This window comes from Delphinapterus leucas, chromosome 7 (genome assembly GCF_059928025.1).
Source record: "Delphinapterus leucas isolate spDelLeu-1000000601 "Yukka" chromosome 7, BTC_Dleu_Yukka2, whole genome shotgun sequence".
NCBI lineage: Eukaryota > Metazoa > Chordata > Mammalia > Artiodactyla > Monodontidae > Delphinapterus > Delphinapterus leucas.
In genome coordinates, this window is record NC_143135.1 from 5,440,884 (window position 1) to 5,560,952 (window position 120,069).

Consider the following 120,069-nt stretch of genomic DNA (forward strand, 5'->3'; position numbering starts at 1 on the left):
TTGTGGCACACAGGCTTAGCTGCTCCGTGGCATGTGGGATCTTCCCGGACCAGGGCTCGAACCCGTGTCCCCTGCATTGGCAGGCGGATTCTTAACCACTGCGCCACCAGGGAAATCTTAACTGTGTCTCTTATATGTGCACTTAGCTGTGGGAAGAGCCTGGTATCTGCCTTCTTATATATATATAGATAGATTTTTGTGTGTGTGTGTGTGGTACGCGGGCCTCTCACTGTTGTGGCCTCTCCCGCTGCGGAGCACAGGCTCCGGAAGCGCAGGCTCAGCGGCCATGGCTCATGGGCCCAGCCGCTCCGCGGCATGTGGGATCCTCCCGGACCGGGGCACGAACCCGTGTCCCCCGCATCGGCAGGTGGACTCTCAACCACTGCGCCATCAGGGAAGCCCCTATTTATTTATTTATTTGTTTGTTTGTTTATTTATTTATTGGCTGCGTTGAGTCTTCGTTGTTGTGCGCGGGCTTTTCTCTAGTTGCGGCAAGCGGGGGCTACTCTTCATTGCAGTGCGCAGGCTTCTCATTGCAGTGGCTTCCCTTGTTGCGGAGCACAGGCTCTACACGCGCAGGCTTCAGTAGTTGTGGCACGTGGGCTCAGTAGTTGTGGCTCACGGGCTCTAGAGTGCAGGCTCAGCAGTTGTGGCGCACGGGCTTAGTTGCTTCGCGGCATGTGGGATCTTCCCGGACCAGGGCTCAAACCCGTGTCCCCTGCGTTGGCAGGCGGATTCTTAACCACTGCACCACCAGGGAAGTCCTGGTATCTGCCTTTTGAAATCTGCTCTCTGCCCTTGTAATAAAAGAACCTCTGGTTTCTAGCTGGGCCCAAGGTCACGCAAAATAAAGACTGCATTTCCCAGCATCCTTTGCAACTAGGCGTACCAGGTGGGGAGCCCTGCCTAATGGGGTATAAGTGGTTCATGCTCTTTGCCCCCTTTCTTCTTTGTTCCTGCCTCCAGCCTGCCAGCTGGGAAACAAACAAACATGGCTACACCCTCAGAATGGCAGAGCAGCCAGCAGAAGGAGCCTGAGTCCCTGAACACCATACAGCTGGATTTCACCTAAGACTCTTCCTGTGGGGCAAATAAACTTCCATCCAGTTTAAAGCATTGTTATTTGGGGTCTCCATCACTTATAGGGAGCCCAATCTAATACTGATATTTTCTTCTGGGACTGAAACTCTGATTTTTAACCAAAAATACTTAATCTGCCTATATTTATTGTAATTTTTAAAATAAACTTATTTATTTTTGGCTGCATTGGGTCTTCGTTGCTGCACTCGGGTTTTCCCTAGTTGCGGCAAGTGGGGGCTACTCTTTGTTGTGGTGCACAGGCTTCTCATTGCAGTGGCTTCTCTTGTTGCAAAGCATGCGGGCTTCAGTGATTGCAGCACACAGGCTCAGTAGTTGTGACTCCTGGGCTCTAGAGCACAGGCTCAGTAGTTGTAGCTCATGGGCTTAGTTGCTCCGTGGTATGTGGGAGCTTCCCAGACCAGGCCTCAAACCTGTGTCCCCTGCATTGGCAGGCGGATTCTTAACCACTGAGCCACCAGGGAAGCCCTGTTTTGTTTTGTTTTAAGGTTTATTTCTACCTTGTGTTTTAATGTTTTCTGTAGACTTTGTTTTTCTTTGCTTTTTTCCTCTTTCCCAGCCTTCTGCTAGCTTAATGAGGAATTCTTCACTTTCTCCCTTTTCCTCCTCTGTTGATTTGACTATCGAGAATGGAACATTCTATCTCTATTTCTGTTATATTAATGGTTACCCTTACATGATTAACAAAATCTAAAGTTAATCAATGAATCTGTCCTCCTCTAGGAAAAACAAGCATGTCTAGAGTATCCCTTCCCATCTTCCATTTTATTTTTGTCTATTTTTTTTTAGTCCCTCCTGGTTTTTAAAATCCCCCAAATTATTTTTTTATAGTTAATGCTTCTTTAGCTCTACCAATATGTTTACTGATTTCTCTCCTATTATTTAGTACATACTCTGCTTTCAATTTCCTTCCCACTGAAGCCATCCCTTCAACAAGAGTTTGTGGGTGGGAAACCTTTCAGCCTTTGTTTGCTGAAAAAAGTTTATATTTCATCTTCATTCTTGAGTAAGATGAGCTAAGTACTTGCTGCACGCGGGCTTTCTCTAATTGCGGAGAGCAGGGGCTACTCTTTGTTGTGGTTCGCGGGCTTCTCATCGTGGTGGCTTCTCTTGTTGCGGGCATGGGCTCTAGGCGCAGGGGCTTCAGTAGTTGCGGCACGCAGGCTCAGTAGTTGCGGCATGCACGCTCTAGAGCACAGGCTCAGTAGTTGTGGCTCATGGGCTTAGTTGCTCCACAGCATGTGAGATCTTCCTGGACCAGGGATCGAACCCGTGTCCCCTGCATTGGCAGGCAGATTCTTAACCACTGTGCCACCAGGGAAGTCCCTCTTTGGGGAAGTCTTTATGGAAGTTTTTCAATCATCATCTCTTTAAATATTGCCTCCTGCCTGTTCTCTACATTTTCTTCTTCTGAGATTCCTAATGACTTTTAACTACTCTTTAATATTTTCTGTCTTTCATTCCTCAATGCTACATTATGGGTGATTTCTCATATATAGCTTCCAGTTCATTAATCTTTTCTTAAATTGTGTCCAATATGCTGTTTACTTTACCCCTTGATTTTTTTTCATTCCAATGGTTATATCCTCTATTTTTAGAAGTTCCTTTGGGTTATTTTTTTTAAATCTTTCTGTTCTGTTTTCGTACCATCCTGTTACTGATAACGGTCTCCTTTCTTTTACCTCAGTTTTTTCTGTTTGTTTTTGCGTTTCCTTAATGGCCTCTTTTACATTGTTTTATGATTTATACTTTGGGTGCTGACTCTTCTGTTTACCGCATCTGCCTAGTCTCCCTCATGGTGATTTGTTTCCTTATGTGATTTGTAACTTTTTGTCATGAGTTCATCTTCAGAAGTGACAGGGTTGTTTGGGTTTTTTTTAAGTCCTATGTGCCCTGGGTTGAACGAGTGCCTTTCTCAGCAGTTTTTTCCTATTTCTTCTGCTTTGTACAGCACAGAGATAGACCGCACTCCTGCTTGACGTGCAGACCTGAGTTGCAGGTTCACTGGGGTAACTTTTTCCACTCAAGGTCCTGAACATCTGTACCTCGTCACTTTCTCAGGCTGGTGGGTGGAGGTATATTTGGGTCGCCTTTTCAAGAACAGGGTAGCCCGCTGAGACGCTGGAGTGTACTGACGTCATGCCCTGCTCCCCAGCCTCTTACAGGTCTTTTGTCCCGCCTGGGTGTCAGAGCCCAGGCTCCCAAACCTCTCCACCTCTGAAGCCCCCATGGCATCTGCTCCTTTCCACCACCCAGCTTTGGGTTCTCTCTTTGTCTTTGGTACCTGGGGTCATCCCTCTCTTTCACGTTCAGCTTTAAATAAAAACAAAACCCAAAACATTTCCACATATAAAGAGTGGGAGGTGTCCAGCCACCTTCTCAATTCACCATGTTACCAGAACCAAGCCCTACACTGCCCCGTCTTTGAATGCTGCCAGTGCCAGGGAGCTCCCTACTTCCCAAGTGTCTGGAGAGATTCAAACCTTGCTCACACCGGGGAATGATGGGTGGTTGAGGGCACGTTTCCTCCAGGCAGCTCGGGTGGAAGGGAGGTGAGGATGAGGGTGGGCAGGTGACATCACAAGCCAGCTCTCCAGCCAGAGGGTAGCAGGAGCAAAAGAAGCCTGGGGCTGCTGGGTTTCTTTCATCCTGGGGCCTTGTAGGGAGGGTGTGCAGCATGAACCCTGCTGGCGTCTGAGGCCAGAGGGGCAACAGTCTCCCTCCTGGAGCCTCAGTGGGTAGAAAGCATCATCACAAACTCTGCGGGGGAGAAGGGGCAGGGCTTGGGCCAGTCCAGGTCAGCCATGCCAGGAGACACTGAGCTCAGCCTGGGAGCCGGAGGGATGGGCGTTTGTCTAGGTAGGAGACTCACCATCAAAGTCTACGGTGCCGTCCCCATTGAGGTCCACTTCTCGAAGCATCTCGTCCAGCTCAGGACCCACCAGTGGCTCCCCAAGCAGAGCCGGTGCTGCCTGTCGCAGCTCTGCCACCGTGATTCGCCCATCCCTGTCCCTGTCAAACTGGGATTCCAGCAGGGCTCAGCCCTTCCTACCCAAAGCTGCCTCTGCCTGCACCCGCCTCCACCTTGCCACATCCTGTGCCTGGACGCCCACACCTTCGTCCGTCCACACACTCCTTCTTCTACCAGGCTGAGGCCGTGAGCTCCCTGCCCCAGGAGGGCTCCCTGGGTGGACCCCCAGCTGGGAGTGAGCCAAACCCTCTCCGACCCCTCCCCAGCCCTAGTCCCACCAGCTGCAGGGCCTGGGGCCTCCAGAGGCTGAGGCTCCCAGTCTCCCCTGGCCTCCTGGGGGGGAAGCCAGTAAGGATGCTACCCAGCCACCCACCCACCGCCCATCTGGACGCTCCACACCTCGCGGAAGGCGATGCGCAGCTCCCGCACCCCCAGCATGTGCGCCGTCTCCTCCCTCAGCTTCGGGCCCATCATCTCCACAAACTCCTCGAAGTCCACGCGGCCACCCACTGCGGACCCAGGCGGAGGGTCACAGTGGTGAGGGCTGGGGCCCGAGGAGGGGCGTCACAAGGGCCAGCCCCTCCCAGGCTCTGCATCCAGGAAGGACACCGGTGTCCACGTCCCTGGGCGGGGGCGGGCGGGGGGGGGTAGGAGGCTACAGCCCGGGGCTCCGATGAGGGCAAAGTGCTCAGGTGTTCTCAGTGAAGCCCCGGGTGTGGGGGAAAGAGACCAGGCTGTGGAACCAGACAGGCCCCAGGTTCAAAGCCCCCTGGCTCTGCCACTGATGGTGTGGCTTTGGGTGACTTACTGAGCCTCCCTCCTCATCCGGGGACAGGGTGCTGAGGGGGCTGGGGTTCATGGCTGTAAAGCGCCGGAGCCCCACGGGCGGCAGCAAAGACCCCTAAGAAGCATCCCCAGGTTGTCCCTGGATTCTAAGGTGCCGTCAATCATAAAAAGCACCAACGGTCAACTAACAGCTTTGGGGAGAAGAAAGAAGCATGACACGAAAATATTCACATCAATTGTACATCACATCCCATTTTGGAAACTGTAAAGAAAAAGCAAATGCAGGAGTCCTGGGATGAAAGGAATCTGGTATTTGACAAATTGGCTAATGATAATCACACAAGGGCAGCCCATCAGACATTTAATCGCAAGGCATGGCCAGGGTTCTGTCACGCTCGGCCTCACAGAACCTCAGGAGGCTCTCTTCAGGAGCCTCGGGAGGGTCAGAGAGAGAGAGACAGAGACAGCCCTGGGGGCTGGTACCAGCACGGACCACTTTACCTCAGTCAGAGACGGGGGTCCTCGACCTGAGCCTCAAGGGGCTCTCTTGGGTCACCCGGTGCCTTCCTTGTCACCCTCGACCCCTGTGCCCCCGGGGGCCAATGTCAAACTGTCCTGGAAACTGTCACCCCCTCACGCCACCGTCACCAGGGCCTCACCCCACAGCCGCCTCCCACCACCTCTCGTTCCCCTGAACCACGAGGCCGGGAGAGGACCCGGGCTGCAAAGCCAGGTGGCTCGCCGACCTGCCCCGCCCCACCCCCAGGCAGGTGTGGTCAAGCACTGACTTCGCATCTTGACATGCTGCGAGACCTCGATGAGCTCCATCTCCGTGGGCATGTAGCCCAGTGTCCGCATGCACTCGCCCAGGTCCCGGTAGCCGATGTAACCATCGCGGTCCGTGTCAAACTCCTCGAAGGCAGCCTGAAGCTCTGCAGGGGAGGGAGGTCAGGCGCAGGCAGCCAGGCTCTGGGGCGCCTCCCACCCACCTTCGCCAGCATGGGCCACTCACCATCCAGCTCCTCGGGGCCCAGCTCGCGGTCCTGCAGGGGCACAGTCCAGCATGTCCCTGGGGCCGGCCAGGGCTCTGGCCGCCCTTCCTCCTCCAGCCCCAGCCCACACTGGCCTGGCAGGGCCCATCCCACAAGGGCAGGAGAAGGCAGCTGAAGTCCCGCGGGCCCCAGGAGAAGAGATGACCCCCTTCCTGCTCCTGGGGCCCCATGCTGCCTCAGATCCCTGGGTTTGGGGTCTAGCTCCGCCCACTGCCCAGGCCACCCCCAAACTGCAGAAACTCTACCCCTTCAGCCCAGGCTCCTGAGTCTGGAGCAGAAACTGGAGGAGGCCTGAGTATAAGGGGCAGGGTGGGCTGAGCCTGAGCCCATGAGTCCCCAACCTCACCCCCAGGCCCCCCAGCCCTGCCCCAGCCCCACCTGACCTTCCCAAAGATGCGGTTGAGCAGGGGCCCGTATGCCCTCTGAGCAGGATCGTGCCGGGGGGCAGGACGATGCCGGTGGGATTGGCGACGAGAGGCTGGCCCCTCCTGCCCGTCTCCAGTCCTGGAGGGGTCCTTGCTGCCCCCCAGGGCCTTGGGGCCCTGCGTGAGGGTCTGCTCCCCAGAGCTGCCAGTGCCCTTCCGGGACCCTCGGAGCCCCTTCGTCCTCTTGCTGCTTTTCCTCCTGGTCAAGGGGAGCCCCTCAGCACCACTACTGGAAGCCATGACCCCCACAGGGGGCTTCTGGGGTCCGGGGGGTGGGTCTGGGCCATGCTGCCCCCTCACCTGCTCTGTGGCCATGCGGAGCACCCCTGCCTCTCCGGACCCATAAAGCTGCTTATGCACCCCCAGCCTGAGAGCTGATGGCCAGGGATCGGTCCCTGAGGGGGATTAGGGTAAGTGAGGCAGGCAGCCCAGGCGCTAATCCCAGCCCTCTGCCTGGGGGTGGCCAAGGCAGAGCCAGCTGGGTCAGGGGGACCATCCTCAGCAGCACGGCGTGCCAGGACATGTTGGCTGCAGTGAGCTTTGGATGCCAGCTCTGCGGCTTATGAGCTGGGAGACCCAGCAAACTCACTTCTCTAAGCCTCAGTTGCCTCATCTATAAAACGGAGGCAATATCGCTGAAGCGTCAAAGACGGCCCAGTTGTATGAGACAGGCAGGATTTAGCTAAGAGGACACGGAGAGGCATCTCAAGCAGGAGGAAGAGTGTGGGCAAAGGCTGGGAGGTGGGAAAGGAGAGGATGAGTTGCCCACCGCAGCCCCCACGTGGGCGACATCCTGGCCGGAGCAGAGGGTATGTGAAATTCAGGAAGAGAGGCCAGACCAGAGAGGCCTTGAATCACAGATGATTGAGGGTGACCTCGGAGGAGGTGGACCCTGTGGGAACCCAGAGCCTGCCCTGAACTGGAGGGGCCCAGGGCGAGGGGTTTCAGCCATCTGGCCCTGTCAGGCATAGGGGGGCCTGGCTGGTCACTTGGCCTTACTGGGCCGGGGTTAGGGTTTCCCGGCGAGCAGCCCCATGAATGATTGATGTCCTCCCAGCTTGGGTTTCACACCGGCCGCCTTAGTGCCGCCGGGAGCCATGCATCAGGCCCCGGTGTGGGGCCGTGCGGACGGCCGGACCTCTAGGCAGGCAGGCACGCCCTGCTCCTTCCAGCCAGCAGCCTGCACCTTACAGGTAAGCCAGGCCTCACCAACTGGGCCCAAGGGGAGCCCAGGGCTCTGATCCAGTAGGGGCTGGAGCTTGCAGAGTGAGGTCTGCCTGAGTAAGGGCCCTGGAGGTGGGGAGACAAGCAGGCTAAAAGGTCAAGTGGCTGGAGCCATGGGCCACGTGGCAGGATCCAGTCTTTCCTGGACATCTAGTTTCTCCACCCTCAGAGGGAACTACCCTCCCCCATCTAGGGAAGGTGGGGTGAGGGCGGCGAGCCTCTTGGGACCCAGCCACCCTCACCCTCATCACACGGCTGAGTCCCCTGCCCCCTTTTCTATTTAGTCACCCCAGGGGACAAATGGGGGCCACTCTCTGCCCCAGACTCCCTGTCCACCCTTGGATTCCTATGGGCCCAGGGGACCTGAGCCCTTCCTTCTTGGAATCTTTTTTCTTTTTTCTGGCCACACCACAAGGCATGCGGGATCTTAGTTCCCTGACCAGGGATGGAACCCGTGCCCCCTGCAGTGGATTCTTAACCCCTGGACCGCCAGGGAAGTCCGAATCTTTGAACCCAGGATACCGACTAAAAGGAGCCTGTGATGCTCTGACCAAGTGGGTTTGTTTGTTTGGTTTGGTTTGTTTTTTGGGCCATGCCACGTGGCTGGAGGGCTCTTAATTCCCCAACCAGGGATGAAAACGGGGCCCATGGCAGTGAAAGTGCGGAGTCCTAACCACTGGACTGCCAGAGAATTCCCAAGTGGTTTTTAGACTGTGTTCCCTGGAGCCCTAAGAGTGCTCTCCCTCCGTTATCCTGAGCACACAGTTTTAGTTCACATAGGAGTTCTGCTATAATATTTTAATTGAAATATATTTGAAAGCCTCCGGTTTGGTCTGCTTGGACGCAGTGAGAATTCCGTGTAGCAGAATGGTTAGAGTCCTGGTGCCCACATTCCTACCTCTGCCCTTGGGCAAGCCACTGATCCTCTGAACCTTCCTCTCCTTACATGTAGAATGGATTGTATGAGGACTAGGTGAGGTCATCTGTTTAAAGTCCCTGGCAAAGGTCAACTACCCCAAAGGTGATGATGATGGCCCAGAGAGAGACAGCGACTTGCAGGGAGATGCACAGCATCCTCTCTCTTCTTTTCAGTCACTCGTGCCTTCATTGATTCACCAGGCACCCACTCCACGCCTAGTGGGACACTGGGGACCTCAGATGGACACTGCTATGGAAGTCAACCTGGGTGCCGCTGGCCACGGGCCCCGCACAGAGCTCGACGATGAGGACTACCCCCAGGGTGGCTGGGACACGGTCTTCCTGGTGGCCCTGCTGCTCCTGGGGCTGCCAGCCAATGGGCTCATGGCATGGCTGGCCGGCTCGCAGGCCCGGCAGGGAGCAGGCACGCGGCTCGCCCTGCTTCTGCTCAGCCTGGCCCTCTCTGACTTTTTGTTCCTGGCGGCAGCAGCCTTCCAGATCCTGGAGATCCAGCATGGAGGGCACTGGCCACTGGGGACGGCCGCCTGCCGCTTCTACTACTTCCTGTGGGGTGTGTCCTACTCCTCCGGCCTCTTCCTGCTGACAGCCCTCAGCCTGGACCGCTGCCTGCTTGCGCTGTGCCCTCGCTGGTACCCTGGGCACCGCCCAGCCCGCCTGCCCCTCTGGGTCTGTGCCGGGGTCTGGGTGCTGGCCACCCTCTTCAGTGTGCCCTGGCTGGTCTTCCCCGAGGCTGCCGTCTGGTGGTACGACCTGGTCATCTGCCTGGATTTCTGGGACAGCGAGGAGCTGCCACTGCGGATGCTCGAGATCCTGGGGGGCTTCCTGCCTTTCCTCCTGCTGCTCGTCTGCCACGTGCTCACCCAGGCTGCCGCCTGCAGAACTTGCCGCCGCCAGCCCGGCTCCACAGCCTGCCGAGGCTTTGCCCGCGTGGCCAAGACCATTTTGTCAGCCTATGTGGTCCTGAGGCTGCCCTACCAGCTGGCGCAGCTGCTGTACCTGGCCTTCCTGTGGGACATCTACCCCGGCTACCTGCTCTGGGAGGCCCTGGTCTACTCTGACTACCTGATCCTGCTCGACAGCTGCCTCAGTCCCTTCCTCTGCCTCCTGGCCAGTGCTGACCTCCGGGCCCTGCTGCGCACCGTGCTCTCCTCCTTTGCCGCAGCTCTCTGTGAGGAGCGGCCGGGCAGCTTCACTCCGGCTGAGCCACAGACCCAAGCGGCCTCTGGGGATCAGACTCTACCAGGGCCAGTGGCTGAGGCCCAGCCACAGGTGAACCCCACAGCCCAGCCACTGTTGGAGTCCGCGGCCCAGCCACAGTCAGACTCTCTGGTCCAGCCTCAGCTGAACCCCAGGGCCCAGCCCCAGGAGAACCACGAGGCCCAGCCCCAGCTGGATGCTGGGGCCCAGCCACAGGCAAGCCCTGAGGCCCAGCCCCCTGGAGCCCCGGCCAGCTCAGCCCCCAGCCCCTGTGACGAAGCCTCCTCTGCCCCCTCCACGGATTCCACCCCAGAGGCCCCTGTGAACCCGGCCGAACCTGCTGCCTCTGAGGGAGAAAGCCCCAGCAGCGCCCCCCAGGAGGAGGCCCCGGGTGCAGGCCCCACGTGAGAGTCTGGGAAAGCCAGGGCCGCCAGGGCAGCAGAAGAGCTGGGGAGACAGAGGAACCAGCCGGTCAGAGGACGACGGCTGCCGTGGAGGAAGTCCTCATGGAAAACCCCAGCGAGCCCCTTGGCCTGGCAGACGGACTTGGGCGACGTGAACACGAAGCAGCCAAAAGTCCCGGACAGTCTGTTGTGAGCGTCATGTCCCTGCCGGATCCCAGCAAGCTCCTCCGTGCTTGGCCCACACACGGTGGTCCAACGGTCCCCTGAGCTACCACAGCTGATGGTGCCCTGCCGGGCTCTGCCCTCCGATGCCCCCCAGACCCCACGGACAGTCTCCCCTTAGCCTCGGCCCTGCAGGAGAAAGACTGGCAGGGTGACTTCTCTGGGCTTGATCTGACCTCCCCTGATCCTTCCCTCCCTGCCCCCCTTCCTGTCCCAACCTCTAACCTGGATACGAGGAGCCGAAGAGGAAGTCCCTGCAGAGAAGGGAGCCATTCATCAGGAGCCCAGGGTCTCAGGAGCCCACAAGCTGGCCTGGCACGGCCAAGCCCTCTCTGCCAGCCCCCTGCACCCAACAGGCAGTGGGGCTGGGGCAGGACTTCCCTCAGCAAGGTGGTGGGCGCAGAGGCGAGAGCTAGCAAGCCTGGATTCAAATCCGGCGCTGGGTGACTCTGGACAAGCTGATTCACCCACTGAGCTCCTGTTTCATCTGGCATTGTGAGGATTAAATGAGAAAGTGTGTGAGGTGCCTGGCAGGAACTGGCACACAGTAGGGGCTCAGTGAACAGGGCCTCTTCCTTCACGGACATCCAGGGATGTCCCTGCAGGGGCTGGGGATGGATTGGAGGAGGTGCCACCTGGCCTGAGCATCTGGGATCCTGTGAACTTCGGGGCAGACCATGGTGCCCATGACCAGCTCTGGGCTGCAGACACCCAGGTGGCCTGAGAGAGCATGTGCCCGCCTCCGTGCCTCGGGCAGCTCCAGGGGACTTCAAGGTCTGCTACGTTTAAGGGTTCGAGTGCTCACCTGCCCATCCCCCACCATGGAGGAGGTACAGAGTGCCCTTGTCCTGCCTCAGCCTGAGCCCCTTCTATACACTCAGCCCAGATGCAGAGATGGGAAGATGTCCAAGCAGAGAACTCTGGGGACCAGTGGCTCCAGAGATAGCACAGGCTCCTTGGAGGTCACACGGTGTCTCTAGGGCAGAGCCAACCTCCTCCCTCTTAAGCTGCAGACACTGCTAGAGAAACTAGGAAGTGCTGAAGGTCTATTTTCGGACCCCCCACGCCACTTCCTTTTCACACACTTCACTCTCTACTGGCACTCACCCTACCCAATCCCCAGGGTTCCAAACTCATGAACCCTTTCCCCTTTCACCCCCTGCCCCCCCACCCTTTCCCATTAGCTCAGCGTTGTGACCCTTAGAAGCTGAGAGATGTCCTTACCAGTAGGTGTAAATGACAATGACATTTTACGTGCTACCCTTCCCAGGGGTGCCTGCTGTATAGGCAGACTGAAGTGGTGCAGTCAGATTTGGATTCTGGTTCCCAGGTCGCTCTTTGCCTCAGTTTTCTCCTCTGTAAAATGGGGTGATAACATTCCCTTTGCAAGTGTGGCTGTTGTGATCATTAACCAAACCCGGGGATGGAAGCATACTGGGTGGTGGTGTTGCTGATACCAGCAGCATAATCATAGCATTTCCTGCAATTGTGGGCACCGAGGCTGGTGGGAGAGATTTCTGGACAGGCACAAATTCGTTGAATTCATTCATCCAGCAAATATTTATTGAGCACTTGTTAGGTGCTTTTTCAGCCAGCCTTCCATTTTGGGTGGGGTTAGCACATGGCCTCTAGTGCCCCTCAGAGGTTGTTTGAATCCTGGTTCTCCACAGCTCACCAGCTGTGTGATCTTCAGCAAGGCTCTTGGCCTCTTTGAGACTCAGTTTCCTCATCTGTAAAATGGGGATCGTAATCATGGTTCCATTTTCTAAGAGTGTTAATCTCTGTGAAGTGCTCAGATCCTTGCCTGGCACACAGTGCTTAATAATTGTTAGCCACTCATTCAATTATGCCAGTGGACACCCCCAGGTCTCACTCAGGCCTGGGGCAGCACTGACCCCCCAGAGCCCACGTGGCAGCATCCTGCCCACCAGGCATTGCCCCCCCACCCCGCCCCACCACACAGCCTCCTCCTCCACTTTCCAAATGCTTTCACACTCCCCACCCCATTGGACTGCACACTTCCTTAGGGCAGGGTCTGGACTGATGTCCCCCTTGCAGAGTGTCCCTCTTCCTTCTCCCAGGTAGGGATCCCGAAGCTTTTTCACATGGCAGGCAGATCAGGGACTAAATCCTCAGTGCCAGCCACCTGCCTTCAACTCTGGTCCATACTCCTAACCCCACCTCTTGGGGGACCTCCCTGGCGGTCCAGTGGTTAAGACTCTGTGCTTCCACTGCAGGGGGTGTGGGTTCCATCCCTGGTTGGGGGACTAAGATCCCACTTGCCACACAGTGTGCGGCCAAAAGAAAAAAAAGATGCTACTAACCCTACCTCTTGGAGAGTGGGCCAGCCCCACCTCCAAGGTCCCAGAAGGGAACCCCACTCATAATGGGTACTTGCCATCCAGGAGAAAGAGCAGTGCCATGAAGGGTTTTGTGAGATAAAGAGGAGTTCTCCTCCCGGCCCACAGAGGAGGGTTTTGTATCGGAGGAAACATGCACACCCAAGGCCAGAGAGGATGAAGGGAGGGCTTACCCCCAACATTCCACAGCTCCTCCCCTCACCCCTAACACACTCCATGGGGCTGGGTTCCTGTTACCCTCTGGAAGATTCATCCCTTCCACAGGTGAGAGACACACTTCCCTCTCCTTCATAGGCACCAGACATTGAGAGCTGTGAATATGAACACTTTTCAATTCCACATTCAGGGCTGCTGTTCATTTATTCATTCGGTATACATTAATTGAACACATACTGTATGCTAGGTCTTGTTCTAGGAACTGGGGATACGGTGGGAAACAAGGCAAAGTGCAATCCTCAATTTGCGGACATCCTAGCGGGACAAGGCAGACAAAAAGCAAATACACAAATAATTAGGGAATTCCCTGGTGGTCCAGTGGTTAGGACTCTGAGCTGTCACTCCTGAGGGCACAGGTTCGATCCCTGGTTGGGGAACTAAGATCCCACAAGCTGTGCAGTGCGGCCAAAAATAAAAAATAAAGCAAATACACAAAATAATTATACAATATAACATAAGGTAGTGATTAAGAACGTACAGGGGGAACAAGTACGGGCCACAGAGTGATGGGTAAGGGGGATGGTCAGGGAGGGCCCCCAGAGGAGGTGACATTTGAGCAGAGACCTGGAGGAAGTGAGTGATGGAGCCTTTTCAAGATCTGGGGGAAGCGCTTCCAGATGGAGGGAACAGGATGCGCCAAAGCCCTGGGGTGGGAAGGGAGGTGGTGTATTTCAGGGATAAGGAGGGTCAGTGTCACTGGGCCACATGCAGAGAGGAGGATGGAGGAAGGTAACAGGTGGGGGAGGGGGCAATGACGGTGGGTCATTGATGTGATGAAGGGCAAAGGGAGAGGGTTCAGGGTAGGGGATCTGGTGTGGGCTTTAGACAGACCCCTGGCTGTTGCCTGGGGGACACAACAGAGAGGGAAGCTTTGTGGCTGCATTTCCTTTTCCAAACCACCCACATTCTGGTCCTGGGCTGGAAGGATTGGCCTGTCCTAGGGGTTATGGAGCAGTGGGAAAAGCAAGGACTTTGGAGTCAAACAGAATGCCAGATTGGAGGGGGCAGATTCTGCCTGTGGGACCTACAGGGACACCTAAGCCTGCCAGGGTGGGATGGGGATGGGGTAGATCCAGTAGGCCAGCCTGTCTCAGGAGCTGGCCAGGAGGACGGAGACATCTGTGGACAGACCTCCAGGCCTCGGTGGGAGATGGTTGAGGAAAGCAAGGAAGGTTTGAGGGGTCTGGAGGTCATGGCCCTATTTCTCTTTTTAATAAGGAGGCCAGGCAGGACCCAAAGGTGTCCACCGGGGAGAATGAGAGGGCTGGGCCTTCCACTCGCCCCCTAAAACACCACTGTTTTATTTACATTGTACCAAGAGCACGTACCTTTGTAACTTGAGGCACGTGAATATATCGCCTGTCCGACTAGATACTATATTTCGAGTTGAGGTGGACTGGACCGGGAAGTACGCATTGAGGTGGGGGATTGGGAGGGCGGGCTCCACCCAATCCTGGCGACTCCTGAGGACGCGGACAGGGGGAGCAAGATGGGGAAGGGGTCCGGGTCTGCCGCCAGGCTGCCGCACTACGGCCCCATTCCCATCCCGGCCCCTGCCGCTGACCCTGACCCTTTGCCCCAGAGGGACCTGGAGGGCAGCGGGGCGGAGCTCTCTCAGGCCCCGCCCAGGCCCCGCCCCTGAGCCCCGTGAGGCGCCGGCCCCGCACTCCTGGCTCCGGCCTGCCAGGCAACAGCTCACAGCCTCCCGCCCCGCCCCTCCGCGCGTGAGCTCGGCCCCGCCCCCTTGAGCCCCCGCCCCGCCCCCCGCCCCCCGCCCCTCTCTCCTCTGTCACTTCCTGATTCCCGCTTCCTGCTTCCCAGAGACTGGGATACGGAGCCACCCGAGGACAGTGCAGCAGCCTCCAGGCGTCCCTGGTGAGCGCGACGGGCCGGGGCTGGGGGCGCAGGCGGGGGGTTGGGCGGGACTTCGGGGGCAGAGCCGCAGGGGGCTGGGGTGGGGGTCGCGAGTCCGAAGAGCCCTTCCCCTCCGCGGCGCCCCACCCTCAGTCCCAACTCCCCCTGGCCGCTCAGCGTCTCCCCTGCCAGACCGGGATCCTTGAAGTTGGGCTCCTGCTTCACCTTGGACCCCCGCTCTGAGGGCGCTCTGGGATGCTCTGTGGCTGGGAGCGGCGTCCCGACCCCCGCCCAGTCCTGCCCGGCCCCCTGGACCGGCTTGGGGCTCCCTGCACATTCCTGCAGGCACTGCACATTCCGTGGGACCCAGAACTGTGGCCTAGCGCGGACCCACAACGGAGATCATTCTGGCCTCCTCTGTCTGTCCTCCCCATCACCCTGCTTCCAAATCCTGGGCAGGAAGGAGCATGCTGGGAACTGACTAGGACCCACCAAGGAGCTAAGCTTGCACTGGCTCGGGCACCTCCCCCCTCCTCCACACGCATACCAGAGGCCGGGGAGACGCCCTGGGTAGCGTCCAGCAGAGCCCCTCAGGACTCAGCAGTGGTTCTGCAGGAGGTCAATGCATTTCTGCCTTCAGATCCCCCCTTGGGGAGAGGCGGCCAGGTCAGCCCTGTGACCCTATCCTGTAACTTGGGAAACCGAGAACCAGGCAGGTTATCAGGCACAGGCGCCCTGTTGCATCCTCCCCACTCCCTTCGTGCAGCCCTGGGAGGCTTGGGGGTTGTTGGGATGGGCAGAGGCTGACCTACGCTTCTCCACCCTGCAGTCATGTTCCGCAAAGTGGTTCGGCAGAGCAAATTCCGACATGTGTTCGGGCAGCCTGTCAAGAATGACCAGTGCTATGAGGACATTCGAGTGTCCCGTGTCACCTGGGACAGCACCTTCTGTGCCGTCAACCCCAAGTTCCTGGCAGTGATTGTGGAGGCCAGCGGTGGAGGCGCCTTCCTGGTGCTCCCCCTAAGCAAGGTGGGCCCCATCGGGGCTGGGAGGAGACTGGAGCCAGCTTGGTCGCATCTGCCAGGTCTCTCTGCTCCCTTCACAACCCATAATTTGCCCATCCCCACACTGCCCGGCAGGTGTCGTAATCCACATTTACCGTCTGGGAGGTGTTAGCACAGATAGGGAAAGCCTGTTTTTTATTGCCACAGAGTCAGGGTCAGAGGCAACAAACATATCCTGCTCACCTGGTGACACCTGTGAGGAAGAGGTGTCAGGAGGAGGCAGGGCGAGAGTCACATCTGGGCCACCTGTGGGCCAGGCCAACCACATCATTCCCTGTCCACAGAGGGGAGGGCTGAAGTTCTGGGAGGGATGGAGCCTGGGCATCTTGGGTCCCCCTTGACTGCCCCCCTCATGCCTGCAGACCGGCCGCATTGACAAGGCCTACCCGACAGTGTGCGGACACACAGGACCTGTCCTGGACATTGACTGGTGTCCCCACAATGACGAAGTCATCGCCAGCGGCTCGGAGGACTGCACGGTCATGGTGAGGCATGGGGCTGTGATGGGGCGGGGGTCGCAGATGTGGCTCAAGGCTCCTGGCAGCAGGGCCAAGCAGGGGCCTCATCTGCCCTCCCCACCCCTCCCCAGGTGTGGCAGATCCCGGAGAACGGACTGGTCTCCCCTCTGACAGAGCCGGTGGTGGTGCTAGAGGGGCACACCAAGCGAGTGGGCATCATCACCTGGCACCCGACGGCCCGCAACGTGCTGCTTAGTGCAGGTCTGCACCGCTGCCCCTGCCCTGCCCCTCGATGCGCACAGCTCCGCAGCATCCCACACCCTCTCCCAGGCCCGTCTGACACCCAGGAAAGTTGAGGCCCACAGAGGTCGAGTGCCGGGTCGGGTCCCAGGGGGGGTGGTCTGAGCTGATGCCCCCCGCTCGGCAGGCTGCGACAACGTGGTGCTCATCTGGAACGTGGGCACGGCGGAGGAGCTGTACCGCCTGGACAGCCTGCACCCCGACCTCATCTACAACGTCAGCTGGAACCGCAACGGCAGTCTCTTCTGCACCACGTGCAAGGACAAGAGCGTGCGCATCATTGACCCCCGCCGGGGGACTCTGGTGACGGTACGTGGCCCTGGAGGGTGAGGATGGCCGCAGACTGGCCGAGGGGCTCTCTTGGGGCTCCACACTGACCGCTCCATCTCCCCGGCAGGAGCGGGAGAAGGCTCACGAGGGGGCCCGGCCCATGCGGGCCATCTTCCTGGCAGACGGCAAGGTGTTCACCACGGGCTTCAGCCGCATGAGCGAGCGGCAGCTGGCGCTCTGGGACCCAGTGAGTGGCCCGGCCGGCCCAAGCGGGTGGCCTCAAGACGGGCTCCACCCTGGGCGAGGAGGGCGGGGTCACCTGGAGAGGCCTGTCGTTCCCAGGTTCTCAGCCTGGCACCTGAGGCACCCAGGACCTGGAGCCCTGCCAGCCTCTCCTCTCCCTGCCCCCTGCTCTCTGGCTTCCCCCACCGCCTCCACCTGCCTCCGTGTCTGCCCACAGTGTTCTTGCCCCTGAAAGGCCCTTCCCTCCTTTGCTTGTCTGTTAACACTCGGCTGTCCTTCGAGGCCCAGTGCAGAGGTCCCCTTCTCCAGGAAGGCTTCCAGCCTTTCCTGTGACGTGCTCTGTCCCACAGGCTTAACCTTCTGTCTGGCGACCTCCGGGGGCCCCTCTGAGACAGCAGCTAGCGCTGCCCGGCACCCCTGGCTCCTGCGTGGTGGGGGCTTTCTCAGTACTTGCTTGGTGGCCTGGCGGTAGTCTGAAGGCCTGGAGTAGGCAGGGAAAATGGGACCGTGGGAATGGAGGGAGGGGAGCCAGGAGGGCCTGGCGGGGCTACACCATGTGGGCAAAGGGTGGCAGTGGTAGGGGCAGTGCCAGCCAGCTTGTGAGGCTAGCTGGGGCCAGTCCCAGTGAGGGGTTAGGACAGTGAGGGGAGAGGGCAGGTTCTGGCCTGGCCTGACTGCCCCTCAACCCATGTGCCAGGAAAACTTCGGGGAGCCCATGGCCCTGCAGGAGTTGGACTCTAGCAACGGGGCTCTGTTGCCCTTCTACGACCCTGACACCAACGTGGTCTACGTCTGCGGCAAGGTAGAGCTGGGCAGGGCTGCTGGGGACAGGGAAGAGATAGGCAGGCCCAGGTGCTGACCCCTGGCCCCTCCTGCCCTGCAGGGTGACTCCAGCATCCGGTACTTTGAGATCACAGACGAGCCCCCCTACATCCACTTCCTGAACACGTTCACCAGCAAAGAGCCCCAGAGGGGCATGGGCACCATGCCCAAGAGGGGCTTGGAGGTCAGCAAGTGCGAGATTGCCCGGTAAGAAGGTGGATGTAGGGGGCTCCTCGGGAGCAGGAACCGGCCCAGAGGGGCCCCGGGGTCAGGGGTCAGCCTGTGGGAGGGGCCAGGGTAAGGACTGGAAGGGGAGGGCAGAGGGAGCTGGGAGAGCTGGTAGGGGGCAGGTTCCACCCATGGGTCCTCCCTCCCCGCCCTTTCCCAGGTTCTACAAACTGCATGAGCGCAAGTGTGAGCCCATTGTCATGACTGTGCCACGAAAGGTGAGGCCACCTGGTTCCCTGCCCACCCACTCCCTTTCTAGCAGACAGACCACACAGGGGTGACCAAGGTGAGGCTTGTGAATGGGACATGGCCGAGTGTGGGTGTAGTCAGCGGGCTGGATAGATGCCAGCGTGCCCAGCGAGGGCCAGGCAGGGATGAGGCACAGGGTGAACTGAGGCCTCACTCTGCATGAGCCACAGGAGACAGATACTGGGCAGCCTTGGAGGTCTCCCTGTAGGAGGCAAGGCAGGACCAACAGCATGGCTGGGGCAGGGCCTCCAATGAGGGGTGTGTAGTAAGCCAGGCGAAAGCACAGAGGTGGGAATGGAAAGGAGCGGGGAGTCTGGCTGCAGTGGAGGCTCCTGTGAGGTGGGGATTCGGCCACATGTGGCTTGGCCTCAGAGCCCCAGCTGAGAGCCTTGAACGTGCTTCATTTCTCTCCAGCCAGCGTTTACTGAGGGCACAGGGTAGCGTGCCAGGCACGTCCAGGGAGCAGAGCTGAGGGCGAGTTCAACAGGGCCAGCCCCAGGAACTCACTGTCCACAGGGCACAGACGTGGCTCCCAGAGTCCCACAGAGCCACGTAGGTGGCCCCTGCTTGGGAAGGTGGGGGGAATCTTCAGAGGGAGCTGTCGGTGGTGTCCAGAGGGAAGTGAAAGAACAGATTTGAGCTTTAGAAATGTCACTAGGGGTCAGGCCATGGGAAGATGGGTTGACAGGGTGCAAGCCTGGAGGCCAGGAGAGTGTTGAGGAGGTGGCCACTCAGGGTCTAGACGAGAGGACCCTGCAGGTGGGCCCCAGCTGACCCAGACCTCCCCCCGGCCCAGTCGGACCTCTTCCAGGATGATCTGTACCCCGACACAGCTGGGCCTGAGGCGGCCCTGGAGGCAGAGGAGTGGGTGAGCGGGCGGGATGCCAACCCCATCCTCATCTCCCTGCGGGAAGCCTACGTGCCCAGCAAACAGCGGGACCTGAAGGTCAACCGGCGCAACATGTTATCAGACAGCCGGCCCGCCGCGGCCCCTGGCTCCCCCCGCCCGGGGGCCTCCACGCCTGCTGCCTTCACCAGTATTGCCGCCCCTGGCGGCAGCCTGGCCGGAGCCGGGGTAGGTGCCCCTCAGCTCAGGGTGGTGTTGGGAAGCCCGGGTGTTGCCCAGGTCTGCTGTGCCTGCCTGAACCACTCACTGCCCCTCTCTGGGCCTCAGGCCCCCTCTGCCTGATAGTAGATTTGGGGAGGGCTGCAGCTCCGAAACCTGTGCCCCCGCTCATGTCCCTGCAGGAGGCTGGGAAGCTGGAGGAGGTGATGCAGGAGCTGCGAGCACTGAGAGCGCTGGTCAAGGAGCAGGGGGATCGCATCTGCCGCCTGGAGGAGCAGCTCGGCCGCGTGGAAAATGGAGACGCCTAGAACTGGGCCCAGTGGATGACACTCCCCATTCACCTCCTCCGCCCACCCCTTTCTCACTCAGCCTCTGCTGGCGGGTCACACTGACTCCGGCTGGCTGCCCCTGCCCCTGCTGAGGGTTTCTGGGGCAGGTTCAGGGACCAGTCCACACCCTGAGCCATCCTGTGGGCCTAGGCTGGAGCCACCGCCTGGCTTTGGGCATTGTTACTGGGGAGGGTTTTCGTACCCAGGAGAGCTTCTACTCTGAGGCACCGTCTCCCCCACCCCCACCCAGCCCCCCTGCTCCCTCCCCTGAGGAAGCAGGAGGGATGGGCTCTATATTTTCATTCCAAATAAAATTCTCTTTCTAAAAGCCAGGTTTGCCCTTCTGCTGCAAGGGTGGGACTGGGAAAGGAAGTCTGGACCCCTGGGGGGGGGACATAGGGCGCCCCCATGGATCATAAATGTGAGAAAGGTCTGGGGGACCGTGAACATCCCCTGCACTGGCCCCCATAGTCCCAGCCTGGCCCGGGGAGAGGCTGGTGAGGATCTGGTGTGGATCAGGGTGGTTCTGAGAGGCCCCGGGGTCAGGGGTGGGGTGGGGGGGTGACGAGGGTCCTGTCGCAGGGAGGGCTGAGCGGGATGTTGTGGGCAGGAAGCGGAAGCGCCGAGTTAACCCCAGGTGCGTCGAGAGCGCAAGCTCATTTCTCGCTCCACACGGCCAGGGCTGGAGGTGGGCGCCCGGCGCTGAGAGGCCAGCAGACCGATGGTGAGCCTGGAGCCTGCTGGGTCCTTGGGGTGGGGGCCACAGGAGGTCAGGGCTGGAAAGTCTAGGCCCCAGGAGCTAAGGAAGGACCCCCCGCGGGCCCGGGGGCAGGAGCAGCCAGGCAGGGGACAGAGGCGAGACACCCGGGATGAGCCCAGGGCAGAAGCTGGGCCTTCCTCTCACCTCACATCAGACCTAGGCCTCCCTCAGATTCAGGGGGTGGCCCCCCAGTGCCCTACTCCATGCCCGACCCCCCTTCAAGACCCTCAGGTGGACTCTCACCTGCTCTGCTCGGGAGCTGGGGCTCGGCACGGCCTCTACTCGCATCCCTGGAGCCTGGGCAGACAGTGTGGGGTGGGAAAAGGCTTGCTCGCATCTCGGCACCCCTCCCCCCACGCACCCCCCCACTTGCCTTGTTCCGACCGCAGGCTTCCTCTGGCAGCTGCACCCACCTGCCCCAGCCCCTGGCCCTGCGAGGCCCGAGGCCCCAGGGACAGAGAGTTGAACGGAAATGCTGCAGCTAGGGCAGTCCCCATGGGGCAGTCCCCGTGGCTGGGAGGGAGGAAGAGGGGTCTCAGTGACCCCCATCCTGGGACCTGGCCAAATGGAGGCTACACAGTTGCCTCGGGCTCGGTCCCCCCATCCTGGGCCTCAGGAAGAGCCAGCTCCAACACCAGCCTTGCAGGTGCCTTCCTTCCCTTCCGTCCCCTCCTCCTGGGGGCAGAGTCTTTACAGATATTTCTTTTTTTTTTTTTTTAATTTATTTATTTTTGGCTGCTACTCTTCGTTGCGGTGCGCGGGCTTCTCATTGCGGTGGCTTCTGTTGTTGTGGAGCACGGGCTCTAGGCGCGTAGTTGTGGCACGCAGGCTCAGTAGTTGTGGCGCACAGGCTTAGTTGCTCCGCGGCATGTGGGATCTTCCCGGACCAGGGCTCGAACCCGTGTCCCCTGCATTGGCAGGCGGATTCTTAACCACTGCGCCACCAGGGAAGTCCCTACAGATATTTCTTGAGCGCCTACTCTGCGCTAGGAATTGTTTAGGTGCTTAAGCCAAAAAGAACCCCATCTTCCTGGGGGGAAGAGAAAAGAATAAGCATACTAAACGGGCAGTTATCTCCTGTGTTGGGGAGGGGGTAGGAGGGTAAAGCAGGGCTGGGCTGTGGGGATGAAAGTCAGGGTACTAATCCAGGCCAGCTTAGGCTGCACTGAGGTGCCTTGAGCCAGGGTGAGCAGGGAGCCATGTGGCTCTCGGGGGGGATGGAGCATTCCAGACAGAGGGGACAGCCGGTGCACAGGCCCCAGGCAGGAGCTGGCTTACGTGGTGCAGTGGGAGAGAGGGAGGCGAGAGGCAGGAGGACGCATCGCTGGCGGACATCACAGAGCCAGGAGAGGCCTTACTGACAAGGGCTTTTCTGCTTGACTGTCCCCATCTTACCCAAGAGGCCACCAACCGCAGGCAATGAGCGCCTTCCTGTCTCCCCCCCAGGACCTGCACTGCGTCCTAGGGCTCTGGACGCTGCTGGCCCTGCCAGGGGCCCTGGGCTCGGGCCGCGGTGCCGAGGACAGCCCGGGCTCCAGCTCCTCGGTCACCGTGGTCCTGCTGCTGCTGCTGCTTCTGCTGCTGGCCACTGGCCTGGCGCTGGCCTGGTGCCGCCTGAGCCGGGACTCGGGGGGCTACTACCACCCAGCCCGCCTGGGCGCCGCGCTGTGGGGCCGCACTCGCCGCCTGCTCTGGGCCAGCCCGCCAGGCCGCTGGCTCCGGGCTGAGCTGGGGTCGCCAGAAGAGGACCCGGAGCGGCAGGAGGATGAGCGGGACGTGGAAGATGACTGCGACCTGGGTGGTGGCCAAGAGGAGCGTGAATCCCAGGAAGAGGGGCAGCGTGGAGAGGGGCCCAGCCCACAGCAGGCCCCGGAGCCGGCCGAGGAAGCCTATGACGATGACACCGAAGGGGGCCTGGGCCTCGGCTCCCAGGGGCCGGTGGGCTCCGGGGGCAGCGCCGAGGCCCTGCTGAGTGAGCTGCACGCCTTTGCTGGCAGCGCGGCCTGGGACGACAGCACTAGGGCAGCTGGGAGCCGGGGCCTCCATGTCACCGCACTGTAGGAGCCAGCCCTGGCGCCACAACCTGGTCACTGTGCCTCTGCTTCCCGAGCTGCCACGGCTGGACACAGCCTGCTCTGGGCGCATGTGACCCACACCCCCGCTTGGAGAGCCTCAGACAGTCACTCCCCGCCACGAGTTCTAGTCCCCAAGTCTGTGTATCCCTGGCCCCTCCAGGAAGGCCATCCGTCCCCAGGGGGCACTGGGCAGCCATCTGAAATAAAACCCCTCCGGCCCGCCGCTGTTCTGTGGTCCTGTCACGGCCCCTCCCATCCCTTAGCAGGGACTCCTCCCGGCACGACCCCACCCGCCCCTGCCCCAGAAGTCCAAAGGGGAAACCAGGTCAGTGCCATGATTGAACACTTTAATAATCCAAGGGCACAGCTCAACTGCGGGAGGCCAGGGGGGCAGCCCCCCTCGACTGGCAGCCGTAGTCTGCAGTCCTTCGTGTTCATGATTCAGGGGCACGGCCACCCCCAGCAGAGACACACTCACGCACACTCGCTCCCGTACCCCTTGGCACAGCCCCAGGTCTCTGGAACTGGCCCAGGGTCCCACTGCCCTCATCTCTACCCACCCTCTTAGCGCCCGGGGCGCCCACGGCCTTTCTTGGACTTCTTGGTCCCTGAAGGGGGTCGGATGGGGAGGGGGGCAGTGCTCGAGGGCGGCGGTAGTGGCGGCGGCAGCAGCAAGAGATGGGGTAGAGGGGGCTCCAGGGGCTCCGGTGGGCCGGGGCTGGGCCGGAATCCCTCAAAGGGTGAGAACTTCAGGGGGCTGCAGGGGAAACCGAGGCAGAGTCAGCATTTACTGGCACGGGGCCAGGATGCAGTCAAGTGCCCACCCAGGCGGCCCCTGCCATAGAAGTCCCCATGGTAGACGGAGAAACAGAGGCTGAGGCTGGTTCAGAGACGGCCAAGGCAGCCCTGGGGTTGACGGCAGAGCCAAAGCTAGAACGGCCTCCGCCCCGCGGTACCTGATGGGGGTCCAGGGGCTGCCGTTGAGGCGCCTGGGGGAGCGCAGCTTGGGCTGGAGGGAGAAGCCCTCCTTGATGCTGTCCAGGACCGAGGGCGCCACGTACGTGAAGCCCTAGGGGGCAGAGGCGGGGCCAGGCGAAGCTCAGGGTCCACCGCTCCTTGGCCACACCCCTGCCCGTGTCCCTGTAACCCTCAGGCCCCCAGACCTCACCAGGAAGGCCTGGTTGGCACTCTCACTGAGGGCCGTGTCGTCTGGACTGTCCACCGGCGTCTGCCTCGTGAAGTGGGAGTCAAACTGGCTCACGTCCTCCTCCGACTGCTGTGGGCACCCCAGGGGGAGAGTCAGGGGTGTCCAGGACAGGGGCCTCCACCCGCCCCCAGGCCAGTGGGACCTCCACTCACCAGGGACGGCCGGAAAGGGGGGTCCACTCGGCGGGCCAGGAGGTCATCCCAATTAACGTGCCGGAAGAAGGGGTGCCTCTGTGGGCAGAGTGCCCCCAAACGTGTCAACATTTCACGCTCCGTGGCTCCCTCAGAAACCCCCTCTGCTCTAGGGCCCTGCCCCCTGCACCCAGACACCCTTGGGGGCTCAGCCCTGCCCCCTCGTAATGGTCCCAGACCCACCTGCACATCAGCGGCGTCCCCGGGGCCACCCCCGATACGTTGGCTGGGATTCCGCTTCAGAAACTGCAGGACAAGGGCAGGGGGTGAGGGTCTCGGGCGGAGGTACCGATTGTTTCCGAGTGGCCCCAGGGGGTGGGGAAAGGTGAGAAAGGGGTCGTGGCTTGCGCTGGGGGCCCTGGAGTGTGGTCTCCACCTACTGACACCCTCAGGATTTCCAAGGTTTGGTCCCATGGCCCCTTCTCCACAAAGCCTCTGCTGGCACCACCCCAGGGCACATTCGTGGGGATCCAACTCACAATCTGGATGGGGTGCCTAGCCTCCCACTTTGATCCCCAGTGACCGACTTTTTGAGGAGAGCGGCTAGTGCGTGGTGCAGGCCTCGCTGAGTAGGACTCAGACTAGGGACCTGGCCAAGGTCGGCAGCTGGTCCGCGCCCGAGCTGACGTCTCACACCTCACAGCCAATGCTCCTCGTCCCAAAGGGACATCGTACGGGTGGGGGAAGGGGAGTGGGGAGCTCCAGCAACCCTGGCCCAGGGAGACTCAGGAGCCTATGCAGGGCCTGGGAGAAGAGACGGGGGCCGGACCAAGGCCAGGAGGGAGCCCACCTTTTTGACGAGGTCCCGGGCATCTGGGGTGAGGTAGGCGGGCAGCTCCAGCTTCCCTCTGATGATCTTATCCATGGTTTTCTTCCGGTTCTCTGCAGTGAAGGGTGGCTGGAGAAGGCAGAGGGTGAGAGGAGCCTTGCGGGCCTCCCACCGGGCCCGCCCCTGCCCCGGGAGGGGGCCCTCCTCCCGCCCCCATGCCCACCCTCCCGAGGAGGCTGGACTTGCCGATCCAGTGAGCATGTCGTACATCAGGGCCCCCAAGCTCCACCAGTCCACCGCCCGGTTGTGGCCACTGCGCACCAGAATCTCAGGGGCCCTGGGGGCCAGGTGGAACCATCAGTCAGGCCGAGCCCTGCCTGGCTGTCCTCCCGACCCCTGGGCCCAGCCGGCTGCCGCTTACATGTACTCGATGGTGCCGCAGAAAGTGTGGGTGACGGCACCCTCGTGAATCGACTCCTTGCAGAGGCCGAAGTCCGTCAGTTTGATGTGACCTGGGGAAGAATGTTAGGGCGGGTCGGTCAGGACCCCAGGCCACCCCGCGGGGCTCAGCCCTCCCCACACATGCGCACCCTGGCTGTTGAGCATGATGTTCTCAGGTTTGAGATCCCGGTAGATGATGCCTTGGGAGTGGAGATGGCCCAGGGCCAGTGTGATCTCTGACAGGTAGAAACTGCAGAGACAGGACAGGGTGAAGGCAACGGGGGGGTGGGGAGGGTGGAGCCAGGCCCTGGTGGGGAGGGGTCCCTGCACCCCCTCAGGAGAGAGGCTGGAGGTAACACCCACCAGGCCGTGTCTTCCAGGAAGATGCCCTCTCGCTCCAGATGTGTGAAGAGCTCGCCGCCTGTGACACAAACATGTCAGCAGCTGTGTGCTGGAACCAAGCTCCTCTGCTCGCCGAGCCTTGGTTTCTTCTCGGGGAGAGTGGGGCTCGTAATTCCCGCCCTACCTGCCTCCCAGAGCTGCCGTGGGGACTCAATTCAATTCAGCAAACGTCTACCGACGCCTACTCGGTGCCTGGCCCTGTGCTGGGTGAAGCTGGGGACAGAGATGAGGAGCCCCAGCCACTGCCCGCAGGACGCTCAGTCTACTGGGGAGACAGACACACACACAGCTGCTCCAATGTGCCAGACTGAGGCAACGGCCCTGAGAGCCTACCAAAACCTTCACAGAGGAGACAGGAGGACACAGTTAACCCCAGCGTGAGGGGACAGAGAAAGTCCCTGGCAGCGGTGAGACTTAAAGGGGATGCAGAGATGGAGCGCAGGAAATGAAGCTCCCAGGGCTCATCGGGACAGATGGGGTCAGTAGGAAAAGCAGGCCCGGATCACTTCATGGCGAGCAGGGGACACCAGGCCAAGGAGGCCAGGCTTGATCCGGGCAGTTGCAGGGAGCCATGGAATTCTGAGTAGGAGTGTTGGGGGCAATCCCGTGCTCTGAGACGATGACCCTGGAAGTTGGTGGAGGAGACACTAGGAAGAGGGTGAGCTGGAAGCTTTGAGGCCAGTTAAGAAACAACTGTGACGCCTCTCCTCCGCCCAAGAGAGTAGAGAGGATAGAGGACACTGCAGAGAAAGAACCATCTGGATTGGGATCTGACTGGATGCAGGGCACACAGAAGGGGGGACCAGCACATGAAGGGCTACTGGAAATGGACAAAACAACCCTCTGGACATCTATACAAACTCCCACCATTCCCATCCACCCCCAACACTGGTGAGGGATACAAGAGGCACTGGACAGACGTTTGCTGAATGAATGAATGAATGAATGAATGAATGAATGAATGAACGGACAGAGGGATGGATGAGGTGGGGCCCCCCCGGCCATTCTACATACCACGTCTCTCCCAGCTCCCCCCAGAGCTCCCTGTGCTGGTTCCCTGGCCTTGCCCACACCCCAGATGGGCCTGCACTCATACCACTGAGGCACTCCAGGATGAGGTACAGTTTGCCACCAGTCTGGAAGGCATAGGCCAGTTCCACAATGAAGGGGTGCTTCACTGACTCTAGAATGTTCCGCTCAGCCCGCGTGTGTGCCGTGTCCTTGGCATTGCGCACAATTTTGGCCTGCAGAGGCAGGGATCAGTTAGAAGGTGGGCCCCCAGGACTCCCTCAGTCCCTCCAGCCATTACCCTTCAGCCATTCTCTATCACCCCATTGTATTTCTCCATAATTCTGCAGCTATCAGCAACCATCCTTTCCAGGGACTGGTTTATTCTAGTAGCACCGTGTTTCTCAATTTCCGCATTCATGACATTTGGGGCAGATAATTCTTTGCTGTGGGGGGCTGTCTTTTGCATTGTAAGACCTTTAGCAGAATCCCTGGGCTCGACCCACTGGATGCCTGCGGCAGCCCCTCTCTAGTCGTGACTCAGAAATGTACATCGACATTGCCAACATTGCCAGACGTTGCCTGGGAGGCAATACTGCCCATGGTTGAGAATAGACTGCGGAACAACGTAACTGCTACTGACGATAAACAAGCAAGTGCTCAAGATAGTGGCCATCTCCTCCACTACGTTCGCTGCTGTCTCCCAAAGGCTGGTGTAGCACATTGGGAATGGCAGCCACTGGGTGAGGATCTGTCGGCTGAACGAATGACTCACCTTCCTCAGGACTTTCATGGCATATATTCTGCCCACATTGGTGCCCTGCACCTTTCGCACCTGGAACACCTGCAGGGCAGGGGAGACAGGATCAACCTCCCTCTCCATATTCTATCTTCAAAAAGCCCTACCCTGAAGCTCTGGTACTGGGACCAAGAGGCCCACCCAGGAGTGGGGCGGTAAAGATTTCAAGTCCGATTCTAAGAGGATGTACAAGTCAAACTTTTTTTTCTTTTAACTTTTTGGCTGCGGGGCATGTGCGATCTTAGTTCCCCGACCAGGGATCGAATCCCCGCCCCCTGCATTGGAAGCACCGGACCGCCACAGAAGTCTCTATAAGTCTAATTTGTTTTGAGACCCTTTGGTGCAGCAAGACTAAGGCTACGAGGCCAGTGAGGAAGGAGGAGGGCCGGTACCTTGCCATAGTTCCCCTTGCCCAGCACGCGCAGCAGCTCGAAGCAGTGGGGCCCGATGCGCTCAGGGCCTGGGTTCACACTGCTCTCAGTCAGCTCCACCTCTTCATAGTGTCCCACAGGCCTGTGGACACAAGAAGTTAACGGGCGCAAGCTCCAATGCTCCTCAGGTCCCCTTCCCCAGCCCATTCCCTCCTCCCCCAACACAACCCTCACTCACTCCAGGCCAGCCGCCCTCAACTCGGCAAGGGGACACACGTCCTGTGAGAAACCGAGGGGTAAGAGCCAAGGGAGGTGCCAGGCTCCCTCCCCCCAAGCTGGACTGCTTGGCCCAGGCGTGGGAAGGGTGACGAATGGGAGCTGGCAGGCGATGGGCCAGGACTGCGGAGGAGAGGCGAGGGCAGGAAAGGGAGACGCAGGGGAAGGGCTGGGGGCCTGCAAGACAGGTGGAGGTGAAGGTAGGGTCAGAGCCTAATAGTGGCCGGGATCTTAGACAGACCGGGGTCTGCAGGAGAGGAGCCCACTCTGGGGGCGGGGGGCGGGGCGGGGGGGCGCACGATTGATCCCACCGCCTGGATGATGGGATCGAGCCGGGATCGAGCTGCGCCCGGGCGGACCACTCACCGCGGGGCTGAACTCTGGCTCGCCCTCGCCCTCGCTGCCTTCCTCCGTCTCCAGGTCCAGGTCAAACACCGCCGCCATGCCTGCGCCGGCCCCGCGGGCTCCCAGGCGCTTACCTAGCAGCGTTCTGACTGACAGACCGGCCCGGGCCTTACGTCATCACTCCGCGACTGCGGTCTCGCGCGCCGATGACGCAAGAGACTGCCCCTCCCGCGAGCTGGCGGCGAGAAAAGTTGGCGTCCGTCACAAGGCATCTCGGGAATGGTAGTTCCTGAGTGCCGGGGTGCTAAAGCCCGCCGAACCTTCTTCCGCGGGCCCCTCAGTCTTCCCAGCATAGCTTCCTCCGGGGTGGCACAGGACAAGGGCCTCCTGGAAGCCGATCATTTTGGTTCTGGGGCGACTTTGACTTTGGACGGGGCAGAGTCGAAGTGCATGCAGGTGTGAGTGTAAATGCAATTCCCAGCGCTGTTGGAGCCCTACGCCGCCAGGTTGTCTGGGTGGTAGAGAGAGGCGGGTCGAGTATATCTCTCTGTTCGCCTCTGAAAGGGAGCCGGCTGCTGCATCACGGTCTCTAACGTGCCTCCCGCTCGAGGACCCTCAAGTCAGCATTTACTGCTCGGTGCTCAGCTCACTGCTGGGCTTTGTTGGCAGATTCCTGCCGGAAAGGGTTTGGGTCTCACTGATCCACCCGTAATTATGGGCTTGTGCTGTGCGTCAGACACACGAACTTGTGTTTGGTGACACTACAATAATGAACACACCAAACCTAGTCCGTGAGTTTAGATTTGGGGATCGATTCTTGTTGGATGGGACCCTGGGAGTGTGAACTGGGCCAGACCAGGCCTTGGATGAGTTCTGATTTTTGGAAGCTGTCTGGGTGTGCATTCCAGTTGGACAGGGGAGGCTAGATATGAGCTCAAATGGACAGAATTCAGGGTCTCCAGGCTGGAGGAGGGTTATCTGGTTGGGTGTGGCCCTCGTTGTAATTCCACCCTCGGGCTTGGGTCCTGGTGTAGGTGCCCCTGGCAGGCCCCTCGCCAAAGGTCAACCCAGAGGCCTGGTCAATGTGGCAGTTTATCCTTAGCTCTAGACGCTACAGGTATCCCGTAACTACCTCTCCCTCCCCCTTCCCCATCCCCTGTCTACCTGAGCTTGAGAAGTGTTGGCCAAGTCGCAAGAACCTATCCCAGACTCTGGACGTTTCACTAGTCCATAAGCCTTTATTTGGAGAGGGACGCTTGTGGAGCTGTCCACAGCTCCTGTGCAGCACAGAGGCAGAGTTCTTAAAGCAGCCTCCCCTGAATGAGGAAGGGAGTGTAGAGTCTCCTCTGCCAATGCTAGTTAGGTGTGCCTGAGGCCAAAGCACCAAAGCTTGGTGGATAAGGTGCATAGTGCACGGGAGGGGTGTTCACATGTCTCAGGGCCACTATATAGGAGGTGAGTGGGGCCTGGAAGCTGAGTGGGCAGGTACAACTTAGTAAAAGCAGAAACCTGGACCTTGCATCTTGTCCCTCGACTCTTCATCCACTGTGGTATGACATCGAGGCAGTGGCTTTTCCTCTCTGAGCCTGTTTCCTTTTCTGTAGAATGGGGCAATAGTGTCTGCCTGGAGGGGAGATGGTTACTACTGACCCCAAGTCACCTGCTTCTACTGCTCAGGCCGAATGAGGCAGGTGGGGCACTGCCAAACATTGTCAGCAGGCTCCAGAACTATCTAGAATTTGTTAAATGAGGGGGTGAGAGTAGGAGGACGAGGGGTTTAGTCTCAGATTTTCTTGGGATTTGTCCAAAGCCAGAGGCCAGGTTCTCTCCTGTAGGCAGCAGGAAGAGACAGACCTGGAGGGGTGGGAAGGATGGGCTGGGTTTGGGCCCACTCGAACTAACCTGGGGGCAGGGTGTGTGTGTGTGTCTGTGTGTGTGTGTCTGTGTGTGTGTGCAGCTGTTGTTGCTTCTCCATGACTAGAGTCCTGGGAAGCTATGGGCTGGACTGGGGCCTTCGGGAGGACAAGCAGCCCACCAGCTACTTCTTTTGTGGCCCCTCAAGTCCAGGAGGCTGTGGTGTCAAAATAGCCCTGCCGCTCTGGAACAGACCTGGGGCCTTGGAGGGGACCAGACCTCTCCAACGGTTGGGGCAGGGCCATGGGAAGAGAAGCAGGGAGAGCACCAGGGAGCAGAGGGCACCACCGCATCCCCTCCAGCACTTTGCCCCGCCCTCTGGCCCCAGCACTATTTGAAGTGGGACAAGAAGTAGGCAACGGGATAGTGGGGCCCGTCGATGCCCAGGCCCTGGCAGAGGCCCAACAGGCGGAGACGGGCCTCGGCCGGGCTGGGCCCAGCACAGGCCACACTGCAGTAGGGCTCCTCGTATTCTCCAGGCACAAGGGTCTCCTCCAGCAGATTGAGACGCAGCAGGCCCTGGTCGTGAAGAGCCTGCAGGGTCTCGCGGCTGGCGGTGGAACTCAGCACCTGCAGGTGCTGGGACACCAGGCACATGACACCCACCAGGTGGCCACGGGCGCGTGGGTGGGCAGGCAAGGCAGGCCGCAGGCCGCAGGCCACCATAGCAGCAGCGAGCAGCAGGTCCACACCATAAAGCTCCAGGATCCAGTCTCGCAGGTAGAAGCCACCCATGCGGGGGTTGATCTCGATGAGCCGCGGCCCAGCCCTAGTCAGCTTGAGCTCCACGTTGAAGACCCCATCCAGCAGCCCGCAGCCCAGGCAACAGCGGAAGGCTGCCTGCACTAGCTGCGCCTCCTGCTCTGGTGCCAGCCCAGTGGGCATGCAGGCCGCTGTCTCAGTGAAGCCAGGCAGCCGTGTGGGGCCATTGTCGGAGACGAAGGCAGCCAGCAGTCTCCCCCCAAACAACACCAGATCCACATCGTGCTCGGTGCCCTCGATGAACTCCATCAGCAGCATGGCATTGCCCCAGCCCAGACCGATGCCGGGGTGGTCGGCCTCGCCCTGCAGGTCTCGGGCGATCCGGGAAAAGTGCTCATGGCACTGCGACGCGTCCTCCACCAGCCGTACACCCACTGCACCCGCCCCAAACTCCAGCTTCATGACACCTGGCAGGGGCACCTGGCGGACAGCCCTGTCCACGTCGGCCTCGCTCTCCAATGGGCAGCAGGGCACAGCATAGAGGGAGGGTGCGGGCCAGGGTGGGCCATGGTGGCACAACAAGTGCAGCTGGGTGCGGCTCTTCTGCTTAGCCAGGTGCATGGCGGCTGGCGGGTTGCAGGGCAGACCCAGCTCCTGGCAGAGCAAGGCCGTGAGCACCAGGCAGTCATCCCAGTAGGAAAAGCAGCCGTCTAGCTGCAGACCGCGTGCCCGCACCAGCTCCGCCAGCACCCGTGCGTTCTCCTCATCCCTCTGGTGCTCTGTTATGTTGAAGTGGATGAAGGTCTGCACCAGCTGGGACGCAAAGTGGTTGGGGTCTGAGTCCACCAGGTGCAGCTGCAGAAACCACAGGGCGGCAACACACCGAGATCAGCTTGTGCTGGGCGCTGGGCAATAGGATGGGGCCTAGAACATGGTCCTGGCCCTCAGGGGAGACAGCTTCACCAGTGCTACGCGCTCAAAACATATTTGTTGATGATTGAGTAGAAGGTACAGAGGTGGGACACCTAATCCAGCCAAGAGGGTAGGGAAGGCAACCTAGAGGAGGCAGTGCTTGACCTGGGAGCTCAGTAAGGTTTAGCCAGAGGAAAGATGGCTGCAGGAGGAGGGGCGGGTGTCATCTAGATGGGAGGGGTGGCAGAGAGGGCTGGCGGAATCTTTCCCACTGGCAGGCTCAGTCTGGCCAGGGTTTGTAGGGAACCACCAGGGTTCGTAGGGAAACCACCAGGGTTCGTAGGGAAACCACCAGGGTTAGGGCTTGGGACTGCTGGTCTGGTGTCCCGAGTGGCCTTTTACTCCTAGCAGGGACAAAATTCAACTAGGGGCGGGAAAAAGTTGAGACTCCTAACCTGGACGGGGCGACAGGCCCCGCCCCTACGCTTGGGCTCCAGGCCCCGCCATTACGCTTGGGCTCCAGGCCCCCGGCTAGATCGCCGCGCGCAGGCCCCGCCCCAAGGCCAACACCGCCCCTGGCCCCGCCCCGGGCCCTGCCTCCACCACTCAGGCCAGAACTTTGAGCCCCGCCCCGCCCCGCCCCGCCCACCTTGAGCCCGTAGTCGCGCGCCGCCTCCCACACGAACTTCTTGCTGACACCGCCCGCGCCGAGCAGCAGCAGCTGTTTTCCCTCCATGAGGCAGCGCGCCGAGCGCCGCAGCATCGTCTCCACCAGCGGCGCGGCCGCCGCCTCCTCGGCCGCCAGCCCCGGGCGCGGCGCGGCCCACAGCCCTTCGAGCGCGCCGCACGCCTCCAGACACAGGCCTCCGTTCAGCTCCAGGGCCACGGGGGTCAGCGCGCGGCCGGCCACCGTCAGGGCGAAGTCCACCCCTGGGCCGGGCAGGGGGCGCGGGCTCAATGCGGGCCGCCTTCGGGCCTCGGGCCCCTCTCCTCCCGTCCCCGTCCCGGGCGGCCTGCACTCACCAAGGAAGTCAGTGCGGACCTGGCGCCCGCCGCGCTGCTCAGCGCTCAGGCCGGCCTCCAGGGTCAGCACGGCGGCTAGCGCGGCCTCGGCCGCCGCCTTGACGCGCTGCCGCACGACTGCCACCTGCGAAGCCTCACCCAGGCCGCACTGGGCCAGCGCCGCCTCCAGCGTCCGTGGCAAGGAGCTCTGGTGCCGCAGAGGCCGGTCCCCACGGCCCACGCTGCACACCACCTGGGCAAGGTGCGGCTCAGGGGGCTGGTCCAGGAGGAGTCCGCCCGGGACTATCCCCGGCCCCAGCACACCTTCCCCTATGCCACGATCCAGGCCACAGCCCTCACTGGACATTCAAGTCCTGTCCTCCAATGTGACTTACACTGCCCGTCTGGTCCCCCTGGGGGGACTCTACCCAGGCTTCCAGGCCCAGCTGGGGCCTCTGCTCCCTAAGGGCTCTAAGCATGCTTGTCTCTAGTGCCTACAGCCCTGGGGCCTGTCCCACCCTGGTGGGCTTAGCCCTAGAGCTCCCTGAGGGCAAGGTTGAGTCTCTCCCTCTCAGCTTGGCCCAGAGCTGTGTACCTAGGAGGGTCCCTAAGCCTCTCTCCTAAAGGGCTCCAGGCCCTGGAGGTTTGTCAGGTACCCTGGGTCAGCCTCTTCTGTGGGGAAGAGCTCTCTGGGAAGAGGTTTCAGCCCTGGGCCCTGGTACCCAGCATGGGATACCAAGTAGGGCTCCGGATGTGGGAGGAGCACAGGAAGGGTTGGAGAGGAGGGAAAGTGTCAGACGAAGTCCTCCCAGAGGCAACCAAAATCCTCCACCGCCCCCCCCCCAAGATTTTGTCCTCTCTCTGCCCAGGGGCCGTCATCAGCTCAGTGGAACTGGGCTGGGGTGTGGCAGCAGGGGCATGACCTGGACCTGAGCCATGCTCACCTTGCTCAGCAGGGGCCTGTCACCCTGTGTCCGACAGACCACAGCACAGATACGCAGAGCCAGCTCAGGGCCAGGCAGGGGGCTGCCTGGGGGAAGACGGTGAGGCCTGAGCACAGAGCAGCCAGGAGGCCGAGCCATGCTCTCCCTCTGGCTGGCACAGGTGGCTCTCACCTGGGAAGGGCAGCTGGGCAGGTGGGCATACAGCCTCCACCAAGACACTCTCCTCCTCCTCTAGTTTCTCCAGCAATGCCAGCACTGTGTCCACCACTGGGCCCAGCTCAGCTCGGGGATACAGACGCATTGCCTGCCGCCCCCTCCAGCGCCAGCCACTGAGCTTCATGGCTACCTGCAACAGGCAGGGGAAGGGGGCCTCCTCAACCACCCCACGTACATGCAGGGTGGGACGCTCATACCACAGGAGCTAATGAGTAAACTGAGGTAAGAAGGCAGGGGATTACCACAGAGATGGGGCAGTGGTAGGGCTCAAAGTTGGGGACCGCTTCCCAGCAGGACCCGGTAACCCTCCACGGGTCCCCTCCTGCTGGCCTCTGCACAACCTCGGGGGCAGAGCCTGTTACCTGCAGGGCATCACCCAGGGCCTCAGAGTGCAGAAAAGCCCCTACTTCCTCCTTCACCAGTGTCTCTTGGCCCTCTTTGCCATTCAGCTCCACCAGCCGTAGTCCCGGGCTGGCATCCCCTCCCCTCAGCAGTGCCGGCGGCTTGTAGGTGAAAGCCAGGGTAGCTGGTACAGACACGTCACCCTGCCGAGCTAGCAATCGCCTCGTCAGCAGCCGGTCCTCCAGCAGCCGGGCCAGCTCGGCTGAGGCTCCTGTGGGGCAGGTCAGGTCGCGAGCGAGCTCAGCTGCCTCTCGACCCCGGCCAGGCCCCAGCCCCAGGCCCGCCAGGAAGTAGGTGGCACGGCGAGGGGGGACAAAATCGTCCAGGAATGTCAGGCCCCCCGGGTGGAAGCTCACGGCCTTGGAGACCAGCAGGGCTGCCTCGCCCGGCTGCCCTGGTGCTGGCACCTTTGTCAGCCAAGCAGGGGACAGGCAAAGGAGCATGTTTCCTGTGGGCAGAGGGAGGAGGGTTGCTGGCCAGGGAGGGCTTAATGCCCCCATGCCCTCCACCTCCAGCCTGGGCCCCTGGGTAGTCGGGGGCAGCTGCTCCCAGAACCCACCCCCACTCGGAGTAGGGCAGCTGGCCCGGTGGAATGCAGGCAGTTGCCAGGGTTGGCGGGTATTTTGGGATGTGGCCGGGCCAGGGCAGGGCTGCCCTTTCTGCAGGAGGGGGTGGGGGAACTTGGGCACACACTCACCCGGGCTCTGGACCCCACCCTCCAGCAGCAGAGACAGAAAGGTGCTGGGGGATCCCAGAATGCACAAGGTCACCTCCGCCCCAGGACAGCCTTGAGGAAGAGAACGTTGCCAAGCTCACCAGGGGCTCCCCTTGCTCTCTTTCCGCCCACCTTTCCCCACCCCCATAGCCCTGCCCTCACCCTTGGACCCCCAGGTCCTCCCGGGGTATCGGACGAGAAAAGTAAAGGGGACAGAGGAAGCTGGAGAGCGAAGGGGAAGCTGCCTGCCCGCCTAGCCCTCTGAGACTAGCTCCCTCCCTCTGCAGCTGGCCCAGAAGGCACTGGAGGCTGGGTGACTGGAGACGTGGGCTCTAGCCTGAGCTCTGCCACTGACTTTCTGTGTGACCCTTGGTCCCTGTGCGGTGGGGGGAGGAGTCTCTGCACCTCAGTTTCCCAGTCTGTACAATGGGGCCCAGTCTGTGATGTTCACGCACTCTAGCTGTAAGCCCTCTGTCCACACAAAATCTTTTGTGGCTGCCTGATACATAAAACAGATAAAGCAGAGGAGTCCTGGGTCCCAGCTGCTAGCTGCCTCCACAGCAGCTGCCAAGACACTTCTGTAGAAGCTCTGGCTCCACAGAACATGGATTGCAAATCCCAGGGCTGGATTTTCTGGGGGGGGGGGAGGGAAGCCGTGGTCTCTGACTTTACTGGTGCTAGATGCCCTTTGAAATGCCTGCCTTCCAGAGGTTGACTGGCCTTGTCTCCCTGGCTTCAGACCAAGCCAGAGCCTAGGGGAAGGGGCCGACCTTGACAGGGATGGGAAGCAGGCTGGGCTGAGGGTGCCTCCCTCCTCCTAGGGGTGGCCCCTCCCCCCCAGGGGTGCCCCCCTCCATGGAGCCCTCGGGCACCTGTGCGGGGCACCTGGCTGCGGTCTTGGGTCTCCGGAAGGCCAGCTTGCTGCAGACAGCTCTGCAGGAGACTGTAGTAGTAGACAGTCCAGGCCCGGGCCTCCGCCCCCTCGGGGGAGCCCTTGCAGTCCAGGGCCACGTCATGGTGCCAGGAACCATGGAAGCAGCCTGGGGGTGGCAGGCCAGAGCCCCCACCCCATGGGCCCTCCTCTTCTTCCAGGTCCTTGGAGCCCAGGGGGGAGTCACACTCGGGACCCAGCGGATCCAGGGACAGCTGAGGGAGGCAGAAGTGGTGGGTCTTGGGCAAGGTGGGCAAGGGGCATATTAAGTCACCCAAGGGTGTAAGTCCCCCACTCTCCTAACCTTGGGCAGACACTGTCCTAGGAACAAAAGAGGTTGGGTTGGGTTGGGGGATGAAGGCCTGTCACCAGGAACATGTAAGTGGGAGTGCTTTGTAAACTGTATGTGCAGTGCCCCAGCGGGTGGGAGCAGAAAGCAATGCACTGCTGGCTGGATCACTGCCCCCTCATCCCACGCCCAGGTCTGCCCCAGCTTGGTTCAGAGGGGCAGAGGTTTTTTGCCGGTTTTGTTTATCAAGGCAGCCCTGGGACCTAAAACAGCCCTGGCACGCTGTAGCTGCTCAATGCTTGATGACTGAAGAATAAGTGAACGAATGAACCAAGCAATCTCTCTTGGGCTGCTCTCTTTTCTCTGGCCTCAGTGAGCCAGGTACCACCGTGGAGTTCTGCTGAGACCTAAATATGTGGGTGAAGCTGGTCCACGGTCATCTCCAAGTAGCTGGAGAATCTACCATACGCCCAGTCCTGGGCCAGGCATCAGTAAGGAAGAAGCTGTTGCCCTTCTTTTCAGATGTTCTGAGTCATGGAAATGCTCACTTTAGATGAAATCTTACACCCTGCCCCTCTCTGAGGCTGGCTGACTCCCAAATGAGGCTGCTCAGAAGCTCACTGTGAACACACGTGCAGACACAGCTAGGCCTGTCCTCCGGGGGACAGGCTGGGCCTCCTTGGACAAGTCGTGAGGTTTCTTTGGGACTTGTGGGTGCCTGGTGCCTGCCCTGTCCCCCCCCGGGGTACTGATGAGGCTCGGACCTAGAGAATCGCCATGGTCATTGCGAGACAGCATACTGCAGGCAGCCGGGAGGGCAGAGGTCTGGGCCTCAGACCTGGCCTGGAATCCCGGTTCGCCGGTGCCAAATTCTGAGGCTTGGTGCCCTTTCTTAGGAGCTGAGTCCCCTAAGAGCCCAGAATGGGTTCACTGCTATGTTCCCAAACTTAGAATGGGGCAGGGCGCATGGTAATAATAAGTTGCAGGTTGAATGAATGCCAAAGGGGACCAAGAGTGCCCGCCTCCCAGAGCTGATGGGGGAGAGAGGCAGCGCCTGGCACACAGCAGCTGTTTGTCCCATGGCACAGAGTGGGCGTCAAGGGGTGGGTGCGCAGCTGGTCACGGGTCTGTCCGCACAGGCAGCCCCAGGGCTAGGCTTCTACGCGCCCGATGCCGCCCTCCGGGCCCTCCCTCTGATTAGGGTCTTGGGCTTTGGTGGGGAGGGACCAGAGGAGACTCACCATCTCACAGGTGGAGAGGCTGAGAGACTGATGGAAGAGACTGACAGAGAGAGACAGAGGAGGGAGTCAGGGCGGTCGGATCTCTACTGCAGAGCCCAGCCCCTAAGACTCTGGGTCAGAGGTGGCCGCGACCGCGCGCGGCTCTCCTGTCCCAGCCAGGAGGTGTCCAAGGCTGCCCCACCCCCACCCCAAGGAAGCAGAGGGATTGCTGACGCCCGGACCCCATAGGGCCCGCACCCCAAGCTCACACATCCCAAGCTGCCCGGGGCAGGGCCGGGGGTCCTGGCGCTCAGCCCTTCCAGCGGGGGTCGCGCCGGGTCCCGGCGCGTGTGTGCGCGCGTCTGGGAGGGGTGTGCAGGCGGTGTCGCGGGTCCCGCTGGGGGGCGCGGGCGCTCAAGGTCCCGTCCCCGCGGCCCCTGCCCCGCAGCCCCCTCCCTGGCTCTCCCCGGGGCGCGGGCAGCAGCCGGGGTACCTGGCGGGCGGCAGCGGCTCGGCGGGGCTCTGCCGGGCTCGGCGGGCGGCGCGGACCCGGCGGGACTCGGCGGCGGCGGCACAGCGCCCGGCCGAGGCGGCGCCGCTTTATATAGAAGCGCCCGGGGCATGCCCAGTGCCAGGCGCGGGGCGGCGCGGGGCGAAGTGGCCCGGCCCCACCGTCCTCCAGCCGGGGGACCCGGCAAAACCTCCGCCACCCATCCTGAACCTGGGGTCCTGGGGGTGGGCGGGCCCGACCCTGCCAGAGGCAAGGCGCCGGGGGCCCAGGGAGAGACAAACAGAGAGACAGGCAGAGGGACAGACAGGAGACCTTCGGAGACAGTAAGTCGAACAGTGGGCCAGGTTCTAACGGATAGCGATCGTCAGAAAGGGTCACAGACTAAGGGGCCGCGGTAAAGAAAAGACAGAGGACAGAGGGGGATAAATAGAGAGAGACCCATAATGGAAGAGAGATGGAAAGAGAATAGAGGGGGAGGGGAAAGCTGGAGCCGGCAGAGACTGGTACCAGGGCTTGCCCTCAGGGCTGGGGTGGCCAGGAGAGCGGCTGGAGCACACAGTCCGGAGCCCTAACCTTGGATGGAGTCCTGAGCTCCCCAGCACCCGGGGCCGCAGCTGTCTGCCAAGGAGCACTGTGCCGTACGGCAGCAAGCACTCCCAGAAAGGCCTTCTTGAACAGGGGTCCCTGTATATCTGCGGGGTCCCCTCCTCATATCTCCCAGCCCCTCCAGAGTAGTGGCCACTAGGTAAGACGCCCCCCACAAGGGCAGTCCCAGTTCCCTGGGATACCCTCTGCCCTGCTGGGGGCCAAGAGGGAAGAGGGTGGCCAGGCTGGGAGTTCCAGTGGGTCTGAGCACAGCAAAGGAAGGGGCTTGTCTACACGATCTGCCCTGCCCATCAACACCCAGGTCAGCTGGACATCCACAGTTATACCCACAATCTCCCCAAAACGCACATCCTTACCCCCAGGTGCACCCATCCAAACACCCACAAAAGCACACCTCAAGAGACCTGGATCACAGCCACATATTCACCCCAAGAAACACACCCAGAGATTCATACCCTCGCAAGTGTTGTCCCACTAGGTGGATTCCGATCCTAGATCCAGCTGTCGGGCCTGGGCACCTCCCCTTCCTGTCTGACTGAACCTCCCTCTCCTCCTGACTTAAATGGGTCTAGTTACCATCTCATAGGACTGCGATGAAGATTATCACAGCAGCCTGAGCCCAGCACGTGTAGGCTGTTGTTGCAATTCTCCCACCTCACCCCCGCAAACTCAGACCCTCTCTCCAGGGACACCCCCCCGACTGTTCCCTAGAGCCTCCTGGGCTGGGGGAGGGTACTGACGTACTGACGGCCCCGCAGCACTTGTGGAGGCAAAGGTGGCTGCTTTGGCCCCTTTCTACAACCGTACACAGAGCAGCCTGTGAGGAACCACCCTGTCTACCAGTGGAGGGACTCAGAGAGGAGAAGTGACTTACCTGGGGCCCCCCAGCCCAGCCCACATTCCCCACACAGCTTTCCAGGGCTGCTCTGGGCTCCCCAGCGCCAGATCCACACTCCACTCCTCCCTGTGGCCAGCCCAGCCTCCTGGAATGAGGTGTGGCCACCCAAGAAGATCCATCCTCTTGCTGAGGGGGTAACCTGAGCTCCAGGGAGATACACGGGAGGGAGCAGGGTTGGGGCATGGATGTCACCAAAGAGCATGAGATCTGATACTTAACAAATATTAAAAACCAAAACCCAACAGAGTAAATTTTAAAGATCTTATTGGCTTTATCCAGCGGTTCATGAATCGGGCAGCATCCCGTCTAGCAGACAGAAAGGAGCTACAAGAAGTTGTGTAAAATGCAAGACTTTTATAGGCAGAAGGGAGCAGACACAAAGAAGTTACACTTAGGCAAAAAAGTGGGTTGGTTATTGCAAGATCACTTTCTTTTAGGCAGTAGCAGGGGTCTATCAGGCAGATGAACCTGCTAGTGCTGGTCAGGCAATTCCTGATTGACTGGTTTAAGATACAATTTCCAGGAGAGCTGAAACTCTAATCAAGTTATCTCGGTTTGGTGACATGGGGCTTAGCATAAGTGACTCCACCTTGGGCCTGCTGTCTTGTTTTTTGCTTTTTTTTTTTTTTAACTCTTTTTAAAATTATTTATTTATTTATTTATGTTGGCTGCACTGCCTTAGTTGTGGCATGCGGGATGTTCAGTTGCGGCATGTGGGATCTTTAGTTGTGGCATGTGGACTCTTAGTTGTGGCATGCATTCGGAATCTATTTCCCGAACCAGGGATTGAACCTGGGTCCCTGCATTGGGAGCGCAGAGTCTTACCCACTGGACCTCCAGGGAAGTCCCTGCTGTCTTGTTTTTAACCCAAGCAGTGTAGCATCTGTGGACTCAGTTTTCTCATCCTCAAATGGGGATTATAGTGCATACTTTAGCCCAGGCTTGGCTGGACAGGGGGCACCTGGCAGAAGGTAGCAGTGCCAGCAAACGGTTTTGTTTTCCTGGTTTTTTTTGTTTTGTTTTGTTTTGTTTGCGGTACGTGGGCCTCTCAGTGCTGTGGCCTCTCCCGTTGTGGAGCACAGGCTCCGGACGCGCAGGCACAGCGGCCATGGCTCACGGGCCCAGCCGCTCCGCGGCACATGGGATCCACGCGGACCGGGGCACGAACCCGTGTCCGCTGCGTCGGCAGGCGGACTCTCAACCACTGCGCCACCAGGGAAGCCCCAGCGAATGTTTTTTGACTTGTCCCAGGCACTGTACAGAGGACTTTATGTGCCATATCTCACTTAACCCTGTTGGGTAGCAGTTATGAGTCTCTGCCTTTTGCAGATGAGGCAATGGAGGCTCAGAGAGGTGATGTGATTTGCCCAAGGTCACACGGCTGGTGAGAGGCAGGGCTGGGGTCTTCCCTCTGCCAGAGTGTGTGTATACATGCACACAGAGCAGTGTGGTTCTGTGCCCGCTCCCAGACTGCCCTGGCTGGGCACCGGCTGTGATGGCGTTTGCCTTGTGGACGCAGGGAGGAAAATCAGGGTTGGGCAACTGCAGCTCAGCCCAGGGCCCTGGGAGCTGGGGCAAGCAGGCTGGCAGGGCAGTCTTGCTCTGTTTGTGCCAGGAGAGCCTGGAGGTCACCTGAGGCTGAGCTGGGCCAGGTAGGCGTGGGGTGACGAGAGGCAATCCCTGGGTGACTGCCCAGCTTGACTAAACAATAACCATCATAGAAATGAGACAGGTAGAGTGCTCTTGGGACTAGGGTGGGAGCTGTTATTATCCTATTATCTGTAGGAGGAGACTGAGGTTCAGAGAGAGTGAGAAGGCCATTCCCATGCAGGGACTTTGCAGGGAGTCCAAGCCTGGCCTCCGGACAGTGTGGGATGGGGGGACTTATGGGGAGGGTGGCAGTCTAGATGGAGACCATGGCCCCCCACACGGGGGTCCATTTGCCCTTCCACTTCTTTGCTTGACCCCCACTCCTGTCCCCTGGGCTGACCCCGGCCGATGGACATCGCTGGGTGCCATCCCAGCTTTGGTCCCCACAGGCTGAGTACTCTCAGATGCGTGCCTCGCCTTCTCTGAGCCCCTTTCCAGGCAGGTCTGTAGGGAGCTGGGGCTGCTAGGTTCACTGAGTGTGGTTGTGCAGGTTGCTCACTGCACAAAGGTACCCTGCTGAGTGGTCACTTCCCTTCTGTCCTGCAAGGGATGCATGTACCTGGGGGAGGGGCATCTTCTCCCAACTAGTACACAGGAGCCATAGGGGGCTAGCGCAGCCCTGTGGGAACAGCGTGTGTAAAAAAGCGTTCTGACAAGGAGGGAGCTGGTGCTCTTTTGGTCTGACCCCTTGGCTCAGGCTTCCCAGATGGATGGTTGATAACGGGACCTGCAGAAGGACTGCCCAGAAAATGCTTCCCTCAGTAGATAAGGCAGTGACTCAGCCCCAGCTAGAGAGGCCCCTGCTGGAGACCACCTGCCCCAGGGTCTATATCCAGGCGGAACGACTACCACGTGGCCTCTCCTTCAGACTCAGCAGCCCTGGTGCCAAGGCTGCTGCTTTCCTGCTCCTCTACCTTCGCAGCAGAAGAGCTGAGCGCACGGAGGGCAGGGAGTGCAGGGCAAATCCCATAAACTTCCTGCAGGTTCCCCCACCTACCTGCTCCCAGCAGAGAGTCCATGAGACACCCGCCCTAAGTCTAAGGCGTGGTCTAGCTCGCTCTGCCCCCCACTGTGATCCTGGGCTGGGCGCTCAACCTGGCCATCTCCCCCTTCTCTAAAGAGGCTCTCAGTGCCACCTGCAGAGAGAGGGTGTGGGGGTCTGAGAAAGGGTCCGTGAACTGCAGGGGACTGTGGTATTATTAAGCTCCAAGTACGCCAGTGGGGAGGGGAGTGGGGAGGGAGAGCTCAGGAAGCTCTCTTTAATTCACAGGAGCCCAGCCCCTGGCCCACACTCAGAACCCAGGCTGGGGCGAGACTGGGGCAGTGGGAGAGAGAGTAGCCCCAGGATGGCAGAGGGAGGTGGGTGTCAGGTTCGTGGCTGTTGATGCGAGGGTAGCGGTGAACCTTGGGTCTGCCCTGGGCAGCAAAGCTTTGGCCCAGTTGCCTCCCCTCCTGAGCCTTAGTTTCCCCCCAGGTAAACTTCAGCTCTGGACCTCCGTGAGTCCCTCCTTCAGGGAGTGGGATGGTCTGCCCAGGACCCAGGGCCTGGCCAGTCACACAGTCAGCGCCACAAGAGTATATGTGGAGGGAGCGTGTTCCTGCAGCCGTGGCCCTGTCACTAGATCTGAGGGTGCCAACACTCCAGCTCAGCCACTGAGAAGGATGGATCAAACACTCCACCATTGCGACTTCCCTGGCGGTCCAGTGGTTAAGACTCCGCGCCTCCACTGCAGGAGGCTCGGGTTGGATCACTGGTCAGGGAACTAAGAACCCACTCCACCATTTAAGTGGGACTGCAGACACTTTCTCCGGGTACTCCCCCTCCTCCTCCCCCGTTCAGGGGAGGGCACCCAAGGAAGCAGGGAGGCAGGGCACTGGGAATGGGCCCTGCAGGAACATAAGCCTACGTCAGAACCAGCCCCGTTGTCCTGGCGATGGCTCCTGTCCCAGGCACCTCAGGCACCCACGGGGGCAATTAGCGAGTGTGGGAGGGGTTTCCACAGTGGCAGTCCCCAGGGGGTGCGGCTGGGGCTTAGGCAGGGGGCAAGGGCTGGCGGGCCCTTCCTCCTTTGTCCGGGCACACTAGGCCTTTGTTCTCAGCTGGCTCTCTCTGAGGATGGGACCAGGACCATGGGTGGGGGGCGAACTTGCCTTAGAGTGCCCACAGCCCTGGGGGGAATCCTGAACCAGCAGGGAGAGGGAGCAGAAGAGGGGACAGAGTCCCACTTCTGGGCCCAGCATCCACTTGGGGAGCCCTCCTCCCCCAGGTGCAGAAGCCTTCCCTGACCCCAAGAGGCTGGGCACTGCAGCTTACCATTGGCTCCTGGTGCTGGTGAAGACCTTCCAGCAGCCAACGGGCAGCCTCAGTGAGCCCTGAGGAGCCAGGGCTGGGCTCGGAGGGGTGGGGCTGTGAGGGGAGTGAGGGCCGGAGGGGAAGGAGCTGCTGGTCCGGGGTTGAGGCTGGAAGGCGTTCCATCTGACTGCATACGGGCTTCTGCTCAGACTTTATTCCAGGCCTCCCCAGGAGCCTTGGGGTCCCCTAAGCCCAGCCTGTGCCCCTAACCTCACCCTCCTTCAGCGCCAGCGTGATGCTTGCAAGGGCCCAGGTGCCAGGACAGCTCCGTGGGCGGATGGTGGGCCTGGGTCCTCAAAACCTCACTCTCTCACCTTCCCTCATCCTCGAGCCTGACACAGTCCACGGGAAAGAAGCTGAGGCACCCATCCCAGCTGTAAAGTGTGGTGCCTACTTGGAGGCTGGCATCCACCGTTCAGGCAATTGGGGTTGGGGGACCCTGAGTCTCTGGTACCCTCAGAAGTGGGACCTTCAGAATCGGGTGTCCAGGGAGGAGGTGGAGCCTCGATGGGACCTGGCGGGGCTCTCGATACGGGGGGCCCTGGACCGAGTCAGCAGCCCATGGAAAGTCTTGCCTCGGGTCTGGGGCTTGCGCCGCGGCGGCCTGGGCTCCTCCGGGGGCTGAACCACGATGCGGGGTACCTCGGGCCTGGTGGCTCCCCGAGTTCCTGCCAGCTGCTGGGCCTCAAAGATGGCTTGGGCCCCAGGCAGGCGGGCCTGCGGCCTCGGGGGTGGCCCAGATGCCGACGCGGGCAGCTGGACCAGCTGGGCCTTGATCTCCCGCTGCAAGTCCTGTTCGGACAGGGCCACGCTGTGCACCTGTGGGGAGCAGTTGATACTGAATCTGCCTGGCCTGGGGGAGGGCAGGAAGCGATGAGAGCCCTGTGGGGCGGGCAGGACACAGCCGCAGGAAGTGGCTGAGGGCTGAGGGGCTGACAGACAAAGAGACTAAAGGAGCCACCGAAAGCCACTTGAGGCCTGGGGTTTCCACATTCTCTGCTGCTGAGAGGACAAGAACTGAGCCCCGGTTCTTACTCTGACTTCCCCCTCTGGGACTCAGTTTCCGCAATTGTGCAGGGGGGCTGGGCCATTGCAGAGGGCGGGCAAGGGGCACCCACCTGGGGCATGAAGACCTCCTCCTGCAGCTGGGTGGGCGGGATGGCTCGAAGGGCGCCGAGCGTCTCCAGGAGCCCCGGGCAGGCCAGGCGCTGTTCAGTGGTGCCCAGTGCCAGGCGTACCAGTGTCAGCCCCACGCGGAACAGCACCTTCACACCTGCAGGCCGGGGGCTCACTCAGTTGGGGGGCCAGCCCTGGGCTTCCTCAGTCTGCACCTGAACCTGCCCTCAGCCAGACTCCTTCCACCCTCCTGCAGCTCTGCTGCCGTGACTCAATGACTGAGAGCACGGTGGCAATCTGAGAGCTCTGGCCAGCATGTCTCAGCGGCCACAGACACTTCTGGGCAGAGCAGCCTGCCAGGAGCCAGGGGCTACTGAACGCCTCACGCCAAGCCTTCTCATTCTGGGCCTCAGCTCCTCGTCCCTCCAAGGAGGGGCTGGGTGGTGACGTGAAGGCCTTTCCAGCTCAGACCTGTGACCTTCTGATTCTAGAAAGATTCTAGCCAGAACTCCTCACCTCTAAGCCAAGAGCATAGGACACACATGCACACAAACACGCACACACACACGCACACACGGGTGTGACCTTGGGCCTGTTCCTGGAGCCGCAGAATTCCTTCCTGGTAGCCTCGGGTCTGCTGAAAACAGCAGTCAGGGGACCAGCGAGGTCTGGTGACAACTGTGACTTGTGAAGGGACAGCAGCGACTACTAACGGTGTCACCGTTATGAAAGGGAGCCTGAGGCAGAGGGCAAGGGTAGCTCAGCCACCCTGACGGGGGGGCCCTGCCCTGCCCCGCCCTCGAGGTCTGAGTCTGCAGGGGAGGCCATGTAGATGGCAACTTGGACACCCGTGGCCAGAGCTCTAAGCCAGCCTGAAGCCAACTGGGCATACAGCAGGTGCTCAATAGATGTACTGATTGATTTCTACCATTTTTTGGTCCAACCACCCTGCTCTTGGCCTGGCACCTCTCCCATGTCCGCACCCCCACGTCAGTCGTCTGTAGCCTGGCCTCTCCGCCTCCACACTGGCCCTGCAAGTTTGCCTCTTCCATAGAGCAGCCACGAGCACCTTTAAACAGCACTCTCCTCCTGCCGCCCCCCTACACTCTGGCACATCCTTTGTTTTATTTTCTTCACAGAACTTCTGACAATCTATAAATATCTTGTTGATTTAGTACCGTCGCCTCCCATCCCCACTTCCACCAGAATGTAGGTCTCACTCACTCAAGTGGCCCTGGCTTCCAGAGCAGCGCTGGCCTCCGAGAGCGCTCACCAAGGGCCCATGGGGCTCCATCGGCCGTGCCCCCACTGTGCCCAGTCCCTGAGCTGTCTCACTGCTGTGATCTCTGCAGCGCCCCCCGACTCCAGCCCTCCCCCAAGCAGATGGTGCCCTCCCTGTGGTGGCCTCACTGCTGGGGGTGGGGGCTATCATTCATTACACTGGTGATCCGTGGCCAAGGGCTGGGCCGTTTCCCCAGAGCCACAGGGCGCTGTCACCCTCAGCACACCCCAGCACCCAGACCCCAGGCCAAGACTGGCAGTGGCGGTGGGGCAGAGCAGAGCTGGCACCCTCATCCCCTCTGCACACCAGGCACCCGAGGCTCCCGGCCCCAGTTCCCACGCCTGCCCCCGCCCACCTGGCCAGCCACACACTCACCCTCACTAAGGAAAGCGTCCCAGACACGCAGCACCGTGGGGAAGGGCAAGGAGCGGGCGAAGAGGCACAGGAACCACTCGGGCAGGTAGAGCAGGGGCCCGACGCCCACCTGTTGCAGGTGCTTGTGCACACGCGGGAGCAGCCGCCGCAGCAGGGCCGCGAACACCTCGGCGTCCAACCGTACACCCTCCTGTGGCCACGTCCGTCAGCATCTCCACTCCCGGTCCCCAGGCCCCCACCCAGTCCCCAGGCCCCTCCCCACCCCCCGCCCAGCCCCTCCCCCTGTACCCTCTGGCCCCATCCCAGCCTCTCACCATATGGGGCCCGTAGTAGCCAGGGAGGTAAACCTCGCAGATCTGTACCAGGCACCAGAAGGCCTCCTGGGGGCAGGCACAGGCCTTGAGTGCCCACCGCAGAGGGGACCACAGGGCGGGGGAAAGGGGTGCAGGGGAGGGTCTGGACACCATCTGGGGTGACTCTGGAGCCAGGAGCCTGGACTCAGTGCTGGGGCTGGTAAGGAGGGGCAGGTCTTACCGAAAAGCTTCCCGTTGCCCAGATAGAGGCCTACCAAGGGGCGTAGCGAGTTGGAAGTCACAGGGCTCAGGGGGTTGAATTTGAGGGTCACAGGGTAGGGGCTCACTGGTCAAAGCTAGGGAGGGTCCCAAAGTTCAAGTCTTGGGTTCTTGGGGTCACTGGGGTCAGGGATCATGGTCACAGGGTTCAGAATCAGAAGTCATGAGGTCAAGGTAATAACAACCAGACTCCTAGATCATTGGGGCAAATGTCAGGGCTCAGGGTTCCATGTTCCTGCAGTCAAGGTCGTTGGGTTTGAAGGTCGCTGAGGTTGGTGGTCATGAGGCCCTGGGTCACTCACTAGGACAGGTTTGGGTAGGAGTCAAGGATCCCAGGTCCCTGAGGCCAGAGTTCCTGGGGATGGAGGGGTCATGGGTCCAGAGCGCAGGGTTATTAGGTCCCTAGGTCACCAGCGTTGGGGGTCATGGATCACTGGGGTTAGGGGGTCAGGGTCTTGGGTCCCCGTAGCAGGGTTGAGGGTACTCACCTCTGGGGGCAGATACATGAGCAGCACGGCAGCCACAGGGCCCTGGGCCTGGCAGTAGCCCTGTTCCGGCCGATACAGGGTGTAGGCCTTGAGTACCTGGAGGAGCCCCTGCTGCCTGTGCCAGAAGACCCCGTTAGGGGCCAGTCCTCCGGGCATCCCTTCCCCACCCTCTGGCGGCCCTTGCCCAGGCCTCAGCCCCCTGAGGGCCTTGCTGGGTCCTTTGAGATGCAAAGATATAAAGCTGGGGCGGGGTGGGGGGGGGTGGTACTAGGCCAAAGCACCTGGGGGTTGTGGGGCTGGGGGTCCCTGGGCATCACTGGCCTCGTACCCGTGACCCTGGGGTGACACAAACATCTCATGCAGAGGGAACTGGCGGTGCAGGTCCCTGCCGATGGTCTCCATCCACTGTGGGTCCCCAGGGGCCTCAGCCAGTTCCTGTGGGTGGACAAAAAGGTGAATGTGAAGGCCCAGAGTGGTGAAGGGCCAGGGAAGGGAGGTGGGACCCCTGCCAGTTCCCTCACCTGATAAGTGTCACAGCTGTTCTGCTGACACACATGGGCCCCACACAACAGCGGCCAGCACCGGGCCCGCAGGGCCGAGGGGATGCCTTTCCGGCACTGCATCTTTACCTGTGGGTGAGGCCAAGGGACCCCGTTAGGCCAGCCACACCAGCTTCCCCTGCTCCTGTCGGCAGGCCCCAAGCACAACCTGTCATCAGGCAAGAGCCACTTTGGGTAGCAGGGAGAAAAGGCAGGAGGTGCTGGGACACGGGAGGGGTGAATTTTGCCTGGGCATGGGCCGAGGCAAAGGGGCTGAGCCACGGAGGCCTGGGTGGGACCACTCTCCCCCTCACCTTCTTGTACCGCCGAGACATGGTTTTCTCCCAGTGTGAGGTCATCTCTACCCACTTCATCTCCCGCTGGCGGATAAGGTCTGCAGGAGGGTGACCTGGCCTGGGGACACATGGCACAGGTGTCCAGGCGCTGGGCAGCTGTTACCCAGAGCCCACATTTGCCACCCTTCATGCTACCTGGGTGAGCCTAACTCCTGGCCCTGGAGATCTCTGGGAATCTCTGGGGCGGGGTGGGGACCTGTCACCCAGGAGTTGCCAGTGGTTGTCATGGGGACAGGAAAGGATGTGGCTCCGATGTGGGTGGAAGCAGGAGAGACTGAAGGGGGTGTGTAGGTGTGTGTTGAGGGAGGGGCTTGTTGGCTGTCCCCCAGGATAGGGACACAGACAAGTCATCAGGGAAGTTGGGTAGACAGAGTCCTAGACTAGAAGCCAGGAGTTGTGAGTTTGGGTCTGATTCTGTCTCTGATCTGCTGTGTGACCTTCCTATCTGTTTCTGGACTTGTCTTCCTGTCTGTACATGAGGAATGCAGAGGACTGGTGGGAGAAGAAGTGTGGGTTCTGTGATCTGGATCTGGGATTCCCAGGCCAGATTAAAAGGGGAAGAATGTTTGGCCCCAGAGGTGGGTGGAAACCCTCAGAGACTGGGATTAAAAGAGACATACAGGAGCCACCCCCCGCAGCCCTGCTAACCTTAGGATTCCATCTGGAACCCGAGAAGGGATGATAGTGGCTGAGTCCCCAGACCCGCCCAGGACTCTCGAGGTTGAACCTCACTCTAGAATTCAGCCCTCAGCTCCCACCCTTATTCCCAGCACCCCACCGCCCTACCCCATCCCTTCCCTACTTACCCTGGCTCTGCTGAGCTGCCCCCAATGAAGCCATAGCGGTCAGCCTGGCGATATGGGCCGGGCCCATTCAGCTCTGAGTCAGACCCCAAAGAGCTGGAGTCATCCTGCAGCTCACCAGGCTGCACCAGGTCCTCCCCCAGGGCCTGGGCCATGGTGCTGCAGACGCCTGATGCCATAGGCTGCAACATGTGGGGAAAGCCAATGTGAGAGGCGGCTCCTAGCCAGCCTGGGGCCTGGGCTCCTATCCAGCCAGGCCCCAGCCCCAGGACCTGACTGCGTGGTCAGAGGGAGCAGATTTCAGGGTATCTCTCCAAGCCCCTTCTGTCCCCTCTTCTCTTGTGGGGTGGGGGTGGAGCATGGGCCCAGAAGTGGCAGAAAGGCCAGGCCCCTGTCCCCTGCAGCCCAGCTTACCTCCTTGCTGCACCTCACCTCCTCCTCTCACTTCCTCCTCAGCCACAGCTTCGGCAACCAGCCGGGGGGCCCCTCCTAAGTGCGTGTGGGGGGGTAGTTACCCCTTCCTGTCCCGGGCTCTTCCGGCCTGCCCCACTGGCCCTGGGCCATGGGCTCCTCCCACCATCCCGGTGGGCTGGGTGGGTGCAGGCTTGGGTTCCTGTGCTGGGTGTGACGCGGCCAGGGCCTGCCAGAGGTAGAGAGGGCAGGCTGCCTCCAGATTTGAGGTCACTGGCATGTAAAACACTCGATTCAGGGTCCAACGAGTATCATGGTGTATTTAGTGTTTGCTCTTTACAAAGTAATACTTTCAACATGCACACAATGTAGCATTACTATGCTACTCAAAAGGCAAAGATGAGACATTACAAAAAGTAATAATTTAGCATGCACCACAGGCAGTGTGGACCAAAATGAGCTCGGAGTTCAGCAACAGGTGTCTGGATCTACCTAGCCAGTCGCCCGAGGGCCCCAGACTCAGGAGGTAGAGGTCCTCCGTGAATTTGAGGCTAACTCTTACTATCTCTGAGCCTCAGTTTCCTTTCCTGCACTTCAGGGGCTTAATCTGCACTGTTTGGGGAGACCCAATGAGTTACCAATGAGGTCACACAACCTTCCCGACCAGGACAGAAGTGGGAAAGACTGCTTAGCCCTTGAAAGAGAAAAACAACTTCCACAGTACTTCCGACCGCACCTCCTCCGAACAGCAGAGGGTAACTCCTCAAGGGCGGAGCTAGGCTTGACCTCGCCCCATGAAGCCCCGCCCACAGGGCAGGCTCCGCCCCAGACACACGAGTCAGTCCAAGTCCGGTCCCCTGACCGAGGCCCCGCCTCCCGGGCCGCCGCGACCCCTGCGCCCTGCGTCCGGCGGAGGCGCTAGAGCGCAGGGGCAGCGGGCGGGGCGGGGCGGGGCGGGGCGGGGCGGGGCAGGAGGCCAAGGAGGCGGGGCGGCGAGCCGGGGCGGGCGGAAGGAGCGCCAGGCCGGAAGGAGGCAGCGGGAGGGCGGGAGGCAGGAGCGGGCCCGGAGCTGCTGGGGCCAGAGCGGCGGCGCCGCCATGTCCGACAGCGAGAAGCTCAACCTGGACTCTATCATCGGGCGCCTGCTGGAAGGTTGGCCGGGGCAGGGGAGGTGGGCGCCGGCCGCGCCCTGGTCTCCTGCCCGGCCCGGAAGTGGCGCGCGGGTGGACTTGCCCCTCCCAGGACCAGCTTAGACTGGGCGGGGACGGGCCGCGAGGTCCCGTGGCCGCAGGTGCCCCCCCTTCCCAATCGCGGCGCCCCTGGGAGGTCTGGCGTTGCTCCCCTTGCCAGAGCAGGGCGGGGGCGCACGGGTTAGCCAGGGCTCTTGGGGTTAGAAAGAAATCCGAGAAGCCTAGCCCCCCCAAGCAAGGGGTCCTGTGTTCTGAGGTTTTGGCAGGCCTCCGCGCACAGCAATCCCCTTTTCGAGTGCCTTGAGGGTAGTTGGGGGTCTCGTCCCTTGAGGCTTGAGGCGGGGGTCCCAGGAGGCTGGGCAGCAACAGCTGCCCCTGGGCGAGGCGGGGCCCGGGAGGCCCAGGCGCCCCCCAGAAGTGCCTATGGGGCCACCCATGTCACCCACCCTCTTCTCGCCTGAGGGTCCTGATGCCTCATTCCACTCCCAGTGCAGGGCTCGCGGCCTGGAAAGAATGTACAGCTGACAGAGAACGAGATCCGTGGTCTGTGCCTCAAATCCCGGGAGATTTTCCTGAGCCAGCCCATTCTTCTGGAGCTGGAGGCACCCCTCAAGATCTGTGGTGAGCCCCCTGCCCAGGCCCCTTTGCTTCTTGAAGGTGGGTACCCCCCACCACCAGCCAAAGTCCCTGGATCTCTCCTCCCTTGAGTCCAACCCTGGCCCTGGGTCCAAGTTCAGACTGCATCTAGTGCTGACCTGGTTCTCTGGGTCACAGGCGACATTCATGGCCAGTACTACGACCTTCTGCGGCTGTTCGAGTACGGCGGCTTCCCTCCAGAGAGCAACTACCTGTTTCTGGGGGACTACGTGGACAGGGGCAAGCAGTCTTTGGAGACCATCTGCTTGCTGCTGGCCTATAAGATCAAGTACCCCGAGAACTTCTTCCTGCTCCGTGGGAACCACGAGTGTGCCAGCATCAACCGCATCTACGGCTTCTACGACGAGTGTGAGTAGCTGAGCCTCCGGGGCTGAAGGGCTCTCCCCCGCCATTCAGTGCGGCCCTCGTGTTGACCTGCTGGCCGGGGTAGCAGTGTTTGACAAACACCTGCTAGACTGAGCTCTGTGAAGGCAGGGCCAGTTCACATCTCTCCGCCCTGCCCTCCTGGCATGGGTCCTGGCGCTCAGGAGGGACGTGGTGAATGGTTGCTGACTGAAGGGCTGCCAGCATTCTAATGCAGGGCCTTGCCTGCCGACACTCCCCTCCAGTGCATCCGTTACTTAAGCACTTAGGATGCCTGTCTGGACTGGACTCTGTTGGCCAGAAGCTGAGAGAGACCAGACCCGGTCTTGGCCTGGCTCTGCTCATGTGCAGGGGGGTGAGTGCCAACCCTGAGGTTGTTCCAGAACTGGAACTTGGGGGTTCCTGTGGACTCAGCTGCTTTAGAATTCCTCCTGGGAGGCAGTGGGGTGGGGATTGGCCCGGGGCGGGGGGGGGTTCCCTTCTTGCCTTCCATTCTCTTCTGCCAGCTGTGTCTGAACAACACACAGTGTGCCCTGGAAGGCCCAGAGACCCACACTGAGGGTGGGGCAGACAGGCCTTCTCGTGAGCCTTCTCCTTCCTCTGGGCAGGCAAGAGACGCTACAACATCAAACTATGGAAAACCTTCACCGACTGCTTCAACTGCCTGCCTATTGCTGCCATTGTGGATGAAAAGATCTTCTGCTGTCACGGGGGTGAGGGCGGCTCTGGGCCGCATGGCGAGGGAATGTTTGGGCAGGACGAGCCTGGCCGCATCCCTGGGGGATTTGGGACAGAAGTGTTAGCTGAAGGACACATTCTCAGCCACCTGGAACAGCTCTCCCTGGAGCCCTGGTTTGGATATCACTTCTTCCACAAAGTCCCCCCCGCACCCCAGCATTAGGCTGCACTCGCTGTCATGTCGTGGCCTCGGTTTCTTGCGTGGAGTTTGCTTGTCTTTTTCCAGGGAGCGCTGTGCTCCTGGAAGGAACAGGGACTTGAAGAGGCAGAAGGCGATGAGCTCTGCCTGTCTAGGCTCCCAGGAATCCAGGAGAGGGCGGCGGGTTGGGGGAACAGAGGCTGATTGGCAAAGGCTTCCTGGAGAAGGGAGGGCCCTTGTTTTGAGGCTTGAGGAAGTGACCTGCCCCCGGTGCCCCCCAGGCCTGTCCCCGGACCTACAGTCCATGGAGCAGATCCGGCGTATCATGCGGCCTACAGACGTGCCAGACCAGGGCCTGCTGTGTGACCTGCTGTGGTCTGACCCTGACAAGGACGTGCAGGGCTGGGGCGAGAACGACCGTGGCGTCTCCTTTACCTTTGGAGCTGAGGTCGTGGCCAAGTTCCTGCACAAGCACGACCTGGATCTCATCTGCCGGGCACACCAGGTGGGCTGGCAGCTCTGGTCTGGGTGGCAGCGGGGGCCAGGCAGCAGCACCTGCCGAACTAACCGTCCCCACCCTCGTCCAGGTGGTAGAAGATGGCTATGAGTTCTTTGCCAAGAGGCAGCTGGTGACGCTCTTCTCAGCTCCTAACTACTGTGGCGAGTTTGACAACGCAGGCGCCATGATGAGCGTGGACGAGACGCTCATGTGCTCCTTCCAGGTGGGGGTGGAGATGGGGATGGAAGGGGTGGGGGGGGGCCCATGGCTCAGCCCCATGAGCCTGACCAGCTTGCCTCTTTTAGATCCTCAAGCCCGCCGACAAGAACAAGGGGAAATATGGGCAGTTCAGCGGCCTGAACCCTGGAGGCCGGCCCATCACCCCGCCCCGCAACTCCGCCAAAGCCAAGAAATAGCCCCCGTGTGCCCGCCCTCTGCCCCAGATGGTGGATTGTACAGAAATCACGTGGCTGTGAGGGTTCGTGCTGGCCCCCTAGGGCCGCCCATCACAGGGAACACGGAGCCTTGGTGTATTTTTCTTTTTTTTATGAATCAATAGCAGCGTCCAAACCCCCAGGGCTCCTTCCACCTGCACCTGCAGTGGCTGCAGGCAGGATCCTGGGGCTGAGGCTGCAGCTCAGGGCAGAGCAGGGCCAGATTGTGGGTCCCCAGCCTTGCTTGGCCTCAGGGCTGGCAGCCGGATCCTGGGGTGACCCATCTGGTCTCTCGAATAAAGGTCAAAGCTGGATTCTCGCCATGGCGTCTGTCTCCCTTGTCCCAAATGCCTCGCCTGGCGACCTCTTCTGCCTAGGGCCGCTTGGGAGGCTTGCTGGGCATGGGGCCCCGAGCGAGGGAAACACCAGCCACACGCTCAGGTCACAGGGGCCCTTGGAATTTCCAAGCCAGGGCCAGAGAGTTTTGGAAAAGCAAGCAAAACAGTGTGTGCCAGCCACAGGGGATCCCCGAGGTGTACCCAGGATCTGAGGGAGGGACAGGTCCTGGTTGGCAGAGAAGGTGGATCAGCAAGGGCCAGCAGCCCCACCGAGGTTTTTCTCTTAGGGAGGTGGGCTTAGAGAACGCAGGCCCCCAACCCTGCCACATGGTTGGATTAAGAGGTGAGGGGCCTCCCAGCAGGTGGCAGCTCGGCACCAAGACTGGGAACAGACATGATCGACTGGGGGCCAAAGGGAGATGACAGGACCCAGGCCAGTCACAGATAGCCGAGCAGGGCCTGGGGGAGGCGGCAGGACCAGCCAGCTGAGCTCCAGCACAGCCCACCTCTACCACCCACCCTGGAGGAGAGCTGGCCCCGCCCCTGGTTGGCGCTGGGAGATGGGGAGGCTGGGGCTTCCTCTGGTCCAGTCCTCCAAGGACCTCTCGGCTCAGCCTTCCCCCTCACTGTCTTCAGCCAGCACGGGGCTGGGACCCTGGGGAGAGTGTGCAGGGGCCAGGATGGAGCCAAAGAACAGCGAGCGGAACTGGCGAGAAAACAGAGGAAGCCAAGTGAGCTCTGGAGGCTGCTCCCTCCGCCTCCCATCCCTGCCTCCGTCTCCAGCCAGCTCCTACCTTCTTGGGTGGGGGAGTCCCAGGCACTGTGCTGGGCTCGGTGTCATCTTCCTCCTCTGAATGGGAGCCAGGGCTACAGTGGGGCTGGAAGCCAGGTGAAAGGGAGGTGGAGGGCAGTGTCCGTGAGCCCTCACTGCCCACGGTGGTTTCCATGGCGATCATGTAGGAGTCAATGTCATCAAGGGCAAAGTCGTCCAAGTGGGGCGTGCTGTAAGCAGAGACAGCTTAGCAAGGGCAGGGAGAGAAGAGGGGGAACAGAGGCAGGGCCCCACCTTGGAGGGCTCAGCAGGGGGCTGCAAAAGCCCTGTGACCGTTGGTGACCTCTTGGTTTTATTACTTCCTGATTTGGTGGGAGGGGAGAGGATGCCTGGGGTTAAGTGGCTGCTTCCTGGAGGGGGTGGACCTGGAATCCTTTCATCAGAGTTGAGGTAGAGGCCTGAGGGAGACATCTTGGGGGCCGGTTTAGCTCAGCTGGGGGAGGGGAGCAGCAAGTCCTGTAAGCTGGGCCACCTGGGGCCCAAGCCCGTACCTTCCCAGGGGACAGGAACCGGAGAGCACTGGGGCCCAGGGACATGCTGGGCAGAGGGCCAGGCCAAACTTCCTCTGCTTAAACTACACTGGGCCCATCCTCCCCAACCCACCTGCCCTTTCAGCCACCGGCTTCCCCAGTCCCAGGCAGCCCCCGGCTTCCCGGCAGCCCTTTCCCTCCTTGGCCTGGGAGGAGGCTCGGAGGGGAGGCCTCAGCCAGAGAAGGAAGCCAGCCCGACCCTGGGGACACTTCCCTGGGTCGGGGGAGTCTCTGAGTACAGCTGCCCGGTAAGGTTGAGCTTGCAGGGCTGGGGCCCAACAGGAAGTGGGGGGAGGGGAGGCGCTGACACTGGAAGCAGCAGGCTCCCCAGGGTGCACAGAGGTGGGGAGGGAGGAGTGGGTGGGCAGCGCTCTCACCTGTGAGCCTGAAGCTGAGGCGCTGGCTGCTGGAGCTCCGGGGCACGCAGGTCCTGGGGGTGCGGGTCCGGCTCTGAGAGCGTGGCCAGGACAAAGTGGCCGTCTAGCAGAGAGTCCCTGATGGCAAAGATGGCTGGCCTGGGCAGGTGACGGGTCCAGGCAAGGTCAAGGCCCTTTAGCTCCTGGCATCCCAGATCCCTCCCCACCCTGTCCTGAGGCTCGGAGTTACCTGCCAGGGCCATCGAAGTAAATGCTGAGAGACAAGTTCGCTGACTCGGCAAAGCTCAGGAGCCCCTGGGAAGGGAGAGGCAGAGCAGTGAGGCCCCGCACCGGGCAGGGAGGAGCGGTGGACCGGGCGGTGAGCGCGTGGCGGGCAACCTCACCCGGAATTCCTTGAGGCAGAAAGTGATGGCCACCCCTTCCTGGGCCTGCAGCTGCTGGAAATCCTCCCCCCCGATGCTCATCTCGGTCACCATGGCTTTGACGGTGCTGTCTGTGAGGACAGCAACAGGAGGAAACCTGGGCCCTGCCCCATCCCAGCCCATCTCTGCCCCCTGCCCCAGGCCACGTCTGGCTCCCTCACCTGCCTCCTCCTGGTAGCTACGCAGGATGATCCTGTGGCCACGGCCAATCCCCAGCGTCACTTCGGCCAGCGCAGGGGGGAAGGGCAGAACAGCCTCCCCCAGGACCCTGTGAGGAGGGCACAGCATCACCCCACAACTCAGCCCCACCCCGTGGCTTCGCTCTCGGGATCTGAGGCGGGGTGGTGACGCACACCAATGTCCACAGGGAGCCAGGCCAGGCCTAGCATGCCCCCAGGGAGGACAGGAGCGGGACATGGTCCCTGCCCCGTCCAAGGCTCCCAGGCTGTCGTGGGAGGAGAAGTCCACTTGCAAGAGACGGGGCAGACAAGAGCAGAGCCCACAGAAGACAGCAGGAAGCACGGGCTGTTTGCGCTGAACCAAACCGGGCAGGCGGCACCTGGCCACCCAGGGGCGGGAGACCATCCCCACACGGTCTGCATAAATGTGGCCTTCAGGGAGAGCCCTCAGATCCTTGTCTAGAAAAGACACATGCCGATAAACAGTTACAGGTGAAATAACATCTGGAATTTGCCTCAAAACACTTGGGACAGGAACTGGCGTCTACTTTTATGAATTTAAAATTGCCCATAAGAAAAAGAGAAACAGGGACTTCCCTAGTGGCGCAGTGGTTAAGAATCCGCCTGCCAACGCAGGGGACATGGGTTCGAGCCCTGGTCTGGGAAGATCCCACATGCCGCAGAGCAACTAAACCCGTGCACCACAACTACTGAGCCTGAGCTCTAGAGCCCGCGACCCACAACTACTGAAGCCCGTGTGCCTACAGCCTGTGCTCCGCAACAAGAGAAGCCACCACAATGAGAAGCCCGCGCACTGCAACGAAGAGTAGCCCCCGCTCACTGCAACTAGAGAAAGCCCGCGCACAGCAGCAAAGACCCAACGCAGCCAAAAATAAATAAATTAAATTTAAAAATAAGAAACAATTGCTTTTTTTTAAAGTTTTTTTTTGTATTATGTCTAACAGAGACAAAATTATTTAAGTCAATAAATTTTTAAGGAATTTCACGTGTTCTGATTCTTTCCACTGTCAATCACCTTAGTTCCTCCAAACTCATAATCTTCAAGATAAAATAGCCTTTTCAGAAATAAGCTGTCATGTGAGTCAGCCCCCAATTCTCTTAGCTGGGCTTTTTTCATCTCCAATGGAATATGGACACACTTCAGAATTCCCCACCTGTAATCTCTGGGATCCAATTTCCTCAAGCAATTTACTTTAGGACCATGTTTAGGGTCAGGAGGTGGATCTGCCTGGTTCTGAATTTGACACCCTCTAAAAACGTATTAGGTTCAAATCACATTCACTCCTAAGCCATCACACCCTAAAACAGTACAGATTGTTGGGATAGGCCAATACCTAAGATAAAAAAAGTCTGACTGTTTTTCCAACGATGTAGGTTTACGGAAAATGCCCCATCAGGATAGATCTCAACACAACTGCTCTTTTTAAAAAAGAAAGAGAGGGGCTTCCCTGGTGGCGCAGTGGTTGGGGGTCCGCCTGCCGATGCAGGGGACGCGGGTTCGTGCCACAGTCCGGGAGGATCCCACATGCCGCAGAGCAGCTGGGCTCGTGAGCCGTGGCCGCTCAGCCTGCACGTCCGGAGGCTGTGCTCCGTGACGGGAGAGGCCACAGCAGTGAGGGGCCCGCATACCGAAAATAAATAAATAAATAAATAAAAATAAAAAAGAAAGAGAAAGAAAAATCCTCAAAATACAGACCACAGATTGATTCCCTCTTTCTCTACCCAAAGGGATCCTGGGCAGTGCTGTTTCAACAGAACTCAGAAAAACAGAAAGTCAGGACCCAAATGGACCTTGAGGTTACCATGTCCTTCGGCTACCAAAAGAAAAGAAACACAAGACCTTGGGTTACTTGGATGCAAGTGGCACCCAGCGTGTGGGCGAGTGGGAGGGGAGCCACTCCTTTCTGCTCTTGTCTTCACCAGGGACCTTTGCATCTGCTGGAGTCTCCTGGGCCCTGCACAGCCCCTCTGATTCCCCAGAACAGTTCCATCTCTACAGCTGCTTATTCAGGCAGCCCTCCTGGACCAGGACTTCCCCGCCTAGCCTCCTTCCTTGGCCTCCTGCTGGGACCCCTCGAGGCTAGAGCCCAGCCAGGTAGGAAGAGAGGCTGCCCTTGAATGGGGATCATCCCAGAAGGATGATGAGGCCAGAGGAGGGTCATGAGTCCCTGAGCCACAAAAATTAAGGGACCTTCAAAGGTGTTCAGGCCAGAGAAGACTTGAGGGCAGGACAGAGACTCGTTCTCTGACAGAGGAGTCAGAATGGGTCTGAGTGGTCAGAAAACCAAGTCAGACCTTTGAGGTGGAGAATACAGACTCCAGAAGACAGTGAGGAACATGGAACAAGGGAGCACCCAGCCCCTCCTCACTCCAGCCTCTGCCCTTAGAGGAGCCAGGCAAGGACCTGAAAGCAAACCGGGTTGGATAAACTCCTTGAGGTCTACAGAAACCCTGTAGGGAAAATGGAGGAGGTGCCTTCTTAAACTGACCGTTGAGGCCCAAAGAAGGAAGACAGAAACCTAGGCCTCAGCTGGAAACCAGGGAGCGTGCTCACCTTGCTGGGGCACAGAGCACATGGGGGCACACGGCTGGGTCGAAGACAGCCTGCAGGGACTCGCAGTCCTGGAAGGACAGGTTGTGAGTCTTCCTCACCCCTGGATGGGCAGACAGGGTCTCAGTGGGCCTCGCCAACCTCCACCCCACGCCGCAAGGACGACCTGGCCAGCCAGCTGCTCACTCACCGTATTTGCAGTACAGCTGAACTACCAGGCGGCTGCTCCTGCCATTCAGGGAGATGCAGCATTTCTCCACGGTCTTCTCCAGCATCGCCAGCGAGCGGAAGACTGACAGGAACGACTAGGCGATGGAAACACATCAGCCCAGTGCCGCGCCTCCACCAGCCAGCTTCCACATCCCCTTAGGCTCTGGCCCATCACGGGCTCAGTACTGTCACACCAGGGAAGGACCTCCCACACACACAGAAATTTACACCCTTCCAGGCCTTCGTTCATACTGTTCCCCTTGTCTGGAATGCCTTGAAAGACCTGCTTACTTTTCAAGGACCAGCTTGAATGTCACCCCTGTCTGCAGGTCCCTGGCAGAATCAATTAGCCTCTCCATATCTCCCATTACCGTACCCTGTGGATGTCCGTACTATGCCCCTGCGCTGCATTTTGCATTGGATTGCTCCTGCATATGTTTCTCTCTCCAGCTGGCACCTACTGTGTGCCTCAGAGCAAACGCACTGTGGTAGAGGTTCCTGGGGGAGTGCACTGCCACCGCTGAGGGAGGGGCCTCACCTTCATCAGGATCTTACAGCGCAGCGGGTCCTGACCAGGGGTGGCCGCCTGGTACTGCTGGAAGAAGAGCGGGGCAAAGAGGAAGCAGGCATAGGCCGAACGGGAGGAGTTCACGGTCCGGAGGGAGAGCTGGGCCAGGAAAAGCGGGGAGAGGGATGCAGTCACCAGCAATGTCAGTCCCAGCCCTCTGGCCGGTTTTTGCTCACACACTTGCCCTAATGTCCTCCTCTTCCACCATCGTCTGCTGAATCCCTCCCTCTCCTTCCAATCAGCGGGTATCTTCTCCATGAAGCCTTCCCGGAGTGCCCCTCAGCACCGCTCCCGCAGCAAGGGCCCTACACAGCTTTCAGCGCCGACCCCACCCGCCCCCGGGCACTTCAGGGAGGGCAAAGGCTCTCAATTCACACACTGGTCTGGGAAGATGACAGGGCTCAAGGTGACGTCCCAGCAACAGGGGAGGAAACTGTAACTCAGCAGACAAATCTGCCCACCGGCATCCTATCTGATGGGGGCGAGACTCGAGCCCAGGTTAGGGCTCCCTGTGGGAATCTCACCCCCCCCAATACCGTGGCTCCTCACCCCGTCTTCCAGGGGCTCCAAGTAGAGTTCGTCCCCGATACGGGACAGGGAGTGGACGGCCTTGCCGAGCACTGCGGGGAGGAGAGGAGAAAAACACTGCTTTGCTGGCGCTTTGGGCCGTCCCATGTGCCCCCAGCCCCGGGCTGGCCCCAACTCACCCTTCACGTTGCTGCCCGTAACCAGACACTTCATGCTGCTCCCCGCGGCCGGGTTGTGACAGGCGGCGGGCCCCGGACTGGACCCCAGCTCGCTGCTCCCCTCCGGGTCTCCCCTGCCGCCGCGGATGCCCCGGGTTCTCTTCCCGCGCACCGCCCCCGGAAGCACCGCCCCCGCCTCCTCATTGGGCCACACGCCTGCACCTCCGTCACGTGAGAAAAACGCTCGCTGGCTGCGCCGTCACGTGACAGAGTCCGGCTGGTGGCGGTCACGTTATCCGGGAGCGCCGGGCGCCTTCCTGGCTTGTCTCTTCGCGAGGTCCAGGGCCTCCCTCGGCCCTTCAGCGCCCCGGTTGAGCCGGGCCTGTCAGCGGGGCCCAGCGCGGCTGCGCGCCCGAACGCAAGGCGCTCAAAGGGTGTGGGGAAGCGAATCCGGAGATGTGCGGGCGAGCCCGCCTGGGTCACTAATTTAGAACGGATTTTCTGGGCGTCTGTCGTAGGTACGGGGTCGAAGGCAGACCGTCGCACCCAATCCGAGCCGGGGACACGCACAGAAGCAGCAACCACTGGCACTAAAAAGAAATTAAAGCACGTTGCGGCAGGATCCCGGGGTGGGAAGTGGCCGTTCGCTCTGGCTTCGAGGATCCTGCGTTGATCCCGAAGAAGAGAAGATTCTCCGGACAGAAAGGGGTAGAAGGGTGTGGCTGGCAGGGGGAGGTGAGAGTAAAGGCTCAGCGGTGCATGGGGCTTTGCCCCCGTTGGGAGGGAAGTGGGTCTGTGAGAGGAGGGGTGAGCGCTGCCAAATGATGAGGGTGACTAACGGGAACGGCTGGAAACGTTTTCTGAGGTTAGACGCATGCGTATGTGGCCCTTTGAAAAAAACGACCAAGGGACTGTGCCGAAGGAGGGGCTTCATCGGCGGGCAGGTCTTCCCCTAGCCCTGGGCCTCGGTCCTCCGCTGCGTGGACTGGAAGGGAAGTCCTGGAGGGGCTCCCTGACCTCTAGTTCCCTGCAGCACCCAGTGTGCTTTGAAGGGCCCTGGGAACCACTGCGTTCCTTTAGGGCCCATCTGGACTTGCCCCTCTGGTACTGTCCCCAGTGAGGAGGCCATGTTTGTCTGTGGGCCCCTTGCCCTCCTGCTCCTGGCCTGCAGTCCTGGACCCCACTTTGTTTCTTCCTCTCCTTGCCCTCAGCTCCGCTCCCTCACCAAGTTTCCCTGGAGCACTGGGAGAGGTTATTCTTGCCCCTAGAGGTAGTAAATGGTACTAGAGGTAGTAAATGGTACTACCTCTACCCAGGCTTTAGGTCAGTAAACCTGGAGTCATCCTTGACCCCATGCTCTCCCGCACCCTACATACTGCAAGCCTCCAGCAAGCCCTGACTGCTCTGCCTCTCAAACAGATGGCAGCTTCATCCTTTTCTCCCATGTCCACTGCCATCGTCCTGGCTCAGGCCACCATCATCTCTCACCTGAATGACTGTGGGGGCTCCCTGGGTGGTTCCCTGTCTCCTCCAGTCCACTTTCCAAGCAGCATCAATGTGACCTTCCTAAAATGTAAATTGTGTCACGCCTCTCCCTGGCGTAGACCCTGCAGTGGTTCCCAACTACTATACTTGCCGTCAAATCTAAATCCCTTGGGGATTCCGTGGCAGTCAGTGGCTAGGACACCGCGCTTTCACTGCTGAGGGCATGGGTTCAATCCCTGGTGGGGGAACTAAGATCCAGCAAGCCGTGAGTCCTGGCCGCCCCCCAAAAAAATTCTAAACCCCTTACCCCAAACCTGCAAGAAGGAGCGGGCCCCACCCGTCTCCCCACCTGTCTGTGGCCTTCCTGTGCATCAGAACTGGCCCCGTCAGTTCCCTGAACGAACCACATCCTTTTCCACCTTGGGATCCCTGTAAAGCTGTGCCCACTACTTGGAATGCTCTTTCCCCTTCTCATATGCTGGCGCCTTCTCTTCCTAGGGCTCAGCTTCAGTTGCCCATCCTCAGATAGGCCTTCTCTGCTTCCCCCTCCACCCGCCACCCCCCACCCTGCATTGTCTAGCTAAGCCCTTGCTCTGGGTTATCCACAGCACTTATCCCAACTCAACATTATTTCATAGTGTCTACTTCTTTAATGCCCCTAGTTATGTCAGCTCCATGAGGGCAGGGACCTAGTCTGTTTTGTTTGTTACTGTATCCCTCTACCTCCCACAGGGCCTGGCCCTCAGCAGGTGATCAGTAAGTATGCGTTCAGTGAATAGGTGTGTGACCCAAGTGTAGCCGAGTTGCCTCTGGTTCCCTCGTAGCACGTAGCATGGTGCTGTGATGAAAGGAACAAAACTTCCAGCCTCTGCCCACAGTCCAACCCTTCCGTGGACAATAGCTGTCCCCCCACATTCTGTGCAAACCCCTGCCCCCCAAGGAACCTAGCATTCGTTATTCTCTTCCTTAACTTTCCTCATTCTCTCTGGATCTCGTCCTCTCTCTTTTCATTCCAGTGAAAATCAGCAGAGCCTTCATGGCTTCTCCACCTCTTCCCCACAGCCATTGCCGGAGCAGCCCAGCTGGAACAGAAGATAGATGCCAAAGCTCCCTGGAAGGCAGGGAGGGGAAGGTGTGACTAATCGCACACCCGTGTCTCTGCCCCTGACACCTATGGGACCAGTAGGGTCCTGTGGCATTGAGGTCTTTGGAGCAAGGCCCCGGGGGAAGGGAGAGGGAGATATAAACGCTTTAGGACTTCCTCTTTTTTTTTTAATATTTATTTATTTGGTTGCACCAGGTCTTAGTTGCTGCGGGCGGGCTCCTTAGTTGAGGCATGTGAACCCTTAGTTGCGGCGTGCATGTGGGATCTAGTTCCCTGACCAGGGATCGAACCCGGGCCCCCTGCATTGGGAGCGCAGAGTCTAATCCACTGCACCACCAGGGAATTCCCAACGCTTTAGGACTTTTGATGAGTCTTTCTTCCACTGCACACACACACCTGCCAAAAGTTGGGAATCACCTGACCCTTCTGAAGGGTTCAGACACGAGAAAAGAGCCTAGAGCCAGGACTCGGGAGTCCTGGGTCTCTGGTCTGTGCTTCAACGCTGACTTGCTGTGTGACTTTGGGCGAGTCCCTCCTGTCTCTGCGGCTGTACAGTGTGGTTGGTGGCACGAGATACTCACTGAGGTCCCTTCCCACCTTGACGTGCTGTGATCCCGAGGGGGCCCTTCGGCTTCCCTGAGCCCCTCACCTAGCCACGGCTCTGGAGAGGAGCTGGAATTGGCAGGCCTGCTTCCCCCAGGCTGTGGGGCTGGAAGGGAGCTTTCCAATCGGAGGCCAAGCAGCCTCTCCAGGCTTGCAGTTGGCATAGCCAAAAAGGCCTTTCTGGTCCAGAAGGGAGAACACACAACAGGGGACGAGGACCTTGCGACTCTAGCCCTGCTACAGACAGCCTCAAGCAAGTCGAGGCCCTTCTCTGAGCCTGTTTCCTCCTTGATAAAATGAGGGGGTTGGATGAGATGCTCTCTCAAGATCCTTTCAAACCCCACATTCTTACAGTCTTTGCCATACCCCACAGTAGGGGTGGTCTCCTTCAAGTACACAAGTATGTGATGGTGTGTGTGTGTGAATATCAGGGGTGGATATGGAACGGATGAAGGTGGTTACCATTTCAAACTTTTAAACTAATTTTCTGTCTGGAAATTTCTTCCGTTCAACCACCGCTTCTCACTCAACTGGTTACGTTTGAAATCGCAGAATCCTCAGAGCTCAGTAATTCGTTCATTTAACACGTGTTAGACACGCTTTCCTGAGTGTAGGAAAGAAAGCACACGACGAAACTCCCTGCCCTCGTGGGCTTCCACTCGACTGGAGAGAGACAAACCAGAGGGCCTGACTGTGCCAAAGCCTCTGGCAGAGCCTGCTGGGCTGCGCACACGGGAGACGGGATTTGCCTGGTGACTCTGGGGTTGCCGAGCGGGTAAGGGAGCTCTGAGCTGCTGGGGGCACTGAGCTGCTGGGGGCACTGAGCTGGTGGGGCTCTACTTGCCCACCTATCATGCCTTTGTGGCACACCAGGTGCCTCGAACCCCCAGAGGCAAGCCCTGCCCGGGCCTTTCTTGTTCACTGGCATTTCTCCCAGCAACCAGAACAAGCCTGGCACATAGCAGTGGTTTAATAAACAGGTCAGATGCCCCAAGAGTATAGGGTTCAGAGAGCTTACAAGACTTGAAGCCAGGGACTTCCCTGGTGGTGAAGTGGTTAAGAACCCACCTGCCAGTGCAGGGGACACGGGTTCGAGCCTTGGTCTGGGAAGATTCCACGTGCCGCGGAGCAACTAGGCCCGTGAGCCACAGCTACTGAGCCTGCGCTCTAGAGCCCGCGCGCCTAGAGCCCGTGCTCCGCAACAAGAGAAACCACCCCAAGGAGAAGCCCGCACATCGCAACCAGGAGTAGCCCCTGCTCGCCGCAACTAGAGAGAGCCTACGTGCAGCAACGAAGACCCAACACAGCCAAAAAAAAAAAAAAATTATTAAAAAAAATAAAGCCCTTAGTTCACACGGTCAGTGTTGCTGTTACTGGGATTGCTGTGTCCTAGCACCCCCATCTCTGGAGTGACCCCCTCATGGTATTCTGGGGTCAGGACCAGGGACAAAATACATCACCAGCACGGACGAAGCCAGGGTGAGTCCATACTAGGAAGTGAGAGGGAAATCCCCCCACAGAAACATTACAGAGGAAAGCTCTGGAGGCCAGGAACTGGAAAATAGAGAATTAGGGTTGGGGTAAAAGTCAGCCCCAAGAAGAGGCGTGGGTGTAGGCAGGGCTGCGTGCCGCCCCTTGATTCTGGGCCCCCGGTGTGCCCTCTGCCGCACCAGCTAACTGGAGGCTGGCATGAGGTAATGGCTGTGCCCACACTGCTAGGCTCCAGGCGCAGGTCAGAGACCAGGTCCCTTCAGACTGCAGGGCTGAAGGTGGAGGGAGATGGGATGGAATTTTTAAACCTGCAGATGGGAAGGGGAAGCTCAGGCTTGTTCACCAAAACCTGGCATGCTGGAGTTACAGGGCCCCCTTGGAGCACAAGTGAGGTAAGTTTAGGACAAATGAAAGGCAGCGTGCTTCACCCAGCAGGGGAGGACTCCGATGGAACTCATTACCCCGAGATGCGGTCTCAGCTGGAAGGATAAATAACTTCACAAAAGGTTTAGATAAATCTGTGGTTGACAGCTCCATTCATGGGTTAGAAGGGAAGGAAGCTGTTTGTGGCCTGTGGGCCCGCGGGGAAAGCATCAGGGAGGCGACCTGGCCTCCCTGAGACCACCCCTCGGGGCCCCTGTTGGAGGCCGGCTTTGGGCCGAGGGAACCTGGGCGGCAGTGTTGGTGTTCCTACAGCCTGGAGCCCAGCCTGAGTCCCCAGACCCTTTCCTCAGTGCCCCCATCCCTCGCCATCTGCTGTTTCGGGAGCCATGGGACCACCCGCTCTGGGGAAAGCGCTCTGTCCTGGCTGTCCCCTAAGGGACCAGCAGAGGGAGACAGACACCGTGTCCAGTCCCAGCTTCCAGCACAGAGACCAGGCTGGTCTGCCCTGGGGAGGGCAAGCAGGCACCCGAGGGTCCCAGCTCTGTGTCCAACACGGGGCTAGGCGCCCACAAGGCATCCTCCCTGGCCAAGGTGGGCTTCCTACAGTGCCGGGGTGGGGGGTGGGGGGAAAGGAGAGACTTCAGAGAGCTGGGGGCAGGGCGGGGATGAGGCCTCCAACTAAGAGCAGCGTGGCTCTGGAACCATCTTCCCTCTGTCCCCGCAGACCCCCAGCCCCTGGCGGGCAGGGTGTGGTCTCCGTAGGACCACGCTGTTCCGCGGGCACATACAGGAGATGCTTCAGAAAGCCTTTAGGGGGGTGACTGAGCCCTACAGGCCCGAGTGCCAGTCCCTCCCGGCCCAGGAACCGGTTCCAGGCCAGGTGTGGTTCCCCAACTTTGGCTGCTCGGTTTCTCCCCAGCCACCCTCAAAGTCTCCCTTGACATCCCCCTGACCTCTGACCTCTCCCTTCTCGGCATTACAGCCGTTCTCACACCTGTCCGAGCTCTTGAGTCCCTGTTTCATTTAACAATGAAATTTTCATTTTGCAGCCGTCAGCGGCTGAAACTGACACGTGCTCAGGGCGCTCTGCCGAGGATCACGAGGTGGACCTCAGAAAGGAGGCTTTGGGGCCCGGCGAGCTCCTCACAGACAGATGGGGGCTGGTGCCCGGCACAGCCAGGGTGGGCTGTCTCCCCAGGTCGCTTCAGAGCTCACTGTGCCCTGTGTCCATCCTCCCCGCTCCGGCCGGCCCTCCTCCAAGACACTGACCCCTATGAGGAAGCTGTCTGGGGTGCCGAAGCAGACGCTCAGGATCATTTATCGTTGGAGGAAAGCTGAGCGGCGGCCCAACTCCAGAGCTCTCTAGAGTTCTGTGTCTTTGCCCAGTGCGGGGAGTCAGCATGGGGGTGCTGGGGACAGGCCTCAGAAAGAAGGCAGAGTGGAAAGAACAGAGTAGGTACAGACAGACAGACTCGTAGACGTGGAGGCTTGCAGGGATCGGGGCACATCCTTAGCAGAGATGGGAGGATAGGGCCTGGAGGGTAGATCATGATAATATTTAACCTTGTCGCATGTTAAGTGCCAGAGATTTGACTTGTGTTAACTGAGGAAGGCACCATTATCATCTCCCCTGTCTTATGCAAGAGAAAACTGAGGTGTAGAGGGGTCAAGTGGCTCACCCAAGGTCACACGGCTGGTGAAGGCGGAGCGGCAACCTCATGTGCTGCCAAGCTCCCGGCGGTGCTGGGACAGCCCCCCAGAGGGGCCAAGTGCAGCCTGTCCTCTGACACCCGCCCCCCGCCCCCGGGGCCCCTGTGGAACCCAGACAGTCTGGAGAAAGCCTGAGAAGGCTGAAGGAGGAACGCTGGCAGGAAGGAGGGGGCAGAGAGGAGGAGCAGCAGTGACTCAGCAGGGCAGGATAAGGATCCTCCTGCAGGATAAGAGAGAGGTAACCCCGCTCCTCTGCCGGGGTGCCGGAGTCCCAGAGCCCGAGGCATGGGGTGTCCAGGGCAATGGAACATCCCGGAGAATGGCGGGGGAGCTTCTGGCGGACTGGGGTGGTGGTGGAGCCCCTGAGGGTACCCCTCCTGTCCCTGTCCTCCTCACACAGCCATCACCCTGACATCCTTGCAGACGGGGAGCCAGCCCAGGTAGGGCAGGGGAGAGGCAGGCGGCAGGACCTGGTTCCTCTCCTCGGCTGGGAGGCAGGGGCTGTGGGCGCCGTTTTTCTCGGGAGGCCTGAACTGGGCCAGGTGTAGGTGGGGGATGCAGGACTATTGCTAAGGTAGGAGGAGGCCTTTGGCCCTGGGGTTTCCGCTGACATCACAGCCAGCTCAGGGTGAGGCAAGGCCCTCTGGGCTCCTGACCCTGGAAGAAAGGGGAAAGTGCACTGCCTGCCGCCTTTCCTCCCCCTACTGCCCTCAGTGGCCCCTGCGCCTGCAGTCACGCTGGAGCACGCGTGCGTAGTGGCAGAGGGGCGCCCCCTCCCGGGGTGCACGTCCGCGGCAGCTCGCTTTGCAGGCCACACGGTCGGTCGGGCCCTCAGGAGGTACAGCCTTGTCCTGACTCTGTGCGCAGGCAGCCGTCTGCCTTCCAGCTCAGTGCTCATTCCATGATTCAAACTCACTGCTCTGCTCGCGGAATCTACAATTCCAGCTGAGGGGACTGAGTGCTCCCAGGCTGGCACCTCTCACCGACCCAGGAGGGCCACGTGGCATGGTTGGCCCAGTTAGTCGCGTGTGGCGGGTCGCGGGCAGGAGAGCCCAGGTCTCCTGCTCCAGGCACATGGGGACTCTCTGTCCCAGAGAACGTGCTCATGTCCTGAGGAGAGAGACCAGGCGTGCCCCAGGTTAGATGCCTCATAGCCAGGGGGTGCTCAGCACGCACTGCCGTCTCCGCATCCAGCCTCTTCTCCTTTCAAGAGTCCCTGCGCCTGCGCCGTGGGGACAGTTAAGGGGGCGAGGTGCTCAAGGCAAATGGTCCTCAGTTCCAGCCCTGGTTCTACCTCCTGGTGTGACCTTAGACAAGCGACTTCACTTCACGTTACCAAGCCTCAGTCCCCTCGTGTGTAACATGGGGAAACTGCAGGTCTTATTTTCTAGGGTTATTGTAAGAATGGAATGAAATCATTCACAGAAAGCCTTAGCCCAGAACCTGACTCGTGGTGAGAGCTCAGTACGTTTCAACGCCTGTCATGAGTTAAGCCTGAGAGGCGCAAAGGAGCAGTGTGTCGCCGAGGAATGCCAGGCGTTGCAGCAGGCTGGCGGAGTCTCTGGGGCCGGCCGCTGCCTCTCCTGCCTGCAGCACAGGCCAGCCTCTGCCTCTTGACCCCAGGGCCTCTTAGGCCTCCTCTCTGTGTCCCTGGCACCTGGCACAGAGTAGGAACTCAAGGAATGTTTGGTGAACAAATGAATGAATGAGTGAATGTCCTTACTCATCTCTGTGGGCTTCTCCAATACCACACTGCTGCTCACCCACCAGGAGGGGACTGGACCAGAGGCTTCCCCGGACACCCCAGGGGTCAGGGCCCCTTCAATGCCAGTTCTGCATCTGCATGGGACATGGGGCCTTTTGGGCATATAGAGAGCCTTCCCTGGGGATGCCAGTTATGGGGGGAGGAGGGGAGGCAGGAGGGAGGGGTGGACCCCTAGCCTGTCCCTGAGCCAACACTGACTCACCCCCAGCCCCTTGGAGGGCAGCTCAGTCATCTCTGGGTGCCAGCCCTGCCCCCTACCCAGACACACCCTTTGAGGCCTGACCTGCTACCCCCTGCGGATGGTAAGGACTGAAGTCTGGAAGGCCAGAGAGGGCATCAAAACAGCATCCTCCTTATCAGCTCACTGATACTCCCACCATCCCATGGGAGGGGAGGCAGAGGTGGTCATAGCGCATTCCGCCAAGAGGTGGTGGGCTTGTCCCAAGGCCCGCCGCCCAATTGGAAGCCTGGCATCCTGACTCCCAGTCCTGCCCTCTGCCCTCTGCCCACGGCAGGCAGCCCCGTGAGCTACGCCCTTCGGCCTGTGGTTGGCTGCCGCTGCCCCTCCTGCCATTCAGCCACATTTCCATCCAGAAGCTCCACCTCCGCCCAGAGCTCTCCTTCCCTCATCCTCTGATCTCAGTTTAGTAGTGTCCCTTGTCACAAGACTGTGAAATTCTTGAAGGCAGGGGTGGGTTTTCCTTGTCTCTCTGTCCTTTACAGGACCTGGCACCCAGCAGGGGCTCAGGAAATACCTGTGCAACGCTTCGTGGGACAGATGGATCCGGAGCTCAGGGGGCCAGTGTCTCCTCTAACCTCTGCCCTGCCCCCAGCAGCAATCCCAGATCGTGAGAGCTGGCAGGGCCCCAAACAAACATCCCTTTCTGAGAGCCACAGGGGTGCAGGAACTTCCCCAAGGTCCCCAGCTGGAAATCAGAGGGCAGCCACCTGTGCCCACCACCCCACAGAAAGCCTGGAGGGGCTCTCGCTGCTCTGCTTCTCCCTTCTCCCCGCAACTCCCTCAGCCCAGCCCCCTTTGGGATTTGGCAGAATAAAGGCACAGTCTTTATTCTTCTAGCCCCTACCCCAAACCAACTGGCAGCTCCTAGCCTGCTGCCTTTGCCCAGACAGAGGGGCAGAGGGGCACTGGCAGCTTGGAGATGGAGTTGATTTTCCCTTTGGCAGTGGGGAAGATGGGGGAGGGGAGAGGCTTGCCCCCCACCCCCCACCCCGTCCCCGCCAGGTGAGGGGAGAGGGCAGGGATGCAAGTCCAGACAAGAGGCAGAGGGAGAACATGACTTCCCCAGCTTGTAGGGTCACGGCATCAAGCCCGGGGCGGTGTGGAAAGCCAGTTGTCCCTGCACCCAACTGGCCTGGGTCCCCACTTCAGAGCTGCAGCCCTCGGTTCCTGCAGACCGAGGCTCTCTCTCTCGACTCCCGAGGTGAACATTTGCTGGCGGGGGTGAGGGCATGGGAAGCTTTCCTCCCCTTCCACTGCAGTCCGCTCCTCTTTGTGTCTCCTGCCCCATCCCTTCTTTTCTCCCTCCTCTTCCCTCAGCACCCCCCTTCCTTCGGCTCCCCTCTCCCTCTTTCCCCTTTCTCCCCTGGCCCCTCCTCCTCTCCCGTGTTGGGGCTGCTTTCTCCCTGACTCAGCAAGGTGCTTTATAAGGTGCTGAGGGGCTCAGCCAAATCCAAACCACATTGTCTGTGCAGACACTCTCTACAAGGAGCAGGCTGCACACCAGGGGAGAAGGACTTGAGAGGCTCCCTTCTCCCCCTCCCGCTCCCCTTCCTTCTGTGGCTCCCTCCCTCTGAAAGGGTGGCTGCTAGGGGACCTCCTGGCCAGCCTCAGTGCCAGTCACCCACTGGGCATCTGCCTCCTTGACCTTGGCCTGGGCATCAGAAGATCTTCGGGCTCACTGGCCAAGAATGTCATTGAAACTCCACAGCATTCTGGCTGGGGGAGGGGCGGGTGGGAGGCCCCCCCCCCAGCACTTTTGCAAAGGGCCCCTCCAAGGCAGGTTTCATCAGAGCTGCTCCTGATGCCCCAGAAAATCCCCTGCCCCCAACCCCCCGCCAGCTCCCCTTTCTCAGCTCATTTTCTCCTCGTTTAGGAAATGAAAGAAAGCGGAAAAAAAAACCCAAAACAAACCCAACAACAAAGTCTGTCCCACTCCAGTGAGGTAATTGAAAACAAACTTCTTCCCCACCCCCCCACCCCCCCATCCCAGTTCTCGAAGTGCAGAAAAGGGAAGAGCTGCCCTGGGAACCCAGCGCTGGTCATGCCCACGCTGCCTGCTCTGACCCACAGGCTGCAGGGGCTATGGCAGGGCAGGCAGGGTGTCCTTCCTTCTCGGGGAGGGGGGGAGGGGGGACCCAGGGCAGGAGTGGTGAGCGCAGGCTCCGATGCTATTCCAGAGAGGAATCACCTCTCAGGTCTGGCCCACCACCTCTCCCTCCTTGAAACAGCAAATAAACAACAACAAAAGCAACGTATTACCAAGTGATTTAATTGGCGGTCCGGTTCTAGAGCACTCAAGCCTTGGAGACCAAGTGACCGTCCCCCAAGAAAAGCCACAGAGTGGGGATGTCTGCAGGCCCCCAGATGAGAGCTGTTTCCTTTGCACGCTCCTTGGCAGCCCTCTGTACAGGGAGGAAGGGAGACCCTCCAGGGAGGGTCTGGGCTACGGGTCCCCTAGGGATCCCGCCCTGGCAAGTCCCAACCCAGGCCTGAGGGAAGGACACAGGGAGAGCGCTCCACACTCAAGACCACCCCCACCCCAGCACCGGAAAAAACCTACAACCCAAACCCCAAAGGCACGAGATGGCCAAATGGCTTCTTGGGGAAGCATTTCACAAGTGGGGACTCTTGGTCTGTCCATCGCCTTGAATTCGAGCGGTCCCGCTGAGTCACCCCTGAAGCCTCTGGTGTTGAAACTGGTCCGGTGCCTCGTGCTGATTAATGAATTACAAATCCCCCACCCATGAGCACTCTCCTGGCGGCTGGGAAGAAGAATGAAGAACCCTGTGAACTTGAGGGAAAAACCCTCAGCCAAGTGCCCTCTTCTCTCCTCCACGCTGGGCAGTGGGCCTGTGTTGCCCTCTTCCTGCCCCCCACGGGGCATTGTGAGCCGGTTAGTCACCTGCCCCAGCCCCGGAGCCTCGCTTAGCCTCAGCTTTTGGAAATGGGACAGGCGGCGGGACAATAGGCAAGGGGGGCGGTCAGCCCAGACAAAGGGCAGCAGGAAAAACACCATCACTTGCTTCGAAGCCAGCTCGCTGGCATTTGGGAGGATGTGTCATTGCATTTACTCAGGGGGAGGGGGAGGGGGAGGGGAGGGAAGGTTAGAGACTTGGAGGCAGAGGTAGGGTGAGAGCTGGGACCCCGCCGGGCGGGGGGCAGGCGCCCCGGGCCGACACCGAGGGAGAAGAAGAGGAGCGGCCGGCTCACTCCCCTGGCTCTTGGGAGTTTGCAGAAGCACTGATGCCCTCCCGCCCCCTCCCCCAGGAGGCCCAGGGTGGTACCGCCGCAGCCTCGCCTCACCTCACCCCCCCCTCGGTGTTGTGGGAGGGAGAGGAGCCCCAGAAGCCCTCCCTTCCCTCCTCCCCCCTCCTCCCCCCACCCCGGGGAGGGCCGCTACAATTTGTGGTTACAGCTTTACACGTCAGAAAAAAAAAGTTTGCAGAATGTCCCACACCGAAAAAAAAAAAAAAAATCCGAAACCGAGCGAAAAAAACCTGCGAGTGGGCCTGGCGGATGGGATTATTAAAGCTTCGCCGGAGCCGCGGCTCGCCCTCCCACTCCGCCAGCCTCCGGGAGAGGAGCCGCGCCCGGCCCGCCCGGCCCCCAGCCCCATGGACCTCCGAGCAGGTAGGAGCCAGGCGTCCGAGGCCCCGGCCCCCGCCCCCGCCCGGGAGCCGCGAGATCCGGTTCCAGTCCTTCCCCCTGGGAGTCCCGAGCCGGGGCCCGGCCGGGGAGCCGGGCGCTGCCCCCGCCAGCGGGGCTTGGGCCAGGGGAGGCACGGCCGGGCGCCTTCGAGAGGGGCCGGGCGGGGACGCGGCATTCCTTGAGTCCGCTCGGCGGGGAGCCCCGGCGACCCGCAGACCTGGGAGGCGGCCACCTGGAGCCCGGCGAGGCGGGGTCGCGGGATCCCGGAGGAGAGAGCCCCGCGCAAAAGTCGGGGAGAGCGCGTCCGAGGCGGGAGCGGGGCTGCGGGAGGGAGACGCGGCGCGCGGGGAGAAGGGGGCCGGGAGAGGAAGAGGGAGGGAGGGAGGGAGGCACGGGGAGCCCGAGGCCGGGCCGGCGGGAGGCGAGGAGAGGCCGACACCTCGGGCCGCGCCGCTCTCCCTCCCCGGCCCGCCGGGAGGGGAGGGCGGGAAGGAGGGCGGGCGAGAGTAGAGAGGAGGGCGGAGGGCAGAGCGGAGCCTGGCTGGTCCGGGCCGGGCCGCGGGAGTCGCGGCTTCCTCGCTGCGCGCCGCGCGGCCGGAGCCCACCATGCTGCCCGCAGCGGGGGAGCCGGCGGCAGGTAGGGGCCGGGCGGCAGGGCGGGAGGCGGCAGCGAGACCCCCGGGCCGGCCCGCCGTGGCCTGGGAGTGATTAGTGCGGGGGGCGGGCACAGCCCGGCCGGACCGGGCAGGAAAGTCTGTCACCGGCCGGGGAGCTGAGGCAGCGGCCGCTCGGCCCCGGCGGCCCGTGGGAGGGCGGGCGGGCAGGGCAGGGAATTGACGCGCGGGAAAGGGCAGCGGCCCGGCCGAGCCCGGAGCCCGGCGCCCCGGACCCCGCCCCCGCCCCCGCCGCCGGGAAGGGAGAGACCGGGCGGGAGCGGGCCGGGGGCGGGGCCGGGGGCGCGGGGGCCACACAGGGGGAAGGCTCCGCCGCTTCGGGGAGGGGGCCGGGAGCGAGAGGTCACCAACGAGGGTGAGGGCCGGCCGGGTTCTCGGGCCGAGCCCCTCGAGGGAAAGCCCAAGTCCCCGGGCCTCGCCAGAGTCCCCTCATCCCTGCTCTCCCTACCTTCCTTCCCAGCAACTCCACACTGCGCTCCAGAAGCCCTCCCCAGACTCCCAATCCCAGAGGACGCGTCCCTGTTTCCTCCTGCGCCCGGCCTGGCCCTCCCCGCTGGGGTAGGAGGGGGCTGCCAGGAGGGGAGGGGGCTGGAGGCTTGGCTTGGCAGGAGCGGTCCGAGCCTCGGAGAGAGGCTGTGGGTGCAGGCACTGGACCCACTCCTCTGTCAGGCGCTCTCTGACCCTGACCCATACAGGCTGACACCTCTGAGCTTTCATTGTCCCCACGGACCCCCTCCCGGCTCCAGGAGCACACAACTGTTCCCCCCGCCCCCGCCGTAGGACACAGGGATACATCCCCCTGACAGATCAGACCCATTCCCCCCACTGGCTCAGACACCCTCGCTGCCCTGGAGCCAGGCACTCACTCAACCAGGGGAGGAAACGGGCATCAGGCAGAGGTGGCAGCAACTGTCACCCAGCCGCCCCAGAAGTCTCTCCTCCCAACTGATGTAATGGCTCCCTCTCCCCCTGGCAGAGCCCTGCGCTGGGCCCGTTCACACTTCTGCACACCACCCCTCTCCACCAGCTACTCCATTAGTGACACTTCACATTCCTCCCCACAATCCCACCTGTCTATTCACACCCTGGCTCCTGCACGCTCCCTCTGAGCCCCTTCCATACCCGCTGGATAACAACACCTTTTCAAGCACACCCACACAATTGCCGGACTCTTTCCTTCATGTTGCCCCTGTGCCTGCCTTCTGTTGGCTGCCCAGCTCCCCGGCTCCACCCAGGGTCCTCTTGCAGCACCATCCGGACCCTCTGGCTCCAACAAAAGCCCAACTCCTGGGTGGGAATGGACTCCACAAGGCTGGAAGGCTGGCCCGCCCATCTGTTTCTTTGCCTGGGCCTCAGTTTCTTCTTCTGTCATTTAGGCTGGAGGAGAAGGGCAGGGAGGGGGCTGCTCGTGAGCACAGCAGGGGTGGAGCATCACGTGGTCTGGAATTTCACACGCACAGTGCAACCCCTTCACACAAGCCCAGTCACCGGATGAGCTGGTGACAAAGTGAGGTCTCCTCACTTCTGGGCCTGTGTGTACCCACTCACTAAGCCGATTCTCAGTTGCCTGGGGGATAGGGAACCAAGGAGAGGATGGAAGGGAGAGAAGGAACAGAGGGGAGGGCAGCCAGCCTAGAGGACAAGGAAAGATGGGCTGTTTCTTTGGGCCCTTCCCTGAGAAGGGGGTCTGGGAGGTGACCCCCAGGGCCGTTTCCTGGATCTCACACCACAGTGGACCCACCACCCCCTAAACCACTCGTCCCCTCAGTGCACCTCAACAGACCCCTCCAAGGTCACCAGGATGCCGGTCCTGGTCTGGCCTTTCCTCTGGCTCCCACATTCAGCCCAGCACCTCTGGAGCTCTGCGATGCCTCCCCGGCTCCTACCTGTTAGGCTGATGGCTCTTAGCCACCAATCCCAGGTGCACGGTCTCCTGGCTGACCTGTCCTACCCACCCTGACTACCCTGGCGTATTTGCACTGCTGAGCACCCTACCTTCACTGCGTGAGGTCACACTGGGGGAGACAGGCTGAGGGGGCAGCTGCCTAAACACACGTATACGGGTATGCCTGTCTGTGTAGGCGTGTCAGGGTGGCCATGCGCTTGCGTGGGCTGAGTGTGTGTGTGTGTGTTCATGAGGGGGGGCCCCGGTTCCCAGGGCCCAGGGATCTGGATGGAATTAGGGGCTGGCCCGGGCGGGGGCCAGGATGGGGGGGGCCGCAGCAGGAAACGTGAGCTGCTCTCATTAGCTCCTCACGTGCTCAGCTGGATTTATAAACACAGGGGAAGACGGGATGTAAACAATCAGTGGGCAGCAGCCAGAGGCAGAGCTGGGGCGGGGGCTGGGCGGGGGGCCAAGACTCCGGGAGGGGGCCCAGGAATCAGACCCCGGTGGCCGGTCCACCTGCACACCATGAGCCTGGAGAGGAGGATGGATGTGAGGGCTCCAGGATGCCCACTGGGCTTGCCCTCCTAGGAACACAGGCAAGTGGCGAGCTGTGCTGAGTTCCAGTGCTCACGACTAAACCACAGGTGTTCCCTGCCCCGGAAGGCTTTCAGTTTTGCTGCCTAAGATATGGGACATCTTGCCCAGAGTGGAGGCTGTCCTAATAGAGTGTAGAGCCCTGTCACCTTACTCCTCTCCTGGCCTCTTCTCCCTCTGGATTTCTGAGGCTCCTTCCCTCTTTCTGGTTCTCTCCATGGGTCAATCCCGAAGCTCCTTCAGCTTCCCCCCCCCGCCCCCCCCACCAGCCTTCAGTGACACAGTTACCTCAGAACTGAAATATTCCTGGAAACACCGGCCTTGTCTGGTTAATTTCACGAGCCGTTTTTCTGCCCAGATGACTTCGCTCTTGTTTTTGCAAAGGCTTCTCCCCCTGCTGTCCCTGTATAGGGAGCCAATCCTCCCCAGGGATGTCCCGCAGGGCCCAGAAGGGGAGGGGGCAAACAAGGCCCAGAGCTGGGTTCCTGACCCCCCCTACCCCCCCGCACCACCGTGGGCCAGGCAGAGCCCAGTCCCAGAACTCTGGCTAGCAGGGCTGCCCGGAGCAGGGTGTGGGGTAAAGAGGCGAGCCTAGTGCTCAACTGCTGCTTCAGCTGGGACCCTCGGCCTTGCCACTAACTGCGAGAAGAGACCAGGCTCAATCCTGAAAGCTACCTCAAGGCTGCAAGGACTGCTGCCCACCTCAGCAGGTCTCCAGCCTCTGAAACTAACCCCACATTGTACCCAAAGGATCCTGGAGGTGATTCAGCCAGATAGCCAGGCTGAAGGCAGCAGAGGAGAAGGGCCTGGAATTGTGTTGGGATGTGAAGAACGGAGAATAGGAAGGAACTCAGAGAGTCAGCAGGAGCTAGGGGTGGAAAGGAAGAATGAGGAAGGGACCGTTTGGGAGGGAAGCCACAGGCTGCAGATGGGGAAGAGGAGAAGGGGAGCCTGTCTCCCCAGGGAGCAGTTATGAGCCTGATCCTGCTTTCTGTCCTAAAACACACATGGGTGGGGCGCACACTCACACACACACACACACACACACACACACAGCCTAGAACCAAGAGCCCTCCACCCGAGAGGGCAGGGTTCCTGAGACTAGTGGCAGCCCTGCTACTGCGTTCTGTCAGTGAAGCCAGCCAGGAAAGCATCTGGGAGTCAGGACTGAGCAGCTGCGCCATTGCCAGAGTTCCCACCTGAGCCCTGCACTCTCAGAGACATTCCATAGAGTGTGACTCCTAAACCCCTCCTCGTTTGTAACCCTCTCTAAAGCCCCGACCCAGTGTTATGACTAAGTCTAAACCTACCTAGTCTTCTTAATCCTTTCTTAACTCCACACTTATCTTAAGTACAATCAAATTGTTAAACCCCCATCCAACTTATTTCTATCAAAGCAACGTATGTCATTGTAGAAAATTTGACAGTATATAATGTAAACTATACGGGGTTTTTTGTTTGTTTGTTTTTTGTTTTGCGGTACGCGGGCCTCTCACTGTTGTGGCCTCTCCCGTTGCGGAGCAACAGGCTCCAGATGCGCAGGCTCAGCGGCCATGGCTCATGGGCCCAGCCGCTCCGCGGCATGTGGGATCTTCCCGGACCGGGACACGAACCCATGTCCCCTGCATTGGCAGACGGACTCTCAACCACTGTGCCACCAGGGAAGCCCCATAATGTAAACTAGAAGAAAGAAACCCCTCGTGATCTCACACCTACCCAAGCTCAAAGCCCAAACTAGCCCTACTCTTGCTGACAGGCCATGCATCACCCCATCTGACAGCTAAATCAACAAATTCACAAACCTTAGCCTCAGCCAACCCTCTGCCTGCCCAGACCTAACCACATCCCCCAGCTGGACTCAAACCTCAACCACACTCAGTCAGCCAAATCCCAATAAACTAACCTGAAGCTTTGAGAGGAACCCAGTCCGTAAACCTAACCTAGCTCAATGCCAATTATAGCCTTACTCTACCCTAACCCTCATTGCCACTGCCAGTCCCAATGCCCACTGACTCCTGGCCTAGTGCTCTTGACCTTGGACCTCACCTAAAAGCTGGGAAAGTCATGTTTCCCAACTGCCTAGTCTGTCCTCACAGCATTGACCCCCTGGCCTCTGGTATCCTGCGGGGCCCAAATCCTCCAGCACCATCATCAGACAAGCCCTACTCGGCAGATACATCATATTCTCTCTCTCTCTCTCTCTCTCTCTCTCTCTCTCTCTCCCCTCCTCCTGTCCCCTCTCTTCGCTGCAGGCAGATCACCGGGTCTCATTCAGGTCACACTTTTCCCCATCCAATACCCTAGAGGAGAATGGGGCAGATCTCCACACTGCAGCCAGCCTCTCAGAGTGACACTAAATCTCCTTCAATCTAAGTCGATCCTACACTTTCCACACCCGGGAATCAAATCCCAGAATGTACCCACCACCGCCTGCCGGAGCCAGCCCCGTGTCCTTCAGCCCGCCCCTGGTGGTCCACAGCTCCACCTTGCCTCTGACCCGGGTGGTTTGACCCTATGTCCTGCCTCTGGCTCAACTCCCACTCCTGGCCGCCTCTGGGGCGCCCCTCTCAGGGCTGACTTCTCTCAGTTTGAAGCTCTGACACGTGTTGTTTCCCAACCCCTTGGCTCCCCCTAAGCTGCAGTGGGACCCGGAGGGTGGGAGAGGAGGCCGAGGTACACCTGGAACCTGGGAATACTGATTCTGATCCGCAGTCCCTTGGCCTGGTCCCCCATGTACACACACACACGCGCACGCACGTGCACACACACACATACGCATGTCGGCACACATAGCGACTTAGCTGACGCACAAGTACTCTCCAGTACCTCCTGGTAGACACACAGGCCAAGTCCTCTTCCTCAGACACAAACATGCCTCCGTGCACACACTTTCTCAGGCCAGGAACACTCCCCTCTTCCACTCCCTGCACCTCCCATCTGGTGGTCCACCCTCACCCCCTCCCAGCCTATGGTGGGGACAGACACCTGAGGGGCTGCTAGCTAGCTTCCTTGACCGGGCCGGGCCACCCTCACGCTTCTTGCCGTCTTGTCCACAGGGGACTCGTGGGGGATGCTCGCGTGCCTGTGCACCGTGCTCTGGCACCTCCCTGCAGTGCCAGCCCTCAACCGCACAGGGGACCCGGGGCCTGGCCCCTCCATCCAGAAAACCTATGACCTCACCCGCTACCTGGAGCACCAGCTCCGCAGCTTGGCTGGGACCTATGTGAGTATCCAGGGCAGCTCAGGGGCTGGGAGTTGGGTGAAGAATGGGAGTGGGGGAAGAGAGGCCCACCGGTGGGGGTCCTGGTGAATGATGGGGTGATGGGGAGGGCCTGTCCCCGCCCTTCCCTCTTAGGGAGGGCGCCCCTCCTCCCCATCCCTGGCCCCAGGACTAGGCATGTGGGCAGGCCTCGCACCCGCCTTGGCCCGTCGCCCCGCTGGCTGCCGGCCCAGCCGCCCGCCTCCCCCTGGGGGCCGGGGAAGTCTCCTCTGTTTACACCGTGTTGTGGTGTCTCTCGCGCACGGGTGGGGCTGGGTGGGGATGGAGGGGCCCCACCTCCCGTGCCTGTGTTCCAGCTCGTCTCTGCCCCAGACCTGGGGCCCTGCAGCTCTGGACCCATGGGCCTCCCTTCTGTCTGCCTCTCCCATCCTAGCTGGGCCTCCTAGGGGGGACTTGGGGGAAGGGGGCTGCAGGGAACCCAGGCCAGGAGTGGCAGGGGGTTCAGGGTGTAGTTGGACCCTGTGCCATAAGGATCTGGGGGCGGTCCAGAGGTGCTCAGAGAGCCCAGGAGGGAAGGCAGGAGGGTCAGGGTTCCGAGGACCGTGGGGAACTGGCCCCTCTTCCCGTGTTCCTCTTCCACATCCCAGACCCTACTTTGGAGCCAGGGAAAGAAAGGGGAGGAGGGTGGCGGGGGGAGCTGGCTCCGGCCCCAGGATACACCGAGGAAATGAGTTTGTCTCTGTGCTTGTCAGCGTGGGAACCTCCCCCGGGCCCTTGCCTATCCCAGGCCTCGCCCCTCGCTTCTCCCTTTCTCTCCCAGCTGAACCATCTCCCTCGCCCTTTCCCGGGGCCCCAGGCCTCTCCCCGGAGGCTTGGCAAGGCTCTCTCCTCTTCCCCAGACTGTCCTCGATACCCTTCCTCCTGCCCAACTCTTGAGATGGCCTCACTTTCTTCCTTCTGCAGCCTCGCGCCTATGAGCGCTTCTTTGGGGGCTTAGTGAGTACCTTGTCCCCTGCCCTTCAGCTGGTGGACCATGCGTGCCAAGGGGCAAAGGCAGCTCGGATGGTCATGAGCCCCTCTGCCTTTCCACCCAAGGCAGCTTGGATGCTCACGGGCCCCTCTGCCTTTCCACCCGCTCTTCCCTCTCTGGTTTCCCGTCCAGAAAACCTTTGCTTGACTGCTACCCCCCTAGCTCCCGACCCTTTTTCTCCCCGGGCTGCCAAATCTCTTGAAGGAGTGGTCTGCAGCCTCTGCCTCCACTTCCTCTCCACCCACTCACTCCTTAACCCCCTGCAATCTGGCTTCGAGGCCACTGGAACGGTTCTCTCCAAGGTCGTCAGGCACCTCCTTCTTGCCAAACCCAATGGCATTTCTAAGGTTCATTCTCCTCGCTCTCTGTTTTGCAGCCCCACTGCTGAGCGTTGCTGCCTTCTTGAACTCCTCTCCTTGGCTCTGACTCTCCTGGTCCACCTTCACCTCTGCAGCCTGGCCTCCTGGGTCCTCATGGCTCCTCTTCCTCTCTGTCCCAACCCCCACGGCGGGCGCTCTCCCAAGGCTGGTACTCTCAGCCAATCAGCGCATCCTTCCTGAGTTTCTCCTGCGTGTTATTCTCTTTCTGCACGTCTCCATAGGAGAGCTCATCACCCCCATTGCTTCAACTGTCACCTCCATGCAAATGACATCCCCGGAGAAACTTAACTTAGGGGAGGCCCGAGAACAGAGAGGCCTAGCGTGGAGGTGGGGCCCGTGTCAGGGGACACAGGAAATAGCAGCTTTGGGGGCAGGTATCTCCCGGCAGGCAGGCGAGCTGGCTTCTCCGCCCCCCTCCCTCCCCATCGCCCTCTCCTTTTCACAGCTGAACTACCTGGGCCCCCCTTTCAACGAGCCTGACTTCAACCCACCTCGGCTCGGGGCGGAGACTCTGCCCAGGGCCACTGTCGACCTGGAGGTGTGGCGAAGCCTCAACGACAGACTGCGGCTGACCCAGAACTACGAGGCCTACAGCCACCTCCTGTGCTACCTGCGTGGCCTCAACCGCCAGGCCGCCACGGCTGAGCTGCGCCGCAGCCTGGCCCACTTCTGCACCAGCCTCCAGGGCCTGCTAGGCAGCATCGCGGGCGTCATGGCAGCTCTGGGCTACCCGCTGCCCCAGCCTCTGCCCGGGACTGAGCCCACCTGGACGCCTGGCCCTGCCCACAGTGACTTCCTCCAGAAGATGGATGACTTCTGGCTGCTGAAGGAACTGCAGACCTGGCTGTGGCGCTCGGCCAAGGACTTCAACCGGCTCAAGAAGAAGATGCAGCCTCCGGCAGCCGCAGTCACCCTGCACCTGGAGGCCCATGGCTTCTGATCCCTGACCTTCACCACCGTCTCTTTCCCCTCCCCCTTCAAGCCCTGCTCCCACTCTGGGAGGGAGAAAGGCGTACACCAACACTTGTTGAGCCAGGAGACAGAAGCCATGAGCCTCTAGCCCTCCCTGGACTGGGAGGAGGGTGTGATGCAATAAGGCCCATCCCCTCCCCGCTTCCCTAAGTCCTACGTGTCTGGGGAAGAGGTGCAATAGGCCCCATCCCATTTCCACAGGACGTGATGCTCAAGGGAGCCCACAATGGTTCAAGTTGGTGCAAGGCTCTCACAGCTTCCTGCTCCCTGCCAACCACTTGCCAGCCCACCCAGCCCCTCAAGTGGCACTGCCAGGAAGCGTGCCTGTAGGGCAGGGAGGGGGCCACCATCGCATGTGCCTTTCTGGGGTGAAGCCCTTTGGCTGCCCTGCTCTCCTTAGATGGGTGTTGCTCCCCTACCCCCAAATAACTCAATACATCCGATTCAGGAAACAAACACAGTGGCAAGTCCAAACAGGAAGAGATGGGATCAAAAATGGAAGAGGTGGGATCTGCATTGGAGGTAATACTGAAAGCAGAGGGGCAGGGACAGACTGGACCCAGGGGTCCCCAAGGCAGTCGGTGGCACAGGGTGGCAACCAAAAGGACATTGCCTTGAATTTTCTTGCCAGCCCCAGGGTGCCTCCAATCCGCCCCCTTTCCCAGGGTATCTGTGGGTTGCCCAGGCTGGGGAGGGCAGCCATAGCCACAGCCACAGAACTTCCTGAAAGTTTACATTGCAGTAGCATTTCGGGGTGCGGGGGGGCAGCTCCCCCAGGCCCTGCCCCCCAGCCCCACCCACTCATGACTCTAAGTTTGTTGTATTAATATTTATTTATTTGGAGATGTTATTTATTAGATGATATTTATTGCAGAATTTCTATTCTTGTATTAACAAATAAAATGCTTGCCCCAGAACTTCATCTCTTTGCTTGGCCTTGCCCCGCCCCCTGGCTCTCCTCCTTGTTCTCCGGGCCTTCCCGCCTCCTCCCCGCCCCCCCCCCCCCCCCCCCCCGCCCCGGCCCTACACCTGCTGGTGGAGGGCCAGAAGCCCAAGGGTTAGCTCAGGAGATGCCAAGAGCTGGGGAAGAGGCTCTCTCCCCTGTGTCCACTGGGAAGACATGAACACGGCAGACTCCACTGCTGCCCCTCCACCTACCCCCTCCTCTAGGCCTCCCAAATATCTGTCTGTCGCTTACTTTCCTTCTCCCAGCCTTTGCTCGTCTACCTCACTCTGGCTTACTTTAGTGGTCTTATGGGTCTGTCCCCCTGCACAGCTGTCTTTCTGCCCTCCGGTGCTCTCTCCGAGCCCCGCGCATTTAGCCCTCAGCTTCCCCAGGACACCCACCTGTGGCCGGCTGCCGGAGTCCCTCAGCAGTGACCCTCACCTTCTCAATACCCTTCATCTCCCAGGGAGGGTGACAGACTGAGGCCAAGTGTCAAGTCTCAGCTGTGACTCTACACTTTTCTCTCCAACATAAAACAGCCGATTAGGGGGAGAGAGAGAAACTCATATTGGACCGCGAGCAAACGGGACAGATGCTGTTTGAGGGATGACCTAAGATCAAATCCCAGGTCCATAACCTACCAGCTGAGTGACCTTGAACAAATGATTTAAAGCTCTCTATCCTCCAGTTTCTCCATCTGTAAAATGGGAATAATCAATACCTTTATAAGAACGTTGGAAAGGATAAGAGAAACAATGAAGGGAAGATGCTTGGCTGAGGCAGCGGCGGTCAGTAATCACAGATGACTGATGTCTGGCGTGTCAGGACGCTCTAGTGAAGAGCCACTGGGTAGATCGATGGGCTAATTGCTCCCAGGTAATACGGGGATACTTTACCAGGGCCTCCTGGAGACAGTGCCCTAAGCAAAGGAAGCAACAAACGATGGTGATGTCAATCAGTTGACAAATATTTTAAAGACCTAACTACCTGCCCATCACCGTGCTAACTGGTGTTGGAGAGCCTAAAGAAGTCCAAGGCCTGACTTGGCTCCTGCCCTTAAGAGCCTGCAATCTCTCTGGGAAGAGAGCGAGCTTACCTAAGCCGATAAGAAACAAAAGCACGCTCACATGATGTGCACTGGGAGACAGTGACAAGTGCAGAGCCACCAGAAGAGGGGGAGCTGGGAGTATAGGTGCAGGAGCGACAGGACCTGCTTGTGGGCGGGGTGAGCCAGGCTCTGCCGAAAGTCCCTGAGTCACCTGACCCAAGTTGGGGGGAACACATCCACCCAGAGGAGTCCAGGCTCTTCTGGCAGAGATGGCTGCCCAGGTGTGGCCAGGGGCAGCTGCAGGCCCCACCACCAGCCTAACTAGATAGAAAGGAGAGGGCCTCTGGGCTGTCTCCATCCAGAGGCTGTGCTGTGAGGCACCTAGCAAGGGGCTAAATGGGATACAGGGAGAAGGAAGGTACGTCCCACGCTACGTACTGTGAGCTTCCTGGGGGCAGATTCTGAGTCTTCCCCTTCTCTCTGTCCAGCACCCAGCTCAGGCTCAAGCTCAAGTCCAAAGAAGGTGTTCAATTAGTGTGTTGAACAAAATCTGGGAAGAGGGACCAGCCCCCCCCATCCCCCCATCTTCACCCCCTGCCAAATGCTAGAATCCAAAGCAGAATTTGATTAAGTGCAGAAAGACGCAGGCAAAATACTATTTAAGTCAAGGAGGGAGCGATCGCATCCAGTTGGGCGAGGGCCCTGCTGGTCTGCTGGGCCGTGGGCCCCACAGGGCAGGAAGTGGCGTCTGAAGTCCACGCTGTACTCCCAGTACCTAGGACACAGTAAGTGCTTCCGCGTGGGACCGGACGCCGTTCTTGGAGGATGGGCAGGACAAGGGCTGTTGTGTCTGCCTCCCTTTTAAGCAAGTAGCATCGTGAGGGCAGCCTCCCCATGTATTCATCTTTGCATCCCTGCAGCATTTTAGCACAATGCTGGGCACAGGATAATGTACTCGATAATTTGATTTAAACAGATTTAAAGAGTGTCAAGACAATAGTGCGTGAAAAGCCAAGAGAAGAGAGTCTCAAGGAGGCAGCTGATCCGCAGTGTCAGATGTCCCAGGAGAGCGGAGGGGAGACAGGGTGGGGGTGGGGGTGGGTCTCCTCCCTGATTACCACCTCTCTGGTAATCAGGGAGTCACAGGCCACCTTGGCAAGAGCAGTTGAGAGACACCGAATTGTGAGATTAAAGATGGAGATGGTGAGAAGAAAGTCGGAAGGGTAAATCTATTCCCTCCGGAGTTTGGTGGCAAAGTCAACATCTAGAGGGAGCAGCAGGATCACGGAAGGTTGTTTGTTTGGTTGGTTTTTGCTGTTGCTGTTTTTTATAAATTTATATTTATTTATGGCTGCGTTGGGACTTTGTTGCTGCGCGCGGGCTTTCTCTAGTTGTAGCGAGCGGGGGCTATTCTTCGTTGCGGTGCACGGGCTTCTCATTGCGGTGGCTTCTCTTGTTGCAGAGTATGGGCACTAGGCATGCGGGCTTCAGCAGTTGTGGCACGTGGGCTCAGTAGTTGTGGCGCACAGGCTTAGTTGCTCCGCAGCATGTGGGATCTTCCCAGACCAGGGCTCGAACCCGTGTCCCCCGCGTTGGCAGGCGGATTCTTAACCACTGCGCCACCAGGGAAGTCCCCTGTTGTTATTTTTTTTAAATTTTTGTTTGTTTGTTTGTTTTTTTGTGGTACGTGGGCCTCTCACTGTTGCGGCCTCCCCCGTTGCGGAGCACAGGCTCCGGACGCGCAGGCTCTGCGGCCACGGCTCACGGGCCCAGCCGCTCCACGGCATGTGGGATCTTCCCAGACCGGGGCACGAACCCGTGTCCCCCGCATCGGCAGACAGACTCTCAACCACTGTGACACCAGGGAAGCCCCCTGTTGTTGTTTTTAAATGAAAGAGATCAGAACATGGTGCTGCTGTGTGAGGGGTGGTGGCTGGAGAAGGATTGGGAGGTTTGGGGAATGGAATCAGGGACAAACAGAAGAGAATCAAAAGGGTTGCTGGGTAGCCATGTGGCACCAGGGACATCAGCAAACACATCTCTGTCATGGACTCATTGGCATGACTGTGACATTCCCTGACATTTCCTAGCAAGCCAGAGGCGGGGACAGAGTGAAGAGAGGCTATTGCCCAAGGCTGAGGACAGGCAAGCAGGGATGGCAGTGAATCAAAGGGCGAGAGACTCTAGAGGGCTAGAGATTGCACTCTGAGTGGCTGCCAGCCCAGCGCTGCATATGCCTACAGGGTGGGGAGTAGAGGGAACCAGTGGCAGGGGTGGGGGGCAGGGGGTGGACGCAGAGGGGAGCCCGGCCAGAAAGGGCATTTCAGAGTTTGAGTTCTTGAACTCTCCCCCAACAGTTCCCTACTGATGAGGTCAGGGGTGTGAGTCCTTCCTTTGGGTTTGGGTGCTGTGGACCACCAGGCGGGTAGCTCCACATGAATGACAGCTCATCAGGTTTTCTGTGAATGGGTTTGTCATTTGTTCTCCATCCACAGCTGCTTCAGGAGAGGTGATGAGTTTTCATTGGTTATCTTAGGTTCCACCTCTCAAGTACGGTCTTATAGTCAGGCGCCAACGTACACAGAGGTCAATTTAAGAACCTGGGACACCTAGGGCCCTGCAGAGTCACAGGGGGAAGGGCATTATCTCTAGAACGAACGCCTTCTGCTCCCAGGAAGGTTAGGGAGAGTGGGAGAGAAGGAGAAGGCCCTCCTCCCTGTCACCTCCAGATAGCATGCTGTGGAGAAATCTCATCCTCATCTTGGGTGCCTGGGAACACACCTGTGTTTGAGAGGATGCATACAAGATGGAGAACTGTCACTTGGGCGAGGCAACTTCTGGGGTGGGGGAGTGGATAGAGTAGAGGCTCTGCTGGGGGGTGGCAAGGGGGTAGTCATGCCTTGCCAGCTTCCTGCTTTTGCAAAGACTGACCCATATCCAGGACTTAGGCCCCCCTTGGTATGTGGGGAGACTCATTGAAGCACGCACCACACACACACACTCACACACACACATTCCCCACTTGCCATAGCCATCCCAAGTGGGGAAGGGCCAAGGGTGGCCCTTGTTCCCCTTAACCTACAGGGCAAGGGCTAGTGATCCAGGCCTGGCTGAGCGCTCTGATGGGTGGCTCCCCCTTAGCTCCCCCTTATTCTCTGGAGCCACAACTGTCCCTGCCTTTGTTCCTTCAATTCTTGAGCTCCCTGACTCAGCCTGGTTCCCCAATTTCCCAGCAGTGGACAAAGCCGTTGTCAGTAGGCTGGGGGTAGGGGCATTGAGGGAGTAACTGTGAGCTTTAGAACCAGAGCTCTGGCCCTTTCCCCAACCTTCAGCATCCCTCAGCCTTCCTAGTTCAGAGGTCACTTCTAGGCCCCTCTCCAGTTTGTCCTGATCGCCAAGGCTAGGCTGATGGGGTGGAAACTAAGTAGGACCTTCCTCCCAGCTGGACAAAGTCTGACACCTGGTGGCCAAGGTGAGGAATGGCCGGAAGGGCCCCTTTTCAAACCTCCCTAGGATTGCCCTAGAGCCAGGAAGGCCAAGGTGAAAGGGGAGGTGATGGGAGGAGGTTTGGGTGGGGTGTTTGGGACAGAGCAGAAGAGACGTCCAGCGGCAAAACACCCAGACCTAGGGGAACTTTTGCCTTCCGCCCCTTAAGCCCACGGGGCCAGAGAGCCTGGAGCAGGAGGAAGGAGGGTGTCCGGGAGGGTCAGGAGGGACCAGGAGGAGCTGCCTGAAAGAATTTGCCCCACAGGGTGGAGAACGGGGCCAAGGGTGGGAGTCTGGCTCCCAGAATCTCCAGCTCAGGGTGGGTGGCAGGGCCTGAGGGCCTGAGGAAGGGGGATGCAGGGAGAGGGACGGAGAGCGGGTTACACCCCGCACCCCGCTGGGCCCCAGGCAACTGATTCCCTCCCTCCACCTGCCCCCACCTTCCTAGCTCTAGCTGGCTCTCCCCACAGGCCCCATTGTGACCGGGGGAAGGGAAGGGACTCTTAGGGCACGTGCGCAGTGCTGAGGCCCCCCTATCCTGCCACATTGTCTGAGCTAAGCCAGGTCTAATCCCCCTTCCCCTTGGAGCAGTCAGTGGTGGGCCTCAGCCCTAAAGAAGGTGCTGGGATCCTGTTCCAGTTCTTTTCTCTCCTTTTCTCTTGCGTTCCCCCAAGACTCTGGCCTTGGCTGTGAGGCAAGGGCCTTGAGTGTTCCCAGGCCAAGGTGCAAAGGTCACTCCTGCCAGTCTCATCACCAGCCTCTGGGGATCGGGGCTGACAAGGAACCTACGCCTGGGTCTCGGGAAATTTTCTGAAAGAAAGAGAATTTAACCCCCAGGTCAGACCTCTGGCCTGGGCTTCCAGCCTGAAGCCTGAACTGTGTGTGACAGGACCCAGGACAGCAGTTTTGGGGATAGGCCAGGAGATTGCCTGAATAGGGATAGGGGTTCCAGGAAGGAAGGTTAAAAGCGGCAGACAGGGTTGGGGGAGTAAAGAGGGAAAAGACCTGAGGGTGGGCAGGCCAAGGTCTGCCCTCGTTGTGCCAGCACAACTTAGGACTTCAGATGCCTTGTCAGGGAAGGATACCAACTGGACAGAGATGGCTCCCAAACCCCTGGGTGCCTACTCCTTCGAGCCTTGGGGCTTGATCCCACTGCTGCCCGACTAGGTGAGGGGGGCAACGCTGCCTGTGGGGAGTTCCCTCAACTCCAGGCCGGAAAGCCAGTCCTAGGGTGCCTGCACTTGAGCGGATGACCTGGACTGGGACAAGCTGAAGGCCAAGGGACACATCTTCCAGGCTGGGTGGGAGAGGCTAGCGGGGCCTGGGCCAGGCAGGGCTGTGGGCAGCTGGCAGGGATGGCCCAGACAGTGCCCAGAGAGCAAGCCAGGGTGCCAGAGAGGAGAGGGACTAGCTCAGGCGGCAGTAGGAGCCGCTGTGGCCGCCCAGCAGCATACCCCATTTCACGCTCCCTGGGCGGTGGCAGGGCCCCACGGCTATCAGCTTTCAGGGGTGGGAGGGACCAGGAATGAGGAGGGGTCTGCCCCACCCATGGCTCCCTACTCCCTCAGGGCTTTGTGGGCGCAGGAGCTGGGTGCCACACACCTCCAGACACGCCCTCTGAGGAGGGGTGGTCAGTCCCACAGAGCCTGGGCACCATCCCTCCCTGGAGCGGTCTGTGCCCGACTGGACCCCACACGGAAGCCCTTCCCAGGCCTGGTGGAGAGGGCCTCCCTGCTTCCCTCCCCAAGGCAGCAGGGCCCCTGTCTGCCTCAGCGTGGGCCCCACTTAGTCCAGGAGGCAGAAGGGGGATTAGACCAGGCCCAGCCCAAACAGTAAAGCAGGGAAGGGCCCTCCAGCCCCGTGCAGTGCACCCATGAGCTCTCCCTCCTCCACTCCGCCCTCCTTCAGGAAGGGATGGGGAGAGCCAGGCGGGAGGAGGCCCCTGAAGACATGGCTGGCTCGTTCCAGCTCCTCCTCTTTGGTGGTCTGCTCTCCAGAGCCTTCTCCTCCCATGTGCCCACAATCCTCCTAAGGCAGAGCGACAGGGGGAAGGCAGAAGCCTCTGAGCAGGCCCTTGCACCCCGGGAAGGAAGAGCTGGATGGGATCTCTGGAGGGCGATGGAGCTGGGCTGGGCCTCACACTGATTCCCAGACTCCTGATGGCCGGCGCTTTCGCCTGCCGCCAGGAAGCTGGTGAGGAGGAGGCGGGTATAGGGGTGAGTCAGCGATGACAGGAGCCCAAGGGACAAAGGTCATGGGTGGAGAATTGAGAGACGCTGTTTACAGCAGCCCACCTCTTCCAGGAGGTCTTCCAGTGCTAAGCCAGCCTCAAGGTCCAACCCACTCTGACCCTCTCTTCCCCCTTTTCCTGTTTGTTAGGAATTTTATCCTGGCACTGACAATGTGTGTGTCCGTGTGCTTGCCCTTTAGCCTGTGAGCTCCTGGGGAGCACGGAGGGACAATGGTTTTCTGGGGCCCCACCATTGCCTGTGACTATCAGTACTTCCTACTTCCTCATTTTATCGTGTACCGCATGGCTTGCGGGATCTTAATTCCCGGAACCAGGGATCAAACCCTCGCCCCCTTCAGTGGAAGCTCCGAGTCCTAACCACTGGACTGCCAGGGAAGTCCCCAGTACTTCCTACTTTCAAGAGCCATTTCTGTCTGTTTCAGCAGAGTGAGTATGTGGGGAAGTGCTTAGCCCAGTGCCCGGCTGTAAGTGCCATGTATGTGTTAGGTTTATTGTTGGTATTTTTTCCTCATACTCTCACGTTGGGGTGGATTTTACTGACGAAGGACTGGGGATCCAAACGCACTCTGGCCTCCTGCGCGGTGTGGAATCTTCCTGACTAGAGGACGAGCGGGGGCAGGCTGTAGGACCCCAGGAGAGCCAAGGAGGCGAGCACTCGTCTGGACTCAAGAGTGGGCAGTGTCTCTGGGCGCAGCTTTCAGAACCCATGGGCTTCTCCGGGCAGGTCTCCTAGGGCCGGTGGGGGTGGCGCGGGAGCCGGGAAGGGGTCGGGATGAGCCCAAACTCTCTCCGGACCTCCAGACCTGCCCACACAACACTCGGTGGGCCAAGGGGCGGGACTGGAAGTCTCCGGCTGGGCTCTGGGGAGTTACACACCGGCCACGGGGATTAGTGAGGCTGAAAAGAACATTTGCCTAGGAAGGGAAAACGGGAAGTGAGAGGCTGAGGATAACACTCTGCAAGTCCCCAGAGACCCGCTGTAGACCAGTGGGGGGGGGGGGCGGCGGCAGGAGGAGGTGGTGCAGTCTGGCGATATCATGACAGGTCCCCCACCCCAGCCTCACCCCTTCTCCCCCAGAACGCAGCTGCATCAGATGCCCCGCCCCCTCTGCCTGCACCACCTGTCATTGGCTGGGGATAAGCCCTGCCCCACAGAGGCGGCCTCCCATTGGCTTAGGTCTTTGCTGTTTGCATGCCTGTGGGGGTGGGGGAGAGGCGTCATTCCCTGGAACCCTCGGACTTCCTTTCTGTTTGTCTGGGTCATCCGTCTGCCCATCGCTGGCCCCAGGCTTGCTCTCTGGCCCCAGCCCTCTCTCACTCTCTCTCTCTCTCTCTCTGCAGCTGTCTCTCTCGTGCCCGCTGGCCTGTCTCTCCTTCCCGGCAGTCGCCTCCTTCTCCGCCTGCCTGGGTGGCCGCCATGGGCCGGAAACGGCTCATCACTGACTCCTACCCTGTAGTGAAGAGGAGGGAGGGCTCCGCTGGGCACAGCAAGGGGGAGCTGGCACCAGAGCTAGGTGTCTGAGGTGTGGGAGGGCGGGAGGAGTGGATGTGAGGGACACGAGAGGACGTGGACAATGGAAGGGGAAGTGAAGTATGTCCTCTGCTTCCTACACCAGACCTGGCAGTGGACAGCAGAGGCAAAGGGGCGGTGAGGGCTGGGGAACAGTGGGTCAGCTGTGAGGCAAGGGGCAGGGGACCAGCCCGGCAGGGCACAGGCTTGGGCAGGCCTGAGGAGCAGCATGTCATTGCAGGGGAAGAGCCCCAGCCCCTGAGCGTGGATGAAGCGGAGATGGAGCTGCTGAGGCAGTTTGACCTGGCCTGGCAGTATGGGCCCTGCACAGGTGAGAGCCCCCTCAGGCCCCGAGAGCACATCCCGGAGCCAGTCCTGCCACCCACTCGGCACCCAAGCAGCCCCAGCCCCTGCCTGACCCTCTCAGCACTGTCTCTGGAGACCAGGGGTGTGGAAGTCCTGACACACCCCTCCACCCACACTCTCTAGCCTGGACGCTTCCCTGCCCCCCACGAGGCCCCACTGTCTTCTTTCCACCCCCGCAGGGATCACACGGCTGCAACGCTGGCATCGCGCAGAGCAGATGGGCTTAGAGCCTCCCCAAGAAGTGTGGCAGGTGCTGCAGACCCACCCCGGTGATCCGCGCTTCCAGTGCAGGTCAGAGGCCGGTGGGGGGCTCTCAGGGGAGCCAGGGACTTCTCCAGGCACCACCAGCCTGCTGGCCCTGGATGGGGGCCGTCCTGACTGGAGGAAGAAATAGGTGCAGCCTTGGGGGGTCCTCGCTGAGCAGGCAAGAAGGTTCTTACAAGGTGCTGGGCTCAGGAGGCAGAAGCTTGCCTTAATACTTATCTCTGAGCTAATGGTGGAGGAAGGGTACACTAGGGCCCAAGGGACTATTTAATACTGAGAGGTTGGCCAAGGACCAGAGGCCGTGGCCAAGAGCTGGGGCTGGTGAGAGCCGATCAAGAGACTTAACTGACGCGGGTTTTTCCCTCCATCCCACACCCCCTCGCACAGCCTCTGGCATCTCTATCCCCTCTGAAGCACCACCTTAGACCTCCCGCCCACTACTTGAGGACCTCCAGACGCAAGCTAGAACCAGTTGCTGCCCCTCGGCTCAGCTCTGCTGTGGAGAACATTTGGCAGGAAAGAGGTTCACAGTGAAGGGAAGAGGCTGAATGTGGAGGTCCGACCAGCAGGCTCCCAGTGCCCCCTCTGAGATCCGACACAGCCGAAGCCAAGCACCTCCTACGTGGAGAGTGGTTTCTGAGGACGAGGACCTGGCCATGACCCTTCTGAAGCCTGCCACGTGCCTGACCTGAACACGGTGGTCCTTGGGATGATGTGGCAAATTAGGCACAGCTTTGGGAAGAACCAGACTCCGGCAGAAGGCAGAAGACCGAAGAGGCAAAGATGCACTCCGCACCTCAGGCTGGGAATCTGAGGGCAGAACTGGCTGAGCTTACGGGGCGAGGGGTTCACTAGTGCTTATCAATAAAGAACTCTGAGCCTGGGAGCCCGACCTCCAGTCTCGTAATGTGGCCCTGCTTGGACGGGCAGCACCCAGAAGGCTGATAGGTGGGAGAGAACTAGCACCATGCTTTCCTGCAAGGTGCGTGTGCCTCTTCCACTGCCTAACCCTAGACCTGAGAGGAAGGAAAGAGAGACACCTTAAAAAAAAAAAACCAACAGTCAGTCCTCACTAGCGCTGAGCAACCTCTGGCGCCCCCTGGTGGCGCACACTATTCTAGCCACCTTCCCTTACCAGCCAGGAAAACCCCACTGGAGCCACCACCTAGCCTGCCCAGGGCTGCCCACCTCACAAAAATGGGTTCTTTGTCAGAGCAGGATCCATGGAGCCCATGACTCATAAGGTCCAGACAGACATACACATACCCAGCAAGCACCTGTGCTTTCCCACATGGGGGCCACCTGGATCCAAAGCAGGGTTGGGGGAGCGTTTCAACCTGCAGGACCTGCTCAAAGATGGCCATCATCTGAGGAGCTTTGTTAGGGAACTGGAAGGTCCTGGGGATGGAGGAGAACTGGCCGTATTCAGAAACAGCGCTTAGGGGACCCTGGGACATACGACGTGGAGAACGGAATCAGTACTCCTTTTAATGGTGTTACTTCATTTGATGCATCAGCCCTCCATCCTGGGGCAGATAGAGACAGAACTATTAACTCCTTGGGAACAGGCGTAGAGGGCAATCAAGTGGCCTTTTTAGTCCCCATTTTATTGAGCACTGACCATGCCTCAAGTACTTTAAATGTATTATCCCTAAATTTCCTAAAAGTCCTTCACGGTAGATTTTACAGAGAGGGAAACTGAAGCCTAGACGGTTGTCCAAAGTTGCCCAGAAGTGCCAGCAGCAGGTATGTGGTGGCACAGAGACTGGGGCCGTGTGCACTGGGCTCTTCCCGTCTCCGCCGTGGCCCCTGCCCGGCTGCTGAGCACCTGCTGTGTGCTGGGCTCTAGAGCTCCTCTGGGCTGTTAGTGGTGAGGAGATGGACAACAACAAACACGTAAATATGATGTCAGGCGGTGGTCAGTGCTGGGCAGAATTAGGGCGAGAGGTCAGAGAATGCCAAGGGTGCTGAAGAGGTTGGTCAGGGGAGGCTCTCTGACAGGGTGGCATCGGGCAGGCCGAAGGGACAAAAAGCACACCCTCCCCAAGGCAGGCGTGTTTCCAGACTGGTCCAGGAGCAGCACGGAGGCCAGGGGCCGGGCAGAGGGAGCGAGGAAGTGGGGGGGCAAATGAGGCCAGAGAGGTAGCAGGTTGGTCCCACAGGGCCTTGCGGACCGGGACGAGGAACCTGGATTTTATCCTGAGTGAGAGAGGAAGACACTGGTGGGGTGGGTCTTAAGCCAATAAATGACAATCAATCTTACGTCTTGAAAGCATTACTCTGGCTGTTGGTAGAAAACAGACTGTGGGTTTGGGGGAAGAAGAGGCAATGAAACCACTCAGGAGGCTGCTGGAGTTGGCCTCGTGAGAGGTGATGGTGATTTAGCCCCGCGCGGGAGACGGAGGTGGTAAGAAGCGGCCAGCTTCTTTTCTTTCTGTATTTTGAAGGGAGAACTGACAGGACTTGCTGATCAGTTGGCTGTGGGGTTTAAGAGAGAGAGGAGCGAAGGATAACTCCAAAGGTTTTGGCTTGAGCAACTGGAAGAGCAGAGTTCCCATTACTAAGATGGGAAAGACTGCGGGAAGGGGAGGGTGGGGCAGGGAATTAAGAGTTCAGATTTGAGGTCTGTGACACATCCAAGCTGGGGAGTAGGCAGTGGACATGCAAGTCTGGAATTCTAGGGAGAGCTCTGGGTTTGAGGTATAAATTGGGGCATCTTTTCGGTGGCATTTAAAGCCGTGTGTGGGGATGAGATTACCTGAGTGAGTATAGTTAGAGGCGAGAAGTGGTCCAAGGACAGCGCTGAGGCTTCTATGCTTAGAGGCAAGGGAGGCCTGAGCAAGGAGACCGAGGAGGGGCCAGACTGGAGAGAAGTCAGGAGAGGGTAGGGCCTGGGAAGCCTGGGCAGAGGGTCAAAGTCTCAGATGCTTCTGAGAGGCTGGTAAAATGAAGTCTGAGAAGAAGAGCACACTGGACTCGGCAACGTGGCGGTCACAGGAGACAAGCAGCTCCCACGGGGTGATGGGGATGGGACCGGGCCTGGAGTGGGCTCAGGGGGAAGGGCAGGGGAAGTGGAAACGGGGAGCATGCTGATCCTTTCAGAGACCTTTTACTGTAAAGGGAGCAGAGAAACGAGTGGCCACTATTGAGGGTGTGGGATCAAAGAACCGTTTTGATTTGTTGTTCTGTCTCGTCTTTTGCTTTAGCTAGAGTGACAGTACAGCATAATGACCCGGTGAGGAGAGTGACCCGACAGGGAGTCTTTGTGAAGTTGAGAAGGGCCAGGACTAGGACACAGGGAAGAGTGTGGACTTAGATCGGAGCATCCACTGTGACAGGAAGGGAGGCAGAGGATATGCGAGTAGATGCAGGTAGGAGGACACGGTTGGGGGTGGGAACATTCAAGAATCAGATGCTTGCTGACAGCCTGGTACGCTGGGAGGGATCTGATGTTTAGTGAGCGCCAACCCACGCCATCTGCTGCACTTCACGCTGTCTAGTTGACTGCTCAGAACAATCTCATTAGGTGAGTATTATCCACTCTCACAGATAAGGAAACCGAGGCTGAGAGGGAAAGTGCCCTGCTTCATCCGTGAGCACCGGGGCTCAATTCTCACCCGGGTCTGTCTTCCCACTGTGTTACCCCACACCTGCATTCCCACCCGCACCTGCACTCCAGGTGTTTAGGGTGGCATCGAAGAGATAAGACCCACCCATGTGGAAAGCTGAAAATCAATGTACTACAGGGGCTTCCCTGGTAGCGCAGTGGTTGAGAGTCCGCCTACCGATGCAGGGGACACGGGTTCGTGTCCCGGTCTGGGAAGATCCCACATGCCGTGGAGCGGCTGGGCCCGTGAGCCATGGCCACTGAGCCTGCCCGTCCGGAGCCTGTGCTCCGCAACGGGAGAGGCCGCAGCGGTGAGAGGCCCGCGTACCGAAAAAAAAAAAAAAAGTACTACAAGTGCTACCTTGGGGCAAGTAGGAAGGTATAGACATGGAGTTCTCAGGAAGGAGAGAGTGTTAAAGGGACCCTCACTGCAAGATCCCTGAGCACAGGACTGCCACGTCGGCATGGCCCCCGCCTTACCTCATCACGCCTGGCCCCTCAGCCCACCAGGCCCCTGCTTCTCAGACCTTTCCACTGCAGAATGAATGCACACTCGCCACCAGGGCCACTCTGAACATTCTTAGTAGTTGTGTGTTTTCTCTCTGGCCAATTTTGCATTCTGCTCCATGATGTGTGTGGGGTAGTGGCTGTAACGTAAAAATGGCTGAACTTACTTACCAAGTAAAATGAACCCCAGGAAGATGCGGTCCTGTGTGGCCTATGGCTGGTTTCATATACCGCGACACGCCCACTACCACCCAGCCGAGGCTGAGCTGCACTGCAGAAAGCACCAAACAAGCGTGTGTTGGGAGGAAATGGGAGGTCAGCGGCCCTTGAAGGGTGAGTAAGAGTCAGCAGACACAGAAAAACATTCTAGACTGAGGGACTGGGTTGAGCAAAGGCGGTGAGGAGAGGTGGGTGTGTGTGCCCAGGGGAGATGTGTGCAGACTGCAGCACTTGCTCTACAAAAATCAGCGCGACCCAAAGCTAGCGTTTCGGTGCTTGCTATGCATCCAGCACCGTCCTAAGTGCCTTTTATCCTCACAGCAATCCTAGAAATTATTATAAACGTTTTATAAAGCAATTTAGAGAGGAAATGCAGGCACAGAAAGGTTAAGTACTTGCCCAGGATCACACAGCATGTGACTGAGGAGAATAAATAGGATTTGATCCCAGAGTCCCGCTCCAGAGCCTGCACTCATATCATGTGGCATAACACTAGTGAGGTGGCCGGAACAAACACAGGTTCTTGAGCCTGAGACAAAGGAGTTTGGACTCATCGGTGGTGATGAGAGTGCCTGAAGGTTTTTGAGCAGGAGAGGGACAGAATAAAAATAATCATTCTGGAGAATCTGTCTGACCAGACTAGACGGGGAAGAAACTGCAGGCAGGAGGGCCAAGTAGGAAGCTATAAAATATTCAAAACATGGGTGCTGAGACCTAGATTAGCAGACAATGCAAAGGACAAAGAGCTAGCTACACGAGAGGTTGCAAAGGAAGCTGGCAAGACCTGCGTTTGGGAAGGAAGGATACGGGGAGGAGCCGGCCACTATGACTCAGGTTTTGAGCTCGGGTGGGTGAGAGAATGCTGGTGCCATGGGCAGAACAAAATGGAAACTGGGAGGGGAAGACAGGCTTGATTTCATGCATGTTTAGTTTGAGATGATGACAGGACATCCAAATGGAAACATCTAGTAGGCAATGGAAACCCAGAGGTCAAGTCCAGCAGCAAGGTCAGAGAAGGGTGTGGAATCCAGGGGACAGAGGGGAATCACCTGCCAGGAGCTGACATTTGAGCCCACGACCATGAACGAGTTCTCTGAGAGGAAAGGGAGACAGGGAGAGGGTGCAAAGATAGGACCAAAGATGGCACTTGGGAAAATTCTCTCTAGAAGAAGGTGGAAGAAGGCCAGCAAAGAAGAGGGGAGAGTGTCAGAGTGGCAGGAGAGTCGGCGTAGTGTTCGGGAGGCTCCCGAGAGCTTCACAAGTGGTAGTGGCTGGTGTGATGGTGCCGAGACGTCAAGGAAGAGCTCATTAGGAGGAGGTGGAAAGGTACAGGATGGCTCACCCTAATTCGGTCCCCACATTTCCTGCTTCCCTCTGTCCTTGTTCTGTAATTCTCGCTGGCATCTCAGCTGTCATAGTATCTACCATGCCACACCCATCGAAGAGGGGCACACTGATTCATTCTTTATTGACTCAGGTGTGGCAGCACTTATCCACCCTCAAACTCTGACAAACTCACTAATAGCGTGAGGGCTTAAGGAGCTAATTTACCAAGAAACTCGAGTAAGCAGGGAAAGGAAGACATTTCTGAATTAGTCTAGAAGTAGATGGAAGCCACAGCAGTGCCAGCTTGAGCGAATTTGGGTTAACACCACCTCCAGGACTTAGGGGATCCTCAACATGATTGCTAGTTTTCTCGGCAAGTAGGTCTCCAGTCCATCCACCTGAGTCCTAATCTAGAAAACAACTTTGTGCCAGTCAGCACAGGCAAATCAGAGCCCTGGTCCCTAAGCTTCAAGAGCTTTACTGCAGTGCGCGAGAGAAACACAGAGCCCTGGTCCCTAAGCTTCAAGAGCTTTACTGCAGTGCGCGAGAGACACACAGAGCCCTGGTCCCTAAGCTTCAAGAGCTTTACTGCAGTGCGAGAGAGAGACACAGAGCCCCGGTCCCTAAGCTTCAAGAGCTTTACTGCAGTGCGAGAGAGAGACACAGAGCCCTGGTCCCTAAGCTTCAAGAGCTTACTGCAGTGCGAGAGAGACACAGAGCCCTGGTCCCTAAGCTTCAAGAGCTTTACTGCAGTGTGCAAGAGAGACACAGAGTCCCGGTCCCTAAGCTTCAAGAGCTTTACTGCAGTGCGAGAGAGAGAGAGAGAGAGAGAGAGAGAGAGACACACAGAGCCCCGGTCCCTAAGCTTCAAGAGCTTTACTGCAGTGCGAGAGAGAGAGACACAGAACCCCGGTCCCTAAGCTTCAAGAGCTTTTACTGCAGTGCGAGAGAGAGACAGAAAAGACATATAAGAGAATTTTAAACACTGCCACAAGACGGGTGTAAAATGGACTCTGGGAACTCAGACTTCCTGAAAACGGCCCTTTAGCTCAGCATTTAAGGATGAGTAGCGGCTTCCACAAGGTGGACAAGGTCCTTGGTAATTCTTGAGTCCTACTTCAGTCCTTTGTCTCCTGAAGGAAGAGGCATTTCCTAGAGACCTCCTATGGGGTGGAAGCCTCCCTCACTTCACCAAGAGGTTCCAATGGCTCCTGTTCTGCGAGTCCCACCTGGATTGCATGCTGTTCTCTCCTTGCAGCTCTCCTCCTCTGCATCCTGTGGTAACCTGGTTATATTTTATTATAGCATGTCACATTGCTGCAACAATACATTTCATTGTCTTCACTGCTGGAGAGTATTTTATCCTTGTCACCAGTGTAACCAGCACAGGGATTGCTACACAGTAAGCACTCAAAGCTGAAAGAAACTTCCCACTTCACTCACACCTACTGTTTGATTGGTTGGTCCTGTCCAGCCTGTGAGAACCATTTATGTACCAGTTATGAAGGTCAGGCCTAAACTCCAGTGAAATCTGATCTCCATCTAAGTCACTTCTGGGGGTTGTGTGGCCTTGACGGCAGGAGCCATCTTTTCCTAGAGCCTTCTCGTCAAGGAAGGCATCAAGGCTGTCTGTCAACTTCAGAAGCAGGATCCTGTTGCATTCCTGTTTTGAAGCCTGTGCCGCCACTGGGCCAGCCTGCTGAGCGTTTATCTGAGGTCCTCTCACATGACAGTGGAGACAGTCATCCTATCCAGAGTGTGGAGGAGAATCCAGCCAACTTTTCTACATGCTCTCAAGAGCATGGCTGCCCAGGATCCTACATTACCTCCCACAATACTGGCGTGTAAACTGGTACAATCCCAAAGACACCAATTTGGCATTATTTATCAAAATTACAAATGCACATATCCCTTTCAGTTCCTATGTAGAAATGTATCCTACAGATACTCTTGTATGTATAAAATAACATTATAGCACTGTTTGTAATAGCAAAGACTATAAATAGCCTAAGTGTCTCTCAGTAAGGCAACCAGAATGTAAGTTGTAGTAAATGATGGATGCTGTGCTGTGAAAAAGTTTGAGGAAGCTCTTTATGTATTGGTGCAGAATGGGATGACCTGTGAAATATACAGTTAAGTGTAAAAAAGGATTTACAGAACACTGTGCACACTCTGCTGTAACTTAGGTTAAAAGGTGTGTATTTACTTGTTTCATGCATACAGCATCTCTGAAAAGACACCCAAGAACTTGACACCACCAGCTGCCTTTGAGAGGAAGGTAACTTGGTGGCTTGGAAATAGGAATGAGGGGAAATTTTTCATTGAATAAGACTTTTGAACTTTGAACTATGTAACTATATTACCTATTTAATCAATCAATAAGAAAAAAACTCTCATCCATGTTGACGCACTTATTTAACAAGTATTAAGAATAATAGAAACAATACCACTAGGGTATCGGATTATTGTATCATGCATTGCGATGGCTTTGTGCATATCCCTGCACTCATGATGCTGCACTCTTTTTACTATATTCCTCTGGGAGAAAAGGGTCTTCTACCTGTCTGTATGGTGGAGTCCTGGCAGTGGGAAGGTCCAGGACTCACTCCCTCTAGAAGGCCCATCTCCTCTTCTACTAGACCTCTGCCAGGCACCTGGCACTGCCCCACACTGGGACAAGAGTCAACTTGCCACAGGGACAGTGCAAACATGACGAGTCCAGTGTAAGTCCAACCAGTTCATTCATTTATTCATCTAACAAATGCAGATGGGGCATCTGTTACTGTGAGTGGTATGAGGAATACATGGCTTGGGTCCCAAACCTTAAAGAGTTTCCAGTCTACCCTTAAATACATGAAAAGTTGCACAACTTCACTCCAAATAAGACTGGCAAATGCTAAAACATTTGGACAGTATGCTCTGTTGGCAAGGCTTGGGGGAAACATGCAGGAGTACAGAATGGCACAGCCTCTATGGAGGGGAATTGGTGGCACTGATAAGATGACAGCATTTACTTTTGACCCAGCAATCCCACTGCTAGGAATTTACCCTGAAAATTCACTTCCACAAACATAAAACAACATATGCATAAGTGTATTCACTGTGGCATTATTTGTAAAAGCAGAATATTGGAAACACCCTAAATTCTTGTCCACGGATTAAATAAACCCGCCCAAGGGAATACTGTGTAGCCATTTTTAAAAATGAGGAAGATTTCCATTAGTTGATATGGAGTGATTACCAGGACAAATTGTTAAGTATGTAGTATACTACCTTTGTGTAAGAAAGAAGGGGAAATGAGATATATAGTCGAAAAAGGGAACACTGGGAAGAGTAAACTAGAAACGAATAAAATGGTTACTGTTGGGGGTAGGTAAGAACGGAGTGGATGAGACAGGATAGGAAGGATATTTCTCTAAGTATATTTTCTTATATAGTTTCAGCTCTTGAACCACATAAACATTTTACATATTCAAAAATATATCGAGAGATTTTCAAAAATCCTAAAACTGAATATAAACGGTAACAAATCAACCCAACTGTACGTCAAATTAATAATATAACCTCACAGAAAAAGAATATAAGGATTCAAGTAAATTTTGAACACAGTTCATGGACTTCGTAAGAACAGAAGAACCACACACACACAAAAAACTTGAACTTTACTTAGTAGGTTTGTTGTTGATAATGGTATCGGTGCACTAATTCTAAAACTGTTTTGCTGTTTTTGTATTAAAAATAGAAAATAATGAATAAACATATAAATGTTGGGAACCAGAGATTGCACTGTGAAAAAAGGGAGATAAAATATGGAATGGGGGGGAATTCCCTGGCGGTCCAGTGGTTAGGACCCCACGCTTCCACTGCAGGGGACACGGGTTCGATCCCTGGTCGGGGAACTAAGATCCCACAAGCCGCGAGGAGGGGCCAAAAAAAAAAAAAAAAAGAGGAATGGGGGAAGGTGAGGAAGAGTCCTGAAGTGCTGGATTTGAATTAGAGGTATCAGTATGCTGATTTCTTTTTAAATTAACTTTTTGAAGTATCATTTATCTACAATAAAACTACAGATCTTATTTTATTTATTTATTCTGGCCATGCCACCCAAATGATAGTTATACACCAGTGTTACTAGCAACCCAATTAAGATCTAGAACACTTCCATCAGCCCAGAAAGTTCCCTCACTCTCCTTTGCATCCAATCTCTCCCTCCTCTCCCATCCTAGGCAATTTGATTCCTATAATCAAAGATTTGTTTTGCCTGTTCTAGAACTCATACAAATGCCACCATTCAGCACACCTGACTTATTTCACTCAGTATAGTGTCTATGAGATCCATTCATGTTGTATATCAGCACTGCGCTCATCTTTGTTGCTGAGTAATATTCCATTGTATGAATATACTAAAATGTAGTTATCCATTTATCAATGGATGAACATTTGGGTTATTTCTAGTTTTGGACTCTAATGAATCAAGCTGTTATGAATATTTAGGTACAAGTCTTTGTGTAGGCATTTAGTTTCATTTCTCTTGTGTAGATGCCAGGGAGTCGAATTGCTGGAAGGTGTAACATAATATACATTCAATTTTACAAGAAACTGCTAATCTGTTTTCCAAAGTGGTTCTACTTTTTCTTTTTTTTGATTATTTAAAGATCTTTTTATTGAGGATTGACAACTATGCTATCATCAAAGTGGTTCTACCCTTTTACATTCCCATCAGCAATGCATGAAAGTTTTTGTTGCCCCATATCCTACCAGCACTTGTTATTGTTAGTCTCTTGAATTCTAACCATTTAATGAGTGTAAAGTGGTACGTCATTGTGGGGTTTTTTTTCCACATCTTTATTGGAGTATAAATGCTTTACAATATTGTGTTAGTTTCTGCTGTACAACAAAGTGAATCAGCTATATGTATACATATATCCCTATATCCCCTCTCTCTTGAGCCTCCCTCCCACCCTCCCAATCCCATCCCTCTAGGTCATCACAAAGCACTGAGCTGATCTCCCTGGTGCTATGCAGCAGCTTCCCACTAGCCATCCATTGTGGTTTTAATTTGCAATTTCCTAATGTTGAGCATTTTTCATGGATTTATTTGCCATTTGTATATTTCCTTTGGTGAAGTGTCTTTTCAAATATTTTGTCCATTTTAACATCAGGTTATTTGGCTTCTTATTATTGAGTGGTAAAAGTTGTTTATATATTCTGGATACATGACTTTTGTTAAATATATGTATTGTGAATATTTTCTCCCAGTTTGTAGCTTGCTTTTTCATTTTCTTAATAGCGTCTTTTGAAGAACCAAAGTTTTTAATTTGATGAAATTTGATTTATCAATTTTTTCTTTTATGGTTAGTGCTTTTTATATCCTAAGAAATATTTACTTACCCCAAAGTAATAAATATCTTCTCCTATGCTTTTTTCTAGATGTTTTATTGTTTTAGTTTTTACTTTAGGTCTAAGATCTATTCTGAATTAATTTTTGCCCCTGATAATTGGTAATTTGTATCTTCCTTCTTTTTTTCCTTAATCAGTCTTACTAGGGGTTTATCAATTTATTAATATTTTCAAAGAACCAACTTTTGGCTTTGCTAACTTTCTCTGTTCTTTGTATTTTTTCTATACAAAAGCATTAGTGAAGAGCATTAATTTCTGCTCTTCACTATCTCTTCCTTCCTTTGGGTTTAACTTGGTCTTTTACTAATTTATTTTATTTTTGAGATAGTATTCACATAACATAAAATCCACCACTTAAAATTGTACAATTCAATGGTTTTTAGTATATTCACTATGTTGTGCAATCACTGCCACCATCTAATTCCAGAACTTTCCCATTACTCTATTATCAGTCAGTCCCAGTTCTCCCCACCAACCACTAGTCTACTTTCTGTCTCCATGGATTTGCCTATTCTGAATATTTCATGTAAATGGAATCACACAATATGTGGACTTTTGTGTCTGGCTTCTTTCATTTAGCATAAGGTTTTCAAGAAACATACATGCTGTAATTACGTCATTCCTTTTTATGGCTGAATAGTATTCCATTGTGTGGATATATCATATCTTGTTTATCCATTCATTAGTTGGTGGACATTTGAGTTGTTTCTACTTTTCGGCTATATGACTAATGTTGCTATGAACATCCATGTACAGCTTTTTATATGAACATATGTGGGGTATATATTTAGGAGTAGGATTGATGGATCATATGGTAATTCTGTTTAACTTTTTGAGACACCACCAAACTTTTTCTGGCGCTTTTTAAAAAAAATTTATCTATTTTGGCTGCGTTGGGTCTTCGTTGCTGCGCGCGGGCTTTCTCTAGTTGCGGCGAGCAGGGGCTACTCTTCATTGCAGTGCGCTGGCTTCTCGTTGCAGTGGCTGCTCTTGTTGTGGAGCACGGGCTCTAGGCGCGCAGACTTCAGTAGTCGTGGCTCGCAGGCTGTAGAGCGCAGGCTCAGTAGTTGTGGCGCACGGGCTTAGCTGCTCTGCAGCATGTGGGAACTTCCCGGACCAGGGCTCGAACCCATGTCCCCTGCTTTAGTAGGTGGATTCTTAACCACTGTACCACCAGGGAAGTCCCTTTTTCTGGCTTCTTAAGGTAGAAATGTAGAATATTGATTTTAAACCTTTGTCTTTTTTTTCTGATATAGGCATTTAAAGTTATATTTTCCTCTAAGTACTTTTTAAAAATTTTATTTATTTATTTTTGGCTGTGTTGGGTCTTTGTTGCTGTGCGCGGGCTTTCTCTAGCTGCGGAGAGCAGGGGCTACTCTTCGTTGCGGTGTGCGGGCTTCTCATTGCGTTGTCTTCTCTTGTTGCGGAGCATGGGCTCTAGGCACGCAGGCTTCAGTAGTTGTGGCACAGGGGCTCTAGAGCGCAGGCTCAGTAGTTGTGGTGCATGGGCTTAGCTGCTCCATGGCATGTGGGATCTTCCCAGACCAGGGCTCGAACCCGTGTACCCTGCATTGGCAGGTGGATTCTTTTTTTGCGGTATGCGGGCCTCTCACTGTTGTGGCCTCTTCCGTTGCAGAGCACAGGCTCCGGACGCACAGGCTCAGCGACCATGGCTCACGGGCCCAGCCGCTCCGCGGCATGTGGGATCTTCCCAGACCGGGGCACGAACCCGTGTCCCCTGCATCGGCAGGCGGACTCTCAACCACTGAGCCACCAGGGAAGCCCGGCAGGCAGATTCTTAACCTCTGTGCCACCAGGGAAGTCCCTCTCTAAGTACTTCTTTAGCTGCACTACACAAATTTTGATATTCTGTGCTTTCATTGTTGTTCAGCTTAAAATATATTTTCTAATTTCATTTGTTTTCTTCTTTGACTCATTAGTTATATAGAAATACATTCTTTAATTTCTAACCATCTGTGGATTTTCCAGACATATATTTTTTCTAATTTAATTCCATTGTGATTAGAGAGCATATTCTATAAGACTTTAATCTTTTGAAATTTATTGAGATTTATCTTATGGCCCAGAATATAATCTAGCTTAGTGAATATTACATGTGTACTTGAAAAAAAAAAGTTCTGCAATTATGGGGTGGAGTTTTTTAATGTCAATTATATCAAGTTGGTTGACTCTATTCTTCTGATTTTCTAAATCTTATCGCTTTTTTGCCTAGATGTTCTACCAATTATCAGTAGAGCAGTTTTCAAATCTCTGACTGTAAGTGTGCATTTGTCTGTTTTTTCCCTTTAGTTCTGTCAGCTTTTTATTTTATTTTATTTATTTTTTATACAGCAGGTTCTTATTAGTCATCCATTTTATACACATCAGTGTATACATGTCAATCCCAATCTCCAAATTCATCCCACCATCCCCCACCCCCTGCCGCTTTCCCCGCTTGGTGTCCATACGTTTGTTCTCTACATCTGTGTCTCTATTTCTGCCCTGCAAACCGGTTCATCTGTACCATTTTCTAGGTTCCACATATATGCGTTAATATACGATATTTGTTTTTCTCTTTCTGACTTACCTCACTCTGTATGACAGTCTCTAGATCTACCCACGTCTCTACAAATGACCCAATTTCGTTCCTTTTTATGGCTGAGTAATACTCCATTGTATGTATGTACCACATCTTCTTTATCCATTCATCTGTCGATGGGCATTTAGGTTGCTTCCATGACCTGGCTATTGTAAACAGTGCTGCAATGAACATTGGGGCGTATGTGTCTTTTTGAATTATGGTTTTCTTTGGGTATATGCCCAGTAGTGGGATTGCTGGGTCATATGGTAATTCTATTTTTAGTTTTTTAAGGAACCTCCATACTGTTCTACATAGTGGCTGTATCAATTTACATTCCCACCAACAATGCAAGAGGGTTCCCTTTTCTCCACACCCTCTCCAGCATTTGTTGTTTGTAGATTTTCTGATGATGTCCATTCTAACTGGTGTGAGGTGATACCTCATTGTAGTTTTGATTTGCATTTCTCTAATAATTAGTGATGTTGAGCAGCTTTTCATGTGCTTCTTGGCCATCTGTATGTCTTCTTTGGAGAAATGTCTATTTAGGTCTTCTGCCCTTTTTTTTTTTTTTTTTAGTAAATTTATTTTATTTATTTATTTATTATTTTTGGCTGCGTTGGGTCTTCGTTGCTGCGTGAGGGCTTTCTCTAGTTGCGGTGAGCGGGGGCTACTCTTCGTTGCAGTGCACAGGCTTTTCATTGCGGTGGCTTCTCTTGTTGTGGAGCACGGGCTCTAGGCATGCGGGCTTCAGTAGTTGTGGCATGCAGGCTCGGTAGTTGTGGCGCACGGGCTTAGTTGCTCCACGGCATGTGGGATCTTCCTGGACCAGGGCTTGAACCCGTGTCCCCTGCATTGGCAGGTGGATTCCTAACCACTGCACCACCCGGGAAGCCTTTCTGCCCATTTTTTGATTGGATTGTTTATTTTTTTAATGTTGAGCTGCATGAGCTGTTTATATATTTTGGAGATTAATTCTTTGTCCGTTGATCCATTTGCAAATATTTTCTCCCATTCTGACCGTTGTCTTTTCGTCTTGTTTGTGGTTTCCTTTGCTTTGCAAACGCTTTGAAGTTTCATTAGGTCCCATTTGTTTATTTTTGTTTTTATTTCCATTTCTCTAGGAGGTGGATCTAAAAAGATCTTGCTGTGATTTATGTCAAGGAGTGTTCTTCCTATGTTTTCCTCTAAGTGTTTTATAGTGTCTGGTTTTACATTTAGGTCTCTAATCCATTTTGAGTTTATTTTTGTGTATGATGTTAGGGACTGTTCTAATTTCATTCTTTTACATGTAGCTGCCCAGTTTTCCCAGCACCACTTATTGAAGAGACTGTCTTTTCTCCATTGTATATCCTTGCCTCCTTTGTCACAGATTAGTTGACCATAGGTGCATGGGTTTATCTCTGGGCTTTCTATCCTGTTCCATTGATCTATATTTCTGTTTTTGTGCCAGTACCATACTGTCTTGATTACTGTACTTCGTAGTATAGTCTGAAGTCAGGGAGTCTGACTCCTTCAGCTCCATTTTTTTCCCTCAAGACTGCTTTGGCTATTCGGGGTCTTTTGTGTCTCCATACAAATTTTAAGATTTTTTGTTCTAGTTCTGTAAAAAATGCCACTGGTAATTTGATAGGGGTTGCACCAAATCTGTAGATTGCTTTGGGTAGTATAGTCATTTTCACAATATTGATTCTTCCAATCCAAGAACATGGTATATCTCTCCATCTGTTTGTGTCATCTTTGATTTCTTTCATCAGTGTCTTATAGTTTTCTGAGTACAGGTCTTTTGCCTCCTTAGGTAGGTTTATTCCTAGGTATTTTATTCTTTTTGTTGCAAGGGTGAATGGGATTGTTTCCTTAATTTCTCTTTCCGATCTTTCGTTGTTAGTGTATAGGAATGATAGAGATTTCTATGCATTAATTTTGTATCCTGCAACTTTACCAGATTCATTGATTAGTTCTAGTAGTTTTCTAGTGGCATCTTTAGGATTCTCTAGGTATAGTATCATGTCATCTGCAAACAGTGACAGTTTTACTTCTTCTTTTCCAATTTGTATTTCTTTTTCTTTTCTGATTGCCGTGGCTAGGACTTCCAAAACCAAGTTGAATAATAGTGGCGAGAGTGGACATCCTTGCCCTGTTCCTGATCTTAGAGGAAATGCTTTCAGTTTTTCACCATTGAGAATGATGTTGGCTGTGGGTTTGTCACATATGGCCTTTATTATGTTGAGGTAGGTTCCCTCTATGCTCACTCTCTGGAGAGATTTTTATCATAAATGGGTGTTGAATTTTGTCAAAAGCTTTCTCTGCATCTATGGAGATGATGGTACGGTTTTTATTCTTCAATTTGTTAATATGGTGTATCACATTGATTGATTTGCATATATTGAAGAATCCTTGCATCCCTGGGATAAATCCCACTTGATCGTGGTGTATGATCCTTTTAATGTGTTGTTGGATTCTGTTTGCTAGTATTTTGTTGAGGATTTGTGCATCTATATTCATCAGTGATATTGGTCTGTAATTTTCTTTTTTTGTAGTACCTTTGTCTTGTTTTGGTATCAGGGTGATGGTGGCTTCATAGAATGAGTTTGGAGTGTTCCTTCCTCTGCAATTTTTTGGAAGAGTTTGAGAAGGATGGGTGTTAGCTCTTCTCTAAATGTTTGATAGAATTCACCTGTGAAGCCATCTGGTCCTGGACTTTTGTTTGTTGGAAGATTTTTAATCACAGTTTCAATTTCATTACTTGTGATTGGTCTGTTCATATTTTCTATTTCTTCCTGGTTCAGTCTTGGAAGGTTATACCTTTCTAAGAATTTGTCCATTTCTTCCAGGTTGTCCATTTTATTGGCATAGAGTTGCTTGTAGTAGTCTCTTAGGATGCTTTGTATTTCTGTGGTGTCCATTGTAACTTCTCCTTTTCCATTTCTAATTTTATTGATTTGAGTCCTCTCCCTCTTCTTCTTGATGAGTCTGGCTAAAGGTTTATCAATTTTGTTTATCTTCTCAAAGAACCAGCTTTTAGTTTCATTGGTCTTTGCTATTGTTTTCTTTGTTTCTATTTCATTTATTTCTGCTCTGATCTTTATGATTTCTTTCCTTCTACTAACTTTGGGGTTTTTTTTGTTCTTCTCTCTCTAGTTCCTTTAGGTGTAACGTTAGATTGTTTATTTGAGATTTTTCTTGTTTCTTGAGGTAGGCTTGTATTGCTATAAACTTCCCTCTTAGAATTGCTTTTGCTGCATCTCATAGGTTTTGGATCATCATGTTTTTGTTGTCATTTGTCTCTAGGTATTTTCTGATTTCCTCTTTGATTTCTTCAGTGATCTCTTGGTTATTTAGTAACGTATTGTTTAGCCTCCATGTGTTTATGTTTTTTACGTTTTTTTTTTCCCTGTAATTGATTTCTAATCTCATGGTGTTGTGGTTGGAAAAGATGCTTGATATGATTTCAATTTTCTTAAATTTACCAAGGCTTGAGACCCAGGATGTGATCTATCCTGGAGAATGTTCTGTGTGCACTTGAGAAGAAAGTGTAATCTTCTGTTTTTGGATGGAATGTCTTATAAATAGCAATTAAATCTATCTGGTCTATTGTGTCATTTAAAGCTTGTGTTTCCTTATTAATTTTCTGCCTGGATGATCTGTCCATTGGTGTAAGTGAGGTGTTGAAGTCCCCCAGTATTATTGTGTTACTGTTGATTTCCTCTTTTATAGCTGTTAGCAGTTGCCTTATGTATTGAGGTGTTCCTATGTTGGGTGCATATATATTTATAATGTTATATCTTCTTCTTGGATTGATCCCTTGTTCATTATGTAGTGTCCTTCCTTGTCTCTTGTAACGTTCTTTATTTTAAAGTCTATTTTATCTGATATGAGTATTGTTACTCCAGCTTTCTTTTGATTACCTTTTGCACAGAATATCTTTTTCCATCCCCTCACTTTCAGTCTGTATGTGTCCCTAGGTCTGAAGTGGGTCTCTTGTAGACAGCATATACATGGGTCTTGTTTTTGTATCCATTCAGCGAGACTGTGTCTTTTGGTTGGAGTATTTAATCCATTCACGCTTAAGGAAATTATCGATATATATGTTCCTATTACCTTTATCTTAATTGTTATGGGTTTGTTTTTGTAGGTCTTTTTCTTCTTTCTTTTTTTTTTTTTTGTGGTACGCGGGCCTCTCACTGTTGTGGCCTCTCCCACAGCGGCCATGGTTCGTGGGCCCAGACACTCTGCGGCATGTGGGATACTCCCAGACGAGGGCACGAACCCATGTCCCCTGCATCGGCAGGTGGACTCTCAACCACTGCACCACCAGGGAAGCCCTGATTGTCTGTAAAGCTTTTGATTTCTCCATCGAATCTGAATGAGATCCTTGCTGGGTAGAGTAATCTTGGTTGTAGGTTCTTCCCTTTCATCACTTTAATTATATCATGCCACTCCCTTCTGGCTTGTAGAGTTTCTGCTGAGAAATCAGCTGTTAACCTTATGGGAGTTCCCTTGTATGTTATTTGTCATTTTTCCCTTGTTGCTTTCAATAATTTTTCTTTGTCTTTAATTTTTGTCAGTTTGATTACTATGTGTCTCAGCATGTTTCTCCTTGGGTTTATCCTGCCTGGGACTCTCTGCGCTTCCTGGACTTGGGTGGCTATTTCCTTTCCCACGTTCGGGAAATTTTCGACTATAATCTCTTCAAATATTTTCTTGGGTCCTTTCTGTCTCTCTTCTCCTTCTGGGACCCCTACAATGTGAATGTTGTTGCATTTAATGTTGTCCCAGAGGTCTCTTAGGCTATCTTCATTCTTTTCATTCTTTTTTCTTTATTCTGTTCCACAGCAGTGAATTCCACCATTCTGTCTTCCAGGTCACTTATCCATTCTTCTGCCTCAGTTATTCTGCTATTGATTCCTTCTAGTGTATTTTTCATTTCATCTCAGTTATTGTATTGTTCATCTCTGTTTGTTTGTTCTTTGATTCTTCTAGGTGTTTGTTCTTTAATTCTTCTAGGTCTTTGTTAAACATTTCTTGCATCTTCTCAATCTTTGCCTCCATTCTTTTTCCGAGGTCCTGGATCATCTTCATTATCATTATTCTGAATTCTTTTTCTGGAAGGTTGCCTATCTCCACTTCATTTAGTTGTTTTTCTGGGGTTTTATCTTGTTCCTTCATCTGGTACAAAGTCCTCTGCCTTTTCATTTTGTCTGTCTTTCTGTGAATGTGGTTTTCCTTCCACAGGCTGCAGAACTGTAGTTCTTCTTGCTTCTGCTGTCTGCCCTCTGGTGGATGAGGCTATCTAAGAGGTTTGTCAGTTCTGTCAGCTTTTATTTCATTTTTTTGTAGCTCTGTTATTGGGTGCGTATACATTTAGGATTATATCTTCCTTCCTCAATCGACCCTTTTTTGATTATGAAATGTCTCTCTTTTTCTCTGCTAATTCTCCTTGTCGTGACATTTCTTTGTCCAATATTAATATAGCCATACCAGCTTTCTATGTGCATAAAATATCTTTTTTCATCCTTTTACATTGTGTCTATATGTTAAAATTATAACTCTTTTAGATATATACAGGTTGAACAACACAGGTTTGAACTGCAGGGTCCATTTATACACGGATTTTTTTTCAATAAATATGTACTACAGTACTAAACGATCATCGGTTGGTTGAATCCGTTGATGCAGAACTGCGGATAGGGAGGGCCAGCTGTAAAGTTATACTCACATTTTCCACTGCAGGGAAGGTTGGTATCCCTTACCCCTGCATTGTCCAAGGGTCAACTACAGTTGGGTTTTGACTTTTTATTCTGACCAGCTCTGTTTTTTAATTGGAGCATTTCTATTTAATGGAATTATTAATACAGTTGGGTTTAAGTCTGTGTTAGTTTACAAGGGCTGCCATAACAAAGTACCATGGACTGGGTGGCTTAAACAACAGAAATTTATTTACTCATAGTTCTGGAAGCAAGAAGTCTGAGATTATGGTGTTGGCAGGGTTGGTTCCTTCTGAGGGCTATGAGGAAAGGATCTATTCCAGGCCTCAATCTTTGGCTTGCAGACAACCATCTTCTCCCTGTGCCTTCACATCATTTTCTCTCTGTACACGTCTGTGTCCCAATTTCCTCTTCTTATAAGGACACCAGTCATAATGGATTAGGGTCTACCCTAATGACCTCATTTTAACATAATACTTCTGTAAAGACTCTATCTCCTTGGAAAAGTAGGATATAATAACCAAGGACAGGGTTTATTAAAATAAAGCTGTAATTAGTATTTAAAAAATTGTTATAACAGCAGAGATTGGCACAACATTGTAAATCAACTATACTTCAATAAAAAGAAAATAAAATCAGAAAAAAGATTATCTGTCTATCTATATGTATATGTATCTGTATATCTGTATGAAATAAAGGAGCTTATCTTTAATGAAGCTAAAAAAAAAAACAACAAAGATTCTATCTCCAAAAAAATAAAATAAAATAAATTTTTAAAGACAAAAAAAACAAGACCTGTCTCCAAATAAGTCACATTCAGAGGTGCAGGATTTCAATATATGCTTTGGTGGGGGACACAATTCAACCCATAACAAAGTCTATCATCTTGCTATTTGCTTTCTATTTGCCCCATATGTTCTTTATTATTATATTTTTAAATTAATTTATTTACTTTTGGCTGCGTTGGTTCTTTGCTGCTGCACGCGGGCTTTCTCTAGTTGCCGCGAGTGGGGGCTACTCTTTGTTGCGGTGCGCGGGCTTCTCATTGCAGTGGCTTCTCTCGTTGCGGAGCACAGGCTCTAGGCGCGTGGGCTTCAGTAGTTGTGGCACGCAGGCTCAGTAGTTGTGGCTCGTGGGCTGTAGAGCATAGGCTCAGTAGTTGTGGAGCACGGGCTTAGTTGCTCCGCGGCATGTGGGATCTTTCTGGACCAGGGATCGAATCCATGTGCCCTGCATTGGCAGGCGGATTCTTAACCACTGTGCCACCAGGGAAGGTCTGCCCCATATGTTCTTTTGTTCCTCAGTTCTTTTCCTGACTTCTTTTGATGAACTGAATATATTTATATTAATATTATAAATGTAATAGTATTAATTATTAATATATAATTGTCACACATTATAATTCAATATTTAATATAATTAATATTATACTTTGTTTCATCTCTTTGCATTTTAGTTATATCTTTTTATTATTTTTAATGCTCTAGAAATTATAAATACATATCACTAATTTCTCACAGTGTAACTGAACTCCACATTTCACAAAAGAAGAAACTATAATATAATCTACTCTCCCATATTTTGTACTATTATCATATATTTATTCCTACGTATGTCATAAACTGCATCTTACAATTATATTACTTTCGCTGTAAACAGTCATTTGTCTTTTATGGAAATTAAGAGAAGAAAAAAGCCATGCTTTTATAATTACCCAGAATTATCAATTCTGTGGCTCCTCCTTCCTATAGATCCAAGTTTCCAAATTTCCTTTCAGCCTAAATAACTTCATTTAGCATTTCTCACAGCGCAAGTCTGCTGGCAATAAATTCTCTTATCTTTCATTTTTCTGAAAAAGTCTTTATTTCTCTTTTATTTTGAAGGATATTTTCATTTGGCTATAGAATTCTGGACTGAAACTCTCCCTTGGTCAGCAATTTAAAGGTGTGATTCCATTATCTTCTATCCCCCTTTTCTTCCTATCATTGTACCCCTATATGTGAGGTGTCTTAGTGGTTCAGCATCAACATTAATGAGATAAAGCAATATTAAATGACTGAAACAACGCTAGAGAGAGCATGTCCCTTATGTAGTATTCTTGCGAAAAGGTTTAACCTGAATCTAATTGTGAGGAAACACTCAAAGAAATTCCAACTGAGATATTTTACCAGAAAACTAGCTTGGATTCTTCAAAAGTATCAATGTCATGAAAAACAAAAAGGCAAGAGGACTAGTCTAGATTTTAGGGATATGTGAAGAAATGTAATTATGGCCTAATTAGTCTAGATAATAATACTGCACTGTGAAATTTCTTGGTCGCCATGGAAAATAGTTTGCCAGTTCCTCATAAAGTTAAACATGGACTTAGCATATGACCAAGCAATTCCACTTCTAGGTATATACCTGAAAGAATTGAAAGCAGGGACTCAAACAGATACTTGCACACCCGTGCTCCTAGAAGCATTGTTCACAACAGCCAAAAGGTGGAAACAACCCAAGTGTCCATCAACAGATGAGTAGCTAAACAAAATGTGATATATACATACAACAGAATATTATTCAACCTTTAAAAGGAATGAAATTCTGACAATGCTACAACATGGGTGAACCTTGAAGACATTATGCTAAGTGAAATAAGCCAGACACAAAAGGACAAATATTGCATGATTCCACTTACATGAACTACGTAGAACAGGCAACTTCATAGAGACAGAAAGTAGAACAGAGGTTACCAGGGGAGGATGGGATGTTTACTGGGTACAGTTTCTTTTCAGGATGATGAAAAAGTTCTGGAAGTGGATAGTGGTGATGGTTGCATAACACTGTGAATGTACTTAATGCCACAGTTGTATACATGGTTTTTTTTAACATCTTTATTGGAGTATAATTGCTTTACAATGTTGTGTTAAGTTTCTGCTGTATAACAAAGTGAATCAGCTATATGCAACGCAACTGTATACTTAAAATGGTTAAAATAGTAAATTTCACGTTATGTATATTTTACCACAAATTTTTCAAAAGGATATTGTGGTTACGTGAGAAAATGTCCTCATTTTTAGGAGATATGGGCCAAAGTATTTAGGGGTGAAGTGTCTTAATGCCTGCAACTTATTTTTAGTGGATCTAGGGAAAAAGAGAGAGAAAAGAGAAAGGAATGTGGCAAAAGGTTAACAACTGGTGAATCTAGATACATGTTCATTGTACTACTCTTTCAACTTTTCTCTAAGTCTGAAGATGTTCAAAATACAAAGAAGGTGCTCAATACATATTTTAAAATGAGTAAATGAATGTGAGAGAGGACCCTTCCAGACAGAGAGAAAAGCAGGAGCAAAGGTTAAGAGGAAGAAAAAGTGCTTTCAAGAAACACTGAGTAATCTAGTTTGATTTGAGTCAAAGGTGCATGCTAGGACGTTCTGGGAGATAAAGCCAGAAAGGTAGGTAGGCTGTGTGCCAAAGGTGGGAAAGGTCCTGAGCTAGAGAACAGAGAGGCTGTACTGTTCCTGGCTAGCAACAGAGAGCACCACGGAAGGCAATAAACATGGCAGCAACAATTCTTCTGCAGGATTAATCTAGTCATGATGCCCTGGACAGACCCAAGGGCGTCACAGCTAGGAGGCTATTACAGTAGTCTAGGCATGGGAGCAGGGACTTGGGCTAGGTGGAGGAAGTGGGAATAAAAGGCAGCCGTTTTATGAAGGACCTTCAGCATTTGATAACTGAGTAAGCGTGGAAAGTGCGGGTTGTCACCCTGAGGTTTACACCTGGGTGTCGGAGAACACAGGAAACTGGAAAGTCAGCAGGAGAGGCTAGTTTGCAGCTCAAGGCTCAAAGACATGAACTATAAGAAAAAGGAGTAGGTTTGGTTCTATCCCTGCCTTCCTGTAAAATGGATCCTTCACAGGCCCTCAGGCTGTCAGACAGGGTCCAATCAGAACCAGAATTCTCCACTGGACCCACCTCACCTGGCCCCACAACCCATGCCCGGGACCAGCAGGCCCTTAGGGCTGACTGGTACCCTGAGTCCTTCTCTGGTAGTGTCTCTTCAGCATCTCCTCTGGTTCCTTTCCACTTAGCCCTCACGTAGTTCGGTCTTCTTGCCCTAACTTCCTGTCTTTTCAGAGTCCTTTTTCCTCAGTAAGAGGAGAGGAATCAAGTATCTGCACCAGTCCTGCAGCATGCAGGCCAAGACTGGCACTCCTAAAAAGCTCAGGTGTGGGTGGGCCAGGGGTGGAGGGAGAGACGGAAGAGATGACAGAGCGGGGCTGAGGGAGAGGCCAGCACAGGGTGGTGCTGGGGGCAGCAGGGACCGCCTGCGGCATATCTGGCTGCAGGGAGACCCAGTAGGCCTTGCTCCATCCAGCCCCACCTGCCATACAGGACACCCGGCAGTACTGGGGTTGGCAGAGGGGGTCTCTGCTTACCAGCTCAGTCATCCCACCAATCCTCAGATAATGCCACTTGTTGCCCCTAAACCACTTACTCGATCCCCATGGCACTCAGCCCTCCTCTCCCAGTTTCCCATTTCTGTGTAGAAAATAGAAGCTCGAGGTCGGCAGGAGTGTGGGCACTCTGATGAGGCAGAGCTCAGCCTAGCACGGGAACATTTAGGACACGGAGACAATCAGACTGGGGACAGGGCTGGAGGAGGCAGCTAGCTGAGCCACCAGTGAGGGTGGAAGCTGTGGAGAAAGTCAGAGGCCTTGGAGTCAGTCCACCAAACCAAGAGGTGAGCTGCACAGCAGAGTGCGGCCTGCAGAGGCAGGTGGCTGCTGTCCTGGGCACAGCTGCCCAGCTCCACGCCTTCTCAGGCCGCGTGAAGATCGATTATGTGGGGTGCATATAATCAGCTCCTTCTCCTTGCCCCAGCCTCCAGGGAGGGGCAGCCTCCTTCACCCAACCTGTCGCCTGCCACCACGGTTATGCCCGGCCTGAGTCAGGCTGGCACGTGGGGTCTTGCGCTAGCCCGGGCTTGCTCTGGGTGACCCTCCCTGCCACACCTGCCTCCCCAGCTCTACCTCCCAGGCTCACTGATCTGCCATCAGGGGTGCCGGGGGCTGGGGGGTGGTGTCACGACCCAGGCCAGGGAATCCCACTGGGCAGCCTTTGCCAACTTGCCTCCCTACCCACTGGGAAAACAGCTTTTGTATTCTTGGTCCTCAAGCCCAGATACAGAATCCCCTAAAGTGCACCAGCTCTCCAGGGCGTCTGCCTGGGAATGAGCAAACCTGGCAGAGTAAGGGGAGAAGTACCAGCTCTGGTGTGACCTGCTGCCATGGAAACAAGTCAGTGACTAGCAAGGGTGTGAGAGTGAGAGGCTCTGGTCAAATATGTCCAGCGACAGAAAAGCTGGGCTGGAAAACTGAGGGAAATGGGCAGGGAAATCTGGCTGAAATGGGAAGGAAGGAAAGTCCTGGTTTAACTGCAGGTCAGCCTTACCGGGAGGCAGATGGCACACCTTTAGTGACAGCCAAGGCAGTGGAAAGATTACTGGTCTAAGTGCCACCACTGGCTCTTTGACCTAAACCTAAAAATTCATATCTCTCAGAAGGGAAAGTTAAAGTCGCAACATAAGACTTTCCAGCTGTTGTAAATTGCAGTGGATCACCACGCCTCTGAAGTAGGCTGATGTAGGCCTCCACCACAGGCCCTGAGCTGCACCAGGTCTGGAGTAATTAAGGCCTCCCAGGGCACTTCGCTACACAGGAATCCTGACACACCCAGCAGGCACTTACCTGCAGCCAGTGGAGCAGAAGCAAACTGGAGAGGCAGGACAGAGAAGAAGCGCAGGATTCCGGGGTGGGAGCACAGGCTGCCAGGAAGAGGGTGTAACAGCTCACCTTGGGTCACATGTCCAGCAAAAGGAGCATTTGTGGCCCCCAGAAGTCTTGCACCATCCCACATCTAGGGACAAAATAGACAGTCAGTTGTGTCCCATCCCTTCCTTCGTTGTACTCACTTAACCTCTCCCCAGCTTCCTTGTTCTGAGGATGACTGCACCCTCTGTGAGCAACAGAGGGTCCGAGGGGACGTCTAAACAGGACTTGGGAGGCTTTGCCCCGTCCTCAAGCCACTCTCCCTTCAATCTTCTCTGCTCTGCCTTCCTCAAGTAACAGCTCCATCCCAGCTCCTAACACTCCCCAGGTCATGGGACAACTGCTCTGAGTGGTCTGCTTCAGCGCTAGCTCCTGGCGCAAGTTCAGCCCTAGGCAGGCCTGTGGAAGGGCAGGGCCTCGAAGTCAGCCTGAAGATGGTGCTGCGAGCCAGCTTCATTCCCTTGCAGCAGCTGCAGGCCTCGGCAGTCTGTTGCTGTGGTGCACACAGTTTCCCACTCCCAGGTGGGTCACAGCTGGGAGAGAAATGTCTCAGGGGAAGAGTGGGCCATTGAAAAAGAAGAGCCAAGAACAGACACAAATGCCACAACAGCCAGAGGAGTGTCCATCATCGGTCCTCAAGATTGCTTCATGCTCCTGTGCTGTACTTTCCTCCCCTTGCAGCTGTTCAGCTCAGTTCCAGACAAGGAGACCCACAAAACCCTCCTACCCATTCACGAGACCCTGTTCACTCTGCTCCCAGTTGGCTGGTCCTGCACCAAACATGCCAATGATATGGCCCTTGCCCCATAACCATCTGCCTCTTCACGTTCTTCCCCTGGAAGAGTGGCTGCAAGAAGCATGTGAGCCTAATAAAAGGGCCTCAGGGTAATAGAGAGACCACATCTCGCTTCCCCTCTGCAGGAAACTCACAGCTCCCGTTCATTCACTATTACTTACTGTGTGCCATCCATGTGCCAAGCTGGGAATAAAAGCACTGACCAAAACCCAGTCCCTGTCTTCTAAGAGCTCAGTATCTACAGACATTTCTCCCCCATGTCTCAGGGCTGTGGGGAGGGTGCCCAGAATATCTTTTCCCTACTTCTTAGCATATCCACATTCTCCACATCCTTCACAGCCCAGCACAAATGCTGTCTGCTCCTTGGCTCTCATCATATAGCCACTTCGCAGTGGTGTCTCCTGCCTCTGAATGTTCACAGCACAGCTACCTGCACCTCTCTCAAGACATGGCACTTTCTACTTATATGTGTTTTGTATGCATAGTTGATCTTCTCTACTAGACCCCATGTTTCTTGAGGGCAAATATCATCTTACACATCTTTGTATCCTTTGGAGTCTCCCCCCCACATGCATAACAGGTGCTCAAATAATACTCATGGAATACGGCTTCCACATAAAGATGCCGGTTAGATGAGTGAAGTCTTGTTTGTGAAGCTATTGGGAGTTCTCAGATTTAAAAATAATACATTTTCATCACTAATTAAAAACTCCTTATTAGAATTTTCCCAATTAATACAAAGCTTGAACTCAATGTAGGTAACATAGGATTCTTATGTATCCCTTATAACTGTATATATATCCAGTCTTATGTAAATGGTATATTATGTAAATATTATAATTCAATAGTCAGCTGTTTCTGCACTATAACATGTAAGCGCTCACATCCTGTGTGTATCTTATGCAAGGGAAAGTATCTTCTCACTACGTGGTGTCCAGCTTTTCACTCTTCTTAATGCTGTGTGGTAGTGATATAACCCAGACTACAGCTGAACGGAAGAGATACCCTGGCCATGAGCACCCAGCCTTGGGTAAGCAGGCTCAGGTTTCCCCATCAGAATCAGCCTATAAAAACCATCCTTCCGGGCTTCCCTGGTGGCGCAGTGGTTGAGAGTCCGCCTGCCGATGCAAGGGACGCGGGTTCGTGCCCCGGTCTGGGAAGATCCCACATGCCGCGGAGCGGCTGGGCCCGTGAGCCATGGCCGCTGAGCCTGCGCATCCGGAGCCTGCGCATCCGGAGGCTGTGCTCCGCAACGGGAGAGGCCACAACAGTGAGAGGCCCGCCTACCGCAAAAAAAAAAAAAAACCATCCTTCCTAGGAGGACAGATTTGCCCATCAACAGAGGAAGTGGGGACTTCCCTGGTGGTCCAGTGGGTAAGACTCCGCGCTCCCAATGCAGGGGGCCCCGGTTCTATCCCTGGTCGGGGAACTAGATCCTGCCTGAATGTCACAACTAAGAAGTCCGCATGCCACAACTAAGACATGGTGCAGCCTAAATAAATAAATTAAATAGAGGATGAGACTCCAAAAGTTAAGAAAAGTTCTCACAGTGGCTAAGGGATGTTTTTGAAAATATCAGAACGGATGGCTGGGACTGGGATAGCGCTTATTACGGGCAGGCTAAAAACTTACTCCATTTAACCATCAAAAACCTGAGGTGGTTCTATCATTACCCCCAGTTTTGCAAATGAGGAAACTGAGGCTCAAGAGATGTAATCACTTTGCCCAAAGTCACATACCCAAGTGTCTCTGACTCTAGATCTTGAGCTGAGATTCTTGCTCAAACCATCCAGTTCCCTTTTTTTCTTTTTGCACTTGGTGTGCATTGAGGGACAACGACCCCATATCCCCTAGAAGAGACCTTAGGGATCATCTGCTTCAACCTCCTTACTTTACAGACAGGAAACGTGGGCTCAGAGAGATAAAGGGACATGTCCCTTAGGTCACACAGAGCCAGGGGCTTTTCTGCAACGGAATCGCCAGGTGCACAAGAGTACCAGTCCAAACTCCATTTTACAGAGGGGGAGGTGAAGCCCAGAGCGCTGAGCGCAGGTCCCGGGTCCACCACAGGCAGAGCCGTATCCAACCCTGGGAGCGCTCGTTATCCTGCCCGGCGCTACCAGCACCTTCACCTGGGGCGCCAACAATCAACTCACCGGCCAGCGCCTCGGGAGTACTTGTCGGCGGCGCGCAGGCCCTCGGCCGGGAGTGACAAAGCGCTGACGTGGAACGAGCGGGGCCGCGCAGGCCAGAGCCGGACATGGCCTCGCTAACCCGGGCCTCCCCTGGCCCCTTCGCCTCAGAAGGCCGAGGCCCCAGGAGGGCGCGGACGCCCGGACGCCGAGCAGAATTCGGAAGCGCTGGCCCCGGAGGGAGGCAGGGTCGCCTGGCCTCCTTTCCTCAGGCTCCTACTTTGCCCCCTCAACAGTCTGTAGACCCTCCGTAGGGTCTAGCCACCTGGACCGAGGAGGGCTAGGTTGCCCTGGAAACGGAAAAAACTATTTGCGCCTGCGCGGACGCGCTAGGCACAATGGGAAATGTGGTTTCCGGGCTGTCATCTGGTGGCCAGAGGAACGGACGCAAGATGGCGCTCCAGCGTCGCGGTCCGTTCAGAGACGCAGGGTTACCCGGCCGCCCTGGGCCGTTTTTGGGCGCTGCCGGCGTAGGAGAGGCCGCCGGGGCCTGAAAGGTAGTT

At 56.6% G+C, this 120,069-nt stretch overlaps 10 protein-coding genes, 1 long non-coding RNA gene and 1 pseudogene across 19 annotated transcripts; 6 read left to right on the plus strand and 6 right to left on the minus strand.

The window, feature by feature from the left end:
* Positions 1-4,265: 4,265 nt before the first annotated feature.
* On the plus strand, positions 4,266-10,831 carry GPR152 (G protein-coupled receptor 152). The gene is made up of 3 exons (XM_022591264.3): positions 4,266-4,606; positions 6,338-6,341; positions 8,535-10,831. Exons 1-3 carry the CDS (start codon positions 4,482-4,484, stop codon positions 10,098-10,100), a joined length of 1,695 nt encoding a protein of 564 aa, XP_022446972.2. The 5' UTR covers positions 4,266-4,481; the 3' UTR covers positions 10,101-10,831.
* A 3,840-nt stretch (positions 10,832-14,671) lies between these two features.
* CORO1B (coronin 1B) lies at positions 14,672-20,105 on the plus strand. 3 transcript variants are annotated; one of them, XM_022591272.3, is made up of 11 exons: positions 14,672-14,769; positions 15,578-15,777; positions 16,175-16,297; positions 16,402-16,531; positions 16,698-16,879; positions 16,968-17,087; positions 17,781-17,885; positions 17,967-18,112; positions 18,294-18,351; positions 19,179-19,457; positions 19,631-20,105. In XM_022591272.3, exons 2-11 carry the CDS (start codon positions 15,580-15,582, stop codon positions 19,754-19,756), a joined length of 1,467 nt encoding a protein of 488 aa, XP_022446980.2. In that variant the 5' UTR covers positions 14,672-14,769; positions 15,578-15,579; the 3' UTR covers positions 19,757-20,105. The 3 variants fall into 3 exon arrangements, with proteins under 3 accessions (XP_022446980.2, XP_089770537.1, XP_022446979.2); XM_022591271.3 differs by lacking the exon at positions 14,672-14,769 and adding an exon at positions 15,213-15,460; XM_089914411.1 differs by lacking the exon at positions 19,179-19,457.
* A 286-nt stretch (positions 20,106-20,391) lies between these two features.
* Positions 20,392-22,835, plus strand: PTPRCAP (protein tyrosine phosphatase receptor type C associated protein). Its single transcript, XM_022591290.3, has 2 exons — positions 20,392-20,501; positions 21,984-22,835. Exons 1-2 carry the CDS (start codon positions 20,499-20,501, stop codon positions 22,596-22,598), a joined length of 618 nt encoding a protein of 205 aa, XP_022446998.1. The 5' UTR covers positions 20,392-20,498; the 3' UTR covers positions 22,599-22,835.
* A 110-nt stretch (positions 22,836-22,945) lies between these two features.
* Positions 22,946-28,572, minus strand: RPS6KB2 (ribosomal protein S6 kinase B2). 2 transcript variants are annotated; one of them, XM_022591276.2, is made up of 15 exons: positions 28,443-28,572; positions 28,039-28,253; positions 27,822-27,942; positions 27,406-27,474; positions 26,719-26,866; positions 25,584-25,641; positions 25,370-25,470; positions 25,201-25,291; positions 25,026-25,116; positions 24,801-24,908; positions 24,194-24,256; positions 23,972-24,049; positions 23,781-23,888; positions 23,569-23,681; positions 22,946-23,369 (listed from the first exon to the last, which is right to left on the minus strand). In XM_022591276.2, exons 1-15 carry the CDS (start codon positions 28,518-28,520, stop codon positions 23,177-23,179), a joined length of 1,635 nt encoding a protein of 544 aa, XP_022446984.2. In that variant the 5' UTR covers positions 28,521-28,572; the 3' UTR covers positions 22,946-23,176. The 2 variants fall into 2 exon arrangements, with proteins under 2 accessions (XP_022446984.2, XP_022446985.2); XM_022591277.2 differs by having other exon boundaries at positions 28,039-28,079; positions 28,443-28,562.
* A 92-nt stretch (positions 28,573-28,664) lies between these two features.
* Positions 28,665-34,961, minus strand: CARNS1 (carnosine synthase 1). Its single transcript, XM_089914420.1, has 5 exons — positions 34,474-34,961; positions 34,067-34,241; positions 33,896-33,981; positions 32,599-33,204; positions 28,665-31,892 (listed from the first exon to the last, which is right to left on the minus strand). Exons 1-5 carry the CDS (start codon positions 34,954-34,956, stop codon positions 30,666-30,668), a joined length of 2,577 nt encoding a protein of 858 aa, XP_089770546.1. The 5' UTR covers positions 34,957-34,961; the 3' UTR covers positions 28,665-30,665.
* A 282-nt stretch (positions 34,962-35,243) lies between these two features.
* LOC149748669 (uncharacterized) lies at positions 35,244-36,658 on the minus strand (annotated as a pseudogene).
* A 3,359-nt stretch (positions 36,659-40,017) lies between these two features.
* Positions 40,018-50,412, minus strand: TBC1D10C (TBC1 domain family member 10C). 3 transcript variants are annotated; one of them, XM_089914412.1, is made up of 10 exons: positions 49,632-50,412; positions 49,221-49,399; positions 48,373-48,472; positions 48,041-48,148; positions 47,848-47,954; positions 47,520-47,634; positions 46,774-46,839; positions 46,460-46,649; positions 44,805-44,959; positions 40,018-44,505 (listed from the first exon to the last, which is right to left on the minus strand). In XM_089914412.1, exons 2-10 carry the CDS (start codon positions 49,394-49,396, stop codon positions 44,158-44,160), a joined length of 1,365 nt encoding a protein of 454 aa, XP_089770538.1. In that variant the 5' UTR covers positions 49,397-49,399; positions 49,632-50,412; the 3' UTR covers positions 40,018-44,157. The 3 variants fall into 3 exon arrangements, with proteins under 3 accessions (XP_089770538.1, XP_022446988.1, XP_022446986.1); XM_022591280.2 differs by lacking the exon at positions 49,632-50,412 and having other exon boundaries at positions 46,460-46,625; positions 49,221-49,573; XM_022591278.2 differs by lacking the exon at positions 49,632-50,412 and having other exon boundaries at positions 49,221-49,572.
* Positions 50,413-50,649: 237 nt separating this feature from the next.
* On the plus strand, positions 50,650-53,967 carry PPP1CA (protein phosphatase 1 catalytic subunit alpha). Its single transcript, XM_022591286.3, has 7 exons — positions 50,650-50,780; positions 51,308-51,439; positions 51,593-51,823; positions 52,447-52,551; positions 52,997-53,220; positions 53,303-53,437; positions 53,520-53,967. The coding sequence occupies exons 1-7, from the start codon at positions 50,726-50,728 to the stop codon at positions 53,628-53,630; spliced, it is 993 nt and encodes a 330-aa protein (XP_022446994.1). The 5' UTR covers positions 50,650-50,725; the 3' UTR covers positions 53,631-53,967.
* RAD9A (RAD9 checkpoint clamp component A) lies at positions 53,748-60,532 on the minus strand. 3 transcript variants are annotated; one of them, XM_022591285.3, is made up of 11 exons: positions 60,384-60,530; positions 60,226-60,296; positions 59,647-59,775; positions 59,089-59,203; positions 58,902-59,001; positions 56,309-56,415; positions 56,109-56,218; positions 55,955-56,019; positions 55,726-55,863; positions 54,781-54,988; positions 53,748-54,692 (listed from the first exon to the last, which is right to left on the minus strand). In XM_022591285.3, exons 1-11 carry the CDS (start codon positions 60,415-60,417, stop codon positions 54,597-54,599), a joined length of 1,173 nt encoding a protein of 390 aa, XP_022446993.1. In that variant the 5' UTR covers positions 60,418-60,530; the 3' UTR covers positions 53,748-54,596. The 3 variants fall into 3 exon arrangements, with proteins under 3 accessions (XP_022446993.1, XP_022446990.1, XP_022446989.1); XM_022591282.3 differs by having other exon boundaries at positions 55,726-55,842; positions 56,109-56,415; positions 60,384-60,532; XM_022591281.3 differs by having other exon boundaries at positions 56,109-56,415; positions 60,384-60,531.
* A 12,040-nt stretch (positions 60,533-72,572) lies between these two features.
* On the plus strand, positions 72,573-82,510 carry CLCF1 (cardiotrophin like cytokine factor 1). 2 transcript variants are annotated; one of them, XM_022591287.3, is made up of 3 exons: positions 72,573-72,776; positions 79,007-79,173; positions 81,026-82,510. In XM_022591287.3, exons 1-3 carry the CDS (start codon positions 72,593-72,595, stop codon positions 81,518-81,520), a joined length of 846 nt encoding a protein of 281 aa, XP_022446995.3. In that variant the 5' UTR covers positions 72,573-72,592; the 3' UTR covers positions 81,521-82,510. The 2 variants fall into 2 exon arrangements, with proteins under 2 accessions (XP_022446995.3, XP_022446997.1); XM_022591289.3 differs by lacking the exon at positions 72,573-72,776 and adding an exon at positions 73,853-74,026 and having other exon boundaries at positions 81,026-82,508.
* An 8,001-nt stretch (positions 82,511-90,511) lies between these two features.
* On the plus strand, positions 90,512-92,309 carry POLD4 (DNA polymerase delta 4, accessory subunit). Its single transcript, XM_022591292.3, has 4 exons — positions 90,512-90,797; positions 91,035-91,124; positions 91,339-91,450; positions 91,811-92,309. Exons 1-4 carry the CDS (start codon positions 90,701-90,703, stop codon positions 91,833-91,835), a joined length of 324 nt encoding a protein of 107 aa, XP_022447000.2. The 5' UTR covers positions 90,512-90,700; the 3' UTR covers positions 91,836-92,309.
* A 13,300-nt stretch (positions 92,310-105,609) lies between these two features.
* On the minus strand, positions 105,610-119,524 carry LOC149748670 (uncharacterized). The gene is made up of 2 exons (XR_016393747.1): positions 116,498-119,524; positions 105,610-113,888 (listed from the first exon to the last, which is right to left on the minus strand). It is a non-coding gene; the product is annotated as an uncharacterized LOC149748670 (long non-coding RNA).
* Between the last annotated feature and the right edge of the window lie 545 nt (positions 119,525-120,069).

Coding starts and splice junctions, on each gene's coding strand:
- PPP1CA (XM_022591286.3), top strand. CDS start 50,726: ATGTCCGACAGCGAGAAGCTCAACCTGGACTCTATCATCGGGCGCCTG. Junction 52,552..52,996: donor GATCTTCTGCTGTCACGGGG/GTGAGGGCGGCT, acceptor GGTGCCCCCCAG/GCCTGTCCCCGGACCTACAG. Junction 53,438..53,519: donor CGCTCATGTGCTCCTTCCAG/GTGGGGGTGGAG, acceptor TGCCTCTTTTAG/ATCCTCAAGCCCGCCGACAA.
- GPR152 (XM_022591264.3), top strand. CDS start 4,482: ATGCGCAGCTCCCGCACCCCCAGCATGTGCGCCGTCTCCTCCCTCAGC.
- CARNS1 (XM_089914420.1), bottom strand. CDS start 34,956: ATGCTCCTTTGCCTGTCCCCTGCTTGGCTGACAAAGGTGCCAGCACCA. Junction 33,205..33,895: donor ACAGGCCCCTGCTGAGCAAG/GTGAGCATGGCT, acceptor CACCTTGCCCAG/GTGGTGTGCAGCGTGGGCCG. Junction 31,893..32,598: donor CGCGCGACTACGGGCTCAAG/GTGGGCGGGGCG, acceptor TGGTTTCTGCAG/CTGCACCTGGTGGACTCAGA.
- RAD9A (XM_022591281.3), bottom strand. CDS start 60,417: ATGAAGTGTCTGGTTACGGGCAGCAACGTGAAGG. Junction 59,002..59,088: donor TCAGCTGTACTGCAAATACG/GTGAGTGAGCAG, acceptor CTGCCCATCCAG/GGGTGAGGAAGACTCACAAC. Junction 54,989..55,725: donor CCTCAGCTTCAGGCTCACAG/GTGAGAGCGCTG, acceptor CTCTGCTTACAG/CACGCCCCACTTGGACGACT.
- POLD4 (XM_022591292.3), top strand. CDS start 90,701: ATGGGCCGGAAACGGCTCATCACTGACTCCTACCCTGTAGTGAAGAGG. Junction 90,798..91,034: donor GGAGCTGGCACCAGAGCTAG/GTGTCTGAGGTG, acceptor ATGTCATTGCAG/GGGAAGAGCCCCAGCCCCTG. Junction 91,125..91,338: donor GCAGTATGGGCCCTGCACAG/GTGAGAGCCCCC, acceptor CCACCCCCGCAG/GGATCACACGGCTGCAACGC.
- CORO1B (XM_022591272.3), top strand. CDS start 15,580: ATGTTCCGCAAAGTGGTTCGGCAGAGCAAATTCCGACATGTGTTCGGG. Junction 16,532..16,697: donor CAACGTGCTGCTTAGTGCAG/GTCTGCACCGCT, acceptor CCCGCTCGGCAG/GCTGCGACAACGTGGTGCTC. Junction 18,113..18,293: donor AGCAAGTGCGAGATTGCCCG/GTAAGAAGGTGG, acceptor GCCCTTTCCCAG/GTTCTACAAACTGCATGAGC.
- TBC1D10C (XM_022591278.2), bottom strand. CDS start 49,408: ATGTTGCAGCCTATGGCATCAGGCGTCTGCAGCACCATGGCCCAGGCC. Junction 46,840..47,519: donor TCATGTATCTGCCCCCAGAG/GTGAGTACCCTC, acceptor GCCTGCCCCCAG/GAGGCCTTCTGGTGCCTGGT. Junction 44,960..46,459: donor GGACGCTTTCCTTAGTGAGG/GTGAGTGTGTGG, acceptor CCCGGCCTGCAG/GTGTGAAGGTGCTGTTCCGC.
- CLCF1 (XM_022591287.3), top strand. CDS start 72,593: ATGTCCCACACCGAAAAAAAAAAAAAAAATCCGAAACCGAGCGAAAAA. Junction 72,777..79,006: donor CCCCATGGACCTCCGAGCAG/GTAGGAGCCAGG, acceptor TCTTGTCCACAG/GGGACTCGTGGGGGATGCTC. Junction 79,174..81,025: donor GCAGCTTGGCTGGGACCTAT/GTGAGTATCCAG, acceptor TCCTTTTCACAG/CTGAACTACCTGGGCCCCCC.
- RPS6KB2 (XM_022591276.2), bottom strand. CDS start 28,520: ATGGCGGCGGTGTTTGACCTGGACCTGGAGACGGAGGAAGGCAGCGAG. Junction 26,867..27,405: donor CCATGAAAGTCCTGAGGAAG/GTGAGTCATTCG, acceptor CTGCCTCTGCAG/GCCAAAATTGTGCGCAATGC. Junction 23,682..23,780: donor GTGCCAACCAGGCCTTCCTG/GTGAGGTCTGGG, acceptor TCTGCCCCCTAG/GGCTTCACGTACGTGGCGCC.